Below are 124,401 nucleotides of genomic sequence, written 5' to 3'. Positions count from 1 at the left end.
GCACTCCAGCCTGGGTGACGGAGTGAGACTCTGCCTCAAAAAAAAAAAAAAAAAAAATTGCAGATTCTAATCCAGTAGGTCTGTTGTGTATGGGGCCAGAGATTCTGCATTTCTAGCATGATACGCATGCTGCTAGCTCAAGAGCCATGAGCAGCAAGGCCCTAACCCAGTGGTTCTCCAACTTCAGTGTGTACAATTTCCTGCAGGGCTTATTGAAACATGGATTTGGCCGGACTCGGTGGTTCATGCCTGTAATTCCAGCACTTTGGGAGGCCAAGGTGGGCAGATCACAAGGTCAGGAGATCGAGACCATCCTGGCTAACACGGTGAAACCCCGTCTCTACTTTAAAAAATACAAAAAATTAGCCAGGCTTGGTGGCACATGCTTGTAGTCCCAGCTACTTGGGAGGCTGAGGCAGGAGAATCGCTTGAACCCGGGAGGCGGAGATGGAGGTTGCAGTGAGCCGAGATCATGTTACTGCACTCCAACCTGGGCGACAGAGTGAGACTCCGTCTCAAAAAAAAGAAAAAAACAAACACGGATTGCTGGACCCCATTACTGAAGTTTCTAACTCAGTAAATCCAGGATAGAGCCTGAGAATGTGTGTTTCTAATAAATTCCCAGGTCATGCTGCCACTACTATTCCAGGGAACACACTTTGAGACCATAGCCCTAAACCACTGCTGGCCTTCTGCCTCCTATTTCACAGAGGCAATTGAGGCTAATGAGTGAGAAGCCCTATTTGAGCTCCTGTGACACCTGCTCTTCCCATATTTCAGCCATCATCACACTACTGAAGGATGTTAATCTGCATTTTTAGTAGGATTCCCCAGATGGTTTCTTTGCATTTTAAAGTTTGATAAGCACTGTGTTATGGATCTTGAAGAGAGTAGAGAAGGAATTGTATACAGCATTGGCCAGAGGAATTTATTTGTAATTAAGAAAAACATTGAGTAAAGAAGGGATGTATTTGTGAACATTCTGCATCCATTTCCCTTCTGATAACAGTATCCCAATTTTCTTCTAGGGATCTATTTCTCCCTCCAGAATCGAGGTTAGTTTCAGATGGCATTCACTATTCCCAGCTCCAGGAGTAAGCATATGAATCAGGCCTGGCCAATCAGATATGCATTCCCCCTGGCCAAGGATAGCTCAAGGATAGGACTATGCCCCAGTCAAAGCTAATAAGATACATTGAGGCTTTCTGGGACTGCCGAGAGAAGCTGAGACTCATCTCCACTTAACTTCAGTCAAGAAACACTTGAAGATTCGAGAACTATGGCAACTATCTTGCTCCACAAGTGGGGGAAGTTGACAGAGATACAGCCAATGTGCAAGAAGGACAGAAGGAGAGATGACTTGCCATAGTGACATAATTTAATATCTTGATCAAGCTCTACCCTTGGACTATTATGTGAGATAAAATTCCTTTTTGCTTAAGCTAGTTTGGGTTGGGTTTCTCTCACTTGTGAGTAGGCTGTTTGTATGTCTCATTGGCATCCAGTAAAGGACTTTAAGAGCTTTTTCTTAAATTTTCTTAAGGCTAGTTCTAGCCTTATTGAAGAGGATTAAGCAAGGTGATCCTAGAGCTGGAGAGGATGAAGGTGAATGCTTTAAGTGTGGAGACTGGTCCTAATAGGCAGCTAAAAACTATGAGCAGGGATGGGAATTCAAGGCTTTCATTTCTTCGGAGGCTCAGCTGCAGCTGAATGCAGAACCCTAAATGGGAGGCAGCTGCGGGATGCTCATAGAGAATGGCTGGCAACACAGCCTGCGAGCAGTGTGCAGCTTTCCAGGAGCAAGCTGGGGGTGGAGGGTCAAGTATAATAGGGCTCTGGAGTGGCATCCTGAAGCACCCATGCCTGGGCGGACATTCTGCAACAACACTGGGCTACAGCAGCCATGATGGAAAGCAGTGGGACTCAAACCCCAGCCCTCCCCTTGTTCCCTTCTACTGCATACTGGGGTTCATGTACCACCCTGGGTGGGGGACATGCAGGGACTGCAATCACTGCTCCAGTGATTAGGCCCTAAGTGCTCTGCCGTTACGAATGAGATTAATGTCCTTATAAAAGAGGCTTCAGAGAACTGTTTGGCCCTCCCCTCCTTCTGCCATGTGAGGATACTGCAAGAGGAGCCATCTTGAAGGTAGAGTGAGAGTTTGCCAGACACCAAATCTGGCCTGCACCTTGAAATCGAACTTCACAGCCTCCAGAACTGTGAGAAATATATTTCTATTTATAAATTACCAGTCTTTGTGTTATAGGGCAGGAATGAACTAAGACACCTAGTTAGGATCTTTCAATCTGTGATCCAAGACACCGAGTTATATCCAGATGGTTCTTATATAGTGTTATCACTATATGTATAGATATACACACACACTATTATCATCTTATCCATGTAGTGTTATCATTATATATCAAACTGTTACAGCAGCCATCTCTACCCCCTTTTAACATTTTCTTTTGGAGGTCACATCCTCCAAGAAGAGTATTTTAACATGAAGTGTGACCTGCCAAAGTGAACAGACTATAGGAAATTCTATGTTAAAAAAAAAAAATCCCACAGAGCCTTCCTGAATCTGCTCCACTTTAATTTTGAAATATTGTGACCTAACATTTAGGTCCAAGTGTGGATTTCTTAATTTGTCATGCTTTAGACCTTGTTGCTAACTTGCTTGGTTTACAATGTTGATTTGGATGACAAATTCAGATAATACAGAGCACCTGGAATTCCTGATTTTCAGGTCAGCATTGAGAACATCAGGGCTCTCCTGCTGCATGTTACAGATGCAGGATATTGACCTGTTTCCAGGAGACAGGATAGTAATGTACAGTGCCACCAGCGGGTTCCAGTGTGGCCTGGGAGGAGTGGCTATCACTCTAGAGGGCTTGGAGCATCCTCTCTGTCCCTGGGATGGAACAACAGTAGCCAAAAGCAAGTGGGCAGACTCAACACTATGTATTCCTGGTAGCTCTGAAAATGACAGAGCAAATCATGGGAACTGCACAAAATGAATGACATTCTAAACTATTTGACTTCTTACTTGAGAATGAACAAGTGAACTAGGAGTCTCTCTGAGCCTACTCTGGCTCAGGTAGCTGCCTGATAAAAAGAAAAATAAAGAAAAAATAAACAAGAACCAGTAATTATGGGGTACATTCAATAAAAAAGTAAAGTAATCACAGGCGCAGGAGCTCACACCTGTACTCCCAGCTACTCGGGAGGCTGAGGTGGGAGGACTGGTTAAGCCTGCGAGATCAAGGCTGAAGTGAGCTGTGATTGTGCCTCTGCACTCCAACCTGGGTGACAGAGCAAGACCCTATCTAAAAAAGGAAAAAAAAAAGTGAAGTAATAACCACTTAAAAGTACTTCAAATAATTACACTGTCACATCTAGTCATCTATTGGGGTAAGATTTTATTTCTAAGTTCTTTAAGCTGGAAATAACATGTATTTCAAAAGATAGTCCTAAAAGAAGTGAGGAATTTGCTTCCTCTATAACAAGAATAAAACTTAAGTTTTTCAAGTTTTTTTGCCATTGAATTATCTGGCTAAAGAGAATGTGTCCCAAAGTTGCTTCAATACACCGTGGCCTAAAGGTTTTAAATAAAACTTAACACTTAACTAAATTAAAACTAGTGTCATATCCAAATGCAAGGAATAAAAAGGGAAATGAATTGTATCAGTTGGTCAGCATTTACTAAACACCTCCCAAAGGTAAAACACAGGGAATGGGTTGGAAAGAGAAGGATGTTGGAGATACTGTGAACACAGAATTGAAGAGTGTGATTGGGGTGCAGGGGAAGAGGGCAAAAGGAGGAGGAAGCAAAGGATGGGAGATTTCCAGTTTGGGTGAACCTGGGGATACAGACAGAACACTCTGGCTTATGTATCCCTATGCGGGGTGCTCTCTAATGCCAAATTACAGGAATAAAATTATTCCTGTCAAAGAAACGTTTGACAACTGTATTCAAGAGTATGTCATAACATAGAAATCAATGAAATGATATAGCTATCTCACAGGGTAACAATAGCCTCTAGAGAAGTCTGCAAAGGTGAAAAATGGATTAGTAATTAAAGAGCTGACCAGGATTGTCTGTGATCATCCCAGCCTCTGAAATAACATTAACAGAGTCTGAAGTGGTGGCTTCCCTGGCAGCTTATTTCTCCACCAGTCTCCCAGGGCCTACTCTGCACTATCACCTCTGGAAACCCTGGGAAGTGCAGGCCAGGGTTCTCTGCTTCATACCAAGTCTGGGCCCTAGGGGACACGAGCCCCTCTGTGTTTAGATTACAGTGATTCTTTGAGGCTGGTTTTGTGTCTCTGGTGTGCCTGGACTGCTTCCATGGCACTAATCAGGAAGGGAGTCAGACTGGTCAGGTCGGTGCACTTAGAAGTTTGAGTTTTAAAAGTCAGGCAGAATTTCATTCTGGAAAAAAAAAATTACAAATATTTACCCAGAAATCCAGAGCAAGTTAGAAAGTCTTGGAACTAAGAAACAACTTACAAAGTTTCGCTGATCAAAAAAGAAACTTGACAAAACAGGCACTTGGCAACATGTGCTGCAGAATATCAATTCACAGCCCCCAGAGGGACCATGAGCATAAAGAGGCTTCCACTAATATTCTTGCATGTAAGAAACAAACATGATGAAGAGATTGATGTATTTTATATTCTTAAAGCAAACTGAATAAACTTAAGAATTATCACTTGTACATCTTGCTATAAAATGGGCTTGGAAAAACACTAATGCACGTGTTCATAACATTTAGGGGAGGATTTGACAAAGAGCAGGATAACATTAGTTTTATGTTCCAACTAAGATGTTTGCCCTATTTTTTAAATAGAATTTGTACATTTATTTGACATTTTCTGTAAGCTCTATAGTGTTGATGCACTAAATTTTTTCTATGACTGAGAGATTCTTTGTGGTTGAATTTTCTATTTTAAAACCAATTTTGGGGGATGCCATTGCCAATACACATTGGTAGTTCAACCACCTGATCATTACACAAAAAGAATTCATTTTGGACCCAAAGTTTTGTGTATCTTACTATCAACTTTGGCAGAACTTACATTAATTTCTATTTCGCAATTGTTATATTAGGAGGTAAATATACTAGTCTGAGAAACGTGGATTCTAGTTGTATTCCACAGCAGTACGTATGTTATAGTATGAATTCCAGTAAGTATGTTAGACTACCTTGCTGATTTCAGGTTAATGCAAAGATATTTGTAAATGCCTCTGTAGCTCTCACAAGACAGGCTGGAATAGGTAAAAACAAGAGGACTAAAATCCTTAGGTTATTGAAGTAGGGTTACTTTTTATTATAGAACCTTCTACGTTAACATACACTGTTTAACCATTGGTCTTCCAAGTTTATTATTTGTAGCTTTTTTTCTTTTTCTTTTTTTTTTTTTTGAGATGGAGTCTCGCTCTGTCACCCAGGCTGGAGTGCAGAGGCGTGGTCTCGGATCACTGCCAGCTCTGCCTCCTGGGTAGAGGATTCTCTGCTTTAGCCTCCTGAGTAGCTGGGACTACAGGTGCCCGCCACCATGCCCGGCTAATTTTTTGTATTTTTGGTAGAGACGGGGTTTCACCATATTAGCCAGGATGGTCTTGATCTCCTGACCTCGTGATTCGCCCGCCTCGGCCTCCTAAAGTGCTGGGATTACAGGTGTGAGCCACCGCGCCCGGCCTTTTTTTTCTTTTTGAGATGGAGTCTCACTCTGTCTGTCACCCAGGCTGGAGTGCAGTGGTGTGATCTCGGCTCACTGCAACCTCTGCCTCCCGGGTTCAAGCAATTCTCCTGCTTCAGCCTCCCAAACAGCTGGAATTTAGGCACGTGCCACCATACCCAGGTGATTTTTGTATTTTTAGTAGAGAAGGGGTTTTGCCATATTGGCCAGGCTGGTCTCGAACTCCTGACATCAGGTGATCCACCCGCCTCGGCCTCCCAAAGTGTTGGGATTATAGGCATGAGCCACTGCACCCGGCCCATTTTTGTTTTTTAATAGGTGGAATAAGCTAAAATTTGGCTTTATAGTAATTCCTTTAAATGTAAATACTAAGTAAACTTTAGTGGCTAACACTTAGGATGACAGTGGGATGGGTCATTTATAAGGTGTTAAAGCCACAGCACTGACCTTTACCCCTTCAGACTGATAGACTAGTGGACAATAGTCCTATTGCAGGAAATTTCTTGTTGCTGGCTGGCACTAATCCCATGGGACAAGGGCATGGCTTGCCTCTGTTGTTTTGTCAGGACCACCTCCGATTCCATGTTGAATTGCTACTGAGAAACAACAGATGGAAAGGTATTGCATCAGGCTGTAAGAAATTGCATGAACTTCGTTTTTTTCTTTTCTACACTATCTTGCTACTTCCCCCAGCTACCCAACAACCTTAAAACTCCTCACACTTGATGCCTCACTGCCTAAAGTACACACCATTTTGCTTAAATCGCACTGATCGTAACTCATTCAATGGCCTCTCCTAGCTTCAAGGGAGAATGGGAAATTTAATTCTTATTTCAGCTAAATTAGGGGTTCTATTGCTAATAAAGAAGGAGAACACAGATATCAAAGGAGGGATATCCTCACAATCTCTCCCACCACCCAATACAATTCCACCTATCCTACAAGGTCTGGTACAAGTATCACTTATTCTGTAGTCCTCCTATTTGTTCCCCAATTCCTAGACAGAAACTTAACCACTCATTTCTCTGAAGCCCCTTGTAAGTATATGATCTGTGTACCTGTTCTGGTCTCATTCTGAATTGTAAGCCCTGAAAATAACAGATGCTGACAAGGCTGCAGAGAAGAGGAAACACTGACACAGTTAGTGGGATTGTAAATTAGTTCAGCCCCTGTGAAAAGCAGTTTGGAGATATTTCAAAGAAGTAAAAACAGAATTACCATTCGACCCAACAATCCCAATACTGGGTATACACCCAAAGGAAAATAAATTGTTCTACCAAAACAACACCTGCACTCGCATGTTCATCACAGCACTATACACAACAGCAAAAGTATAGAATCAATCTAGATGCCCGTCAAAAGTGGACTGGATTTAAAAAACGTGGTACACATATACCACAGAACACTACACAGCCATAACAAAGAACAAAAATACGTTCTTTGCAGCAACATGGATGCAGCTGGAGGCCGTCATTCTAAGTAAATTAATGCAGAAACAGAAAACCAAGTATCAGGTGTTCTCACTCGTAAGTGAGAGCTAAATACTGGGTAAAGATGGACAGAAAGATGAGAACAATTGGCTGGGGGCGGTCACTTACACCTGTAATCCCAGCACTTTGGGAGACTGAGGTGGGAGGATCACTTGAGCTCAGCAGTTCAATACTAGCCTGGGCAACACAGGGAGACCCCATCTCTTAAAAAAAAAAAAAATTAAGATGCAAACAACAGACACTGGGGACTCCAAAAGCGGGGAGGGGGGAATAGGGGAAAAGTGTTGCAAAATGACCTATTGGGTACTGTGTTCACTATTTGGGTGATGAGTTCAATCAAAGCCCAAACCTCAGCATCACACAATATATCCATGTAACAAACCTGCACACGTACCCGATGAAGCTAAAATAAATAGCAATAATAAAACATAAATGGTAAGCTCTGAGTTATGGACCTCTATGTATATGTGGTTCCACATGTTACTCACTTTTGTATTTTTTTTTTTTTGAGACGCCTCCGCCTCCCAGGTAGCTGGGATTACAGGTGCGCGTCACCATGCCCGGCTAATTTTTGTATTTTTAGTAGAGACGGGGTTTCACCATGTTGGCCAGGCTGGTCTCGAACTCCCGTGATCCACCTGCCTTGGCCTCCCAAAGTGCTGGGATTATAGGCGTGAGCCACTGTGCCCAGCCAAGAACCTTAGTCTTGAGCAAATCAACAGTGCTGAAGAAACAGCTCTTTCCTGGTGGCATATTCTGGAAAAACGTTTCACGATGCTAGTGAGTGAGCAACCATAGGCTTTGAGGAACTGGCTGACTATTCTGGGGTGTGCCACTATTGTTGGCCACATGAGATAAAACTGGCGGTGGCTGGAAAGAGCAACATCTAAAATGTTTGAGAGGTATATGTAACTCACCCAGGCCTTACTATGCAAACAAAACATGAGTAACCAGGTAAGTACTTTCTGGCTGGTCAATAACTACTCCATAGCAGCTGCGTGAGTTCCCTGCAGTGGCATGGATGCTGGCTTACAGCGATGTTTGAAACCAAATCTACAGATGAAGACTTCAAAGGATTTTATTTCACTAATAAGAAGACTACCTTATTCCCAAAGTTTATCCACTAAAACTATAAAACCGACATCAAATAAATATTCCACATTGACAGTGAAGACCCTGATGTGCCTGTCTTAAGCAGAGAAACCACTGAAAAAAAAAAAAAAAAAAAAAAGAGATAAGGTCTCAGGCCGGGCGCGGTGGCTCACGCCTGTAATCCCAACTCTAGGAGGCCAAAGTGGGCAGATCGCTTGAGGTTAGTAGTTCAAGACCAGCCTGGCCAATACTGCAAAACCCCATCTCTATTAAAAATACAAAAATTAGCTGGGCGTGGTGGTGCATGCCTGTAGTCTCAGCTACTCAGGAGGCGGAGGCAGGAGAATCGCTTAAGCTCAGGAGGCAGAGGCTGCAGTGAGCTGAGATCGTGCCACAGCACTCCAGCCTGGATGACAGATTAACACTTGGTCTCGAGAAAAAAAAGAGACAAGGTCTCGCTCTGTCAACAAGACTGGAGTGCAAGGATGTGATGGGAGCTCACTGAAGCCTCAAATTCTTGGGGTCAAGCAATCTTCCCACCTTAGCCTCCCGAGTAGCTGGGACTACAGGTGCATGCCAGAATGCTAAGCTGATTTTTAAAACTTTCGTAGAGATGAGGTCTTGCAATATTGTCCAGGCTAGTCTTGAACTCCTGGCCTCAAGCGATCCTACTGCTTTGGCCTCCCAAAGTGTTGGGATTACCGGCGTGAGCCACTGCGCCTGGCCCAGAAATGGTTTTAAATACAGATAATCATGAGGATTATAGTGATGATGAAGAGGAAATTATAAACATGGGTGGAACAATAATCACTAGATGATATGGTGAAAATGTGTGATCAGTCAATGGTGGGCTTTGAGCCATGTACATTTATCAGTGAACATGAGTTTATGGCAGTTTTCATAATTAAAAAGGAACAGATGGAAACCCAAATTAATGAACCATTATGACATAGGGGGCAAGGAGTCCTTAAAAAGGGCACCTGCTAGAGTGCTGCATTTAATCCTACTCCTGCTGGCATCAGATGTCCCCTGCCAGCCTACTGCTGGGTCAGGCACTGATGTTACTCTCCTCTAGGATGTACAAACACCAGAGGTTACACATGTTCATCCTTTGTGTATGCACAGGCATAGTTAGCCGAATTTGAACCTGTATATATTGAAAGAGTTATAAAATGTTTTCCTTAGAAAAGTGACTACTAGAGTACTTACAATCTATATTTGTTCCACTCTTTCATTGACTGGTTTATTATCTATTGATTGATTGAGATGGAGTCTCGCTCTGTCGCCAGGCTGGAATGCAGTGGCGTGATCTCGCCTCACTGCAACCTCCCCCTCCCAGGTTCAAGTGATTCTCCTGCCTCAGCCTCCAGAGTAGCTGGGACTACAGGCATGCGCCACCACGCCCAGCTAATTTTTTTTTTTTTTTTTTGAGATGGAGTCTCGCTCTGTCGCCCAGGCTGAAGTGCAGTGGCATGATCTCGGCTCACTGCAAGCTCCGCCTCCCGGGTTCACGCCATTCTCCTGCCTCAGCCTCCCGAGTAGCTGGGACTACAGGTGCCCGCCACCACGCCCAGCTAATTTTTTGTATTTTTTTTCTTTTTTTTTTTAGTAGAGACAGGGTTTCACTGTATCAGCCAAAATGGTCTCAATCACTTGACCTCGTGATCTGCCAACCTTGGCCTCCCAAAGTGCTGGGATTACAGGCATGAGCCACCGCACCCAGCCTACTGGTTTATTATTTAAATAAACTACACAGTTTGTCCTAATTAGTTCTTCGTACATTTCACTGCAGAAATATTAATGCTTTATTATAGTGTGTTACCTTAGACCCTGCCAGGGCTTTTATGTGATGTGTGGTTATTGTATACACACATATTTCCTTTCAAAAAATCTGAAAAGCTCTGAATTCTAAAACTCATCAGGCCACAAAGATGGATGATAGTGGACCTTATTTTACTCTAAAGGCAAATAATGCACTTGTAGGAAATCATTCCACTGTTCCAGGTTAAGATCCTTTTTGAACAATTCCTAATGCCTGTCACTCTTGGTTATGTATATTTCTAACTAAAGGCAGCTACTCTATCTTTCCCTCGTAGGATAGAGACCACTGTTAAATTCTGGCACTGATATGAAAACAAAACTTAGCAGAAAAACTGAGGGAGTTTAATCATATCTGGTGGTAATACCTCCTAAATGATATCACACTCTAAGAGCCTTTGCAAGATTATATGAAGAATGAATTAATTTCTCTCTAATAATTTAGCACTGTCATTACGAACAGCAGTTACTCACTGTGAAAACCGAGTGTGGGCCCAGACCATCCGGCTTCTTGAGCTATTGTGTTTGAGTATCAGTATTCCACAGACCCCTCAGCTCAAACCAGGCTATCACTTCTGGCTGCTCTCAGGGAACCTGCCATAGCATCCTCACTAACGTGCCAAAGCTGGAAAAACCTCATTTTGTTGTCTAAATTAAGAATAAATGATCCAGGAGAGCTTGAACTTTAGTCATCTGTTTTGGCTGTTCAGAGGCCCATCTCCTTCCTTCCTGCTTCTCAGCTGGGTTAGTAATAACTGAGGTACCAGTTAAATAACCCCTGGAGGGCCAAGGAACCATTGTATATTATTCTTACTTTGTCTCTAAAAGGGTTAAAGGGAGAAACAGTGATTATCTGCTGGATCTTTGTGGAGACACTAATCCACCTCTTTGGAAGTCCAAGGCCAAGTTGAGAACATGAAGAGAACACACACCAGAAGCGGAGCCAACGCACTCCGCATTTATTTTAATATTCTACTCCAAATCACTTACGTGGGAGGAAAAAGAAAGTAACATTTATAAAAGGATAATGTTACAAGCTTCGTATACTTCCTTTAATTATATACTGTGAGGTAGGTGTTATTCCCTTTTTATAGATGAAGACTGAGGTTAGGTAATTTATTAATTCCAAACCTCTCATGAATATTAAGTGATAAAAACTAGCTTATAATCCATCTGTTTATCTCAAACCCATGCTCCTCAAAATTTTCCCTTTATTAAAGAATCACAATATCAATACATGCTTGCTGTAAAAGTCAAATACAGACGTGTTAATATCTCCTCCCCCAGCCCAAATCTGCTCTCACGGTAACAAATTTTAATAGCTGAGGTGGCATCTTGCCACTTCTTTCTCCAGGCTCATATAATCATGTATACACACGTATGAAGATTTCCTTATTTTTCTCCAAAGTAAGATCTTACTTTAACATTTTCCATTAACATCACTCTGCAGTGTTTATCACTTACGAATGTATCACAGCTTTTCAAGTCCACATAGGTAATCTCAACTCATTTAAAAAAAAATTGCATGATATATTCTATATTATAGATGAACCATACTTTTTAAAACACTTCCTGATAAAATTTAAATTATCTCTAGGTTTTTGCTATTACAAATAAAGCTATATAGTAAACTTTCTTGAACATATATTCTTACAAATTGGAACCTTGATTTTCATAAACTAAATGAAAAGTGATATTACTGAATGTAATCTCTGAACTTTTTAAGACTGAGCTGTTCCTATTGTCAGGTTTTGACTCAGAGATATGCAAGGCCAAACAATGGAATCCATCTTCCCGACAGTCCTAGTAAAGTCATTCCCACTGGACAGAAGGCAAGATTCTTTTAGATTCTGTGCAATGTGAACTCTCAGTAGGGCTAGGGTCTACACGAGGAGGTATCAGAGAAAGAAATGGGTTATTATTTTATTAACTTTCAAGCTCAGAGGCCTCTATCAAGACCAGTTCAGGCCAGGCGCGGTGGCTCATGCCTGTAATCCCAGCATTTTGGGAGGCCAATGCAGGTGGTTCACCCGAGGTCAGGAGTTTGAAACCAGCCTGGCCAACATGGTGAAACCCTGTCTCTACTAAAAATACAAAAATTAGCTGGGCATGGTGGCACATGCCTGTAATCCCAGCTACTTGGGAGGCCGATGTACGAGAATTGTTTGAACCCGGGAGACAGAGGTTGCATTGAGCCAAGCTTGTGCCACTGTACTACAGCCTAGGCGACAGAGCGACTCCATCTCCAAAAAAAAAAAAACCAAAAAAACAAACAAAAAAAAGTTCCTAAATGGGCAGGAGTAGGGAACCCTGGCTGGTTACCTTTTCCACAACTCCCGCCCACCTTACCCCTATGCAAGGTATACAAGAGAAAAGGAAAAAAAAATGAAGGAGAGAACGTGAGTTTCCTACAAGAAGGGCCATGTCAGAAAGGGGCCTAGTTTTCAGGGGCCTCTGATGCAGACAAAGCAGAGGGCAACTTGGTCTCTCACAAGCTCAATGCACTCTCTCAGGCTGAGTGAAACCAGGTGACACACAGAGGCACTGGCTGGAAAAGCCAGCTTTTTGTAATTCTTTTATATATAAATATGTATGTGTGTGTGTGTGTATATATATATGTGTATATATATATATACATATATAATTTTTATTTATTTATTTTAGAGATGAGGTCTCACTATGTTGCCTAGGCTGGTCTCAAACTCCTGGGCGAAGTGACCCACCCACCTTGGCCTCCCAAAATGCTAGGAGCCACCACGCCTGGCCGGCTTTTTGAAAAAAATTTTTTTTTGTTTTTGAGATGGAGTCTCACTCTGTCACCAGGCTGGAGTGCAGTGGCGCTATCTCAGCTCACTGCAACCTCAGCCTCCTAGGTTCAAGCGATTCTCCAGCCTCAGCCTCCCAAGTAGCTAGGATTACAGGTGCCCACTACCACACCTGGCTAATTTTTTGTATTTTTAGTACAGACGGGGTTTCACTATGTTGACCAGGCTGGTCTTGAACTCCTGACCTTGTGATCCGCCCGCCTTGGCCTCCCAAAGTGCTTTTTTTTTTTTTTTTTTTTTTTTTTTTGAGATGGAATCTCTCTCTGTCGTCCAGGCTGGAGTGCAGTGGTGCAATCTCGGCTCACTGCAATCTCCGCCTCCCAGGTTCAAGCTATTCTCCTGCCTCCGCCTCCCAAGTAGCTGGGATTACAGGTGTGCACCACCACACCTGGCTAGTTTTGTATTTTTAGTAGAGATGGGGCTTCGCCATGTTGGTCAGGCTGGTCTCGAACTCCTGACCTCAGGTGATCCACCCACCTCGGGCTCCCAAACTGCTGGAATTACAGGTATGTGCCACTGTGCCTGGCCAGCTTTTTGAAATTCCTAAACTGGATGTGTACCTTTGGATACATATATAAACTTTCCAATTCTTATTTTCCTCTTTTGAAAAATGAGTGAGGGGTTCAGGATTTGTGATGTGTGAGGCCACTTCTAATTCTATAATTCTAGTTATAAAATGTGGATAATTTCCTATGACATTTGTATGAATTCATACAAATATAAAATTAGGAGTCAAGGCTTGGGTTCAAGTTCCAATCTTCAAGCTAAATAATCTTAGAGAAGCCCTCTGACTCCTCTGAGTCTTATTCCTCAGCTATAAATCTGGCAAAATAAACCTCATAGAGTTGTTGCAAGACTCAAGTAAGGGGATACCTGTGAAATTACTTGTGAACGATAAAGATGTTAAAATAAATGTAGCACAGGCCAGGAGCGGTGGCTCACATCTGTACTCCCAGCACTTTGGGAGGCTGAGATGGGAGGATTACTTCAGGCCAGGAGTTTGAGGACAGCCTGGGCAACATAGCAAGACCCCATCTCTACAGGAAATTTAAAAATTAGCCAGGGAAGAGGGTCCATTCCTGTAGTCCCAGCTACTTGGGAGGCTGAGGTGGGAGGATTGCTTGAGCCCAGGAGGTTGAGTCCATAGTGAGCTATGATCACACAACTGTACTCCAGCATGGGCAACAGAGTAAGACTGTCTCTAAAAATAAACAAATGTGGCATAGTATTCTTAGTAAATCTAAGCTACTAGTTCTCCTTTCTTTGCTCAACTTAAACTTCATTAATCAAATATTTAAGTCATTCATTCCACAAATATTTATGGAATGTCTTCTGTTTTAGGCACTATACCTCAGTGAATAAGACACTGAATTTTTATTTACTGTCCAACACTGGCCAGGCACAATACGAGGTACTGGGCACACAATGGTGTAATTGAGAGCTTTTAGTGGGAGATACAGGCAAACTCAAGTCATGGGACTTAGACTTGAAAATGTCCTTTCACAATGTGTATCAAATACAGAAATTTAAACATAAATATTTTAGCAAGGCACATACAAGGGAAATAAACTGTATTAAACATAGTAGAGAGGTGAATGTAGTACCTGCTATGACCCAATACATAGGGGCCAGCCACTATTTTAGGTACTGGAGATTCAGCAATGAACAAAGCAGACCAAGTCCCTGGCCTTCCGGAGCTTACATTCTATTAGAAAGGCTGAATCACAGGCATATGTTCTCAGGACCTCCTGAGGGATGTGTCACAGGACTAAAAAAAGAAAGGTTGAATCAGCCAGACTATTACTAATTACATATGGAAGATACAGGCAAAGAAAAGTATGAGGCTGATATGAAAATAATGAGACAAAGTTCTGGACCCAAAGCTTCTGGCCTCTTCTCTTGGTAGTACTCAGTTCCCCGTATCAGAACTGAAGGCATGATGAACTCTGACTTGCTCACCTCATTTCTCATTCCAATTATTCAGCTTGGACAAATAGCAGCTTTTACCAAGGAGTGAGATGTTTGGGTATATGGGATAATCACAGCTATGTTTCAGCTATGGTAAACTGTTATGGCTTTAGATTTTCAAACACCATTCATATATTCTGCAAATGTATGATTGAGCTCTACCCTTTTCTAGGGTCCTTTGAATCTATCTGTGTCTCACACAGGACAAGGACTCCTGCAGCCAATAATGGATCACTAGCCTCCATCTAACCTCTAACTATTGCTCACATACGCATTCAGCAGTGTATCCAACAACTGCAGATTCTTTCGTATGATGCACTGTGAAGGTCCTTGCTACCTGGCATTTATATTCACATTGAAAACTTAAGAGAAATGCAAACTCTAGTATTAGACAGTATGAGTTGATGCCATTTGATTAAATGACATATAGGAGCTACAAGGAGAAAGACATCACTTCTGGCTAGAGTAACTGCAGGAGAGAAAGATGCAGCTCTTGTGAGACTGTTTTGTGCTGGCCACACTGCGAGACATTTTACATACAGAGACATTTTACATACATTCTCTCACTTGCCAGGAAGGCTTCATGAAGGACTTGGTAGTCTAAGACCCTGAGGAAGAATTTGGTAAGGCAGACATGTAGTTTCAACTGAATCTTCATTTACTGTCCAACACTGGCCAGGCACAATGCTAGGTACTGGATACATGATGGTGACGGTGCAATTAAGAACTTCTAGTGGGAGACACAGACAAATAAACAGGCAATTACAACTACCCTATAGTGTAATGTATACAAATAGATAAAGCACAGGGGCAATGGCAGAACAAGGTCAAGTGTATTTGTCATGATCCTCTCAGTTGCACATGATAAAACTGACTCAAAATAATCTTAAGCTAAAATGTGATGGACTGGCTTTCATTACTAGGAACCACCAAGGTGGATCCACGACTTAAACCAGGATACTCCCTCTGCTCTGTGTCAGCATGTCCTTTAGTGCTGCAGATGGGAGGTCCCCCAGGTGAACATTCTTTGACACAGTGACCCTAGAGGCAAGAGGCAGGCTTCTTGGCTAGCTCACGTGGAGGGAAGGACTTTGGCCCTGCTTGGAACATTTGTCCTATAATGAAACAATCCCTGTTGCCAAGGGAAAGGGCACCACAATCAACAAACTGGGTTTACACACCTAGCCCTGCTGGTGAGTGGTGGGTTAGGTTCTTATACCAGCAGAAAGGGAGAGGGGACAAATACATATGGGGTCACCACAAACAACAGCTACCACATGGAAGCCCTGAAGTGACAGTGCAGTTATGGGAACAGCAGGGACACAGGGAAAGGGATGTGTGGGATGAGTTCCTGGGATGGTGAATAGATTAGTTCAGCTGGAGCAGTGGTCACACCTAAGAGCACAGAGAAGAACCAAAGAGGGCAGGGCAGACTGTGGAGGGCCTTGAATACCTGCTAAGGACTCTATAGCAGCCTGATGGGAGCACGGTGACAGCTTTGCTCAGAATCTGTAGGGCGATCCTTTGGAGTTCATAAACGTGATGACTAGGTGTTCACACGCACGTGTGAGATGTGCCACCCTTGAACCTTGTTATGATGCTGGTACATTACCTATCTGACATGAAAAAAATATAAATAATTTTTTAAAAAATCTACAGGGCAACAAGAATGAAAGTGTGAAACACCTACAAACTGTATCTTTGGTGAAATGAGGAAGTGACAAAGTTGACAAATTTCACATTATGTGTGGCGTCACCCCCAAACCAGCACAGTAATCTACAACGTGTGGGCAGGTGCCATAGGAAACACCAGAAACTGCACAGCAGTCCAGCTGCTGGTGGATCCCAGCCATCCCCAGGGAAATTCAACCCCAAGAGGAGAAGACTCACCCTGGATGAGAACCACTGTGAGCAGGACCAAGAAGGAAGAGGGCAAGAACTCTAGGAGAGGAAGAAGGAAATCACCAGAGTGCCTAGAGGATACCCAGGTAGCTTTGGGAAGTGCAGCTTCCAATAGACAGAGGAGTACCTTGGCAGGAAGGGGCAGGATGCCTCCGAATCAGTGGCTGGGGAAGGACCAGGGAAGCTCTCGGCTTCGTGAAACCCACCCAAGTGAGGTTAGGATCCTAAAGTCAGAGGAGGTCTGGCTACACAGAGATGCCACTCAGTAAACAGTAGGCCTCTCACTACAACAGAGGAGGGAGCCCTCGAGCTGAGAATCAAGGAAAGCTGCCTCCCCTCTCACATCACAGGACTCACTTGCTAACTGTTGCCTCAGAAAAATCCGACCCGTCAAAAAATAGATGATTTTTAAAATCCACAAAAGGTTCTCCCAGAAAAAAAAAAAAAACCTGAAAAGGAGTGGCAAAACTTGCTCCCTGCAGAAAGAAAATTCATCCAAAAAATCCTGCCACAAAGAAGAAGAAAAAAATTTTTTTTTCTTGAGACATAGTCTCCCTTAGTTAGGCTAGAGTGCAATGCCGCGATCTCAGCTCACTGCAACCTCTGCCTCCTAGATTCAAGCGATTCTCCTGCCTCAACCTCCCAAGTAGCTGGGATTACAGGTATGCACCACCAGGCCCAGATAATTTTTATGTTTTTAGTAGAGACAGGGTTTCACCATGTTGGCCAGGCTGGTCTCGAACTCCTAACCTCAGGTAATCCGCCCACCTTGGCCTCCCAAAGTGCTGGGATTACAGGCGTGAGCCACCGCGCCTGGCCAGAAGAAGAAAATTTTAACCCAATATTCTATTATGATTTTTTTTAAAAATGTAATAAGGCAATGACAGTTATGCAGGAAGATGACAAAGCAGAAATAAAGAACTCAAGGAAGGGGTGGCCAGGCAGCAGAAGGTGACAAACCATGGGAGGGCATGAAAAAGGAGCCTGCACATTAAAAACTGCTTTAGGAAAGAAACGGGAAAGAAATACAGAAACACTGCAAAAAAAAAAAAAAAAAAAAAAATGACAAGGAACACAAGGGAGAAGAGACACTACTGTGAAAGCACCGTGGAAGACATAAAGAACAGAATCAAGAAAAGTAAAAAATAGAAACTTAAAATCATTAGAGAAGTGACAGGCAAATGAAACTGCATAAAGTTAGAGTCTCTGAAGAAAAACAATGGAACAGAACAAATTATTTTAAAACATGGTTCAGGCCAGGCACAGTGGCTCACGCCTATAATCCCAGCACTTTGGGAGGCCAAGGCGGGCAGATCACGAAGTCAGGAGATCGAGACCATCCTGGCTAACACGGTGAAACCCTGTCTCTACTAAAAAAAAAAAAAAAAAAAAAAAAAGCAAAAAAACATAGCCAGGTGTGGTGGTGGGCACCTGTAGTCCCAGCTACTCGGGAGGCTGAGGCAGGAGAATGGCGTGAACCCGCGAGGCGGAGGTTGCAGTGAGCCAAGATCGCGCCACTGCACTCCAGCCTGGACAACAAAGTGAGACTCCATCTCAAAAAAAAAAAAAAAAAAAACACAAAAACCAAAAAAAACATGGTTCAATTTTAAGTAGGGTTTGGAACTGGGATTGGAAGGACAGCTTGGCCCAGTTCACAGGCCTAGATTTAGGAACCAAAAGGGGAAAGAAGGCCTGGAAGTTATCTCAAGACTAGGGAGCCAGGGGCAGGTCAGAGGTGCTCTTTGTCCACAGGACCCCTCTGCCCTGGGTCTCTAAGAAGAGGGAGGCACAGGAGTGGGAAAGGACAGTGCTGCCTGCCCCACACATCCTGGTTCAGCCCAGCATCAATTACCTACAGAAGCAGGGGTTGACAGGGTGGGGAGGAGTGAGTAAATAGTTCAGAAACAGCGCCTTAAAAACTAACAAGTTACCAACTAGAGAATCAAAAAGTAGAGATTAATCTCTGTGCATCCATCACTCAGTTTATTAACTATTAACATTTTACCCTACTTGTTTCAGATGCTTTTAAGGAAATACAAATGTTACAGATATAGCTGAAGCCTATTATAAACTCCCCCCGAACCCAGGATGCCACTGTCCTGAAATTGATGACTACTTTGGTGAAGCATGCTTTTATGCTATTACTGTGTAAGTATGTATCTACAACTACTGTAATTTGTATCACATGCTTTCAAATTTTATATAAATGGTATCATATTGAATGTGACCTATAATTTCCTTTTGTTTTTGAAAAACATTGTTTCTGAGATTTATCCCGGTTGATACACATAGCTGTACTTCATTTTAACTATGACAGTTTTGTTGTTGTTGTTTTCTTTGTTTTTTTCGAGACAGGGTCTCTCTCTGTTGCCCAGGCTAGAGTGCAGTGGTACAATCTCAGCTCACTGCAGCCTCGACCTCCTGGGCTCAAGTGATCCTCCCACCTGAGCCTCCTGAGTAGCTAGGGCCACAGGGGCACAACACCACACGCAGCTAACTTCTTTATTTTTTGTGGAGCCAGGGTTGCCCAGGGTGGTCTTGAACTCCTAGGCTCAAGTGATCCTCCTGTCTCCACCTCCCAAAGTGCTGGGATTATAAGTGTGAGCCACTGCACCCAGCCCCTATTAGTTCTCAAAATAAAATATATACATACCCTGTGACCTCACAATTCCACTCTTAGGTGTATGTTCAAAAGAAATGAATACAGGCTGGGCACAGTGGCTCACGCCTGTAATCGCACTTTGAGGCCGAGGCAGGTGGATCACCTGATGTCAGGAGTTTGAGGCCAGCCTGGCCAACATGGTGAAACGTCATTTAGTAGTCTCTACTAAAAATATAAAAATTAGCTGGGCGAGGTAGTGGGCGCCTGTAATCCCAACTACTTAGGAGGCTGAGGCAGGAGAATTGCTTGAACCCAGGAGCCGGGGGTTGCAGTGAGCTGACACAGTGCCCCTGCACTCCAGCCCGGGTGACAGAGTGAGACTCCATCTCAAAAAAAAAAAAAAAAAAAGTATGTCCACAAAAAGACTTCCTTGTGGACATACAAGAATGTTCAGGGTGCCTTTATTCACAATAGCTAATAATTAAAAAATAACAAAGTGTAGCATATCCATACAATGGAATACTAAGCAACAAAAAGGAGCAAAGTACTGATACATTCAACAACATGGATGAAATTAAAAAATACTGTGATGGTAATGTTGCACAACTTGACAAGAGTTTGGGTTACACAAGTCTACTTATTAAGATTATATACCTGAGATTTATATCTTTTTTTTTTTTTTTTGAGACAGGGCCTCACTCTGTCACCCAGGCTGGAGTGCAATGGCATGATCTGGGCTCACTGCAATGTCCACCTCCTGGGTTCAAGCAATTCTTGTGCCTTAGCTTCCGGAGTGACTGGAATTACAGGCATGGGTCACCACACCAAGCTAATTTTTTTGTTTTTTTGTTTTTTAGATAGAATTTCATCATGTTGGCCAGGCTGGTTTTGAACTCCTGGTCTCAAGTGATCCACCTGCCTTGGCCTCTCAAAGTGCTGGTATTACAGGTGGGAGCCACCACGCCCGGGCTATACCTTTCATATTGAACTGTTAATGCTATGCATGCTAAAGTACTTAGGGAGACATGTACTGATATCTCCTTTTTTTTTTCTTTTTGAAATGCACCAGAAAATAAGATGGAATGATGGATGGATAGATGGAGAGATCTGTGATGAAGTAAGCATAGCAAAATGTTGATAGTGGAATACAGGTGGTAGGGCATATGGGTGTTCATTATAAAATCCTTTCAACTTTGCTGAATGTTTAAAATTTTTCATAAAACGCTGGGCACAGTGGCTTATGCCTGCAATCCCAGCACTTTGGGAGGCTGAGGCCAGTGGATCACTTGAGGCCAGGAGTTGGAGACCAGCCTGGCCAACATGGCGAAACCCTGACTCTACAAAAAATACAAAAAAACTTAGCCAGGAATGGTGACGCATGCCTGTAATACCAGCTACTTGGGAGGCTGAGGCATGAGAATCACTTGAACCTGGGAGGTGGAGGTTGCAGTGAGCTGAGATCGCGCCACTGCACTCCAGCCTGGGTGACAGGGCAAGATTCTGTCTCAAAATAATAATAATAAAATGTAGAGGAAATTTAAAAACATTTAACCTGTCCAAAACCAACTCCTGATTCTGTCCTACGCCATAGCTGTTCCTCTGAGTGACAGCCATTCATCCATCTAGTTGCTTGCCTTTTACTTGTCTCTCAGTTGCCTCAGTCTATTCATCAGCACAGCTCTACTTTCAGCGTATATCCTGAGTGTGTTTCTCCCAATCTCCACCACCCAGCCTGCTCCCACAAACCAACCCCTTCCCTGCATTGCACCCATCTCCTATCCAGTCTCCCTGCTTGTACTCTTTTCCCCTGCTGGAGTCTACGCTTCACATAGCAGCCAGCCGGATGCTTTTAAAACATTCTCACTGCATCTCCTTCCCATCACTCCCTTGCTCACTACGTTCCAGCCATACGAACCTCCTTGTGCACTAAATATGCCAAGGTCCTCTGGGCTTTGTTCCTCTGCTTAGGATGTTCTTCCTTCCTATTTGTATGGCTTATTCTCTCTTCATAGTTCTCTGCTCAAATGTCTCATCAGGAGGCCTTCCCTGAACAGCTAACATAGCACCTCCTGTTCTCTTACCCTGCTCTTATTTTTCATCTTAGTTATTACTATCTGACACATTTATTAGTTTCTATGACACTCCCCCTCCCTTACACTAGATTTAAGATCTAAGGGGCAGGAATTGTTTGCTTTACTGTGCCCTACTGTTGTTGAATTAATGAATGAACTAAATAAAATGTCACCTCCTCTGTGAGTCCTCCCCAGATCACTCCCCGTCCCTGCAGTCCCCTCTGCCATATAATCTTATCTTTTGCATCATGCTTAACAATAGTTATCCGTGCCACATTTATCCTCTGTTCCCCAGTCCAACAGAACTCAAGCTCTGGGGACAGAGAACAGTGTTTCTTGGTGACTTCCATATCCTCTTCAGTGGAGAGCAGGGCCCCGCCCAGAGCACTCTGTGCCCTCCCGCCTATTCCAACCTCCCAGAGCTTCTGGATTTCCATCACTGCCGGACTTTTCTGTTCTCTCTCCTCACTGTGGAGTTTCAGGAATCATGAAGGAGCTGAACTGACCATCTCTGAGGTGTGCTGTCTATGTCTCACAATCTACAATGCCTTCCTTCTTAAGGGCCCTCCCTCTGAGGTGGCAGCCAAGCGCAGCACTGGCAGAGCCAGAGGCTCATCTACCTAGACTCCCTGGTGCCTCTGGTGTCCTCAGAGCTCAGAAGCAGAGGGCAGTGCTCTGCTGCCACCCTGCTGAGCCCTCCAAGGTGCCAGCTGCGAAACTCTTTCAAGGGACTGTTCCCTGGAGTTAGGTTCCAAGGGCCCCCCACCGAGATCACACCTCTGCCCCCTCCCCTCCATTTATCCCACAAAGAGGGTTGGGGTCCACCAGGCCCCAGGCCAGCCCTGAAAGAGACAGCCCCTGTCCCCAGGGGCTCCCTACAGCCTGGCAGAGACAAGCAGGGGTAGAGGCAAGCATAAGTTGGAGAAGAGGTGCTATAAAGGAAAGTCCTACTTCAGAACAGGGCAAGACAGCTTTCTAGAAAAGGCAGTGTTTGAGTATTAATAAATAAATGGGATCTAGCTGGGGAAAGGCAATGGAGGTGGGGAGAATGAGGTGCAGGTGCCAAGGTCCCAAGGTGAGAAGGACAGGGGATGTGGACAGCTCCATGTGGGGGAATCTCCTGGGCGCAAGAGGTCTTGTGTGTTTAAGTTTTGGGGTTTGACTGTTAATCCAAGCGGAGGTACAGAAAGGTTTTAAGGAGTGGCATCTGTGCTTTGGAAGGGCAGTTTGGCAACAGGTTGGAAGGCAGACTGCAAGGGGCAATGCATGTCAGGAAAACCAGTTAGAAGAGTATTGCACTGAAGAGAGAATGGTGTCCTGAACTAAGGCAGAGGGAAATAAAGCATGAATGTGGAAATGACTTGGGAACAGAAGAGAAAGGAATTTGGTGATAAATGGAGGCAGCACAGCACAGGTGAGCTGGAGTCAGACTCTACTGTGGATCTTAGGCAAACTACACTTGTGCCTCAGCTTCCTCATTTATAAACCAGGAATGACAGTCATTAGCACCTGTCTCATAGTGTTGGTGGAAGATTGAAGGAGTTAATAGTATGTGAAGGCTTGGGGTACAGCCTAGCACATTATCTTACCCAGGAAATATTAACTATGATTATGAAGCTCAGAAAAAAAGAAAAAAGGAATGACTAAGTTCACTCCCAGGATTCTGGTTTGGGCAACTATGTATGCAGTTCTCAAAGTGTGTTCTGTGGACATCTAGAGGTCTCAATGACGCTTCAAAGTAGAATGTGAAGTCAAAACTATCTTACAGTAAAATGTATTTGTTTAACAATAAAATTGTTTTTAAAACTGCACCTCACCTGATTCTAATTTTAAAAATTGGCCAGGTGCAGTGGCTCATGCCTGTAATCCCAGCACTTTGGGAGGCCAAGGCGGGCGGATGATTTGAGGTCAGGAGTTCAAGACCAGCCTGACCAACATGGTGAAACCTTGTCTCTACTAAAATACAAAGATTTTTTTTTCCTTTAGATATGTTTTAGATAAGCATGAAGGATAAGCAAGTTTCATTAAATGGGAAGAAAACGTTTTATTCCTTTCTTGTTACATGAGAAATACTGACTATTATTAAGCACCATTCATTTTTGCTTAGCTTCAAATGAGTCTCATGACAATAAAAACGTATGAAAAATACCTTGGCGAAAGTTTTGAACAATCTGACCAACAAGATAAAGTATTATTGAATTATAATTCAAATTATAAAACGAATATCCATGAGTGCATACTGATAGGAATAAATGACTAAGTTAATGAATGGGGAAAAAGAGACAAATCTCTAATGCAGAATAAATTAAAATTATACAGATACTTCACCCTAAAAAAGATCACTCCTCACTCCTTAGGTGTGGGCTGCACACAGTGACTTCCTTCCAAAGAGCACAGTATGGAAAGGGAGGAAAAAGAGTAATTTTACAATGGAGAAACCTGACAAACATTACCTCAGCCAAGCAGTCAAGATCAACATCAATAGTAATAAATCATGATGTCGGTATGAACTCTAGTATGATGGGATGAAAATGGTACTTTATCTCTATGATCTTCCTCCCCAAACCCATAACCCCAGTCAACTCGCCTACCGGAATTCATCTGATGTTTTTGTCGCATGGTTAGCCTACAAAATACTTGACCAGCACTCCTCAAAACTGTTAAGGTCATCAAAACAAAAGTCTGAGAAACTGCCATGGCCAAGAGGAACCTAAGACATGACATCTAAATGTGATGGGTATCCTGGACGAGATCCTAGAGCAATAAAAAGATATTAGGTAAAAACTAAAGACATAGGAATAAAGTATGGACTTTAGTTAATAATAACACATCGACATTGATTCATTAATAGCAAACACATCATAGGGTAATAAATATGCCATACTATAAGATGTCAATAACAGGGGAAACTGTGCATGTGTGGTGGGTGGGAGAGGAGAGTGAGTATATGGAAGTCCTGTTCCACCTGCTCAATTTTTCTTTAAAACTGTTCTAAAAAATAAAGTCTATTAATGTTTTTAAAAGCTTGGTATTTATTGGGAATAATTCCACCATCCATCTATCATCCATCATGGTAACCTAGAGACCTAAAATTCTATAATGGGATATCCTACACACAATTCAAATCAGCAAGTCCTACTATATATGCCTTTGAACTGCTGAATACTGGCTATAAAAAGATGAACAAAACAATTTCCGAGGTCTAGTTGGAAATAAAAGACATTTAAATAAGTAATTTTTGTCCTGTAAGATGAGCATAACTGTAGCACAGGGAAAAGGATCTGTGAAGCTTCGACAGAGGAGATATACAAAAAAAAAAAAAAAAAAAAAAAGGCACAGAATAAAGAAATGGGTGGGCTAAGCCTGAATTGTTTTTTTAAGCCTGTGCCTCCAAGAATCTTCTGGGTTTTTTTCCTCCTGAAAATGAATGTCGGAGCAATCAAAATAGTTACCCCAAAGAAGCATGGTAGAGGCCAACAGTTTATTTGCCATGGTGTTTTAACTTTACATGTACAATAGGGGAAATATACTTTAGGTGAATTTTAAAACGGGTAAGTAGGAAAAGAGCAAGCTAAAAACAAACATACCCGCCCCCTACCTTTTATTTTCTCTTTTTTTAACAGACCCACTTGTCTACTGACCAGGTATCTGTAATATGGGAGAATTCACTCTATTCCTTTCCACACAAAGACGTCTTGGAATTTTCTAATTTCTCCTTTACTATGATCGCACTCTGTTCACATAATAGTCAAGGGTATGGAAAGGACATTTATAAGAGCAGTGTCTTTTAAAATCAATTTACTAGTTAACTCAGTACTGAGCATACATTCATCATTCAAAGATGATTCCCACAAACGTTACTCGACATACTGGTTTTCAGTATATTTTATCAAATTCAACCACGAGGGCCACCAGTTCTGCTTACGATCAGGTGACCCTTGTTGGGAGACCCCTGACCCCTTTTCTTGACATCATGCTGTTAGACCTTTAAGCTAGCTATACCGCTAACTGCGTTTTGAGTGACTGCAAAAGGGAGGCAACTTCTGCCCCGCCGAGAGCCATCCTAAGCGTTAGAAATGGCAGAAAGTTTCTTGGGACTGACAAGGCATGGGCTTCTCCTGATGCTGTCACCTTGGGCAAAGCTCCTACAGGTAAATTAGGGAGAGAATTATTTTGCCGGCGTCACGAGACGAAGAATCGAAAAAGTGTGAAAAAGGACTTCGCCCGCCCCAAAGCGCCCGTCCGGCGGCGGCTATTTCCCGGGCCTCAAGCGCGCTCGAGCGGCGCAGCACAAAAGGCCGGGCGGGAGCCGGGGTCGCCGGGCGCCGCCTCCCGGTGCATCTCGGGAAGGGCTCCCGCCCGCTCGCCGTCCGGCTCGCTCAGGGCCGGGGCAGACGCGGCCCGCCCGAGCTACCGCGGGTTCCGAGACGCCTTCGCACTGCTCCTCCACCCGGGGTATCTTTGTTTCCGGAGCTGTTCCCCGCCTCGCTGCTCCCGCCGCAAAACCTGTTTGCGGATTACCCGCCGCAAGTCTGACTTGACGATGTGCAGTTTTGGGGTGCGCCAGTTGTGGGGGCATGCATAGAGGCAGCGAAGGGACCCCTAAGTTTAAACAGCCGGGGAAGGGTAAAGGAAGAGCGTCGGGCCCCCCTCCTCCCAATAGCGCTCGGGCGCGAATGGCGCCCTCCCGCGCTGCCGGCTCGCGCGGGCTCCGCAGGGCGCGCTGGCGGCGGCGGCGGCGGGGCGGGGCGCGGCAGGCGGGCCCGGGGCCTGCACGTGGTGGCGACCGTTCTTCCCACCCGGCCAGGTCCCCGGGGACCACCGCGCTCAGGGGGAGGAGAAATGCTGTTCCCGGGCCCCGCTCCGGAGAGGGGTTTTACCCTCTGGGATCCCGGAATTGGAGGTGGGGAAGAGATGAAGCAAGGGAGGGCGCGGCGTGGCGCGAGCGTTTCCTGCGCGGGGACTGCGGGGTGGCAGCTGGAGGCCACTGCAGGGGCAGGGCGGCGGGCTGGGGGAGCGACCGACCCATGGGGAGGGAAACCCGGTAGGGGGAGCAGGGAGCCGGAAAACAGGGTTGATACATACCCGGGTGGGCGGGCTGGAAATGCCTTCCCTGGGCGCGCAGCGCAGGGCCGGCGGAGCGGGCTCCGGGTGGTCGCGGACCGGGACTAGGGAGAGCAGAGCCGCACTTGGCCAGGCGCGTGGCTGAGTGGTGTTTACATTCTGCAGCCACTCCACGTTGTGCTGCCGCCCGCGCCTCCCATTGGCCAGCTCTTCAGCCAAAGCTTTGCTCCTCCCCGAGGGGCGGGCCCTCGGGTCCCCGCGTCGCTCAGGAAAGACCTGGGTTCCCTGAGGCCTTGGCGGGACAGCTAGGGCGCACCCCTGGACGGTCACTTTCCAGCCACCCTATGGTCGCCCGAGTCGTGTCCTCCTGTTAATGCGCCCGGGCTGAACCGCCGGCTGACACCCCCGAAATCCAGGAGTTGCAGTGGGAGGGAGCAAAAGCAAACTGGCGGGAGATGCGCGAGCCAGGCGGCGGGGAGACCAGCCGCGGAGAAGGAGCCCCTGAGAGTTTCCCTACCGCCGCCGGCCGCGCCGTGGAGCGCGGTGGACGCGGGCCGAAGGCCCGGTAGAGTGGACCCCACGGCCGCTCCGGGTGGCGGGCGCGCACTGAGAGCAGGGCGCGGCGCGCGGCGCACGGGCGCGCGGGCGGACGGGCGGGAGAGGGGAGCGCGCTGTCCGGAGGTGTCAGTCTGAGGCGCATGCGTGCGGGGCGGGACCGGCCCGGCCTATATATTGGGTTGGCGCCGGCGCCAGCTGAGCCGAGCGGTAGCTGGTCTGGCGGTGAGGAGGTGCTGCGCGTAGGGGGGATGCGGGAGGAAAGAAAGCCCAGCTGGGCCGATCACTTACCACAGGCGGGAGCCTCAGGGAGGAAAATCGGGAGGGCTGAGAACTAGACGACTGGGGGTCATGGGTTCCCGCGTTCCGTCCCTGTCAGGAACCTTGGCAGGGGACCGGGAAGCGGCTGGGCATGGAGAGCCGCCCCTCATTTTAGGGGCTTCTCTATCCCACCCTCATTTGGGGAGCTATCCCGTGGGAGAGAAGATGGGAGGCCAGGTCCCCTCCATGGGGAGAAAAGTTCCCAGCCAGCCCAGTCTCCCCTTTCTTTAGCTCCTTTTCCTGCCCTCCCCCACGCCCTCCGCTTTCCATCTGGAGTTGGGGTCCCGGCGCCCCTCCGAGCGGCGGTAGGGCGGCGGGGCCAGGAAGGAGGGAAAGGAGACTGGAGGCCGTGACACCAGTCTTGGTTCCTCCGCCCCCTGCTTCCCCGCCACCGCCGCTCTCCAAATTGGCGCGGAACCGGCTTCTCCACAGCATTTCGCCTCCACAACCCCCTCTCCCCGCTGGTCCAGGAGGGAGGCGGGACGTGGGGGCGCTGCCCAAGCCCCACTCCCGATGTACGGGGGAGAGGGTGGAGGACCCAGAAAAACCCGTTTGAGGAAGATGTGCCTCCCTGCGCGTTCAAGGTGTCAGGAGTGCTTGGTAAATTTTTGGACACTCGCGTTCCAGCTGTACATTCAGTTGAGGAAATGCAGGCTTGTATCCAAAATGAATTACCGTGAGCTAGCTAACATAGCACAGAAGATGGCAGGGTCACAGGGCCCAGGCCCCCCTTCGGAGGGACTGAGCTTTCACCTCCGAATCAGCGTCTTACTGACTCTTGGAGAATGTGAATGACAATGTACTTGACTGCGGCTTTTCTTCTCCCCCCTTCAGAGGTTTTATACACCTGAAAGAAGAGAATGTCAAGACGAAGGTAACATTATCTGTCTTTGAGACATGTTTCAAATTAGTTGCTGCCTTTAACTTACTAATTACACTTCCTTTTTAAAAATTCACTATAGTAGCCGTTTACAAGCTAAGCAGCAGCCCCAGCCCAGCCAGACGGAATCCCCCCAAGAAGCCCAGATAGTCCAGGCCAAGAAGAGGAAAACTACCCAGGTGATTTAAGGAGAAAGAGGGAGGAACGAAATTCCATGCTGGGACTTTAGTTTACCAATGGTCTTTTCTGTTTTCCAGGATGTCAAAAAAAGAAGAGAGGAGGTCACCAAGAAACATCAGTATGAAATTAGGGTAATGCAGAACTGGGCTGGGTGGGTTTGGGGGAAAAATGGAGGATAGATGAATAAGAATAGAATTATGTGTTTATTGCTTTGCAATAGATTCCTCTGACACTTTTACTTTTAATGCCCCTAGAGGTCAGCAGGAAGGCGCCTATCTTTGGGTGGTTTCTATGTGCCCGAATCCTACTACAGCTGCAGAATAAGTGCCTTCAAGCAGCTGGTTCCTTTTTGTAAATCCCTCCCTCTTGGAACTGCCTGGTGCACCAGGGCCCGCCTAATCTGTCCAATATACTGCTCTTTGTTCCCTCGCAGACTCTAGTAGACGGTCCTAATAGCTGCTTCTTGGGCATAAATAGGATGTGAGATCACTGACAGCCTGGCACGCAGCCCTTTGGTACCTCTTCTTCCTATGTGTTTTACAGAAAGCAGCACTTTGGAGATAGTGATTGCGTTTGAAACCAGCATTATTGGGAAAAGGATCGTTTAAGTAATTGATTCCATTTTTAAGGTTTTGCTTTCAAATATTCAAAAGTATCAGAGCACACTTTTTTTAAAAAGAGCTTATTTGAAAAAAAAAAAAAGTCCCTGCTACTATTGCTAGATACAGAGAACTACGATTCTGTGATCTTGAAAGTGATTAGTATTTTAGACTGCAGATGCATTTTGTTATTACTGTCCTTCTTCGACACCTGGTGTCTTCTATTACCAGAATTGCATTTTGTTGTCTAAAACATCCTATTACTCTTTATAAAAATCAATATGAGCTATATGGCTTGTTTATAAAATGTGAATGTCAAATTAGCTATATTGCCATCTATGTTAGCTAAAATTATGATTCTTTAGACATATTAGCTTTCATTTATGAAAGATCCATTACAAAAACTAAGGTTTTCCTTGCACAAATTGATATTTTTCTTTTTATTAATGACAGAATTGTTGGCCACCTGTATTATCTGGGGGGATCAGTCCTTGCATTATCATTGAAACACCTCACAAAGAAATAGGAACAAGTGATTTCTCCAGATTTACAAATTACAGATTTAAAAATCTTTTTATTAATCCTTCACCTTTGCCTGATTTAAGGTAAGAAAAATTTCAGTAATTTTATTTCAAAGATATAAAGTTGTGCTGATTTAATACATGGCACTATTTTGTCTTTTGCTTTCATAAAGTAGAAAAACTTGTAAAAATTGTTTACTAATATTTAATCATATGTCATTTTATCTGAGAGTAGTGCTGGTTGCAAATGATATGGGTATTTAAAACACTGATTCTATAAAATTATTTTCATTTGCTTGCTGAGTACTATAAAGACTTAACAGGACTGAATTAGTTTTTTGTTTAGAAACATTTTTACATGTACAGCTTTTTCCTTTAAAATTTTTATTCGTGTTTCTTGCAGCTTCAACTCAAAGGAAGCTTTTCCAATTGATGTATCAACCGTATTTATTTCTTACCAAACTTAATAAGGTCTATACTTAATTCTTTTTTCTAGTCCATGAGTGTAACTAAGAGGTACAGCTTATACAAAACATGTACTGTATTAATTTATGATTGGCCTTAATAAGCAATTTAATGGAATCAGACACTTAAACTCACCAATCCCCCTTTCCCTGCACTCTGTCCCACCTTACCCACCCCATAGGTGATCCTGCTATAGATGATCTATTTAGAGGTGATTGAGACTTCTCTTGACTGTGATCACATGCCTTACGTGTTTAACTTTTTTGTATTGCTCTTGAGAAAACATTTTTTTTCACTTTTAATTGCATTTATTTTAGTGCTGAATTTACTCCTGTGCCATAAGTTTTTGTTTCTTCAGTTTCTTCTGGGATATTTTTTTCTTCTGGGCCACCGCCTCTTCTGGTTTAGGAACAATTTGTTCCTTTTCACTAACGATCATTTCGATGTGGCAGGGAGAGATCATGTATGAGTTAATCCGACCATGAGCTCTGTAGGTCCGTTGGCACATCGTAGGTGCTTTGTTCACTTGGAGATGCTCAATGACCAGAGAATCTACATCTAAACTCTTAAGTTCAGCATTACTCTCTGCATTTTTAAGCATGTGCGGCAAAAATTCAGCACTCTTTTTGGGCCGCCAACCTTGTGTCCAGTCCCACTGCTTGGCCTGGGTGCACCTACCAACTCCACCATTGTAATGTCAGAATGGTACATGCTGTTTCTGTAAAGTGACATTTTAAAAATACTTCATGGTGTTTCTTTTTTTTTTTTTTTTTTTTTTTGGAGACGGAGCTTTGCTGTTGTTGCCCAGGCTGGAGTGCAGTGGCACGATCTCGGCTCACTGCAACCTCCAACTCCTGGGTGCAAGTGATTCTCCTGCCTCAGCCTCCTGAGTAGCTGGGATTACAGGCATGCCACCACGCCCAGCTAATTTTTTGTATTTTTAGTGGAGACGGGGTTTCACCATGTTGGCCAGGCTGGTCTTGAACTCCTGACCTTAAGTGATCCACCCACCTCGGCCTCCCAAAGTGCAGGGATTACAGGTGTGAGCCACTGTGCCGGCCACTTTGTGGTTTTTCATATATGCATACCCTTGATAGCCTGGGCAGTTTCACGAGTGTTCTTACAGTGAACACAAAGATTTGAACCTCTTGATTTGCATGATTTTGTGGGGTTTTCCAGGTCAAGTGAATAGCCAACTATTTTCACAGATTACCTCAGACCACTTATGGGAAAAGCAACATGGTTATCTTTTAACAGCAACCTTTGTAAAGTATAAATAAGTGGAACTAGAAAGCACTCCCTTGAAATCTGCAGGTTTGGATGATCATAGTCCAGGTTCCCACTGTGTTACTTCAGGCTTCTATTTATTCATGCAGAGGAAATTGTTTCCAAAAATTAAGGCAGAAGTTTTTTTTCTTATTTACTTTAAGAGCTTCTTCCAAGTTCTAATTAAAAGTTGCATTTCAATGTCTGAAAGTTGAATTTTATCTATGTGAAACAGAGTTTGTATATTACATGAATTGCACAATTTAAATTATGGTTTTTAGCCGGGCATGGTGGGTTACGCCTGTAATCCCAGCACTTTGAGAGGCTGAGGCAGGTGGATCACTTGAGGTCAGGAGTTCGAGACTAGCCCAGCCAACATGGTGAAACCCCATCTCTACTAAAAATACAAAAACTAGCTAGGCTTGGTGGCAGGCACCTGTAACTCCCAGCTACTTGGGAGGCTGAGGCACAAGAATCGCTTGAACCCAGGAGGTGGAGATTACAGTGAGCCAAGATTGTGCCGCTGCACTCTAGCCTGGGCCACAGAGCGAGACTCTGTCTCAAAAAAAAAAAAAAAAAAAAAAATTACGGTTTTTTCCCTCTCTTTCCATAGCTGGGGATGTTCAAAAGAAGTCTGGCTAAACATGTTAAAAAAGGAGAGCAGATATGTTCATGACAAACATTTTGAAGTTCTGCATTCTGACTTGGAACCACAGATGAGGTCCATACTTCTAGACTGGCTTTTAGAGGTATGTTACAGCAATACAAATTTCCTTTGTCTCTGTATGATGGAAAAATATTTAGCTGTAAATGTGCTTTCCATGTACTCTCAAGAGTTTATTGTTCATCCCCAGGAAGCTGTCTTTTTTGAGGTACTTACTGTAGTTGATTGCACCCAAAGTGGAAAGTGACTCTATAAGAGTAAAACCATGACAAAGCTACTACATATAACTAAACCCAATTCAGAATTCCTGTTATCTGTGGATACTGCTGTGTACCAGCCACTTTCTGGGTGCCACAGATACTCAAGGTGAATGGAACGTATAGTTGATTAGGTTTTGAATTATGCTATACAAAGTGAAGAACTAGAACTAGGCTTCAGGGCCCTCTGAAGTCTTTTTTCTGTATTAACAAAATCATCATGATGAGGAATCCTGATTTCTATATCCTAAACCATAATAAGACTATGGATATCTGGAAGCTGTATGCCCTCTATTGTCCAGATAACTTCTCTTTATTATATTCTTCTATTCTTTTCCGAAATATACCATTAATTTAAAGGAATAGTGATCCTGAAGCCCCTATAGATTTGTGCCAGATTTTTCTCTCTTGTTTAGGTCCATTCCCTTTCCTCTGGATAATAGCTCTAAAAAAGTTTCTAAAATTATTATTAAGGAAACGATTACTTATGTTGATGACAAACTGATTTTTCCTCCAACTCTTGGATATTTGCTCTGTAGTCTGTCTTTAAGACAAGAGATGAAGCATTCTAAGGGAAAAAGACCATAGACTTTTTGGAGGAGGAACACATGGCAGAATAGATCTCAGAAGCTATCAGAACAGTTTTTAAGACTAAAATGTTATCCTTTTACATCAGGTCATCTTTTTCCTTATTCTGACTAGAAGGAAAGATTGTATTTTAATTGTGGGCACAAGAAGGCATTGGGTTTTGACTTTTTCTGACTGTCTAGTGATCATGGAATCAACTTAAGCACAATTATGTTAATTTTTAATTTTTTTCCTTTTTGTTATACTGATATTCATCCAGTGGTTATCCAATTCAATTTGTTCCTGTTTTTACCTAAATATGATTATGTATGCAACAGCATACAGAATATATCAAATCTGGCAGTGTTAAACTCTATCTTAGTATATTCTTCAGTCTAGGAATGCAAACTTGATTCAACATTTGAAAATCTATTAATTTATTACCTTAACAGTAAATAAGAAAAATGCTAAGATCTCAATAGATGCAAAAGACATTTTTTGAAATTTGACATTCTTTTTTTTTTTTTTTTTTTTTTTGAGACGGAGGCTCGCTGTTGTCACCCAGGCCAGAATGGAATGGCACGATCTCAGCTCACTGCAACCTCTGCATCTCGCGTTCAAGCGACTCTCTTGTCTCAGCCACCCACAAAGCTGGGATTACAGGCGCAGGCCACCACACCTGGCTAAATTTTGTATTTTTAATAGAGACGCGGTTTCATCCTATTGGCCAAGCTGGTCTTGAACTCCTGACCTCAAGTGATCCGCCCGCCTTGGCCTCCCAAAGTGCTGGGATTACAGGTGTGAGCCACCGCACTCGGCCAGCAAAAGAGATTTTCTTAACTCATTATTAGAAACTCATGTGGCCAGGTGTGGTGGCTCATACCTGTAATGCCAGCACTTTGGGAGACTGAGGCAGGCAGATCAGTTGAAGCCAGGAGTTTGAGACCAGCCTGGCCAACGTGGCAAAATCCCATCTCTACTAAAAATACAAAAAATTAGCTGGGCATGGTGGCACACACCTGTAATCTCAGCTACTCAGGAGGCTGAGGTAGGAGAATCGCCTGAACCTGGGAGGCAGAGGTTGCAGTGAGCCACTGCACTCCAGCCTGGGTGACAAAGTGAGACCCTGTCAAAAAAAAAAAAAAATCTGGTATATATCTCTATTTCCTCACCTCCGAAATGGGGATAATGGTACCTACTTACGGAGTTACTGTGAGAATTAAAATCTTTCCCTAAAAGTGTAGAAATGACAGATACTATTTATTATTATTAATAACAATAGTGAAACATCAGGGCAATTCCTATTAAAGTCAGAAACAAGGGATAAGATTTTGTTTATCACCAATGTTAACCATTCAGTATCCTTTGATAATTTTTAACAGTGCAGTAAAATATGAAAAATAAATGAGGTAAGAAAAACTATAAAACTAGTAAATGTGGATAGTAATAGATTTGTTTATCCTAATAGTACATCTTAGTTTCTTTTTTTCCTTTCCTATCTTAGCTTTGCTATCAGTTTGGCTTAAACATATTTTAAAGTCTGATATGCTAAGAGATGACTTTCTAATTTGGAGAAATTCAGAGGATAATATTTAAATGTTTGGATTCTTCTCTAGGTATGTGAAGTATACACACTTCATAGGGAAACATTTTATCTTGCACAAGACTTTTTTGATAGATTTATGTTGACACAAAAGGATATAAATAAAAATATGCTTCAACTCATTGGAATTACCTCATTATTCATTGCTTCCAAACTTGAGGTAAGTTCTTAAAGTTTATCCTTAGATATATTTATCCCGAACTTTTTTTTAAATCAACATATTAATCCCAAAGAATACTATGTTTTATATTAACTCCTTAGAAAAGTGAATGTTTTTGTTTCTCAGTACATTTTCTGAACATTACCACAGGGATGAATGATAAATTATCATAGTTCCCTCTGTAATGTCTGAGCCTTATTATAAATCTCTAGTTTAGATTCTGGGATTAGTATCTAAGTGAAAAGTCCCATGGCTCATTCTGCCAAACGAAACATATTGATGCTCTATTTATATACATAATTATAGCATTTGTGTTCAACAGAAAGACCTTTGAAAACTAAACAGCTAATAAAATGAAATGAAATGAATACTGTGTTGGGTTAGAATAATGGTTTATCCAGCCTTGTTTTTTTCTTTTTTCGAGACAAAGTCTCACTCTTTTGCCCAGGCTGGAGTGCAGTGGCGCGACCTCGGCTCTCTGCAACCTCCGCCTCCCAGGTTCAAGCGATTCTTCTGCCTAAGCCTCCCGAGTAGCTGGGATTACAGGCGCTTGCCACCATGCCCAGCTGATTTTTGTATTTTTAGTAGAGACGGGGTTTCACCATGTTGGCCAGGCTGGTCTTGAACTCCTGACTCAGGCGATCCACCCGCCCCGGCCTCCCAGCATGCTGGGACTACAGGCATGAGCCGCCGCACCCGGCCAGCCTAATATTTTTGTATCTGATGGTGCTGCCCTGATAGAAGGCACCTCCTTTCTTAAGATTTTCCTTCACATAAGCTCAATTTACTTTTCTTAATACATGATGGATATCATCAATACTTTCATCTAAGACTTTTATACCTGGTATCATTTTGAGAGAAGAGGGATTGTGATCATATATTAATTTTTTAAGTGTTTTCCTTTTTCTTTTAAATGTCTTTTGAGCTTTAAGAGCCATCCCCAAATTCTGCTGAATTTGGCAAATAAACTTGTGTTCAGTCTATCCTTACTTGAAATTATACTGTTTTAGACAACTTTCTAGACTGAAATCCTGATCTTTTAGCCTGTTCTCCTATGTGGGAGACACCTAATCCTTTGATGATTCTAATTCTTCTCAGGAGTGCTAAAACAGACCTGTTAGCCAAACTGCACGAAGTATTTTTTGATTAACCGTATTTTTGTACTAGGGTAAAGGAAATGTTTTTAGTTTCTAGACCTTATTTGTTGGGTGCTTTGCTTTTGTTTTTTGAGACAGGGTCTTGCTGTCACACAGGCTGGATGCAGTGGCACTATTGCAGCTCAGTACAGCCTCGACCTCCGAGGCTACAGCAATCCTCCCACCTCAGCCTCTGGAATAGCTGAGACTACAGGGATCCACCACCATGCCTGGCTATTTTTTCTTGTAGGGACAGCGTTTCTCTTTGTTGCTCACGCTGGTCTTAAACTCCTGGGCTCAGGTGATCCTCCTACCTCGACCTCCCAAAGTGCCGGGCTTATAGGTGTGAGCTGCTGCACTGCACCCGGCAGGGTGTCTCCTTTTGATCTGACTAACCATATCAGGCAATCTTAAAGCAAGTTTGGCTGTTCTTTAACTGAAATGACATAAGATATTCTAGTTGTATTAATGAAAATTCAAAGTCAATTCTATGAAAAGAAGTCTTGATAGTCAATATAGTTACTAGATACCTAGATATGAAAATATCTTACTTTGTTTTGACTATAGAATTATTTTACTGAGATTTATAGTTAGTGAAGCTGTCCTTAAATCTGCAGCCTGTGTGTGATTTGTATATAGATGGTCCCCTACTTACCATGGTTTGACCTACGATGTTTTGACTTTATCATGGTTGAAAACAACCTGCATTCATTATGCCCCTTGACATACAACAGGGCTATGTCTGCTTAGGTTGAAAATACTGTTAAGTTGAAAGTGCACTTTCTGGCCAGGTGCAGTGGTTAATCCCAGCACTTTGGGAGGCCAAGGCAGGCAAATCATTTGCAGTCAGGAGTTTGAGACCAACCTGGCCTACATGGTGAAACCCTCTCTCTCCTGAAAATGTAAAAAATAGCCGGGCATAGTGGCACACACCTGTAACCCCAGCTACTGGGGAGGCTGAGACCCAAGAATCACTTGAGCCTGGAAGGTGGAAGTTGCAGTGAGCCGAGATTGCACCACTGCACTCCAGCCTGAGACTCTGCCTCAAAAAAAAAAAAAAAGAAAGAAAATGTACTTTTTGTCTTTGCTTATTTCTCCAAGAAAATGAAAATGCACTTTCTACTTAAACGATATTTTGGTTTATTGGGATGTAACCCCATTGTAGACTGAGGAACATTTGTAATTAATTTCTATCTCAATTGTACTCAATAAAAATATTACAATTTAAAGGAAATCTATGCTCCTAAACTCCAAGAGTTTGCTTACGTCACTGATGGTGCTTGCAGTGAAGAGGATATCTTAAGGATGGAACTCATTATATTAAAGGTAATAATAATTATGTTTTCCTAGTTGCAAAAAAGAAACCATGTTACTAAGTAACATAAGTAGTTATAATTGAATCTCAAATACTACAATGTAAAAAGTCAAAACTGAGGTATTAGGATCCAGTTCTAAGAGGTTAATGCATCAAAATATTGACAATGGTTATGGTTGGATGGGGAATTTACTTAACCTCTAAGCTCTGCTGTATAATGTGGTGTATGTGTCTACATTCATTAACAGGCATTTTTAAATTTTGTTTAACAGGCTTTAAAATGGGAACTTTGTCCTGTAACAATCATCTCCTGGCTAAATCTCTTTCTCCAAGTTGATGCTCTTAAAGATGCTCCTAAAGTTCTTCTACCTCAGTATTCTCAGGAAACATTCATTCAAATAGCTCAGGTACTGACATTTTTATTGATTCAATGGTAATGTTATTAATTACAGGTTTTAGTGTATATATAGTCTTAAATAGGCTATACCACAAAATGACATATTGACTTCACTCCTTAATTCTAGAACAAAACTTTTGACGCATAAAGTTCTGTCCCCAGTGTTTATGTTGCTTAATATTTCTAGAAAAACAAAGTCCTTACACTTTTCTGAGTACTTTCATTCTTTAGGAGTCCAAACTAAAGTATCTCTTTTTGATATAAAATGGGGAAGAGCATTTTTTTCGCCAGTTGTGTTTAAGCTTTATAATGGCATAGAATTATTCTGTATGATGTCTTTACATTTGGATACACAGAGTGCCTATCAAGTTAAATATCAGAATTAAAATTACTTTGTTAAAAAATTTTTTTAGAACATAAATTCGAAGTAAACTTTTCCAGGCTAGCATATTTAACAAAGTAAGTAAGTAGAGGAGGAAGAGGATCTGGCCGGGCGCTGTGGCTCAGGTCTCTAATCTCAAGACTTTGGGCGGCTGAGGCAGGCAGACAGATCACTTGAGGTCAGGAGTTTGGGCGGCTGAGGCAGCCTAGCCAACATGTTACTTGGGAGGCTGAGGCAGGAGAATCGCTTGAACCTGGGAGGTGGAGGTTGCAGTGAGCCGAGATCGCACTACTGCACTCCAGCCTGAGCAACAGAGCAAGACTCCATCTCAAAAAATTAAAAAAAAAAAAAAAAAAAAAAAAGAGGAGATCCCATTCTTTCTTGCTTACTTCTCGTAAGTAATCTTAAGGCTGCTGTATCTGCCATATAACAAAAGTGAAGAAAATCTACCTTCTTATTCTATGTGGGATGTGAAAATCTAACATGGAAGACATTTGGGGATAATTATTAAGTCACCTAGGTTAAAATTTGTGGGCAGTGGTGCTTACATCTAGCACATTATGAATACTCAAATTGGATAACCACTAAGTATACTGAAATTGGTTTATTTTATAAAACTTTTTATTAAAAGCTTAATTTTTTCATCCAGAATTCCTAGCATCCCAAATTGTCCTAGGCAGCTATACCCTTCTGATAGTGATGGTAAATCTTTGATAAGCCGATAAACAATGTGGACTTTCTAGAGGTATATAACAGTAATATTTCACTTCCAATTCCCAGCTCTTCTCCCATTTCTCCTACCTTCTGGACCAATGAGGACAAACAGAATTGAAGTTTAATTCCACTGCACAAGTATCTTCTCAAATCTGTGAAATCTACCCCTTTTACACTATACCATTCCACTGCTACTTGTTCAGCTTATTGCCTAGATTATACAGCCTTTTAACTAATCTCACTGCTTAATAAACATGTTTTCTTCTAGTCTGTCTGCTTCACTGCATTCTAAGGTATCTTTCTTAAAATGGAACTTTGATTTAAAAATCTTCCAGTAGCTTCAAGAATCAGCCTATAAAATTCTGACTTCTTAAAGACCCTTTGTGATCCAGTCTAAACCATGCCTCTTTCTAGCCACCACCCCTCATCTTTCTTGATAAGAAATGAAGGAAAGGTACTCCTTATTTTTCACCTTAGGAGTTCTGAACTGTGAACTGAGTTCCAAGTAATGTTCCTATACCTAGAACATTCTCTGCCTCCTACTCTTCCTGGCTCCCTTATCTTTTAAGACCCATTTATGGCAATTTGAGGCCATCACTATCTTTTCCAATCTGGATTAGATGCCCTTCCTGCTAGTACATGTCACACTGTATTGCAACAGTCCTTCCTTGTCTACTTCCTTCAGGTTGGTGGCTTTTTTTTTTTTGAGACGGAGTCTCGCTCTTTCGCCCAGGCTGGAGTGCAGTGGCGCGATCTCTGCTCACTGCAAGCTCCGCCTCCCAGGTTCACGCCATTCTCCTGCCTCAGCCTCCCGAGTAGCTGGGACTACAGGCGCGTGCCACCAAGCCCAGCTAATTTTTTGTATTTTTTAGTAGAGGCGGGGTTTCACCGTGTTAGCCAGGATGGTCTCGATCTCGTGACCTTGTGAGCCACCCGCCTCGGCCTCCCAAAGTGCTGGGATTACAGGCATGAGCCACCGCGCCTGGCCGGGTGATGGCTTATTTATCTCTAGATCCCTAAGGTTTTAGCAAGAGACATTTAGTACTCATCTTTCTCCTAAATTGCTTGTACTTTTGTTTTTCCTGTTAGCTTTTAGATCTGTGTATTCTAGCCATTGATTCATTAGAGTTCCAGTACAGAATACTGACTGCTGCTGCCTTGTGCCATTTTACCTCCATTGAAGTGGTTAAGAAAGCCTCAGGTAAGACTCTCTATTTGTTGTCTTCTTACCTTTTCACAACTTCTAATGGGACTACAGTCTCTGAACTTTAACATTCTGCTAAACATGCATTTAAAACTTTGGCAAAAAAAAAAAAAATTAGCTGTTCAGTGATTATCTTTCTGTTAGAAGTACTTTCCAATCCTGTGTATCAACAAAAAGACCAAATGGAATTTAAATACAGTTGAAACGAATCAACATTATAGTTCTGCTTTAAGAGTTCTTTGGGATTTGACCATTTCAATTTCATATGTAGAAGGTACTGGTTAAGTTCTGAAGTCCTTTTTCCCTTCAACATAGTCATGTAAATAGTTTGAGAGTGATAATCTGTTTTGACATGCTAAACTTGTTGGTTATGATTTGGTTTCTTTTAAAATACCTCAAAAACAGCAGCAAGTACATCAGACATATGTAAGATAGTTTCTGATGTACAACCTTCATGCTTTTCTAACTTTTTTCTATCTAGGTTTGGAGTGGGACAGTATTTCAGAATGTGTAGATTGGATGGTACCTTTTGTCAATGCAGTAAAAAGTACTAGTCCAGTGAAGCTGAAGACTTTTAAGAAGATTCCTATGGAAGACAGACATAATATCCAGACACATACAAACTATTTGGCTATGCTGGTATGTTTTTTTGTGAGTTTTTTGGCTTTGCTATCTGAATCTAGTAAGTCACCGAAACTGATGGTAGGAATAGAGTACTCCTTCAGGCAGTTTCAGGGGAAAGAAAGTTCTAATGGGCACACTGATTTCAAAATGTAGAAAAGTTAATAAAATTACTTTGAAATCAAAGCAAGATTTGTGAAGTGTCTCAAGATCAATGCCAACAGTCTAGATAAAGAGTTTAAAAAATATATAACGTTACAGAAACTTTCAGAATATGACCCTTCACACTTGCGAAGACATAAAAAGACTATTAAAATTAGGCCTAAATAATCTCAAATAAGTACCCAGAAGTCTGGTTTGACTTTGATTTATGAAATCAGTGCATGATTTCTTCCCATGTATAGGAAGAAGTAAATTACATAAACACCTTCAGAAAAGGGGGACAGTTGTCACCAGTGTGCAATGGAGGCATTATGACACCACCGAAGAGCACCGAAAAACCACCAGGAAAACACTAAAGAAGATAACTAAGCAAACAAGTTGGAATTCACCAAGATTGGGTAGAACTGGTATCACTGAACTACTAAAGTTTTACAGGAAAATAGTGCTGTGATTGATTGCCCTAGCCAATTCACAAGTTACACTGCCATTCTGATTTTAAAACTTACAATTGGCACTGAAGAATACATTTAATTATTTCCTATGTTAGCTGTTAAAGAAACAGCAGGACTTGTTTACAAAGATGTCTTCATTCCCAAGGTTACTTGATAGAAGCCAACCACAGTCTATACCATAGCAATGTTTTTCCTTTAATCCAGTGTTACTGTGTTTATCTTGATAAACTAGGAATTTTGTCACTGGAGTTTTGGACTGGATAAGTGCTACCTTAAAGGGTATACTAAGTGATACAGTACTTTGAATCTAGTTGTTAGATTCTCAAAATTCCTACACTCTTGACTAGTGCAATTTGGTTCTTGAAAATTAAATTTAAACTTGTTTACAAAGGTTTAGTTTTGTAATAAGGTGACTAATTTATCTATAGCTGCTATAGCAAGCTATTATAAAACTTGAATTTCTACAAATGGTGAAATTTAATGTTTTTTAAACTAGTTTATTTGCCTTGCCATAACACATTTTTTAACTAATAAGGCTTAGATGAACATGGTGTTCAACCTGTGCTCTAAACAGTGGGAGTACCAAAGAAATTATAAACAAGATAAATGCTGTGGCTCCTTCCTAACTGGGGCTTTCTTGACATGTAGGTTGCTTGGTAATAACCTTTTTGTATATCACAATTTGGGTGAAAAACTTAAGTACCCTTTCAAACTATTTATATGAGGAAGTCACTTTACTACTCTAAGATATCCCTAAGGAATTTTTTTTTTTTAATTTAGTGTGACTAAGGCTTTATTTATGTTTGTGAAACTGTTAAGGTCCTTTCTAAATTCCTCCATTGTGAGATAAGGACAGTGTCAAAGTGATAAAGCTTAACACTTGACCTAAACTTCTATTTTCTTAAGGAAGAAGAGTATTAAATATATACTGACTCCTAGAAATCTATTTATTAAAAAAAGACACGAAAACTTGCTGTACATAGGCTAGCTATTTCTAAATATTTTAAATTAGCTTTAAAAAAAAAAAAAATCCAGCCTCATAAAGTAGATTAGAAAACTAGATTGCTAGTTTATTTTGTTTGTTATCAGATATGTGAATCTCTTCTCCCTTTGAAGAAACTATAAATTTATTGTTACGGTATGAAGTCTTCTGTATAGTTTGTTTTTAAACTAATATTTGTTTCAGTATTTTGTCTGAAAAGAAAACACCACTAATTGTGTACATATGTATTATATAAACTTAACCTTTTAATACTGTTTATTTTTAGCCCATTGTTTGTTTAAAAAATAAAAGTTAAAAAAATTTAACTGCTTAAAAGTAAAGTTTTGCCATTGCTTGGAGAAACTTTTTTTTCCTTCTCTGCGCTGCCAGCTGTAACACTTCTTCTGGATTGCTTGCATTCAACTCTGTCTGGCCGATGGCTTTGATCTTCCAAAACAGAAAAGTGATGTTATTAGAGGTGTGTCAAAAATTAAGTTTTGTTGACAAGTAATATAAAGCTACCTACGTACTAACAACGATAAAGTTTAATGATTAACTGAACCTCTAACTGTAAAACCCAGGAGTCTTGGAAAAAAAATTAACATAAAGATTAACCAGGGCCACTCTCAAGGAAAGATGGACTGCTGAGCCATAGTTTATGGAATTACTTAAGTGGCATTTTAATATATTAAGTAAATTCATGTAAATTTATTTGAAAGTATAAGTAAGCTCTACATGGCGATTTTTAGAGTTAAACTAGGGCTCCACTTGTTAATGTGCAAAAATAACTGGTGGCTCAGCACTATAGTAGCATATAGTTGCTCAGCTTTTCATGATTAGAAAGAAGTGTTTCAACCAACTAAATATACACACTAGTTTTTTGCTATGGAGTGTTTAGGGCCTTAAAATCTATAGATTAAAAAAAAAAAGTGGTTTTTTTTTTGTTTTTTGTTGAGACGGAGCTTCATTCTTGTCGCCCAGGTTGGAGTGCAATGGCGTGATCTCAGCTCACTGCAGCCTCTGCCTCCCAGGTTCAAGTGATTCTCCTGCCTCAGCCTCCCAAGTAGCTGGGATTACAGACTCCCGCCATCTCGTCCGTCTAATTTTTGTATTTTTTAGTAGAGACGGGGTTTCACCACGTTGGCCAGGCTGCTCTCAAACTCCTGACCTCAGGTGATCCGCCACCTCAGCCTCCCAAAGTGGTGGGATTACAGGCGTGAGCCACTGCACCCGGCCTAGAATTTCTTTAAACAATAAGACTTCTGATATGTAGCTTGAAGAGAGAAATGACTATTCAGATATGATCGTCAGGTATGGGAAGTTAGGGAATAGGAGAAATTGTTGGATGATGCCATTTCAACATGAAGGAATGCATGTGGCAAAAGTTGGTAGTAGAGTATAACCAGAGTTGTTTCAAACAGGTATCCCAAAGATAACTGGCTATAAAAACCCAAAGTGTGAGACAGAAGTTGGAATAGGAGCCAGATATTTGAGAGCAGTAATACACCCCATGTGGACAGTAATCAAAACCAAGAGTGGATTAAATTACCTAGGGAGAATGTAGGGTTACAGAAAAGTAACCCAAGGACTAACTTCTTGAGAAAACCAAGTTTAAGGAGTAGGCAGAAGGAGACACCCAAAACAAAAAGGAAGAAATAGAGAAAGTAATCCAATAAAAATGATGTCAGGGAAGCCAAAGGAATAAAGACTTTCAAGAAGGAAGGAGATGTAATCAGGAAAAGGACTGATAAGTATCCACTGGATCTGGCATTTGGTGGCTCTTGAGAGAAAAGTAAGAGCAGTGATGGCAGAAGTCAAATTGCTGGTTTGAAGAGCTTCAAAAGCTAGGCAGAGAGGGCTGAGGGGGCTGGAGGTGGAGGCATAGACAACAAAAACTTGTATTAGGATGAAATATTTTATAGACTATGGGAGAGGTTGACTATATAGGAAATCAATTCATTAGAAGGTTATTGAGGGGGAGAGAATTCAAGGCATAAAAATTTGCCTTCATCAAAGAGTAGTATAACCTCTTATGGGCTGCATAGTGGGCTTAACAATGAGTACAGCTGTAGATTATTTTAAAGGCAGGAAGCAGCGAATGAAATAGGAATTTTAAGCTAGCACTCACAAGGTCACCATTCCCAAGACTCTTAACATCCATGAGGACAGAGCCTGGCCAGTCTTCACTGGTATATCTCAAGCATAGAAGAGGTAAAGAAGTTACTGAGTATGGAAAAGGTAGAGAGAGGACAGGGGCTTAAACAGTAAAGTCTAAAAATTAGAGTCCACGAAGAGAATGTGGACCACTGAACTAGCGGCAGGTAAAACAAAAAAGCTGACGGGCCAACTAAGGTTGGAGACTTGTTTGGCAGTGGCACCAGTCGTAGGACTTTTTCCAATAGTCTCAGTGGCCCAAGAAAATAAAACACGTAAGTTTCTGGACTTATGCAGGGCTAGGGCTTTCCCAGGTGAGGTAAAGGATAAAGTGAAGACGCTAAAAATATTGATCAAGAGTAGTTCTATCATAGCAGGGGTTCCCAAACCTGGTTCATCACCAGACTGCCCGGGAAACTTAAAAATTGGATTCCAGGGTCCCACTTCAGACCAACTGAATCGGTACCTCTCAGTGCGCAGAATAGTATTTGTTGTACTTGAGATGAGCAGAGAAGGGAAGATGGAAGGGAATGACTGGGAAAAAAATGTCACAAAACTCAATATCCAACTGATCGTGAGGGGCTCAGGAGCAAGGAAGTAAGAGAAGGATAGGTTATGGGCAGAGAGTGGGTTGCAGTATAAGATCTAACGTAGAACAATTGTGCCTGACAGTAAGACATGGCTTTGGGTGTGAGTGGCTGGTACAGAGTAAAAATAACACCTCATAGATGTGAGGCTGGCAAGGACTTGTAAAGTTCAGGGTGACAGGTAAATTCCTCACGTCTTTTGACACATGTAGAGGAACAACCAGATGCTTACGTGAGCTAGTAAGGAAGTAAGGTATGAAGCATAAGGGTCTCAAAAAATGATACAAGTAGAAGTGGTTTGGAAATAGCAAAAAGGAGCTAGGAAAATTTTTCAATATTGCCTTCCAGCCCCAAGTAAATTAGAAAAGGGAGAATGAATTGCCTCCAATCAAGTGGAACTGGCCTTCACGTTCTTTTTCCTTTTTGTTTTTAAGTGCTGTTATTATTGTTTCTTCTAAACAATGGGCATACATTTTAGTCCGAGGTCAAAGTTTAAAAGACCCTTAATAAATAGCATTTTTTTAAATTAATATAAGTGAAAGAGCAAAGAAAAGATCTGTGGTGATACTGCCGCAGTAAATGTTAGACAAGTAAATATGGCCATACAATTTAAAATGTTTTGGCCCATACATCAAATTTAGATAAAGAGTTCATCTAATCAGCGATTCTGGGGCACCTAATATGTGCCAGGCACCATTCTAGGGACCAACTATGACAAAACAAGTCCTTACCCTCCTGGGGAAATAGATATTAGGAAAATATACAGTATGTTAGATGTTGATAAGTGTTCCGGAGAAAAATGTAAAAAGAAATGAGAGTAAGAGTACTGGAGGGAAAAGGGAAGCAGAAATTGTTACTTTATAAGATGATCAGGAAAGGATGATTGACGAGAGATCTGAGGGAAGTTGGATGTTCTTGGAAGAGAAAATTTCAAAGGCCCTTCTTAGGTGGTGAATGTTCTTGGCTTGTTGAAAGAACAGGAGGGGTACTGATGTAGCAGAAATTAGCAAGGAGGAAAAGTCAGACAGACAGGCTAGAGGTCAAGTTGTATATAGCCTTATAAAGCCATTGTAAGACTTTTAACTTTGTATGAGATGAGAAGCCATTGGAAAGTTTGGGACTGAGAAATGACATGATCTAACATTTTAAAATAATATATAATGACATGGAACAGTTAAAATTATCAAAAAAGGATTTTTTATAAAGTAAACACTGATAATAAAATTCTGGCAGTAACTAGGTACACAAAATCTATTTTTTGTTGGTTCACATCTTAACAATTGTTTAATATTCTGGAAACTATACCAGTGAAGAAAGGCATAAGGTAACTTACTGCAATTTGTCTTTTATCTGTTTCTCCTCTTTTATGATGAAGATCTAATGAATCAGTTAAGGAAAATAAATCTGATAGTATTAAATATAGAGAGAATCTCAACTCATTTTCAGTTTTGATTTGGAAAATATACAATATTAAATATTCCTTTAATTTATAAAAATGGATCATTCTAACATCACACACATGGATGAAAGGATACAAGTCAAGTATTCCAAAATGGTAACATCCCATATGTAGTCGTAGTAGGAGTCCATAGCATCATGACTGAAAGACAGAATTCAGTTACTTCTTAAGCAGAAAAATGTTGACCTCATTATTTTTAAAAAATTATTCATACCTGTTTTGTTCTTGCAGAGATTTGAACGCTGTTTTGTAGTCAATTTCTCTGAGGAACTGACATAAAATGGCCACCTACATTAACAAAGATTTGAAAATGGTTTCATGTAATGAAAGCTTGGTTTTACAGGGTAATCTTGAATTACTCTTATATTAAGCCTTATAGATCACATTGAATCAGCTCATATTTATGGATTCCATCCAATTTTAATTTCAAAAACCTTTATACACATGTCTGTCTGACCAATATTCTCTTCATCAGTGACCTCAACCACAAATTTTAGAGGTTTGTTTGAATGAGAAGCTGGCAAAAAGCCAGTTCAGAAAACTGAAGGGGGTGGAAAACTGCCAAGCAAAAGTGTCATGACATTCAAGGACATACAGAGTGTGCAATTAAACCTTTCATAGCTGGCAAGTATAGACGCTCATTTTGGAAAAATTTAGGCTGCCAATCTGCTTAACACAGAAAACATTTCACTCAGGTCATAATGTCCATCTCTTTAAAAAATAGTTTTTATTGATTTAATTCAGAAACCATAAAAGTTACCCTCTTAAAGTACCCAATCTGGTGATTTTTAGTATATTCACCAAGTTGTACAACCATCACCACTATGTAATTTAAAAACATTTTCATTACTTCCCCCAAAAAAGTCCATTAGCAGTCACTCTCCATTCCCTCTCACCTCAAGCCTCTGATAACCACTAATTTACTTTGTCTCCATACATTTGCCTACTCTGAACATTTCATATGAATGGAATCATAGACTATGTAGCCTTTTGTGTCTAGCTTCTTTCACTTAGCATAATCTTTCAAGGTTCAGCCATGCTGTACCACGTAACTCATTCCTTTCTATGGCTGAATAATATTTCATTGCATAGATATGCTGCATTATGTTCGGTCATTCATCATTTGATGGGCATTAGGGTTGCCTCTACTTTTTGGCTATTATGAATGATGCTGCTATGAACACTTGTGCACAATTTTTTCTGTGGACATATGTTTTCAATTGTCTTGGATATACACCTAGGAGTGAAACTGCTGGGTCGTATAGTAATTCTTTTTTTTTTTTTGAGACGGAGTCTGGCTCTGTCGCCCAGGCTGGAGTGCAGTGGCGCAATCTCAGCTCACTGCAAGCTCCGCCTCCCGGATTCACGCCATTCTCCTGCCTCAGCCTCCCGAGTAGCTGGGACTACAGGCGCCCGCCACCACGCCCGGCTAATTTTTTGTATTTTTAGTAGAGACGGGGTTTCACCATGTTAGCCAGGATAGTCTCGATCTCCTGACCTCGTGATCCACCCGCCTCGGCCTCCCAAATAGTAATTCTTATGTTTACCTTTTTGAGGAACTGGGAAACTGTTTTCCTGAGTCTACACCATTTTGATGCTACACCATTTTATATTCCCACCAGCAACATATGAGGGTGCCAATTTCCCCACATCCTCACCAACATTTGTTTTTAAATGTCTTTAGATTACAGCCATCCCAGTGGGTAGGAAGTGGTATCTCATGGTTTTGATTTGCATTTCCCTAATGACTAATGTACATTTCTAATCTAAAGTATCTTTAAAAACTTGAAAAATGCTTTTTTCCCACTTAGGAGGTTTAAAGGTCAATGTTTTTAATTCATACTTTCATTTTAGTTGACATTCTATAAACTATTAAAAAAAATTTAAAGAATATGCCAAACTCTTACCCTAAGTGATTTTGATATGGAAAATAAAAGCTAATTTCCAGTTCAATGCTTTATATTTATTATAAACTCTAACATATGTAAAAATAAAACAACTTCATAATATTATAAACTAACCTGTGTGTGGCAATTCAGCAAAGAACAACATTTTATCATTCGTTTTATTACCTACAAAAGCAAAATTCTCATTATTTTCAAAAACCAGCTAACATGGATTCTAACAAATGTGCCACTCTGGTATGGGATGTCAAAAGAGGAAGCTGTGTGTGGAGGAACGGGGGATATATGGGAACTCTGTACCTTTTATTCAATTTTGCTGTGAACTTAAAAGTGCTGTAAAAAATAAACCAAAAATCTAATAAATGTTCAATCTTATTTTGAAAGCCATTATAAGTATTTTTTAAATATCATTTAAGTTATGGTACTGGTAGCCTACATCAGAGGAAATGGCAACGCATATCAAAAAAACACGGACAAAATTTGACACCAGGTGCAGGAATGGGGAGGAAATGGGAAGAAGTAGGTCAAATGGCACAAATTTGCAATTAGATAGAAAAAGTCTAGCAAGCTGATATACAGTATGAGGACTAGAATTCATTATACCGTAATGTATACTCAAAAATTGCTGAGAGTAGATTTTAGGTGCTCTTATCACAAAAAATGGGTAACTAACGACGGCAATGGATATGTTTTTTTGACTGTAGTAGTCATCTCACTATGTATATTAAAACATTATTCTGTATATCTTAAATATATACCAAAGAAATTAGGAAAAAAAAATAGGGATTTAGGAGATAGAATCCATAAGATGTGAGAGCTAACTGGATGGTGGCAGGAGGGTCAGTAAAGAAAAAAGCCAAAAATGATAGTCAGGGTTTGGGCTTGAACAACTCAAATGGTTAAACAAAAATGTTTGGTATTTTGCAGGTTTTTTGTTTTTGTTTTTGAAAGGACAGGTGAATTTATTAGGAGTGTATTAGGAGTTTATTACTTTATGGTAAAGACAGACACAAATCAGTTTGGACAAGTTGAATTTGAGGTGTTTTGGGGGAATCAAGACAGCAATAGGTGCTAGAAATAAGGACAATGAAAATACACAGAGCAATGTGTTCTAGAGCCATGAACCTGGGACTTACGATCACATTACCCCTTTTGGTAAGTTCGGCCAAAAGGGGGCCCAGGAAGAACATATACAGGTAGGCAAGAAGCCAGCCAGCCCATGAAAACAATTCACCTGGTCTGTATAAACATCAGGGGGCACAGCCTTGTTAAAGAAGTCAGAACACACAGCTCCTGCCTGGAGGTAATAGTGAAGAGCTGCTGAATACTGATTCGTTGCTGAAACAGAAAAACAGACATAAAGCATTAGAGGTAACAGTTGAAAAACAGGGATTCCTTTGTAAAGAGTCAGGTGTAACTTCTTAAGTTAACAAAAGCAGATTCAAACCACAGAACTAGAAATAAAATGTTAGTTCGTATTTCTTGCCAAATGTCCTAGTACAGAATTTAGTATCTGGAGATTTTATTTCCCAAATGTCCAAACGAGAAACAAATTATAATTTTGTGAAGTAGTTCAGAATCGGTATATCAAGAAATCGACAGCTATCAAGCTGATATCTTGAACTTGATAGATATTGAGAGCCTGATAGCTTCTTTTGGGGGCTGGGGTGGAAATGAGCATTAAAATCAGTATTTGCATCAAAATAATCCAGAGGAGAGAGGAATGATGTGGGAAAGGGAACACGTGAAACAAGACTGGCCATGAGCTAATTACTGTTAATTAGTAGCTGGGTGGTAGACCCATGGGTGTTCAGCACACTATCCCTTTTATCTTCGTATCTTGAACTTTCCCTTTAAAAAATTCAACTCATTAGGAAACAAGCATGATAGGAAAAAACCTTAAAAATTAAAAACCAACTCCTAAAACACAGATTCTGAAATGATTCTAGTCAGAAATTTTATTTGATCTGTAGAGTAATAGAAGCATTGAAAGTTTCGTATCAAGTGGGAAAACCTTATCACATATAACCCAGCAGAGGAGTAATGGGGAGAGTTAGGATCTATCTCCAAGAATAAAAATAATGATCAACTGTACCTGCAGAGATTTTAGAATCTCTAAACAGCATTATAAAAAGAAAACCTCATTCTCCTTAAAGATGTTTTACCAATTAATTAGATTTAAAAAATTCATGCTGGGCGCAGGGGCTCACGCCTGTAATCCTAACAATTTGGGAGGCCGAGGCGGGCAGATCACCTGAGGTCAGGAGTTCAAGATCAGCCTGGCCAACATGGCGAAAACCCATATCTACTAAAAATACAAAAATTAGCCAGGTGTGGTGGTGGGTGCCTATAATCCCAGCTACTTGGGAGGCTGAGGCAGGAGAATCGCTTGAACCTGGGAGGTGGAGTTTGCAGTGAGCCAAGATCGTGCCACTTCACTCCAGCCTGGGCAACAGAACAAGACTCCATCACACACACACAAAAAAATTCACTGTTTTTTTGAAAAAGAGAATAAAGGTAGTCAACGTAAAGTTAAAAGCATCTGAACCAAAGGTTCTACACTAAAAAAAAGTACAAATACTTTTACTGCTTTAATTTTACTAAAGACAAGTAAATCTCAACAAAACTTAACAAGTATTGAAATAAAATAGGTTATATATTTACTTTCACTTCAAAAAGTGCTATAAAAACAAAACACAAAGCAACTAAACATCTCACTTACCAAAGTAAATATCTGCCTGGATAATTAACCAAGAATGGTTATTTGGATTTATACTGAGTGTATATCGAACTAGCTCTTTCACTGTGATTGCCACAGCTTCAAAGTCCACAGACTGGAGGCTAAAAGGAAAGACACACAACATTAATCTCTATTTTAAAAGTCAACTTTAAATTCCATGCATGTATTTATTAAAAACAAAAACTCAGCCAAGGTTTAGGTGAACATAAATATAATGCTAAATACTAGGAGTAAATGTATTATAAGAACCATCAACACAACTAAGTCTAAGAAAGTGTGATGGGCTAACTTTTTATGAGGGGTTGAAAACAATCTGATTTTTGTTCTCTTTTCTTCAAAATGTCAAAGGTAGACAAGGCTGCACCAAGAAAGTGTATTTGCCTCTTTTACAAATGTTTAAAGCATACAGAAGTAGTAAGATAAAACCCTTACCTCTGCTTTTAGCACAATTTATGGGCAACAAAAGAGACTCATAAAATTTCCCCAAATTATTATTATCTTTTTTTTTTTTTTGAGACAGAGTCTCACTCTGTCGCCCAGGTTGGAGTGCGGTGGCGTGATCTCAGCTCACTGCAACCTCCGCCTCCCGGATTCAAGTGATTCCTCTGCCTCGGCCTCCTGAGTAGCTGGGATTACAGGCGCTCACCACCACACCCAGCTAATTTTTGTGTGTGTGTGTGTTTTTAGTAGAGACGGGGTTTCACCATGTTGGCCAGGCTGGTCTCAAACTCCTGGCCTCAGCCAATCTGCCCATCTCAGCCTCCTGGTGCTGGGGATTACAGTCCTGAGCCACCACACCTGGCCCCCAAATGATTTTTAAGTTCTGTTATCTATGAGAAGTTACATAAAAATCAAGGACTCAGACACTGACAATGTTGCGTTGTGGCCTTACATCCACCTTAAGCCTTCTTGCAAGAGTTACTGACTCCCCTCGAGATGCTTCAGGGGCCTAATGGGGTCAGGGGCTGGATGTCCAAGTATATCACATCAGTGCATCTGGCAGCCCCCAAGAATCAAGAAAAGAGTACTGTGAGCCTGGCTAAATGGGGACACCTTCAGGTACAGAGTCAGAAGATGGAACTGTGAAGAGAAAAGCGAGGCCGGCACCCAAAAAACTGCTAACTGCTCTCACCTCCTAAGAACAGTAAAGCACGAGGGTAGAGAATACAGGCTGTGGATTCAGACACATGGCTCTATCATTTACAAGGTGAATTTAGACAAGGTACTTCTGTTGCCCTGAGGGGTTACAGTTTACCCTAACTCACCAGAGCCCAGGACAGTGGAAAACGAATTGTGGGATTATTAGCAAACAGTCCATTATTTATTTAAATTTAAATAGTTATATAAGTTAGATTGGCTTACAATTTTACAGATATTTACAAAATGTTACAAGTGTTAAGAATTCTATATATCAAGCAGTTGGTTTTAAAAACGTAATCTTCAATCCAGTGCCATTCCCACTATTCTTGGAATCAATAGAGTCCCACTCAGGAGAAATACTTTTCTCTAGTCAAACATTTAGTCATATTTTGTTTTCTCTGGGTCAATTTAAAGTATTTTCATCATGAAGATAATAGTTAAGCCTACTATGTACCAGTCTTTATTCTAAATATCTAGCTTAGAAAATGTATTATTTCAGGCCAGGTGCGGTGGCTCACGCCTGTAATACCAGTACTTTGGGAGGCTGAGGCAGGAGAATGGCATGAACCCGGGAGGCAGAGCTTGCAGTGAGCCGAGATTGCGCTACTGCACTCCAGCCTGGGTGACATAGCAAGACTCCATCTCAAAAAAAAAAAGAAATAAATAAAAATATATTATTTCATCCTCACAATTCTTAGGCAGGTACTATTTTAGAGATGGGGAACATGGCACAGAAACCAACTTATTGAAGGTCATATACCTCTAAGTGAAAAGGCTGGGGCTCAAACCCCGTGAGTCTGACCCAGAGCCCCTAGGGTAAACAATTTTTTTTGCCTCATTTATAAACACGCTGGAAACCAATCATTACAGTCTAAACTTAGGCCACAGAGGTAATACTACAGAGGCTAAAAAACACAACCATTAGGTGGGGCGCAGTGGCTCATGCCTGTAATCCCAGCACTTTGGGAGGCCGAGGCAGGCAGATCACAAGGTCAGGAGTTTGAGACCAGCCTGACCAACATGGTGAAACCTCATCTCTACTAAAAATACAAAAATTAGCTGTGTGTGGTGGCATGTGCCTGTAATACCAGCTACTCAGGAGGCTGAAGCAGGAGAATTGCTTGAACCCGGGAGGCGGAGGTTGCAGTGAGCTGAGATCATGCCACTGCACTCCAGCCTGGGCAACAGAGCGAGACTCCGTCTCAAAAAATAAAAATAAGTAAATAAATAAATAAAAATAAAAATTAGCCAGGTGTGGTGGCACATGCCTGTAGTAATTGCTCAAACCTGGAAGGTGGAGGTTGCAGTAAGCCGAGATCGTACCATTGCACTCCAGCTTGGGTGACATAGAGTGAGACTTTGTCTCAAAAAAACCCCCAAAAAACAAAAACACAACCACTGAAACCACCAATTAAAAAATGCAAAACTGGGCTGGCCGTGGTGGCTCATGCCTGTAATCCTAGCACTTTGGGAGGCTGAGGTGTGCAGATCACCTGAGGTCAGGAGTTTGGGACCAGCCTGACCAACATGAAGAAACCCATCTCTACTAAAAATACAAAATTCACCGAGTGTGGTGGCACTCGGTGCCACCCAGGTACTCGGGAGCCTGAGGCAGGAGAAACGCTTGAACCGGGGAGGCAGAGGTTGTGGAGAGCTGAGATTGCGCCACTGCACTCCAGCCTGGGCAACAAAAGCAAAACTCTGCCTCAAAAAAAAAAAAAAAAAAAATCCAAAACTGGGTGGGCATGGTGGCTCACGCCTATAATTCCAGAGCTCCAGGAAGCCAAGGTGGGCGGATCTCTAGAGGCTAGGGGTTCAAGACCAGCCTGGGAAACAGGGTGAAACCTCGTCTCTACTAAAAATACAAATAAATAGCTGGGGGTGGTGGCATGCACCTGTAATCCCAGATACTTGGGAGGCTGAGGCATGAGAATCGCTTGAACCTTGCAGGCATAGGTTGCAGTGAGCTGAGACTTCACCACTGCACTCCAGCCTGGGCAACAAAGCAACGCGATGTCTAAAAAAAAAGAAAAGAAAAGAGAAAAGAAAAGAAAAGAAAAACTGTCTCTACCTGATTCTTGAATTGGTATCTAACAACAGATTTTATATAAAAATCAGGAACACAGGATGACGGACTCTGCAGTTGAAATGCTGTGGAGCATGCACATGTGCTTCATGCGGCATGGTGCTCTCTTGGGAAACAAGCCTCAGTAAGTGGAGGGCAGGGGCACTCACCTGCTCTGACCCTCCAAATCCCTGGATGAGACAGAGAGCTTTTCCAATCTCTAAGATTGAGATGGAAACAAATTCTTTACTATTATTCTATTATCAGCTTGTCTATGTACCGAAATCTTTTCTTCTTCAAAGATGCCACTAAGAGTAATAACATAAGGCTTGGACAAGCACAAACTAAGAAGACTGAGAGGGAGGGCAGGGAGGAAAAACATCTGTGAGGAAATAAGTTGATTCCCCTACATGAGAAGTGCTATGTGTGGGAAAAGAAAAATGTACATGATTTCTTCAAGTAAATGAACCCTTTTTCCTCCCCTAAAACAAGTCCCCATCATCTTACTGTGATTCTCAGGTAGTGCATGCAAAAGGGAATATTTCTCAAAGTAATTAAAGAAGTTTAGTTTAGTTCCTACAGCAACTAAAAGAGATTGGGAGCCTTTTGATAACTGCAGCATTAGATGAGACATACAAAAAATTATGAAAAAAGAAATCACTTTCGAATGGATTCTTGTAAAAGAAATAAGATGCTGGAAACCTGATAGAAAGTCATTCTTTCATTGGCCCCAATTTTCCAATTCTACTGACAATCAGGACCACTTATATCTTCTGTTCCAAGGCTGATAAATCTTAACTCCTACTTAAGAGTTATGCTGGGCCAGGTGTGGTAGCTCCTGCCTGTAATCCCAGCACTTTGGGAGGCTGAGGTGGGCAGATCACTTGAGGTCAGGAGTTCGAGACCAGCCTGGCCAACATGGCAAAACCATGTGTCTACTAAAAATACAAAAATTAGCCAGGCGTGGTGGCGGGTGCCTGTAATCCCAGCTATTTGCGAGGCTGAGGCATGGGAATCGCTTGAACCCAAGAGGCAGAGATTGCAGTGAGCAGAGATTGTACCACTGCATTCCAGCCTGGGCAACAGAGTGAGACTCTGCCTCAAAAAAAAAAAAAAAAAAAAGGGTTATGCCTTATCCACAATTTATAGGAAGATAATTATCATTATCATAATAGAGAAACACAAAGACTGTAGAATCTTAGACTTCTGGCCCTTTAATAAAATTATCTAAGGGTATCTATACTAGTCAGAATGGTTTCCAAATACATAACTCAATTAATAAAATAAAAGCTATACCACTACTTACTTGGGAATGGAAGATGGCCAAATAGAAATGTGTTCAGCTGTAATATCATTCACAATGTCCTCCTTTAAAAAGAAAAAGAAAAAAGGTGTGATTTACAAAGAAATTTCTTTTAAATTTTTCTAAATGAAATGATGAAATACTTACCCGAACATTGTGAAGTTTCACAAAGAGTGATAAAATAATAGTCAAAACAAGTGGTTCCTATGAGAAAGAAAACACAGAATCCTTATATGTGTGTATGTATATATGTGTGTATGTATATTTATTTATTTAATATTTCTCCTGTCAACCTCACAGACATCAAGCATTTTAAAAGACGCTTGCCTTTTTAAAATTTAGCATCTGTTTTAGCATGTGCTTTAGCACACTAAAAATCAACTTTTTAATCGCATGTGGGGGCGGGGCGTGGACCATAGCACATAATTTACATAAAATTAGCATAAATGTTTGGCTTATGGTGCTATCTCCACGCTCAACTCCTCACATGACTCTCAAGTAACTTTTTATCCCTTAAAATAATGTTCAAAGAGTGAAACCTAGGTTATGTCCAATAAATAAATACGAAATTGATCCTACTAAGCAAAAACTAAAGCCAGGCTTCACACATCTAGCCCCTATTATGAAGACTTCTTTACAATTTAAAGAAATACCTGCTCCGTTCACTAAAACATGGTAAAGTAAATGCAAAACAAACTTTTCCAATCAGAATATCCCACCCACCAATAATGATCACTGAAGAAAAGCACATTAACAGGTCACTTTAATAATTTAACCAGAGGCCAGGCAAGGTGGCTAACACCTGTAATCCCAGCACTGTGAGGGGCCAAGAAGGGATGATAATTTGAGACCAGGAGTTAGAAACTAGCCTGGGCAACAAGGGGAGACCTCATCTCTATAAAAAATTAGCTGGGCATGGTTACATGTGCCTGTAGTCCCAGTTCCTCAGAAAGCTGAGGCAGGAGGACTGCTTAACCTCAAGAATTAGAAGATGCAGTGAGTTACAATCACACCTCAGCACTCCAGCTTGGGTGACAGATCAAGACCCTGTCCCTTAAAAAAAATTAAAAAACAAATAATAATTTAGTCAGTATTTGAAGTACCCAATAATTTTTAGTCATATTCTACAAAAACCAGCAATAGTAATTAGAGCAATTTTTAATAAAACTTACTCGTAATTTTTTGATAAAAGAAAGCAGTTCACTCCTACAAAACAAAAATTTTTGAATACACATTTAATATTATAAATAAAAAATAAAATCAAGAAAGTAAATTATAGGTGAAGGTTTATTCTTAATGCTCCAATTCTGCAAGTGTGAAAAGGAATGTAATATTCTATTGTTATACTAACCTAATAACATTTCTTCCCTGTTTTAATCACATGTGAAGTCTTCAATACTATCCAACCTTAAATACTACTGATTTTGAATTCCAGTTGATTAAATGATTAATAGTTTCTTAAAATGACATATAAACAAAAGATCTTTCCAAAGGTGGCCAAGGCAGACAGGTTCATCACAGGTGAGTACTACAGAACTCGTAAGATTGTCCAACTTTATGATATACAGAATAAAAGCTGATGTTCTTGAAATCAACCTTTAATAGGTTAATAGTATAAATAGGATAAATATTAAGAACTCAAACACAACTGATAGAAACATACCAATACATACCGATACATGATACCTAACGTAGATTCCCTCTGTTTTATTAAACTAACTCTGCCATCATTTCCTCGTTTGTGCTGACTGGACACACTACAGATTTGAACAACAACTTCCCAGAGGTCTTTGGCAGTCCGTCTACTTTCTTTAGGGCCTGGAAGTTCTTTGCATGTAGCTGCTAAAAGCTGTCCAAGCTATAACATGAAAAACAAAATACACAAAAGATAATCTGTAATGTTGTGCACATTAGTTCTATTATCAAGGCACACTGGAGGAAAGATGGAATGACTGTCCAAACATACTGAGCACAGTTATTTTATGCTGTGCATTCTGTACAACCTTTGAGGAATTTAGGGCTCATTGCGTACTGACAGATCTGAATCTGAGAAAGATCCTCTGGTTCGAGCATACGAACTTTGTCTCTGAACAATTATAGTCTAATGAAAACGAAAATGAGACAACGCAAAGAGATAGGTGATTTATTAAGTGGAAAAAAAAACGAGTTGCTAAATACACATAGTATGATCCCACGTTACATAGGGAAAAAGAAAGTGTAATGGAAGGCATACACCAACATGTTAACTGTAATAAAAGCCCAGGGGGTGAGATTAAAATAGTGCTCAGATTTCTCTCTCTCCCTCGTGCACATACACACACATACAACTTTTAATCACTAAAAAAAAAAATTGTTTCAACGAAAAAAATAAGGAAAGGAATAAGGAAACTGAAGTTGGCAGAATTAAGGGATACAGATTTAAAGCAATTTTTCTCTAAGAAAATTGGTAGCAACTGGGAATGGAGCTACTGCTCATCTGAGGAGGTAGAATTAAGGCAGGACAGGTTACACAAAGTGACTGGTATGAATAAAAGCAGCCTCAATGACCTAAGATGTAGGGAGGACCCAGAAATAAAGAGTGGAAAAGCTAAAAGCAAAAGACAGGGAAAGATTGACTTACAATAAATTCAGAATTTCTTTTCTTTTCTTTTTGGAGGCAGGGTCTTGCTCTGCACCCAGGCTGGAATGCAGTGGTATAATCTTGGCTCACTGCAACCTCCGCCTCCCAGGCTCAAACGATTCTTGTGCCTCAGCCTCCTGAGTAGCTGGAATTACAGGCATGTGTCACCATGCCCGGCTAATTTCTGTATTTTTAGTAGAGACAGGGTTTCACCATGTTGGCCAGGCTGGTCTCGAACTCCTGGCCTCAAGTGATCTATCCGCCTCGGCCTCCCAAAGTGCTGAGATTACAGGCGTGAGCCACAGCATCTGGCCAAATTCAGAACTGGGCCCCTTTATCCTTGTTCATATTAACTTTTATACTCCATGGCTCTTGTAGAGGGTGCAGTAGCAAGGATAATTTCAAATCCATCAGGAACCCCTGGTTTCTACTTAAAATGGACCTAGACAATTTTCTAGGGGTCCCTACTGCTTAAGGCGGCTTTTTTAAGGAGGTGGCAAGATTGTGACAAGGACAAAAATTGGTGGTTTTTCTCTACATTTTTTTGTTATGAAAAATTTCAAACAGAAAAATAAAAAAAAAGTTCAATAAATACCTGACACATTGTGACTATTCTGCCATGTTTGCTTTATATATCTACATAAATTGTTTTGTTAAACCATATTAAACTAAGTTAGACACAATATTTCATCCCTAAATACTTCCACATACATCTTCTAAGGACGACGACATTCTTCTTCATAACCACAACTCTGTGATCATGCCTAAGAAAATTAACAAGAGTACTGTGGCTTTCCGAAGCTCGTGAGAATAACATAAAAACCCTACCTATACTAGGTGAATAGACATGGACCAAATGGCCTAGCAGGATATTTCATCCTGCAAGCTTACCTAAAATACTCTTCTCTGACAAATGGAATCACAATACATGCAGCTATTCACTGCAGTGTAATGCCAGGGCTACTGTAGCTCTTAGCTCAAATTCATCTTCTGTTGTCAGGGATCATATGCTTTAAGGTCACTGAATTTATTACATAAATTTAATTTAAAAAATTTTCAAAGTCTAAGGCCTCAAATCAATTGAATTCCACAAACACCTACTATGTGGTGGGCATCATGGAAAGCACAACATAAAAATTAACTGCCCTGAAGCAGTTCATTGTCTTATAGAGAAGACAAGTGGATAAATAACTTACTATTCAGCATAAACACAACAAAAGAAATAAGTCAACAGTACAACAGTAGCAGGATCAGTACAACAGTACAAAGGAAGCAGGAAGAGGAAGTGATTTACTCATTTACAGAGAAAAGAATATGGGAAAGCATCAGAGAAATCACACAAACACGCAAAGCTGGAAAGGACATCCTGGCTAATGTGACAAACAGCGTGTGCACAGGTGCAGAATGGAAACATGGCGTGGGCATGCTGGTGCTGCCAGCACAGGGCTGGAACGCCAAGGGGCAGGGGAACTGCACCTGGAGGAGGAGAAGCATGCACACCTTAAGAAGCCTGGTAGGCCACATGAACAACCTAAGGTTTTAGCCTATACTAGCACCACTGTGGCTGCCAACCCCCCCACTACTACCTAGGTTCTTATCATCCAAGTGCCTATAACCTGTGCCCTTTCCATTATGTGACACTGCCACCCACTCTGATCCAAGGGGCAGACTAGACAGTTTTATATTATTTCAAAAGGGTATATTTTAGTGACACGCTTAAGAATTTTCTGTTCCTATTTGTGATTACGTAATATATGAGTAGGAAAATATGTTCCTATGTAACAGAATAGAAAACATTAAAATCACCAAATTTCCCATTATCTAGAGATAATGGCTGTTAATATCCTTTCAGACTTTTTCCTACACGTGTGTGCGTGTGTGTGTGTGGTGCATTCGACACCAGATTGGAAGTGTGGAAACTGATTCAGATTGTATTTTTTTCAAAACACAATCCCTCATTCTAAACTTCTTTCTCTAATTCCTTTTTCCTTGACATTAACAAGGCAGTGAGAGGCCAATTATGTATGGAAGGTGGCACACAAAACCCTAACCACCAGATGACATATGAAGAGACATCTAAGTGACAATTCTTTCACAAAGTCACCACACATCCTTCCTCCTTTTGGACCAGATCAGGGGAACTGCAGGAAGCAGTGAGACAGCCTCTCCCAGAGTTAGGCAACCAACAAAACAATTTCCTGTGTCCTTACACATTGCAGACCCTCAAGCATTCATTACACAAACACATGCCTATCTCTCCTGGTGCACAGCTCCACAGAATTCACTGCCAGAGGTAAAGAGAAGAGTTACTATGCTGTCTTTGCACTCAGTGACAAGCTATGATTCTAAGTGTAAATGACAGTAACCTTGGAACACAACGGTTCCCTCATCTGATTTTCTTAAAGGCTAAGAAAATACTGGTGTCCATAATGAGACAAGTGCCCAATATATTAAGAACTCACATGCCAGAAAGTTCACTAAAGAGATAGAAATGATTCAGGTCGGGCGCGGTGGCTTATGCCTGTAATCCCAGCACTTTGGGAGGCCCAGGCGGGGGAATCACCTGAGGTCAGGAGTTCTAGACCTGCCATGGCAAAACCCCGTCTCTATTAAAAATACAAAACAAAAAAAAACTACCCGGGTGTGGTGGTGCATGCCTGTAATCCCAGCTACTTGGGAGGCTGAGGCACAAGAATGGGTTGAAACTGGGAGGTAGAGGTTGCAATGAGCCGAGATTGTGCCAGTGCACTCCAGCCTGGGCCACAGAGGGGGACTCAGTCTCCAAAAAAAAAGAAGAGACAGATATGATTCAATGTCTGAAATTTCAAAGAAAAGGGTAATTCAAGTATGGCAGTTTTCACGAGCAAGTGTAAAGATAACAAAAAGAGCCAGGCCGGGCGCGGTGGCTCACGCCTGTAATCCCAGGACTTTGGGTGGCCGAGGTGGGCTGATCACCTGAGGTCGGGAGTTGAGACCCGCCTGACTAACATGGAGAAACCTCATCTCTACTAAAAATACAAAATTAGCCAGGCGTGGTGGTGCGTGCCTGTAATCCCAGCTACTCGTGGGGCTGAGGCAGGAGAACTGCTTGAATCCAGGAGGCGGAGGTTGCAGTGAGCCGAGATCGTGCCATTGCACGCCAGCCTGGGCAACAAGAGCGAAACTCCGTCTCAAAAAAAAGGGCCGGGCTCGATGGCTCACGCCTGTAATCCCAGCACTTTGGGAGGCCAAGGCGGGCAGATCACGAGGTCAGGAGATGGAGACCATCCTGGCTAACACGGTGAAACCCCGTCACCACTAAAAATACAAAAAATTAGCCGGGCATGGCGGTGGGCGCCTGTAGTCCCAGCTACTCGGGAGGCTGAGGCAGGAGAATGGCGTGAACCCGGGAGGCGGAGCTGGCGGTGAGCCGAGATCGCGCCACTGCACTCCAGCCTGGGCGACAGAGCGAGACTCCGTCTCAAAAAAAAAAAAAAATTACAAAAAGGGGGGAAAAACTGAAGAAATCAATAAACTCTCAATAAATCCTGAAAGGGTTAAAATGAAATGAGCTCAGTTTTTAAAAGGACATACATGAAACATGAAGGAAGAAACAAGTAACCAAACACAAATGTTACAAAGTGGCACAGTTTTACAAGAGTTCCCAGATAAACACAGATTTAAAGGATTTTTTTTTTTTTGAGACAGAGTCTCGCTCTGTCGCCCAGGCTGGAGTGCAGTGGCGCCATCTCGGCTCACTGCAAGCTCCGCCTCCCGGGTTCACGCCATTCTCCTGCCTCAGCCTCCCGAGTAGCTGGGACTACAGGCGCCCGCCATTACGCCCAGCTAATTTTTTTTTGTATTTTTAGTAAGGACGGGGTTTCACCTTGTTAGCCAGGATGGTCTCGATCTCCTGACCTCGTGATCTGCCCGTCTCGGCCTCCCAAAGTGCTGGGATTGCAGGCGTGAGCCACTGCACCCAGCCGATTTAAAGGATTTTGTATTACCAAAGACAAGTTGGGACAAAGAATAACAAAAGGTAATAGGAACAATTAAAAATAATGGGAAAATCTGAAGCACCAAATATACCCAAAAAGGAAACAGGGACTTATAATGTTAAATCACTACATGTTTTACTTTGTTTTTTGGGTTTTTTTTTTTTTGAGGTAGAGTTTCGCTCTTGTTGCCCAGGCTGGAGTGCAATGGCACCATCTCAGCTCACGCAAACTCTGCCTCCTGGGTTCAAGCGATTCTCCTGCCTCAGCCTCCTGAGTAGCTAGGACTACAGGCACCTGCCACCACACCTGGCTAATTTTTGTATTTTTCGTAGAGACAGGGTTTCACCATATTGGCCAGGCTGGTCTCGAACTCCTGACCTTGTGATCCGCACGTCTTGGCCTCCCAAAGTGCTGGGATTACAGGCGTGAGCCACCGCGCCCAGCCTACTTTGTTTTTTTTTAACTGTAAAACCAGAAAGTGAGAAAAACCCACTACTTACTCAGAGTGTGTATAATATTAACACATGAAAGATATAATCTTAGAAAAAACCTCCAGTTTCTTATTAGTTTTGATATTTTCTGTACTCAGAAGCATTTTAGGTTGCAAAGGATATAATTAAGACAACAAAATAACTTACTGCCAATTTACTGAATAAATTCTTTCACTAGGGGAATAATTACTAATAGCAAACCTATTGGAGATTCAGACATAGCAAACTTAGAAGGATAAAATTCTAAAGAAGAATAAAGTGTTAAAATGGAAACAAGGAGAAGTGCATCCCTGACGGACTCCATCAGTTCTAGAGTGTGATTAGAGCAACCAAAGCAAAGAAAGCGAATCTCTCATTACTTAGGATTACACCAATGTGTTATCTGTTAACTAAATAATCTGTGACTACATGCTCATGAATTACAGGGCATTAGAAAGAAATATTAGAACAAGGTCAAGTGCATGAATTATCAAAAACTATCCTTTAACTACAAATCAACAAGCATTTGTCCAATCATTTGTATCACAGAAATTAGACAAGTTCCCAAAGTAGTATAAAGTTAAAGAAACAAGTATAATAATACCATCCTAACAATCCTTTTATTTAAACATTAACTACCTTTACATATGGATTACTCTGAAGCAAAAATGCAGGAACTTGGAGTGTAAGGTATTCATTTTCTCTCCAGTTTAACATAAAGGCAACACATTCCTCAGCTATAACTTGACGAAGAGGAATATCTAAAAAGCAAAGAAGAAAACAGGTGGAATTACCATCACAACATTAAAATAGGAACAAAGCAAATACTTGCTCAGATTTCAATTGAATAAAAAACAGGACGGGTATGGTGGCTCACACCTGTAATCCCAACACTTTGGGAGGCCAAGGCAGGAGGATCACTTGAGGCCAGGAGTTCGAGACCAGCCTGGGCAACAGAGTGAGACCTTGTCTCAAAAATAAAATTTTGTAGAGACAGGGTCTCACTCTGTCACCCAGGATAGAGTGCAGTGGTGTGATTATGGTTCACTGCAGCCTTGAGCTCCCAGGCTCAAGCGATCCTTCCACCTCAACCTCCCCAAGTAGCCGGGACCACAGGTCCCACCACACCTGGCTAATGCTACCACACCTGGCTAATTTTTGCATTTTTGTAGAGATGGGGTCTCACTATGTTGTCCAGGCTGGTCTCGAACTCCTGGACTCCAGCGATCTGCCCGCCTCGGCCTCCCAAAGTGCTGGGATTAAAGGCGTGAGCCACCATGCCCAGCCTCCTTCTTATTTTAAACACTGTTTATAAGCACAAGCTATAGGACAAGTTGCTGAACATTTAATAAGTTAGGAGTTTACAAAAATTATATGCAGAGCTATCAGTCCTTTACCCTCCCTATCCCCAAAAAAGTGATGTGAACTACAAACTGTTCAGCCAAAAAGGTAGCACAAAGAGACTAATGATTTAAAGGAACTTTCACCCATTTCAAAGAGAGCACAGGCTTTGAAGCTGGGCTGGAGTAAGTCATAGTTCTGTCTCTTCCTGTGTGACTGTGGGCAAATTCCTCAACCTCTCTGCACCTCGGTTTCTTAGTTACAAAATGGGGATAAGGAAACAGTAGCTACTTCACAGAGCTGCTATGAGGACTAAATGAGTTATGCACCTGAAGCTTAGAACAATGCCTGACACGTAGTTAGCACTCAACAAACATTAGGGTTTAAACATTCTTTCTCATTTTAGAAAACCATGTATGGAAAACCTACCTCCCACTTTTAAAAAGTAAACATGTATACAGCAGCATGCATTCTTTAGTGCCAGCATATTATTAGATCAATCCTCATGAAGACATTACAATATTTAAGAGCACTGATGTGTTAAAGCTCAAAGGCATTCTCTCTATAGGGTACTAAAAAGTTATGATCTACAACTGCATGCCCCTGCTGGAAATTAGACTTTAATTAGAAATTAAATTAACCCATAGGACTCAAGACGGTAGCACTTGCTTCTGTTCTGACACATTACTATCACCTTCCTTTTATAATGCAATTCCACTGTTTATACTATTAAATGTGTACAGTATGATTTAATTGCTCTAAATACTTCTAAAGCAGAAAAATAAGAAACTGCTTTAACTAAGAAAGATTTATATGTGTCGTAGATGATCATTTATATGGTAAGCCCCTTTTCATAGCAAGACATTTACAATTAGAATTAAACACTCAAGATCTGTTCCTAAAGTAGCCACAAGCGAATTTCTAGCCCACTGGCAATCAGTGTGAAGGCATTTTATGGCTGTAACAAGGAAATAAAACTACAATCTGTACACTCAAGGACATTTTGATTCTTTCAAACACCTGAAAATTGCAATATAGTTTCTCTAGTGTGTAGAAGTATCCCCCAAAATTCATGTGTATCTGGAACCTGAGAACGTGACCTTATTTGGAAATAGTCTTTGCAGATGTAATTAGCTATGATGAAGTCAGCTGGATTAGGGCAGAACTTAGATCCAATGACTGGTGTCCCTGTAAGAAGAGAACACAGACATACACAGGGGGAAGGCCATGTGAGGACAGCAGCAGAGACTGGAGCAATGCAGCCCAAGCCAAAGATTGCTGGGTCACCAGAAGCTAGGAAGACGCAAGGAAAGAGTCTTTCTTGGAGCCTTTGGGGGCAGCACAGCCCTGCAGACATCCTGACTTCAGACATCCGGCCTCCAGAACTGGGAGATAATATATTTCTGTTGTTTTAAGTCACCCAGTTTGTGGTACCTTGTTACAGAAATCCCAGAAACAAACAGTTTCCTTCATTTTTCCCAATGTTCTCAAGTGAACACCAAACCCAAATTCTGTTTTAGGAGTGAAATAACTTTTTTCAAAGATGATAAAAACTCAGCTGGGCATGGTGGCTCATGCCTCTAATCCCAGCACTTTGGGAGGGCGAGGAGGGTGGATCACCTGAGGTGTCAGGAGTTCAAAACCAGCCTGGCCAACATAGTGAAACCCCATCTCTACAAAAATACAAAAATTAGCCAGGCATGACGGTGGGTTCCTGTCATCCCAGCAACTGAGGAGGCTGAGGCAGGAGAGTCACTTTAACCCGGGAGGCAGAGACTGCAGTGGGCCGAGATCACGCCATTACACTCCAGCCTGGGTGACAGAGCTACACTCCATCTCAAAAAAAAAAAAAAAAGATTACAAACTCAAATAAATCTGCTTTTAAATTTTCCCCCACAATTATCTGAGTACTGAGTTTCTGAAATTTGTCTTTGTGAACCAGTCTTACCAGGAAGCCTCATTTCCAGATAGCCTCGTACTCTACTTATAAGGTCGGATGGCGGTCTCTCTCCTGCCTGCCCTGTCCCAGCTTCGTGTGTATGAATATCCAAAAGCAACATCTCATTCAGCATGACCTGACGAAGCTTCGGTGAGAACTCTGTTACCAACTCCAAACAAGCAGCAAAGAGCTGTTTAGCATGGGAAAAGTCCTATGAAAAGAAAAAGAATAGCCTGGGTCACCTTTCCTTTGGTGCCAAAAAATGTGTGCCTTTATGTTGACAGAGCAAAGAGGAGAAGGATTAGTTCAAATGGTTAACGTTGCTTTTCTCAGGGAGTAAGGCTAGATAGTATTTTCATCTCTGTATTGTTGATTTATTCCAAAAAATATTTAATACCTTTGTAATTTTAAAAAATCCAATAAACAATATAAAATACTTATATTATTAAGCAACTTTTATAAAAGTTATAAGATAACCAAAGACTTCTGTATTACACAGGTGTAAATTCTATTACAAGCACCCTCCTCCATCCAACATATTCAGAATTAGACCTTACACCATTCAAGGGTTACACATTCCAAAATCTTTGCACACCACCGTACTAGACGATAAAATTGGCTAACAAATAAAATGAAATAAATCAGCTATGATCCAAGTCCTTTCCTATGCATCTCTTATGTTTCTAAAGACTATATTCTATTGCTCCACATATTTCATTCACTCCCATAATCTGGCTTCTACCCCCATCATTACAAAGAAATAGCTCTCACAAGCGAAAGATCTTTTAATTGTCCAATCTACTGAACACTGTTATCTTACAGGAATTAGGGGCTTCAACTCAGTGCTATGTATTGCCCTTTTCTTGACATTTTCTTTTCCCCTAGCTATTCTACATTTGTCTGGTCCTCACACCCATCACACCACTACTTCTTGGACCCAGTAGTGCATTCCCTAGGGTCTCACGCTCTTTATATTCTCTCTGGGTGATCTTTGGTAATTCCCAAATCTGTAACTCCAGTCCAGACCATTCTCCAAGCTTTAGGCTGTTTCCAACTGTAGCTTCAAATTAAAATTGTAAAAATAAACTCACAATCTGCCCTGCAAAAATGTGTTTCTGCACATTCACTTGCTGGTATTGCCACTTGTTCTCTGACTCTCGAACCGGAAGTCTGAGCATCATGCTCAATTCTTTCTCCCTCTCTTGCCTTCCACATTACGTCAGTTGCCAATTGCTTCCAGATTTTACCTCCTAAATATTTCTCTAATATGTTCTCTTCTCTCTATCCCTTGTAACACTTGTGACACTTACTAGCTGTGTGCCCTTGGACAATTTAACACCTTTAAAACTGAGATAATACCTTCCACAAACTTTTTGTGAATAAATGAAACAATAAATGTATATGAAATTTCAGAACAGTCTCTGTGCCCAGTAAATGTTATGTTAGGTGTAGAAGGAGATAAAGCTGCTAACTACATTCCTCCTATTAAAACTTTTCAATGGCTTACAATTGTCTCATGATGCATTGTCTAATATGGCAGCCACTAGATAAGATGTGGCTACTGAGCATGTGAAATGTGACTAGTCCAAGTTGAGAGATTCTATCAGTATAAAATACTTAGTGGATTTTGAAGACTTAGCACATACATTTTCAAAAGAATGCAAAACATCCCAACTTTTTATATCGATTACACACTGAAATTAGACATACTGAGTTAAATAAATCATTTCAATCAACTACACTTTTTTATGAAATTACAGATTACATATGTGGCCTACATTACGTTCCCACTGGACAATGATGGTCTAGAGCAGCAGTTCTCCAACTTTAGCATGCAACAGAATTACTTTGAGGGCTTATTTAAAAAGATGTTGGGCCCCATCCCAGAATTTTTGATCCATTAGGTCTAGGACAGGGCCCCAAAATTTTTATTTCCAGCAAGTTCCAGCCACGTGCAGTGGCTCATGCCTGTAATGCCAGCACTTTGGGAGGCTGATGTGGAGGGATTGTTTGAGCCCAGGAGTTTAAGATCAGCCTGGGCAATATAAGGAGATGCTGTCTCCGCAAAAAAAAAAAAAACAAATTCTTTCAAATAAGCTGGGCATGGTGGCACATGCCTGTGGTTCCAGCTACTTAGGGGGCTGAGGTGGGAGAATTGCTTGAGCCCAGGAAGTCGAGGCTGCAGTGAGCCATGATCATGCCACTGCACCCCGGTCTGGGCAACACAGCAACGCCCTATCTCAAACAAAAAGTTCCCAAATGTCACAGATGCTGCTGGTGTGGGGATGTAGTTAACTTATTTAAGCCTCAATTTTAGTTCATTTCTGCCTTCCAAATGCTGTCTTTAACCTTCTTAAAGAACTCAGTGTATGATCAGTCACGCAACTGCACTATCTTGTGTGATTTAACATTCCACTTATGTCTCAACATCCCAGACTGCAAACTCGTATTTTTAAAGTGAGTATATTTTTAAAAAGTTTGTTTTTTAATCTTGGTACACAATCTTTACTAGCTGAATCCTAAAGAATACAAATAATATCTTGCATGTTCTCTCAACTTTTAAAAAGGCACAAAGCAGTATTCATTTGATCAAGACCATTTTAGTATAATTATAACGGTAAAGCAAAAAGAACAAACCAAAATGCCTTTTTAAATATCCTTTTAGGCCTATGACTGTGACTTTAAAGATTAGGAAAAGATTAAGTTCTGGTTCCTGACTTCCTGCTAAAATTAGTAAACCATATTCTTTTCTTTTTTTTTTTTTTTTTTTTTTTCGAGATGGACTATCACTCTGTCTCCCAGGCTGGAGTGCAATGACGCAATTTCAGCTCACTCCAACCTCCACCTCCCATGAGATTCTCCTGCCTCAGACTCTGAGTAGCTGAGATTATAGCCACCCGGCTAATTTTTGTATTTTTAGTAGAGAGAAGGTTTCACCATGTTGGCCAGGCTGGTCTTGACCTCAGTTGATCTGCCCACCTCAGACTCCCAAAGTGCTGGGATTACAGGTATGAGCCACGGCACCTGACCATAAAGCATATTCTTAACAAGTGTTTGATACACACTTTTACTCACCTTAACAGTACTGCAGTGCAAACCTTTGGCCATAAGAATATAAATCAAATCTCTTGTTAAATTGTCTTTAATTCCCAGGATAACACCACTATAGACAGAAGGTACTTCCCACTAAAAGAAACAAAAAATACATATATATATGCACACACAGAGGAAGCCAAATCTAGATAAGAATCTTTCAACAATCTTCAATCGCATTTAAAAAAAATAACCCACGGGTCGTCTCTTAAAGAGAAAGGAAAATGACAGCCATAATATAACACTAACGAAAACGAACACATTCGCTACAATCAACAAGTAATAAATAATGGACTGGGATTACTATTAGGAAAAAAAGGCACACAAAGACTAGGAGTTTTATATATATTAATTCAGGTAATCCTCACAACAATATCAAGGTAAGTACTATTATGCTACTACTGTCATTTTGCAAATGAGAAAACTGCAACACAAAGAAGTTAAATAACTTGTTCAAGATTATACGGCTATTTAAGTACGAAGCTGTCATTCAAGCTTAAGCGCGCGGTTAGTCCCAGAATCCCCTATCATAACTATTATGCTATACTTGTTCATCTTAAAAATTTTTGGTTTGTTCTTGATTTTTGAGATAGAGTCTCGCTCCGTCACCCAGGCTGGAGTGCAGTGGCGTGATCTCTGCTCACTGCAATCTCTGCCTCCCAGGTTCAAGTGATTCTCCTGCCTCAGCCTCTCAAGTAGCTGGAAATACAGGTGCGCGCCACCATGCCCAGCTAATTTTTATATTTTTAGTAGAGACAGGGTTTCGCTATGTTGCCTAGGTTGGTCTTGAACTCCTGGCCTCAAGTGATCCACCCACCTCAGCTCCCCAAAGTGCTGGGATTACAGGCATGAGCCACTGCACCTGGCCTTCATCTTAAAAATTCACACTAATAAACAGCATCAACGCTAAAAAAAAAAAAAAGCCCAACTAATTTTTAGAGCAATTTTTTCTTTTCTCTCTACTAGTATGTTTAAACCCAATTTTTAAAAATACAGGTCGGGCGCAGTGGCTCATGCCTATAATCCCAGCACTTTGGGAGGCTGAGGCAGGCAGATCACCTGAGGTCAGGAGGTCAGGAGTTCGAGACCAGCCTGACCAACATGGAGAACAACGTGGAGAAACCCGTCTCTACTAAAAATACAAAATTCATCAGGCATGGTGGGGCATGCCTGTAATCCCAGCTACTCGGGAGGCTGAGGAAGGAGAATCGCTTGAACCCGGGAGGCGGAGGTTGCAGTGAGCCAAGATCGCACCATTGCACTCCAGCCTGGGCAACAATAGTGAAACTCCGTCTCAAAAAAAAAAAAAAAAAAACCATACATTTCTGGCTGCCTTTTTACCACATCTTCAGCAGGGGAGGAGTAAGTATGTAGTTAGTTACGAGCATTACCATATTGCTTTAATTTCTCCTGTATCTGTCGATTACTTCCCTTGTATCTCTAAGCTACATTCCACTGAAATGGTGTTTTAAAAGTTATTTTCATTTGCACTTTCTATGCAGGAAAACTTTCTAATAGATAAACTCAGAAACAGGTAAATGTATTAGCTGGGAGTTTTTAAAGGAACATTTAAAGCCAAAAATGTTCCATAATGAAGTATTATGCTACAGAATGCATAAATAATATACTATTTACATATATTTACAACTATATTTAAAATGCAGCCAGACGTGGTGGCTCACACCTGTAATCCCAACACTTGGGGAGGCAGAGGCGGGTAGATCACTTGTGGTCAGGAGTTCGAGATCATCCTGGCCAACATGGTGAAACCCCATCTCTACTAAAAATACATAAATTAGCCGGGCATGGTGACAGGTACCTGTAATTCCAGCTACCAGGGAGGCTGAGGCAGGAGAATCACTTGAATCTGGGAGACAGAGGTTGCAGTGAACCAAGATTGCACCACTGCGCTCCAGCCTGAGCAACAGAGTGAGATTCTGTCTCAAAAAACAAATGAATGAAATAAAATGCGTATATTTTGTCAACAAATGGAAAAACTCATTTTTAGATGTTACTCATTTAATGGTATCTTTTTGTTTCTGACATTTCCCATTTTCTCTGTCAATGGATGTTAAAAACGCAATTATGTTCATATGAAGGTCTTAAAACTGTTAAGTAAGAGGTCCTTATTATCAAAAAGGTCAGGGAACAGCTTTTCTATTAAATTACCTCAGAAAACAAGGGCAATTTTCTTATCTGTTCTTGACATAGGGTTTACCTTATTAGACACTGTCCAGAACTGGCGCTCTGAAGTCATACCATGTAATTCAATTAAAATTTGTCTAATCCTCCAAGGATCCACTGACAATATAAGTTGATGCTCTAACTGACCAATGTTGACACTTGCTGAAGCTAAAAAAAGATTTATATTTCAATGATTTAATTCAAAGATATACACGAGAATGACAATTTACTTAAAATTATGTATTTTGTATATCTATAAATTAAAAGCTGCTATCATCTTGAGAACTGATTCATTCAACATTGTATAAATTACACATTAACTTTATCCTCACACAGAAAACCTAACAAAATTTTACTGTATCTACATTTAATAAATGAATGCATTTTAAAAATAAAGATAATGAAAATATAAACAAGATAAAAATCAATATTTATTTCATGCAAAGAACTATGTGGAATATATGAAAATAATTAAGACATACACTACTTAACTTATACACTACTTTTGAATATAATGTGTTAACAGAAGCATATATAAAACGTTAATTTTGAGTAATAAACATTAAGCATGTGTTTTATGAGAGAAGGGGGCATGCTCTTCCCAGAGAACCAAAAATGATTACCAAAATCCCTAATTACAGCTCAGATATCAGATACGGTCTTCAATAATGCATTTCCAGCATTTCTGTGTTAACCTTACCCTTTTCCTTTACAACTGGACATTCAACCAGTTTAAATCTAGTGAAGGTCAAAGAAGCTAAAAGTTTGCTTTTGTTAAACCAATTGAATTCTCTCTCATCTATATTAAATGTTGAAGTTTATGCTTCTTATTTAAAAACAGCATTGTATTTTCTACTTATATTTGTAAGGGCAAAAATGGAAAAAAAAATCAAACAAGGCAAAAACGGCAATACTGCCAAAGCTGTTCAGTCAGCAGATACTAGCACAGTGATATAGACTGACATGCACGAAAATCTGTCCTCTTGGTCCCAGCATTTCTCACCACTCCTCTCCCCCTTTCTGTTTTTACCTCCATGAACATATTGGCAGCAGTGTTACCTTGGTCTATTTCTCCAGCGAAAATCTTTTTTTTTTTTTTTTTTGAGTCGGAGTCTCGCTCTGTCACCCAGGCTGGAGTGCAGTGGCGCGATCTTGGCTCACTGCAAGCTCCGCCTCCTGGGTTCACGCCATTCTCCTACCTCAGCCTCCAGAGTAGCTGGGACTACAGGCGCCCACCACCATGCCTGGCTAATTTTTTGTATTTTTAGTAGAGGCGGGGTTTCACCGTGTTAGCCAGGATGGTCTCTATCTGCTGACCTCGTGATCCACCCGTCTCGGCCTCCCAAAGTGCTGGGATTACAGGCGTGAGCCACTGTGCCCGGCCTTCCCCAGCTAAAATCTTTTATGTATCTAGGCCTGAATCTGCACTAATCATTGGCTTGGCAGAGCTCCAGAGCATAACTGCTTATACAGAAATCTGATACGGAAGACAGGTGAATTTCTATTAATTACCAACACAAGTGTTAATTAAAACAAGAGAGAATCCTCAAATATATTTCAAGGTTAATTTGAATAGAGGGGCAAAACATGCCAACATTTTGGCTGGCCGACTAGAGAGCTAACCTGGGATATCATAAAATGAAGTTACAGGTTTAATGCACAGATTTACTCTAGGGGATCTCTTCCTCATCTGATCAACAAGTAGCTTTCGTTCTTCATCTTTCAACAATGTAATGAAAAGCTCATGTGAAGAAATCATGAAAACATACTGCAGATCTTCCAACCCCAGACACACATTCCTAGATCAGTAAGAAATATTGTGAAACAAAAAAGTGTATAATTTAGTTTGAGAAAAACAATCATATCAACCAATTTTAATAAGCCATTTAAAAAGCCACCATTACATAAACTGTATAATGATATTTTAAAATAGATTTTAAAATTTCCCTTTGGTCCTTATTTAAAATTGTGATGTCAATGCCACAATATTGAAAAAAGGTAACTATATAATCCTAATGTCTCACGTGGCTATACAAATTTGAACTTAATGGGTTCTCAAACACCAGTTACTGCCTGGTTAAAAGATACCCAAGACAAAAACAAAAGATAATACAGATATTTTGTTCACAGGACTAAGTTCAAAGCTAAAAAAAAAAAAAAAAAGAAAGAAAAAAGAAAAGAAAGGTACTTACTTTAGAAAAGCAGCCATGTTTCCTTTCAAAGACTCTGAAGCTTTTTCTAAATTTACTGATCTTGAACATACCTAGGAATTTGAGTAATTTTCATTTGAATATGGGTACTTATAAAAATGTAAATTATAATTTGAAAAGGCTGGATTTAAAAACAACTGAATTTTCCTTTTTCAACCATGTACCAATCACAGATTTAGTTAAGTAACTTAACAGAAAAGACCAGACCAAGGAATAACAATCCATCACAAAGAGGGAATGGAATGTGACCATTTTAATAAGTGCAGGTGTATACATGTAGCAAAGAATAACCTAGTTACCATGCTATACAGTTCTCACAGAATTTATCAACTATGTTGCCAAATTATATTAAGTGATAAACCATAGAAATCAGTAGCTCCTGTCAGAAAAGAGTTAAAAAAATAAAAAATTTTTAAAACCAAAAAGAAAATAATTGAAAAGAGTGATTTATCACAAATATAGAACTAATGGTTCTATATTCATGAGCTATTCATGAATATTTAAAAAGGTAACCAAGGTTTAAAAAGTAAACAATGCAAACAAAGAATAGAAACTAGTTATGGTCATATTAGTTATCTACAAATAATATTTTCATATTATGTTTAATTTATTCATTAGATTAGGATTCCTCCTCATATATTACTTATAAGAAGCCAAAATAAAATATAACTAGTGTAAAAGTCCGTAATCTCAAGAAATTGCTAAATATTTTTTACATTGACACACACACAAAATAGAATTTTCATAGTAGTATTAATCATAGTAGCCAAAAAGTATAAGTAACCTGCAGTCTACCAACTGATGAATAAACACACAAAATACAGTATATATCCATTCAATTAAGTATTATTCAGCCATAAAAAGTACTGATACATGCTACAATATTGAAAACGTGCTAAGAAGCCAGTTACAAAAGATCATCTATTTCATAGTTCCATTTACATAAAATATCCAGAACAGATAAATCTATAGAGAAATTAGATTAGTAGTTGCCTCAGGTGGTGCAAGATTGAGGGAAAATGAAGAGTGACAGGTAATGAATAAGAGATTATCTTTTTGGAGTGAAAAAAGGAAGTGAAGTGATAGCTGCACAACTCTAGGAATACACTAAAACGCACTGACTTATACACTTTAAATGCGTGAACTGTATGGTATGTGAATTATATCTTGATGAAACTGTTATTAAAAAAACAGGCTGGGTGCGGTGGCTCCTGCCTCTAATCCCAGCACTTTGGGAGGCTGAGACAGGTGGATCACCTGAGGTCAAGAGTACCAGATCAGCCTGGCCAACATGCTGAAACCTCGTCTCTACTAAAAATACAAAAAAAATTACGTGGGCATGGTGGCGCGGGCCTGTAGTCCCAGCTACTTGGGGAGGCTGAGGCAGGAGAATCACTTCAACCCAGGAGGCAGAGGTTGCAGTGAGTGGAGATCAGGCCACTGCACTCTAGCCTGGGCAACAGAGAGAGACTCCATCTCAAAAAAAAAAAGCAGTGTTTTAAAAGTACTATGTTCAAATACCATTTTCTGATTAACAAATTAACCTATCAGCAAATAACATCTGAGCATCTTGGAGTATGTATTATACACTTACATTCTAATAACTTTGTTTCTTTGCTGCCATATGTAAATATCTTATGGTGAGTAATAAATATCTGAGTCTCCTTTTACAACAGATTATTTATTCACATAGTGAGAAGCTTTGTACATGTGTCATGGAACAATGTAGGGAACATGTAACTTCTGATAAGCAAACCTAACAGATCATGTTATGTGAATTTCATGCACTTCAATTTAAAAAAAGAAAAACTCAAACTAGTGGGCATCTCTGTAGATGCTTTAATATTAAAATAATAAATTTTAATACTAATAAACTTAAGATGAAATGGACAAATCCTTAGAAAATAACTTAAAACTAACTCTAGAAAAATGAGAATATCGTTCTATGATCACTGATCAAAAACCTTCCCATAAAAAAATTACCCAGGCCCAGACTTTACTGGTAAATTCTACCCAACACAGAAAGAAGCAATGACTTCATTTTTACACAAACTTTTCCAGACAATAAAAAAGACAGATGCCTCAACTTATTTATAAGGCAAGCATGACCTTGACACCAAAATCAAAGGAAGGACAAGAAAGAAAAAAATGTGTGCATCGGCTGGGTGTCATGGCTCACACCTGTAATCCAGGCACTTTGGGAGGCAGAGGTGGGAGGATCACTTGAGGTCAGGAGTTTGAAACCAGCCCAGCCAACATGGTAAAACCCCGTCTCTAATAAAAATACAAAAAAATTAGCTGGGCATGGTGGCGGGTGCCTGTAATCTCAGCTACTGTGGAGGCTGAGGCAGGAGAATCACTTGAAGCCGGAGAGGGAAGTTGTAGTGAGTCAAGATTGCGCCACTGCACTCCAGTTTGGCCGACACAGTAAGACTTCGTCTCAAAAAATAAAAAAATAAAAATATGTGCATCAATCTCATACATGAATGTAGAAAAAAAATCTTCATATATTGGCAAACCAAGTTCAGCAATTTCTATTAAAAAAAGATCATGACCTAGTTGGGTCTATTCCAGACATGCAATGGTGGTTTAATACTTGAAAATCAATTATACTTTATCACATGAACAGGTAAGGGGAGAAATTATGTGATCATTTCAACAGACACAGAAAAAGCATTTAATACAATCTAAAAATAATTCGTTATTTTAAAAACAGGACCTTCACTGAACTAAGGAGAGAAGGGAACTTCCTTAATCAGATAAGGAATAGCAACAAGAAAAACCTACAATAAACATCATTCTAAATGGTGAAATAGTGCAAGCTTGCTTTCTGAGACTGGGAGTGAGACGAGGCAGTTCTCTATTCCCACTTCTACTGAACACTGTACTGGAGGTAATAGCCAGCACATTAAGAATAAGTAAAAAGAGGCCGGGTGCAGTGGCTCACACCTGTAATCCCAGTAATCTGGGAGGCTGAGGCGGGTGGATCACCTGGGGTCAGGAGTTTGAGACCTGCCTGACCAACATGGAGAAACCCCATCTCTACTAAAAATACAAAATTAGCCGGGTGTGGTGGCACATGCCTGTAGTCCCAGCTACTCAGGAGGCTGAGGCAGGAGAATTACTTGAACCTGGGATGCAGAGGTTGCGCCGAGCAGAGATCACGCCATTGCACTCCAGCCTGGGCAACAAGAAAGAAACTCCATCTCAAAAAAAACGTAAAAATAAATCAAAAATAAAAGGTTAGAAAAGGAATAAACAAAATGCATTCTTCACAGATGACTGCATACATAGAAAAATGGAAAAAAATATGAATAGAATTTTTAAAAGCTAAGCAAAGTTGTTGGATACAAAATTATTAGAAAGTTAAATTATACCTCTGTATCAATGCATAAACTATTTTCAAGTCTACATTTTAAGAACTATATAAAAATTTAAGACTTCTATGGAAAAATTAGGAAGTTCTAAAGGACACTAAAGACTGCCTAAAGAAATCAAGAGCCATCATACCCGTTCATGGATTAGGACACCCAATAATGTGAACATGTAAATTCTTAGGGGCCTCCCTAAGCATACTTTGGCTTAGGAGGCCGCCCATAAAATTTTTTCTAATAAAGAAAAGAGACATAATTTCTTTCTAAACTGGCTTCTAAATTTAATGTAATTCCAAACAAAAATCCAACAGATTTGTGGAACTTGACAATCTGAGTCTAATGCTGACACATAAAAATGCAAAGGACTGCCGGGCGTGGTAGCTCACACCTGTAATCCCAGCACTTTGGGAGGCCGAGGCGGGCAGATCTTGAGGTCAGGAGTTTGAGACCAGCCTGGCCAATATGGTGAAACCCCGTCTCTACTAAAAATACAAAAATAAGCCAGGCATGGTGGCGCGTGCCTGTAGCCCCAGCTACTCAGGAGGCTGACACAGAAGAGTCACTTGAACGCGGGAGGCGGAGGTTGCAGTGAGCCAAGATTGCACCACTGCACTACAGCCTGGGCAACAGAATGAGGGACAAGAATAACCAATACAACCTTGAAAACAAGGTAGAACTTGCTCTCGATGGTATCAGGACATGGACATAATGAGGTATGGATAGACAAATAGAAAAGTGGTATAAAATGGCTCAGAAACAGGCCCATACATGTATAAACACCCGGCATACAATAGAGGTGGCCCTAGAGATTGGTGGGAAAAAAATTAACCTCTCAGTAAATGGTGCTGGCACACTTCCTACTTCACACAAAAATCAACTGTAGGTTGATCAAAGACCTAAACGTGAAAGGAAGGCTATGCTATAAAGCTTTTAGAAGATATAATAGAAGAATATCTTCATGACACAATAGTAAAAAGCTTTCTTAAACAACACACAGAAATCACTACAACGGAAAAAAATCGGTAAATTTGATATTAACTTTAGGAGCTTTGGAACAATATAAAGAAAATTAAGCTGGGCGTGGTGGCTCATGCCTGTAATCACAGCACTTTGGGAAGCCAAGGTGAGTGGATCACCTGAGCTCAACAGTTCGAGCCCAGCCTGGACAACGTGACAAAACCCCATCTTTACCAAAAATTAAAAAAATTAGCCAGGCGTGGTGGCACATGCCTGCAGTCCCAGCTACTCAGGAGGCTGAGGTGGGAGGATGGCTTGAACCCAGGAGGTGGAGGTTACAGTGAGCTGAGATCACAGCACTGCACTCCAACTGGGTGACAGAGTGAGACCCGTCTCAAACAAAAAAAAAAAAAAGAAAAACTAAAAGTCAAACTCAGTGAAGATATCTGCAATATTTAAAATTGGTAAAAAAGAGAATATATACAGATCTCCTACAAAAAAGAAAGCTCCTTCCAAAGAACAGACAATATAATAGAAAAATGAGACATAACATGGCCGGACACAGCTCATGCCTGTAATCCCAGGACTTTGGGAGGCTAACGTGGGTGGATCACTTGAGGTCAGGAGTTCAAGACCAGCCTGGCCAAAATGGCAAAACCCTGTCTCTACTAAAAATACAAAAATTAGCAGGGCGTGGTGGTGGGCACCTGTAATCCCAGCTACTCCGGAGGCTGAGGCCAGAGAATCACTTGAAACTGAGAGGTGGAGGTTGCAGTGAGCTGAAATTGTACCACTGCACTCCAGCCTGGGCGACAAGAGCAGAACTCTGGCCAGGCACGGTGGCTCACACCTGTAATCCTATCACTTCAGAAGGCCAAGGCAGGCAGATAACCTGAGGTCAGGAGTTTGAGTCCAGCCAGGCCAACATGGCAAAACCCTGTCTCTACTAAAAATACAAAAATTAGCCAGGCATGGTAGCGCACACCTGTAGTCCCAGCTACTCAGGAGGCTGAGGCAGGAGAATCGCTTGAACCTGGGAGGCGGAGGTTGCAGTGAGCCGAGATCACGCCACTGCACTAAAGCCTGGCCAGGCAACAGAGGGGGCCCCATCTCAAAAAATAAAAAAATAAAAATAAAAAAGCAGAACTCTATCTCAAAAAAAAAAAAGAGGCATAACACTTGGAAAAGGTACCTCAAAAAACAAAATCCATGAGTAAAAATTAAATGAAGAGTTGTAGAAATGAAAACCTCAATGAGGTACTGTTATACAACCACCTCACAGGCGATCTGACAATATCAAATGTTAACAAGAATATTGACTGATGAGAACACTCAGGCATGCTGGTGGTTATAAAGCCACTTGGTTTTTAAAAATTAATGTTGCAGATATATCATTCCCTAGGTATATAACATAAACTGGTACGTATGCACACCTAGATATATGTACAAGTATGTTCCAAGCGGCAAAAACTATAAACAACACAAATGTCCCTCATCATATGTGTATACAGCCAAAAACTATAAAAAACACAAATGTCCCCCATCATAAGACTGAAGAAATTGTGGCATGGTCCATATAATATTCTAACTTTTTTTTTTTTTTGAGATGGAGTCTCTCACTGTTGCCCAGGCTGGAGTGCAGTGGCGTAATCTCCACTCATTGAAACCTCTGCCTCCTAGTTTCAAGCGATTCTCCTGCCTCAGCCTCCCAAGTAGCTGGGATTACAGGCGCTTGCCAGCACGCTCGGCTAAATTTTTTGTATTTTTAGTAGAGACGGGGTTTCACTATGTTTACCAGGCTGGTCTTGAACTCCTGACCTTGTGATCCACTCACCTTGGCCTCCCAAAGTGCTGAGATTACAGGTGTGAGCCACTGCACCCAGCCTCTAACACCTTAAAGCAATGAAAAAAATTGTTATTTATATACAACTTGAATAAATCTCACAAATCTCTTTAGTGAAAGAAGATGATGAATACACATTGTATGATTCCATTTATATGAAGTTCAAAATAGGCAAATTAAAGAATGTTCTTTAAGGATACATACAGAGGTGATACAAATATAAAAGAAAGCAAGAAAATTATGATCACAAAAGCCGGGGCAGTAGCTACCTCAAGGGAAGGTAGAGGAGGTTGTAAAGACCACAACAAAGGCTTCTAGAGTGCTGACAACGTTGTATTTTTGGAAGTAAATGGTATTATCTGTGCTTTATGTACTTCTCTCAATGTCTCTAACATTAAGACTGTTAAGAAAGAAGTAGAGTGATCCAGTAGAAACACAGATTCCACAGCACACATGACAAGACAAGAGGCTTGATTTGGGAGTTCTTAGTAAACAGGTGATGAAACAGATGAGTGAAGCTTTGGAAGTAAATAAAAAATGATGAGTGAGCCAAGGACAAAAGTTCTATAAACAGAAATACTAAAGGAAGAGCAATAGAGAAGTCAATGAAGGACTAAGGAGAATCCAATAAAGATGCTGAAGAAACATGGGGGAGAACTAGAAAAAGAGCTACAGCAGAAGACCAGGCGGAAGGGCATAGTCTGTCAAAAGTGCCAATTGTCAGGCACAGAAAGACAAGGCAGACAGGAAAAAAGGAACTGGATTTGGCAATTAAGAAGTCACTGGCAAGCTTAAAGCAAATTATAAATCAAAAAGGGAAAGAAAAACATGTCATACCTCAAGAAGAAAGTCTATTTTCTCTTTATTTGGTCTAAGAAATAGCTGGTTAAATTGAACACTAATTGTTCTGCCTTCCAGTATATCACGGACTGTATTACAGGCACAAACTTTAAAACAGATTTCATCTAGAGCTTCATTTCTGTAGAATACAAAAGTAGATCAACTAATGTTATTTTTACTACAAAAGAAAGGTGTATATTATACAACTATATTCACAAGAATGAGCCATTTATTCTTAAGAGGTAAGATTTTAGAATATTCAAGCATACCAATAAATATATACCAAATCATGGGGAGGAAGAAAGCAGAATAGGTTTTCAATTTATCAAGGGACAATGTAGTTACACATCAGACAACAGAATGGAATTTTGCTATGTATAATTTTTCCCCCAAGCAGTTGTTTTTTTTTTTCCTTTTGAGACGGAGTCTTGCTTTGTCACCCAGGCCGGAGTACAGTGGCGCAATCTCGGCTCACTGCAACCTCCACCTCCTGGGTTCAAGCGATTCTCGTGCCTCAGCCTCCTGAGTGGCTGGGACTACAGGTGTGCACCACCACGCCCAGCTAATTTTTCTATTTTTTGGTAGAGATGGGGTTTCACCATGTTGGCCAGACTAGTCTCAAACTCCTAACCTCAAGTGATCCACCCACCTCGGCCTCTCAAAAGTGCTGGGATTATAGGCATGAGACACCTCGCCCGGCCCTGCAAGCACTTTTAAAACAGACTAGAGGGAGGAACACCAGAGTGTTCCTCCACCCTATGTTAATTTCCCTTATATTAACAACATGAAAATAATGTCACAGAGCCATAGGTAATTTGAAAATGTGGTTTTGATAAACCAGAATGCACTTGCTGTTTTATTCAAAAATCAAAGAGTAATTTTTCAACTTACTTACCCCTGTTGAGCTTTCTGAAAGAGTTCTCTTAGGACTGACTGTCGGAACTGGACAGGTAAACTCAAGGTTAAGTTGTCTTCAATGAAAATCTGTATTACCTCCTAGAACACACACATAAAGTTGCACCCGTTTCAAAAATCATGGTAAAGTTTTTTTACTTTAAACAAGTCTTTCTATCATGGAAAATACAAGTTGAAAAACAATCACAAAAATATCTTACTATGAAAACCTTTTCTTCCTAAAATTCTAAAATTTGATTAAGGGCAAAAACAGCCCTGCTACCCCTTTTTTAAAATTGAAGATCACAGACCAAAAATGAGAGGTAAGAAAGGAATCAGTCAATGAGAGGCAATCCAGCTATGTTATTAGAAAAAAATTTTAGGCCAGGTGTGGTGGCTCATGCTTGTAATCTCAGCACTTTGGGAGGCCAAGGCAGGTGGATCATGAAGTAAGAAATTTAAGACCAGCCTGGCCAACATGGTGAAATCCCGTCTCTACTAAAAATACAAAAATTAGCCGGGTATCATGGCACTTGCATGTAATCCCAGCTACTGGAGAGGCTGAGGAAGGAGAACTGCTTGAACTCAGGAGGCGGAGGTTGCCTTGAGCTGAGATGGTGCCACTGCACTCCAGCCTGGGAGACAGAGCAATACCCCATCTCAAAAAAAAAAAAAAAAAAAAAAAAATTATTATTCTCTCTAAACACAAGTTCATAAAACAAACTAAAAAAATACTAATTAAATGGCCAGACATGGTGGCTCATGCCTGTAATCCCAGCACTTTGGAAGGCCAAGGCAGGTGGATCACGAGGTCAGGAATTCAAGACCAGTCTGGCCAAGACAGTGAAACCCCATCTCTACTAAAAACTACAAAAATTAGCCAGGCACGTTGGCAGGCGCCTGTAATCCCAGCTACTCGGGAGGCTGAGGCAGAAGAATCGCTTGGACCCGGGCAGCAGAGGTTGCAGTGAACCAAGATCGCGCCACTGCACTCCAGCCTGGGCAACAGAGTGAGACTCCGTCTCAAAAAAAAAAAAAAAAAAAAAAAAAAAAAAAATCTAATTAAAAAATTCAGCTGAAAAAACATGCTAACAAGTGATTATAATAAATTTAAATGATTTAAAATATATTATCTGTGAACTACAAAAAATACCCAGATTATTACATACAGACTTTTTCTTAGCTACTTCTCAAGAATGGAAGAGCAGGAAAGAAAGAAAGGGTGTTAGTGAGAGGAGGGGGAAAGGAGATTTCTGAAAATTAAACTAATCAGCCACTACCAGAAAAATACTGACATAAGTGGTTTCAAAAATATGGAGCAACCACTAGCTTCACCTCCATAACAAAACATGAGCAAGGCAGGGCTCCACAGGAGCAACACAGCAGCTTCTCAAGTGTGAGAAGACACACCTGTTACAGCTGCTCAACTCCTACTTCATCAGCACTAAACAAAACCCACACAGTTCATAAAAACACAATTCCATTAGAAGAAATACAATTTCTAAGATAGTCCTGCATGTATAAGTAATGAATCTCAAAGATGCAACAAAATTCCTATTTTCCCCGTCTTAGCTACCCATTACACTATTTTCTGATTTTCGTATTTTGGAACTTTATTACAGTCACAGTAACATGTACTTGTCTCTGGGTGATATTCCTAAGGTCTTGTTGGCACAGGTCTTACCACTCCAGAGAGGTTTTTTTGTTTTTTTGGGTTTTTTTGTTTTTGAGGCAGGGTCTTGCTCTGTCACCCAAGCTGGAGTGCAGCAGTGCTATCATAGCTCACTGCAACCTTGAACTCCTGGGCTCAAGCAATCCTCCCACCTTGGCCTCCCAAGTGCTGGGATTACAGGTGTGAGCCACGGTGCCCAGCCAACTTGTTAAAGAATCTGTATTTTATGATAATTGATCTCACCCTTCATAAGCCTTTACTAGGGAGCTATAACTGAGAGAGCTCTAGTCTTTATTAAATTCACCTGTGTCGGTAATTAAACTTCAAGAAAGTTTAATTTTCTTTCCTAGGACAAAGCAATACTTTTAAAAAGGGCCAAAGATAGGGGAAAGAAGTGCCATCTTGTTTCCTCTCTTCATCTATTTTCTGTGAAAAACAAAAAAACCCCTAGGTAAGAGAACTATAAAGCTGGAATAATACCCAATTGGAGACACAAAACTAAGTTATGGCTTTATCATTTCATGATTCCTATTTTGAGTTAAACATGAATGAATGCACTGTTTATTCTCTAGAATGGACGCTTTCCAATAAAGACTTTAAAAGCACAATTCTAATTTCCAGTTATTTTCATAACAAAACTGAACATAAACACCCAGAGGTGTGTGCGTGTTGGTGGGGAGGGTGGGGCGCGCACAATAAAAGTCTCAAGAGACTCATTAAGGCGTTTTCATGAACCAAATCAAGATGGTGAGTAGGCTCAAGAGCAGGTGGGCTCTGTTTCTAACAGACCATCCAAACCCACCAGAACAACTGCTGTGTTCACTGTGATCCCTTTCTCCTTCAGTCTTACTATTTGGAAGGGCTAATAAAGCTGGGCTACAAGCCACACATCCAAAAGACACAAGACTTAATGTTTTGTAAAACTAAAAGCTATTAATATCTTAGCAGCCAACAATCCCAGCTGCTAAACAAATGCACACACACACAACTAAAAGCTGTCTACCTGCAATTTTTAAATGTTAAAAGTTCTGCTTACAAGCATTTCTTACAAAATTTATTTAAGATAGGCCAACTCTATACCTTTAAGATAATAGCAATGATGAAGTAACATCTGTACAATGCTTTGCCTTAGAATTTGTGCACTATAACTTCTCACTAGATTCTCATAAGAATCTTAGGAAATGGGATAATTATTACCATGATGTTACAGGCCAGTATGACAGTGTAAATGACTTGCCCCAAAACGTGTAACTGGTAAACAGATGGTGTGAGGATTTGAACTTAGTTTTGTCTGGCTTCCAAAACTTCACTGCATCCCCCTCATACACCTTACCTGATAGTTGCCAGATCTCAAACAAATATGGACTTGACTATATGGAGTCAACTGTTGAGATGTACTATCAGAAGAAGGTACAAGAACATCACATGCTTGACAATAGCCAGCTAACCGCTTCTCATCTATGGTACAATGAAGAGATAATGAACCTATCTGTAAAGTAAGAGGTATACACCATTATCCATTCATGTAATATAAACAATAGTCTAGCACCCCCTTAGCATGTTTTAACAGTACAAGGAAATGCTAACGAAAAATTCAAGCCGGGCTGGGCACAGTGGTTCACGTCTGTAATCCCAGCACTTTGGGAGGCCGAGACTGGCGGATCACAAGGTTGGGAGTTCGAGACCAGCCTGGCCAAGATGATGAAACCCTGTCTCTACTAAAAATACAAAAATTAGCCAGGCGTGGTGGCAGGCACCTGTAGTCCCAGCTACTCGGGAGGCTGAGGCAGGAGAATGGCTTGAGCCCGGGAGGAGAGGTGGAGGTTGCAGTGAGCCGAGAAGGCACCACTGCACTCCAGCCTGGGTGACAAAGCGAGACTCTGTCTCAGGAAAAAAAAAAAAAAAAAGAAAAGAAAAGAAAAGAAAAATTTAAAACTGGAAGAATCAAAAAACAAAAAGGTTAAAGGTTTAGAACAGGGGTCAAAAAACTATTGCTCATAGGCCAGATCCAGCCTATGGTCTGTTTTTGTTCGTCCCTTGAGCTAAGAACAATTTTTGTGGGCTGTAAGCTATGCAAAGGGGACCAAAAAAATGGTAAGAATATGCAATAGAGACTGAATATAGCCCAGAAAGCCTAGGATATTTGCTAACTGGCCCTTTACAAAGAAAGTTTGCTGAAGCTTAGAGTTTTCAGGCCAACATACAAAAGGTGGACATCATTATCATACCAAGTATGTATGACAAGACATTAACAAAGAGTGTTAAACAGTGTTAAAATTAAAAACAAGCTTAAAGGTTTTAAAAGACACATATCAGCAGAGATTTAAAGGAGAGAGCAAAGAGCATAATCATCACTCAATTGGAAAGAATAGAAATGCTTCTACCCAAACAGGATTAAAAAAAAAAAGTTTGAAAAAATATTTGTTTTAAATTACTATACCTGAAATACCATAAAATTAGAAAGCAGATTAATTTCCTAGCAAAGTAAAATGAGTATTTCTAATGGGTCTATCTAGAATAGTCAGAGCATTTAAACCTCTAGGGCATTTAATCAATATCTCTACTAAGGACAGCAGATTGAAGTGGGAATTTTTCCAGGCACCAGCCATACAAAAACCTAGTTATAGATATACTTTACAATTCAGTCATCTGAATCATAAAAAGAAAAATGCAAATGATAAACACAGTAAAAATGTTTACCCATATTAGGAATTAATGAAAGCCAAGTTTATAAAAGATACTATATTTCACCCATCAAGTTAGCAAAAAAAAAAAAAAATTTGTTAAACACTCACTGCTAACTGAAGTGCTCTGTGAGAAATGTACCTGGAAAGTAATGTGGTTTGATAAATTATAGCCTTAGAAAAATACATAACCATTGACATGGCAATAATTGTAGGAACTTAAACATATCTGAAATCTGAAGAAAAATTTAGGCTTGCAGATACAAATATTGCAGCTGTATAATAAACCTAAATGCCCAAACATAAGGGAAATGAAGTAAATCAGAGTACTTCCACATAATATGATACATTTATAATGCCTAGTCAAAGATTGAAGCAAGATACAGAGTATTTACAATATGAGCTTAACTGTACAAAAACACAGAGAAAAAAAACTGGAAGAAAATTTACGAGATTTATAAAAGGGGTTATATTTCCAGGTTATATTACTACAGATTTTTAAAAACCAGTTTTAGTACTTTCTTGAACATCACACATTTATAATAATGAACACGTTTTTATCATCAGAAAAATCAAAACCAAAAAAATGTATAGATGTTTTAAAGAACTGAACATTAAGTTCCTATTATGACTGGATTTACCTCTGCAATTAGTTCTTTGGTTCTAAAAAATTTTTCCCTGGCATTTTCATAGACAGCTGAATTTGTGGAGCCTTGCTGGAAGTATGCTGCGCCCAAATCATAGCACACCTGAAATAATAATGAACACCAATTTACTTAACAATTTCTCAGGTACTTAAGAGGTGACAGAACCAAAACTGTCTTTATCTCACGAAAACACAGAAAAAAAGACATAAAAAAACACATATTCCAAGGAGAGGTGCTACCACCAGTGTTCTTAGTCACAAGCAACATAAACCAAATCTGGTCAATTTAAGCAGAATATTGATTTACTGAGTAGATTTTAGGTCGCCTACAGAATTATTAAAAAGGCTAAAGAATCTGACTAGAAAAAAGGGCAAAGGAGGCATGCAGTCAGGATGAGAGCCAACACTAGTCTAGTGAAGAATCTCAACAGTAGATTCCACAGCTCCTGTCACCCGTAGCCACCCGGACCAGACCCTGAAAGCAGCAGCTACACTCCTGCAAGTGCTGTCCCCAGAAACTAGATTTTACTGTCGCTGTTGCCGCTACCCACCACCACAATGGATTCTCCATCACCTTCAATGCTATGACTTACTAGGACTAGCTCATGATTCAGTCTAAAAGAAGCATACCCATCTGTAAAACTTACGTGATATGCCTGCCCTAAAGCCAGATAAGGCTAGAGAAAGCTAGTATTGGGAGTTTTTAGTTGATTCTATAAGAAGGCAGCTGGCTGGGCGCGGTGGCTCACGCCTGTAATCCCAGCACTTTCAGAGGCCAAGGCAGGTGGATCACGAGGTCAAGAGTTTGAGACCAGCCTGACCAACATAGCGAAACCCTATCTCTACTAAAAATACAAAAATTAGCTAGGCGTAGTGGCGCACACCTGTAATCCCAGCTATTTGGGAGGCTGGGGCAGTAGAACTGCTTGAACCCGGGAGGCAGAGGTTGCAGTGAGCCGAGATCGCACCACTGCATTCCAGCCTGGGCGACAGGGCGAGACTCTGTCTCAAAAAAAAAAAAAAAAGAAGAAGAAGCAGGCTCTGCCTCCTCCAAGTCTGAAAAGATTGGGAATTCTTCTAACACAGGAGAGGGAAAAAATGCTGGGGAGCCCCTCAAAAGTGAAGATGGTGCACGTCTACCGTAACATACTGGTTAAAGTGAGAAATGTATGCTAACTATAAAACTTTTCCAGTCGTATGTTTCTATGACAGAATTTGTATGTAAGATGTGGACACTAGGCAAAAAAGAAAATAATTTGTTTTTCAAAAAGCTTATATTGACACCTGGAATTACTAAATGCAAAACTCAAAAAAGACTCAGATTATTTAGTTCAACTTGGCCATTTTATGGATAAGAATACAAACGCCCAGAAAGTGACATGAAAAGCATATAACCAAGTAATGGCAGAGCCAAAGTTTGAATTCAGATTCCTAAGCTCGTAATATTCTGACTCAAATTTATTCTACACATGGCTGACAGATCAAGTCTTCTTGATCTGACTGACTTAAGAAGACTTCAATTACTCCCCAAAACAGAAGAAAGTTCAAACTCCTTGGCCTGATCTGTAAGGATCTCAGAATGTGGCCTAATGTCTCTTTCCAAACCTCTCCACTGTGCTCTATTTTAATCACACCAGTCTTCTCAAGTCCCCATTCACATGAGATCCTAGAAATATGCTTCATTCCACACCCCTTACTCCTTTTATATCACCAAACCAACCTTTGGCAACAGATACTTACTCCTCTTTCAAACTCCTAAGCTATAATCATGCCTGGTATTCATCATGAAACCACTCTTCACTGATATGCTTTATATATATGGTTCTGTCCAATTCAAAGAATCCAGGTTAATTCTCCTTAGCCTCTACAACATTGTTTTGCACTATTTAGTCCACACTACATGTTTGGCTGACTTTTTTTTTTTTTGAGATGGAGTTTCACTCCAGTTGCCCAGGCTGGAATGCAATGGTGTGATCTCGGCTCACTGCAATCTCCTCTTTCGGGTTCAAGCGATTCTCCTGCCTCAGCCTCCCGAGTAGCTGGGATCACAGGCACCTGCCACAACGCCTAGATAATTTTTGTGTTTTTCGTAGAAACAGGATTTTGCCACGTTAGCCAGGCTGGTCTAGAACTTCTGACCTCAGGTGATCCGCTCATCTTGGCCTCCCTTGGCTGATTTTCATTCTAGAGAGTTCCTCCTATCTGGAGTAAAGGGATACTAAAACAGCAAAAAATACACACACACACACACACACACACACACACACACCCATGCACATATATGCATACTTACTACAGTTATATATAATTTCCCTTTCTAGGCAAAGATAGACTGCAAAATGCCAAAAAGATATTTTCAAGTATTACTCTAGCAACTGACTAGCCATTACAATGAGTTTAGAGGTTAAGAGGTGCTCAATAGATTTACTGTAAAAACAAAAAAGCCTGATAATGAAGCTGCCCTGAAGGGCATTAAGGCCTGGTTTTATTGGGGGAAAAAAATAACAATTTTTCTTTTTAAGTCTAAGGTAAATTTTAGTAATGTAAAGAACCTACTTTAGATATGATCTGGTGGCTCACACCTGTAATCCCAGCACTTTGGGAGGCCGAGGCGGGCAGATCACTGGAAGTCGGGAGTTTGAGACCAGCCTGATCAACATGGAGAAATCCCATCTCTACTAAAAATACAAAAATTAGCCAGGCGAGGTGGTGCATGCCTGTAATCCCAGCTACCTGGGAGGCTGAGGCAGGAGAATCGCTCGAACCTGGGAGGCAGAGGTTGTGGTGAGCTGAGATCACGACATTGCACTCTAGTCTGGGCAACAAGAGCGAATCTCCGTCTCAAAAAAGAAAAACATTGTCATGCCAGGAAATGAGTGTTACCACTAATTTGCCTTTCAAAAAACAGGAACTGTCACTCAGCTATGTAAGTAAAAGAACATTTGATAGTTTGCCTAGCACATACAGATGTTTTACAGGAGTTTTGTTTTCAGGTTGTATCACCCACCACGTTGCGAAAATCAGAAGTGTCATCAACAACTTTTAAACAGGTTCTGAAAGATTATGAGATACTACATACCAGTAACACTCCTATATGCAAGTTTCATCAGTGATTTTAAAATGTTACCAAGTATCCTGTAATCCCAGCACTTTGGGAGGCCAAGGTGGGAGGATCCCTTGAGCCCAGGAGTTCCGAGACCAGCCTGGGCAACATAGGGAGACCCTGTCTCTATAAAAAAAAAAATTAAAATTTTTTTTTTTTTAAAAAAAGGGTTACCAAGTATCAATACTTCATTAACTCCTACTCCTGCTGCAAACTCCAGCTCATCAGGCCTTGAATAAATGATTACCTTCAGCTCTGGAAACAGCTAATCTTAAAAGGCACCTTCCCAAAACTGTCATAACTATTTTTACCCCTTTCCAGAAAAGGAATTAGTGATAAAAGAAGCCATGCCAACTCATACAAATAAGGAAAGACAATCCAGTTTAGAAGGTACAATCTTAGTAGCCCTCTCTAGACAATCGCTGAATACTTTAAAATTTCTATTTTACTCAAGGTCCTATTCTGGAAAGTAAGACGCAGAACATATTAAAGAAAAAAAAAAGAGAGCGAGAGAGACGTCAAAGAGTTTATAATCCAGTAGGGAAAAAGAAGACATAAACACACAAAGTAATATCTGACAATGGCCGGGCGCGTGGCTCACGCCTGTAATCCCAGCACTTTGGGAGGCCGAGGCAGGCGGATCACGAGGTCAGGAGATCTAGACCACCCTGGCCAACACGGTGAAACCCCGTCTCTACTAAAAACACAAAAAATTAGCCGGGTGTGGTGGCAGGCGCCTGTGGTCCCAGCTACTCGGGAGGCTCAGGCAGGAGAACGGCATGAACCCGGGAGGCGGAGCTTGCAGTGAGCCGAGATCGTGCCACTGCACTCCAGCCTGGGTGACAGAGCGAGACTCCGTCTCAAAAACAAAACAAAACAAAACAAATAATACCTGACAATAAGCATCAACTGAAAGCTGTCAAAGGAACGAGGGGCCCAGAGTTACAGAAAGAGGGCAAACTTAAGATCCCTGAAAAGCTAGACACTCTCTCTTGAGGTCTAGATTTTTCAAAGTCTAGCACAATATTAGTTTTTATTTTCTTTTGGTCTGATCAGATTTCTGATAATATGAAAGAACTGTAAATCAATTACATATAACTGTATTCTCAGTACTTAAACTCTGTCTCCTAAATACAATCCGGAAACTATTTCAGAGACAACAGATGACATAAAATTTCTCTTCCATTTCTTTTAGAAAAATGTCAAATCTTATAAATGTATAAATTAAATACAATGCAGTTTTAATAGCATCTTAAGAGACAAAGGCAGAAATAAATTCTAATTAAAAATAGGAGGATGATCTCACATTAAGAGTTTCCAAAAAATTGCCCTACATAAATTAAGTATCAAATGAATACCTGGCACTGCATTTCTTCGGTTTTGACTTTCAATCCAGCAGTAGAACTCTCAGTTTCTCCATTTACCATGCCTGGTTCCATGGCCAATAAATCTAGAGTTCTCATCGTATGGACATAAAGATCCTTGTTTAATTTTAGGGCTGCTTCTAGTACCAAAATAGAATCAGCAGCTTGTTCTTTGAGCTACAGAAATCAATAAACAAAAAAAATACAAAAATAGCAACGGATTATAACCAAAAATATTTACAGTCTATTTAGTAACTCAGTACACTAAGCTATTAAAAAATTTTTTAACACAGCAAGAGTACAATTAAATTTGTTGAAATAAAGTTACCTTAAATGAAAGAAAATAAGTTCCTATTGTGAGGTTAGAAAATATGAAAAACAGGAGGGCCAGGCATGGTGGCTCACGCCTATAATCCCAGCACTTTGGGAGGCTGAGGTGGGCAGATCATGAGATCAGGAGTTCGAGACCAGCCTGACCAACAGGGTGAAACCTCATCTCTACTAAAAATACAAAAATTAGCTGGGGATGGGGGCAGACGCCTGTAATCCCAGCTACTCAGGAAGCTGAGGCAGGAGAACTGCTTGAACTCGGGAGGTGGAGGTTGCAGTGAGCCAAGATCGCGCCACTGCACTCCTGCCTGGGTGACAGAGCTAAACTCCATTTCAAAAAGAAAAAGAAAAAGACAATACAAAAAACAGGAAAGACTGGTATCTTTTTTCTGTAGAAAAGTTGATACTTTAGGCCAGGGGCAGTGGCTCACACCCGTAATCCCAACACTTTGGGAGGCCAAGCGAGGCAGGAGGATCATCTGTGGCCAGGGGTTCAAGACCTGCCTGGCCAGCATGGAGAAATCCTGTTTCTACTAAAACTACAAAAATTAGCTGGCCATGGTAGCATACACTTGTAATCCCAGCTACTCGGGAGGCTGAGGCACAAGAATTGCTTGAACCTAGGAGATAGAGGTTGCAGTGAGCTGAGATCATGCCACTGCACTCCAGCCTGGGTGACAGAGTAATATTCTATCTGAAAAAGAAAAGTTAATGCTTTAAAGATTTAGCTGGTGGCCGGGCACGGTGGCTCACACCTGTAATCCCAGCACTTTAGGAGGCCGAGATGGGCAGATCACGAGGTCAGGAGTTCAAGACCAGCCTGACCAACATGGTGAAACCCCATCTCTACTAAAAACACAAAAATTAGCCAGGCATGGTGGAGCACGCCTATAATCCCAGATACCTGGGAGACTGAGGCAGAAGAATCGCTTGAACCCGGGAGGCGGAGGTTGCAGTGAGCTGAGATTGCACCATTGCACTCCAGCCTGGGCAACAGAGCAAGACTCCATCTCAAAAAACAAAAAAGATTTAGCTGGACACAGTGACTCATGTATGTAATACCAGCACTTTGGGGGTCCGAAGTGGGTGGATCGCTTTAGTCCAGAAGTTCGAGACCAGACTGAACAACATGGCAAAATCCCATCTCTACAAAAAATACAAAAATTAGCCTAGTGTGGTGGCACATGTCTGTAGTCCCAGCTACTGGCAACACTGAGGTGGGAGGATCGCTTGAGGCTGGGAGGTGGAGGCTGCAATGAGCCAAGATCAGGCCACTGCACTGTAGGGCAACAGAGTCAGACCCTGTCTAAAAAATAAAAAATTTGCACTGTTCCACTTGATTTATTCAAGAAATATCTGTATACTTCAATGTGCCAGTCATTTTATTAGGAACTATGTAACAACAATGAAATGATGCAGGCTTTGGCTTCCACATTCAAAATATTACAGCATATTTGCTATAGTGAGATACAGATCGTTTCTTACCTTTTTCTCTCCTCACCCAGCCCCTACACCTCACATGGTAATATGGAACATTGTAGGTGTTAATTACAGAAATCTTTTCTAAATTATAGAAACTGTCAGGTTTCTAATTTTCCATTATGTAGATCAATTGAAAAATAACTGCTAGGCTAGGCACAGTGGCTCACACCTGTAATCCCAGCACTTTGGAAGGCCAAGGTGGGTGGATCACTTGAGGTCAGGAGTTCGAGACCAGCCTGGCCAACACGACGAAACCTGTCTCTACTAAAAATACAAAAAATTAGCTGGGCATGGTGGCAAGTGCCTGTAATCCCAGCTATTCAGGAGGCTGAGGCAGGAAAGTTGCTTGAAGCCGGGAGGCAAGGTTGCAGTGAGCTGACTCCGCCACTGCACTCCGGCCTGGCAACAGAGCAAGACTCTGTCTCAAAAAAATAAAAAATAAACTGCTCTAATTTATTATAAAAGTAATTTTAAAATATAAACTATATATGTTTGTCATAGAGTTTTTGGAAAATACAAAATATAAAGACATCACCTGTAAAATCAGTTTCTCATATCTACTAATGTATCACGAAATAGTCAAAAATAGAATCAATCAGTAGTACTCTACTATTAAAACTGAAAGACTATGTGTGATTTAGAATATTACCTATATCCTAATAGTAAAAACCTTAATGTCACGGCACTTAGACCTTCACAACTCTCGTGTCCCCAAGATTAGAAGACACATCTATACATGCTATAAAGGCAGGGGTCCCCAACCCCCAGGCCATGGACTGGTACCAGGAACCAGGCTGCACAGCAGGAAGTGAGCAGCGGGTGAGCAAAAGAAGCTTCATCTGTATTTACAGCTGCTCCCCATCGCTCGCATCATGGCCTGAGCTCCACCTCCTGTCAGATCAATGGGGGCATTAGATTCACACAGGAGCGCAAACCCTATCGTGAACTACACACGCGAGGGATCCATGTTGTGTTCTCCTTGTGAGAATTAATGCCTGATGATCTGTCACTGTCTCTCATCACCCCCAAATGGGACCATCTAGTTGCAGGAAAACAAGCTCAGGGTTCCTGTTGATTCTAAATTATGGCGAGTTGGATAATTATTTCCATATATATTACAATGTAATAATAATGGAAATAAAGTACACAATAAATGTAACGTGCTTGAATCAGCCTGAAATCATCCTCGCCCCCCGCTCCCCACACCACATCCAGTTTCCTGGAAATTGCCTTCCACAAAACCAGTCCCTGGTGCCAAAAAGGTTGGGAACTGCTGCTCTAAAGTTGTTCCTGAAGTGTTACTGTGTAACTGATGCCAATACTTACCACTTTCAAAATGTTTTCTGTTAGCTCTTTTTCCTGTTGCATTTGATTCATACTAAAAGAGAAACAATTGAAAACAAAAGTATCAAAAGTTACTCTCAAGACTAAAAAATTCAAAACTTAAGAGCATCATTCTTGAAAGTCAGGTTCAATTTAAGAGTGTTTTTAATGTTATTCATTTTCATGTTTGAAAAAACAAAACCCTCAACTATTATGATGCTTATTAACGTACCAGTATTTTCTCATTTACTTTGTTTGGGTTTTTTGTTTGTTTTTGAGACACCCTGTCACCCAGATTGGAGTGCAGTGGCAGCCTCAACCTCCTGGGTTCAAGTAATCCTCCCACCTCAACCTCCCAAAGTGTTAGGATTACAGGTGTGGGCCACAGTACCCAGCCTCATTTACTCAACTGAAGAGCAAAACTTACAACAAAAGCTCATTTCTATCAAGTTAGAAACTACGCTTTCTAGCTCCAAATTTGGCTAGGCTGCCATGTGGAAATTAAGAATCAGGTTTAAAACTCCATCCTCCACTCCTGCTGCTTCACTTGACAAGCCTTAAAAATAAAAAATTTAAAAAAAAGAAAACCTCCAGATACGATCAACTTTTGTACTGTACTCTAATATTGACATATATTAATTTCCCCACATACAAATCTTTTTCAAGACAATTTAATTAAATGAAAAAAATATCAGGCTGGGTGCCGTGGCTCACACCTGTAATCCCAGCACTTTGGAAGACCAAGGCGGGTGGATCACCTGAGGTCAGGAGTTCGACACCAGCCTGGCCTACATGGTGAAACCCCGTCTCTACTAAAAAATGCAAAAATTAGCCAGGCATGGTGGCCCACACCTGCAATCCCAGCTACTTGGGAGGCTGAGGTGGGAGAATTACTTGGACCCAGGAGGTGGAGGCTGCAGTGAGCCGAGATCACACCACTGCATTCCAGCCTGGGCGACAGAGTGAGTCTCCATCTCAAAAAAAACAAACAAACGAACAAACAAAAAACTTAACTGCTTTCAGATAAATGGCACAATTCCCAAAGCACTTCCCTTCTTAGAACTCTGTATCTAGCACATTACCTGACTCTCCAGCCCCTCTAACTCCTTCAAACAAACCTTCACACAGGCCTTCTGCCCTCCTATTCCTGCTCTACTTCTTCTATAACAGAAGTTATTAAAAACTTGCAAACATTTTTAAAACTCTAATGAAAAAAGTGCCAAGTAAAGGTTATAGCCACCAACTTACACACTTAACTGAGGGGGTCCGGGTTTTGCCTGTTTGACTGGAAAACTACTTTGAACAATTGTCCTAATTGCCCTGAAGAAAAGACAGGAAAAAGAAAATTTCATACATTATAAATGTCATCTCAATTATTTTTTCAAGTACTCCTTAGGTTTGTATAAATTATATGAAGCATTAATTGACACACGGTAAATCCTGCATAAGTCATCCACATTTTTATCAGATTGCTTTTCATCTATGCAGTCACAAATTTTCTCCACCATTAGACTCACAGTTCCCAAGATTTGAAAAATCCCTGCAGCAGAATGGGTCCATTAAAAGCATATCCTTGAAAGCCACAGTGCAATAAAACAGAGGTTGCCCAACGCCTTCTGAGTTTATGAAAACATTTACCATCTATTATAGAGAAGTACAGCCATGGCAGTGGTCGGAGGTAAAGTGGCCAGATCCATGTCTACATGCTTTGTCCCAGGAGGAACTTTACTGATGCAGAGTAGTTCATTTAGTAGCATATTCAACACTGGAACAGACAAACTTGAAGAAGCAAAACGTACATGTTTGCACATTAATTGTGAAAGAAACACAAAATACATACAAAATTCTGTATCCTCGCTGAAAATACCTACATTGTTAAGGAACCACATCTCTGGGTTTAGCTTTCAAATGTGAAAAGTTTTTTTTTTTTTTTTTTTTTGAGACGGAGTCTCGCTCTGTCGCCCAGGCTGGAGTGCAGTGGCACAATCTTGGCTCACTGCAAGCTCCGCCTCCCGGGTTCATGCCATTCTCCTGCCTCAGCCTCCTGAGTAGCTGGGACTACAGGCACCCGCCACCACGCCTGGCTAATTTTTTGTGTTTTTAGTAGAGACGGGGTTTCACCATGTTAGCCAGGATGGTCTCCATCTCCTGACCTTGTGATCTGCCTGCCTCAGCCTCCCACAGTGCTGGGATTACAGGCGTGAGCCACCGTGCCCGGCCTAAATGCGAAAAGATTTTTAAAACTTTTTATTATGAAAAAACGTAAAACATAAAAGTAGACAGGATATAATGAACCCCTATGTACCATCATCTAGCAATTATCGCCTGATGGCCAATCTTACTTCATCTCTATTCTTCCCCACTTCCCAAATCATTTCGTCCATAAATATTTCAGAATATATCTCAAGAAATTAACTCTTAACATAATCACAATATTAATTTCACATCTAAAAAACTTAGACTTGCTTACTGTCAAACAGCCTATCAGTGTTCAATTTTCCAGCTGCCTCATATATGTCATACTTCTTTGTACCTATTGCTATCTGTTGATGTCTCTTCAGTCTATAACGTATAGCTTCCCCTGCTCAGATTAAAAATACACTTTATGGTGGCAGGCGCCTGTAGTCCCAGCTACTCGGGAGGCTGAGGCAGGAGAACGGCGTCAACCCAGGAGGTGGAGCTTGCAGTGAGCGGATATCGCGCCACTGCACTCCAGCCTGGGTGACAGAGCGAGACTCCGTCTCAAAAAAAAAAATACACTTTAAAAATTCTAATATTTAATGCTGAAGAATGTGGTTAAAAAGAGGGTTTTTGAATACTACTGGTGAGAGTATAAACTCTTTTGGAATGCAATCCGGCAATATTCATGTGTCTTAACAATGTTTATACTGCATGATCCAGCAATTTAAGGAACTATCCTAAGAATACAACTCAAAATACAGATAAATTTATTTTACGGGCAAAGATATTTAAGGCCCTGTGATTTATATCAGTGAAAAACTAGAAATAAACTAACAGACTGTCAATTAAGGAACAGTTAATAAATTATCCATACAACGGAATTCTCTCCAAAAAATAAAAAAGGGGAAATGCTCATGATACTGCTAGGCGAAAAAACCAGAAATCAAAACAGTATATAGGGTATGATCATAACTTTAAGCCTATGGAGAACAAAGAACAAAAATTACATGAAAATGTCAAAAAAAACCTCTCTCCTCCCCAATTATTTCCTATTTTTTTTAATTTTTCCCAACTTCCTATAAGGGATATTTTAAATTGTGATGAGAAGGGGATGATAATAAATCATTTTCTAATAACAGGCTTGAAAGTATTTATATTTAAGCAAATAAGCACTGACTCTAATCAGCTGTTTTAATAGGAGATAGTGATTTATGACCAGTAAAATCAACTCAATTATTCAACAGCAAATCATCCATAACATTACACAACATCTATCATTAATTTTTATTCATTTTCTTCAGATATGTAAAAGTCACTTGAGAAATTTACAACAGTTTAGGTGTGGATTTTCTCTAGTTACCACATCAAAAGTAATGTTATACTTGCATATTTTATCAAGAATATATAATATTTATTTTATTTGTTTAATTTTTTTTCCGAGTCTTACTCTATCGCCCAGGCTGGAGTGCAGTAGCGCCATCTCGGCTCACTGCAACCTCAGCCTCCCGGGTTCAAGCGATTCTCGTGCCTCAGCCTCCCAAGTAGCTGAAATTACAGGCGCCCGCCACCATGCCCGGCTAGAGATGAGGTTTCACCATGATGGCCAAGCTGGTCTCAAACTCCTGACCTCAAGTAACCTGCCAGCCTTGGCCTCCCAAAGTGCCGGGATTATTATAGGCGTGAGCCACGGCGCCCAGCACGTAATTTTTAAGAGCCGATATCATAAAAGCATATATAGAAATAAACCAAGATATCCAAATAGCACTTCAAATGAAATTTCACTGAAATCTTGGATACCTTTTCTCTAATATGTCTAAGTCCCACTTCAAATGTGCAGCAACTTTAAGAGCAAGTAGTTTTAAAATACGATTTCTCTTGTTATCAGGCGGAGGTTGAACTTGGTTTTGTTCATTAACTGAAGGTTTGGAAGCCTGTTCCAAAAACTGAACTATAAGTTGAACTGGTGCAGGATCTAGGGTTTAAAAGAAAATAAATTCTTAAATTTAAGTTTTAATTATGAAGATACAAAAGGATTCACTATTGGTTTGGTTTGTTTTTTTTGGGGGGGGGGGGTTGGGGTTTTTTGCCACAAAAGGAATCCAAACAGCTGTGCTGTTAAAATGACTAAGGAATACGTATGTAAGAAGTGTGCCTGGGGGTTAAAGGAGATGCGGAAGAGTGGTAAGGAGGAAGGGTAACAGATTAGAGTGGAAGAAAGCAAAAAAAAAGCACCTTACGGGGAAGAACATAACAGTCATAGATTTCTGGTTCTGCAAATAACCACTGCCAATTAGAAGAATGAGATACAAATATTAGAACTATTATTCTGACACTTAATTAGGGGAACCTCCATCAAGTGACATCTCTGTACCTGTTTCTTCCAATGCAAAATAGAAGATAATATCACCTACCTCACAGGATCATTATGAAGATTAAATTAAAGGAGGTAACGGATGTGAACAATTAAGCACAGTGCATGGCACCCGGAAAGCACTCAACAAATTATCTTTCAAAAGGAATGAATTAAGGGCATTATACAGGTGCCAAAACTGCCTAAGTACACTAACTTCTTACACAGTGGTCTCTATCAGTTAAGGCCAGTCTGAGACTGAACAAGCCATATATAGATTTGAATTTAGAGAAATGCTATCCGAGGAACTTACCTTTTTGTGCCAATACCTTTTTTGAGAATGCCTGGAGTTTTCCTCCTCCCCCATCAATCACACCCATTTAACTGGGCTATTAATCATTATCATCACTATACAAAGCCATCTTGCAAATGTGCAGCAGTTCCTGCTTTCAAAGATTTTCTTTTGACTTACAGCCCAACTTTGGAATAAGAGTCAATAAAATTCGCTCACTGAAGAACAAAATGTTTAAATAAAACCTAAGATAATAACTAGCGTCAGGATCAACACCCAACAGCTGGTTTCTCCCCAGCTCCCTGAATTTATTCAGCTTGGGGTTGAAGGAGGGGTCTGGTCAGCCTCCCCGACCCAAGCAACCACAAGACCCGCCTCGCAGCCTCTAAAAACCCAACAGTAAAAAGGTAAATCGTAAAAAGGACCAAAGGGTTTAGGATGACAGCACCAAGCCCTCCCCTCCGGGGGTAGGAGAGCCTTTGTTTCGAGCTTTTCTTTGACCCTCCACCCGGGTGTGTTTAAGGCAAGCGAGGAGCCCGGCCGGAGCTGGGCTCCTGTGCGCGCCTCCCAGGCCGCAGCTTCGGTGACCGAGAAGGCGGGGAGCGGAGGGAAGCTGGGCGGACAGCGCCGGTGGCCGGGTCCCGCTCCCCAGGCGCAGGCGCCGCGCTCACCCGGGCAGGGCTTGCGCAGATGTTTCTCCAACAGTGACTCCTCCAGCAGAAACTCAAACCAGCAGGTCTGCGGCGGGGTGCAGGGCCGGCTGGAGGTGGCCGCCTCCCGGTCCGCCGCCTCCGCGCTCATCCTGCCCCCGCCGCCGCTACCACCAGGGCCGCTTCCCGGCTCCAACCTGACACTTGGATGCGGGCCGGGGCCTGGGGTATGCGGAACCCGGTGGGAGAGAGGCCACCCTCCGAACGTCCCGGAAACTCACACAATCCAAAATGGCGGCGCGGGCCAGCCGGAGCTGCGGTCCTGGATCCGCCTCCCCGCGCCACCGCCGCGCCTTCGGACCAATCGTTGTTCGGGTTGGAAGGAAAGGGGCGTGGCTAACCTTCGAACCACGCCTCCTCCCGGTTGCCATAGGAGACGGCGCCGCACGAAGCCGGGTCGCGGGTGGGTTTTCCGTGTTCCCTGACAGTTCTCCAGCGAGAAAATGAGACAACCTCATCTAGGGTTGCAACGGGCCTCAATATTTTCGTAAAGGCGAAGCGAAGGGTTCTAGTTGTGACCCAAGCAAAGTTTATCTCCTGTGCTTTCAATTTCCCCGTTCCCATTTCTGAGATTTCCTCGCACCTGGGTCCTCTCCTCAGATGCTCCCGCCGTCCTGCCGAGAACACCAGCTTCCCACTCGCTTCCTGGACGGATGGCAGCATACGGTGAGCAGCCCTTGCTGCTAGCTCCCGATACTTAGAGCCTAGTTGATCCTTTCGATATCCCCGCTAGAGGCGCTGTTAACCCTATACATTTACCTCCGTTCTGTGATGTTCTTGTATTTTTCATTAACGATTAAAACGGAAAAAAGATGCATTCATAGATCGTGAATACAAGGCCAGCCTGACCAATATGATGAAACCCCGTCTCTACTAAAAATACAAAAATTAGCCGGGCTTGGTGGCGGACGCCTGTAATCCCAGCTGCTCAGGAGGCTGAGGCAGGAGAATCGCTTGAACCCGCGAGGCGGAGGTTGCAGTGAACAGAGATCGCTCCATTGCACTCCAGCCTGGGCAACAGAGCGAAACTCTGTCTCAAAAAAAATTTTTTTTTAAGTAGCCGGGTATGGTGACACACACCTGTGGTCCCAGCTACTCAGGAAGCTGAGGCGGGAGGATCACCTAAGCCTAAGAGATTGAGGTTGCAGTGAGCTGTGATTGTGCCGCTACACTCCAGCCTGGGCAACAGAGTGAGACCCTGTCTCACAACGAGAAAAAAAAAAAAAGAAAGAAAAAAAGGAAATCAGTACAGATTAACTTGACATTTTGACATTTGTATTACATATGTAAAAATAAGTTTTAATTAAGGAAGAGTTCATTATTCCACTACCATCTAATACAATAACAACATTATATATTTCAAGTCCCAAGGTGTTTTATTTAGACTCAAAAATGTCTTGCCATAAAAGTTTTACAGGTTAAAAAAAAAAAGTGTTACAGCACTGAACTCCCCTTTTCATAGTGGGTAATTGAATACTTGAAGGTTGACAGAGATCTTGAAGTTTATTAAACTTAGAGACCATCTCTTAGAGGGAATCATAACTTAAGACTTCATCAACATTGGAGGAGTCTAATGAACTCAAGCTTCCAGCCAGGGACTCTTGTCCCTCTAATGCAGGGCAGGTGACCCCAAATTGGAACTTCACCCCAGAGAGTTCTTTGCTTTGTCCAGGAAAGAATTCAAGTGTGAACCAGTGGTAGAAGAGAACAGCTTTACTGAAGTGGCAGTGTTACAGCACTGTGACTGCCCCTGCAGAGCAGGGCTACCCCACAGGCAGTGCGCTGAGAATACCAGCTCAGGCAGGTTCTGCAGGCATATTTACACCCACTTTTAATTGCATGCAGATTAAGGGGAAGTTTATGCAAAAATTTCTAGGAAAAAGGTAGTAACTTCTGGGTCATCGGGTCATTACCATGGAATGGGGTGGCAATGCCCAGGTGTTGCCATGGCAATGGTAAACCGACATGGCACACTGTTGAGCATGTCTTATGGAAAGCTGCTTCCGCCCCATCCCTGAATTTGGTCCGGTGTCCAAACCCTGACTCCAGAGTCGCATCTCACCTCCTACCTCACTTCTGAGCAGTATGTTTGGAGGGTGTCTGTCAGAAGACCCTCAGAACTACCAGTTGCTTCTGCTTTGATGCAAGACACATATCCCAGCTGTGGCCAAGTTTGCTTGCCTGGGTCTGGAGTGACACATCTTTCCCTGTCAGTGTGTGACAATCCTGGTGTGGGTTCAGTGTTCTTGAACGGTGTCCCAGAATGTCAAAAAGCCAAGGCTTCTTCAACTTGCTATGTCTTCGGCTCTCAGAAACAACAGAGGCAAAAGAAATATTTAAAATTTTGATTTAAAAAATAATACACTTGGAAAGATACCATCAGGGAAGTGGAATGACAACCCACAGACTAGAAGAAAATATTTGCAAATCATGTGTCTGATAAGGGACTTACATCTAGAATATGTAAAGAACTCTTACAACCCAGCAACAACACAGTGAGTAAAGGATTTGAATTGGCCAGGCACGGTGGCTCACGCCTGTAATCCCAGCACTTTGGGAGGCCGAGGTGGGTGGATCACCTGAGGTCAGGAGTTCAAGACCAGCCTGGCCAACATGGTGAAACCTCGTCTCTACTAAAAATACAAAAATTAGCCTGGCATGGTGGTGGGCACCTGTAATCCCAGCTACTTGAGAGGCTGAGGCAGGAGAATTGCTTGAACCCACGAGGCAGAGGTTGCAGTGAGCTGAGATTGTGCCACTGCACTCCAGCCTAGGCAACAGAGCGAGACTCCGACGGAGCGAGACTCCATCTCAAAAAAAAAAAAAAAAAAAAAAAAAAGGATTTGAATTGATCATTCTCCAAAGAAGATATTACAAATGGGCAATATGCACATGAAAATGCTCAATATCATTAGTCGTTAAAGAAACACAAATCATCGGCCAGGTGCGGTGGCTCACGCCTGTGATTTCATCACTTTAGAAGGCCAAGGCGGGTGGATCACAAGGTCAGGAGTTCAAGACCAGCCTGGCCAAGATGGTGAAACCCTGTCTTTACTAAAAACACAAAAATTAGCCGGGCATGGTGGTGATGCGTCTGTAATCCCAGCTACTCAGGAGGCTGAGACAGAGAATCACTTGAACCCAGGAGGTGGAGGCTGCAATGAGCTGAGATCATGCCACTGCACTCCAGCCTGGGTGACACAGTGAGACTGTCTCAAAAAAAAAAAAAAAGGAAAGAAAAGAAAAGAAACGCAAATCACTAGCCTGGGCAACAACGTGAGACCCCATCTCTACAAAAAACACAAAAATTAGCCAGGCATGGCAATACATGCCTGTGGTCCCAGCTACCCTGGGGGACTGAGGTGGGAGGATGGCTTGAGCCTGGGAAGCAGGCTGCAGTGAGCTATGATTATGCCACTGCACTCTGGGCTGGGTGACAGAGCGAGACTTTGTCTCAAATAAATACATAAATAAATAAAGCAAAACAAAACTGTGTGAAATACCACTTCACACCCACTAAACTGGCTATGATCAAAAAGACAAAAATAATAAGTATTGGTGATGATATGAAATTAGAACCTCCATACATGTCAAATGTAAAATGCTACAGCCACTTTTGAAACCAGTTTGGCAGTTTCTCAAAATGATAAAAATAGGCCGGGCGCGGTGGGTCATGCCTGTAATCCCAGCACTTTGGGAGGCTGAGGCGGGCGGATCACCTGAGGTCAGGAGTTCGAGACCAGCCTGACCAACATGGAGAAACCCCATCTCTACTAAAAATACAAAATTAGCCGGGCTTGGTGGCACATGCCTGTAATCCCAGCTACTCGGGAGGCCGAGGCAGGAGAATCGCTTGAACCCGGGAGGCGGAGGTTGCCGTGAGCCGAGATCGCGCCATTGCACTCCAGCTTAGGCGACAAGAATGAAACTCTGTCTCAAAAAAAAAAAAAAAATGTTAAAAATAGGCTTACCAGACGACTCAGCAATTCCCCTTCTAGGTATGTATCCAAGAGAAAGGATAAAATGTACCCACACAAAGACTTGAATGTTTAGAACAGCAGTATCTACAGTAGCCTAAAAGTAGAAACCAAGGTCTATCACCTGGTGAATAGACAAACAAAATGTGACATACTCATTGTATCTGTTTCAAGTGGCTGCTGTAACAAATTACCACAAACTTTGTGCTTTAAAACAACAGAAACTGGCCGAGTGCGGTGGCTCACGCCTGTAATCCCAGCACTTTGGGAGGCTGAGGTGGGAGAGTCCAGGAATTCAAGACGTATCTGGGCGGCATCGTGAGACTTCTGTCTCTACAAAAGAATCAAAATAAAAAATAAGCCAGGGATGGTGGTGTGCGTCTGTAGTCCTGGCTATGTGGGAAACTAAGGTGGGAGGATTGCTTGAGCCCAAGAGGATGAGGCTACAGTGAGCCAAGATTGCACCACTGCACTCAGGTGGGTGACAGAGTGAGACCCTGTCTCAAAAAAAAAAAAAGAAAGAATGAGAACAGACTGTGGTCATTCAGACTTGGGTATTTAGCAGACATTTTCTTGAACAAAGTGAGCCTGTCATGTCACTTTATGGAAAACAACTAACACCATTTGTGGCGAATAATAACATTCAATTTTTTTTTTTTTTGAGATGGAGTTTCGCTCTTGCTGCCCAGGCTGGAGTGCAATGGTGCTATCACCGCTCACTGCAACCTCCACCTCTCGGGTTCAAGCGATTCTCCTGCCTCAGCCTCCCGAATAGCTGGGATTACAGGCACTGCCACCACCACACCCGGCTAATTTTTCTATTTTTAGTAGAGACGGGGTTTCACCATGTTGGCCAGACTGGTCTCGAACTCCTGACCTGAAGTGATCCTCCCACCTTGGCCTCCCAAAGTGCTGGGATTACAGACATGAGCCACCGCTCCTGGCCAACATTCAACTTTTTAAGTAAAATTAGAATTTTAGAAAACTGTAAACTTGGCAGCTTCCCAATACTTGACAAGACTTTTCTGATGACACCAATGGCGATATTAACAAATGTTGTATATTTAAATGTGTCAACTTTCAGATGATCATCACAACTTAACATATCAATCAATATTTTCCTAATATATGGCTAAAAGATTTATTTAAATTCCAAGACAAGCCGAGCACAGTGGTTCATGCCTGTAATCCCAACACTTTGGGAGGCAGGGGCAGGATGATCACTTGAAGCCAGGAGTTGGAGACTGCAGCGAGCTATGATCATGCCACTGTACTCCAGTCTGGGTGACAGAGCGAGACCCTGCCTCTTAAAAGTAAATAAATAAAAAATTTCGGCTGGGCACGGTGGCTCATGCCTGTAATCCCAGCACTTTGGGAGGCCGAGGTGGGAGGATCGCGAGGTCAGGAGTTTGGACCAGCCTAGCCAACGTGATCAAACCCTGTCTCTACTAAAAATACAAAAATTAGCTGGCATGGTGGCAGGTGTCTGTAATCCTAGCTACTCAGGAGTCTGAAGCAGGAGAATAGCTTGAACCCGGGAGGCAAAGTTTGCAGTGAGCAGAAATCGCATCACTGTACTCCAGCCTGGGCGACAGAGCAAGACTCCATCTCAAAACAAAACAAAACAAAAAATTTCAAGACAGACTGATGAATTGTAATGGAACGGAATTTGAAAAGTTAATTGGTATGATTTCAGATTTCAAATTGCAACTAATCTTTAAGAAACAACCGCTTTCTCAGGTTTTGGTGAAGAAAGTCCATAATTATCTGAAAAGATATAAAATACTTCTTTTTTTAACTACTCATCTATGTGAGCAATGCCACTCTTCTAGTTTTTAAAATGAAAATAGTTATTTTATATAAAATTGTATTTGTCAGCATGTAATAGGATTATTTTTATATGATTATTTTATTTTAATTTAAATAAATTAAATATTTTTAAAACTTCTCAGTGTTAATTTTTAATATGGTAAATATAAACAAAGACTCTTTTAAGTGCTTAATAATTTTTTGGTCTAACAGGGCCCTGAGACTAAAAAGTCTGAGAAACTATTTTATTGAGGCATGCACATCAAAATCCTTCTGTGTTTGGCTCTGAAGAGAAGAGGGAAGGAGGATAGAACAGGGGTGGGTTAGAGAAGGGGAGAGGAGAGGTGAATGGGGGGAAGGAGTGGGGGAGGGGGTCACAGGTACTTCAACTTTATCTGTATTTTTTTTTTTTTTGAGACAGAGTCTTGCTCTGTTGCCCAGGCTGGAGTGCAATGGTGCGCTCTTGGCTCGCTGCAACCTCCACCTCCCAGGTTCAAGTGATTCTCCTACCTCAGCCTCCAGAGTAGCTGGGATTACAGGCACGCCACCATGCCTGGCTAATTTTTGTATTTTTAGTAGAGACAGGTTTCACTGTGTTGACCGGGCTGGTCTTGAACTCCTGACCTCAGGTGATCTACCTGCCTCAGCCTCCCAAAGTGCTGGGATTACAGACGTGAGCCACCGCACCCTGTTCTGGTGTTTGTTTGTTTGTTTGTTTGTTTGTTTTGTGATGGTCTCTCTCTGTTGCCCAGGCTGGAGTGCAGTGGCATTTAGCTCACTGCCTCCTTGACATCCTGGGTTCAAGTGATCCTTCTGCCTCAGCCTCCTGAGTAGCTGGGACCATAGATGAATACCACCATGCCCAGCTAATTATTTTTTTGCAGAGATAGGGTCTTGCTATGTTGCCCACCCAGGCTGATCTGGAGCTCCTGGGCTCCAGTGATCCTCCCACGTTGGCCTCCCAAAGTGCTGGAATTACAGGTGTAAGCCACTGTGCCCAGCCATATACTGATGCTTTTAAAGTCCCTGATATTTCCTCAAAACCCATGAAAAATTCTATGGGCTCATAGAAACAAACTATTATGGAGCATTTGTTACATACCATGACCCAAATTAGGGCCTTTATATCCTTGTTTTCTCATTTGATCTTTCAACATCCTAGAAAGTAGGCATTATGAGCTCACCTTACAGCTGAAGAAGCTGAGGATCAGAGAAGTTATTGTTCTTAATTTTTTTTCTGTGGATTTACAACTATTTAAAAAACAAAAAAAAATCAATAGCACACAAATTTGGTGGAACTTTTATTATAATTGCACCAAATCTATAGATAAATTTGATAATACAGCAATGAGACTCCTTATCTAGGAGCAGAATAAGTAGATCAGTAGCTTCCTCAAAGTCTCCCAGAGAATAAATGTTAGAACCAGGGATTGGTCCCTGATATGACCTTCTTTAAATTGAACCACTGCTATGGTCTGAATGTTTGTGTTCCCCCCAAATTCATGTGTTGAAAACTAGACCATGCGTGGTGGCTCACGCCTGTAATCCCAGCACTTTGGGAGGCCGAGGCGGGCGGATCACCTGAGGTAAGGAGTTTAAGACCAGCCTGGCCAACATGGTGAAACTCTGTCTACTAAAAATACAACTATCAGCCAGGCGTGGGCACGGGCGCCTGTTATCCCAGCTACTTGGGAGGCTGAGTAATGAGAATCGCTTGAACCCAGGAGGCGGACGTTGCAGTGAGCTGAAATCGCACCACTGCACTTTTGCCTGGGCGACAAGAGCAAGATTCTATCTCAAAAAAAAAAAAAAGAAAAGAAAAGAAATAAGAAAAGAAAAGAAAAAGGAAAGAAAACTAACCCCCAAGGTTAGAAGGGAGGGGCCTCCTTTGGGAAGTGATTAGATCATGAGGGCAAGATCGCATGTGGAAGACCTATATGGAGAAAATAATAAAAATGTTATTCAAAAACATGAAGGATCTAAATAAATGGAGAGAAAAATTCTGCTCCTAGAGAGGGAGGCTGATTACTCTATTCTCAAATTTATCTACAGATTCAGTGAAATGATAATAAAAGTTCCATCAAATTTGTATGCTATTTGTTTATTTACTTATTTATTATTTTTTTAAGACAGAGTCTTGCTCTGTCACCCAGGCTGGAGTGCAGTGGCACAATCTTGGCTCACTGCAACCTCTGCCTCCCAGGTTCAAGCAATTCTACTGCCTCAGCCTCCCAAGTAGCTGGGACTAACCACCAGGCCCGGCTAATTTTTGTATTTTGAGTAGAGATGGGGTTTCACCATGTTGGACAGGCTAGTCTCAAGCTCCTAACCTCAGGTCATCCGCCCTCCTCGGCCTCCCAAAGTGCTGGGATTACAGGCGAGAGCCACTGTGTCCAGCCGGTTTTTTTGTTTGTTTTTAAAAATAGTTGTAAATACATGAAAAAAATTTAAGAACAGTATAAAGAACTCTCCTATCCCCTTTCACCCAAATGTGTCAATTGTTAATATTTTACCATACTTCCTCTCACCCTCTCTCCACAACAGCTCCCTACTTCCTTGTATACTGGGTAGAGTGACCAACTGTCTTAGTCCATTTTGTGCTGCTATAATGGAATACCTGAGACTGGGTAATTTCTAAGGAACAGAAATTTATTTCTCACATTTCTAGAGGCTGGGAAGTCCAAGATCAAGGTTTGGCCTCTGGTTCTGAGATGTCACCTTGTTGCTGCATCCTACAGAGAGGACTGCTGTGTCCTCACACAGCAGAAAGGCAGAAGAACAAGGGAGAACGAACCACTCCTGCAAGCCCTTTTTTATAGCAGCATTCATACTTTATGAGGGCAGAGTCCTCACGACCTAAACACCTCCCAAAAGGCCTCACCTCCCAATACTGTTGCATAAGAATAATTATGTTTCCAACACATGAATTTTGGAGAAGGCAAAAACATTAAAACCATAGCACCAACTCATCCCCGCTTGGCCAGGACTATGTCAATTTTAAAACTGAAAGTCCTGCATTCCGGTAACCCCCTCAGTGTGGGCACACTCTAACCCCAGGCACACCACCCGTGCAACCACACCCCTCACCTTGTCCCGAGCTGCTTGGATACTGCGTGCTGAAATCTCCACATGGAGAAGATGAGAAAGGAAGCTTGTAGATAATTATCAATTAGTCAAACAGCCTGAAAAATGTCACAAGGCCTGAAAGGTTCTAGAGTGTTTAGCTTCAGATCAAGGAAAAATTCACAAATGAGGTGGTAGCAGATTTAGTAACATCATAAGAATAAGTGAAATTCTGGCAAACCCCTTTTATAATGATAATTATGTATTTGCAGGGCCCCTGGCAAGGTTCATATGCTGTATATGTTTACCAGTTACCATCAAGTAGAAGTTTCTGTTTTATGTTGATCATAAACCACAGTATCTAGTCCTGCTCTCCTCCTTCATGATAGTTTAAAATGTTTTCTTTTACATCCTCCCTGCTTCCTTGTTATTCTGGTAGCTCACAGACTCGTTGCCTCTGAAATCTGGGTCTCTACAAAGTACAGCAAACCAGATGAGCTACAGTGAAAAAATAAAAATAAAAAAGCAGAGATATTATACAGTCTAAGGATGAAAATTATTTTCACCAAGGACCTCTGAAAATCACATAAATAAAAAAATAAACTAGGACGGGCACGGTGGCTCACGCCTATAATCCCAGCACTTTGGGAGGCTGAGGCGGGTGGATCACCTGAGGTCGGGAGTTCGAGACCAGCCTGGCCAACATGGTGAAACCTCATTTCTACTAAAAAATAAAAAAATTAGCTGGGGGAGGTGGCGCACGCCTGTAATCCCAGCAAATCGGGAGGCTGAGGCAGGAGAATTGCCTGAACCCAGGAGGCAGAGGTTGCAGTGAGTCGAGATCGTGCCGCTGCACTCCAGCCTGGGCGACAGAGACAGACTCTCTCTCGAAACAAACAAAAAACTTGAAATCGGTTAATTTCTTTGGTATTTCTTTAAAAAAATATGCAATACAATTCAGACATAAACATACAATTTAAAACTTTATTCAATAAATATTTTTGAGGTGGGGGAAACTAGCTGATGGATTCTACTGCCATCCTGTGGCCATTAGGGATAGTGTCCATATCCACCGGTAATACCGGCTGGCTGGGATCACTTCTTCCTTATACTTTCCAGTATGGAAGAAGGAATATGACTTGAGGATTGTGATTGGAAGTAACTAATTCTTTGTACAAGCTATCCTGCAACACCTAACTGAATTACATCTTGTTAGGGACTTCCAAAAACATATCTGTCAAGAGGTAACAAGCGAGTCCTATAAAACATGACTTTTCTCTGCGGTCTTCACTACCTCCTTGGACAGGTAGGCACCCTGTTGTATGTGGCCATAGAGCTGTGCATCCCGGTCATGGCATTCATATCACCTCCTTGCAGTTACCTATTTAACAGTCTCACTTCCCCGGTAGACTCCAAGATCTTGGAGGTGGGGGTGGGGGAAGAGCAGGATGGTGGTTATACCGTTTACCTAGTACAGCCTCTAGTACACAGCAGGCACCCAGTAAATATTTGCTAAATAAATAAATCTTTCATTCAACACAAAGCACCTGCATTTCACATGCATGCAAATGCTTCCCTATAAACCAGATCTACAAACCTTTATTTAATCTTTGCTTTATCTAACCTAAAGCATTATTAACCTGTTCTTAAGATATTTATGACTCACTCTATCGTCTAGGTTTTATAACCAGCAATAAACTTAAAGCTTGTTGGGGCTCAGAAAATGATACCCCAAAATGAAGGCCCCAGAGACATAAGTTTCTCTCTGACCCTCTCCTGACCTCCTGTCTCTGGACCATCATTCTCCCCTAAGGCTTGCCATAGAAACCAGAACCCCTTTTCCCTGGAGCCAGCCATCAAACCTAATAATATTACTCTAACTTCACCCTCCCACCCATTTTTCTGTGTAAAAACTGACATTAAAAAATTATCTGAGCTACCTTGGTTTTGGGGGTTTTGTTTGTTTGTTGCTTTTTGAGACAGGGTCTCACTCTGTCATCCAGGCTGGAGTGCAGTGGTGCAATCTTGGCTTACTGCAACCTCTGCCTCCCAGGTTCAAATGATGCTCCTGCCTCGGCCTCCCTAGTAGCTGGGACTACAGGCACACACCACCACGCACATCTAATTTTTGTATTTTTAGTAGAGATGGGGTTTCACCATGTTAGCCAGGCTGGTCTCGAACTCCTGACCTCAGGTGATCCACCTGACTCGGCCGCCCAAAGTGCCCAGCTATGTTGTTTGGTTATAGGTCATGAGACCCCCATTCCAGAGAGGGTGCTGCCCTGTCCCCAGTAGGAAGGAATGCTGGACTGAGAAGCCGAGAAGAATCTAGACAGGTCTTGCAGGGTGTCCCCACTCAGTCTATTGTGGTTAAGTCATACTCTTTTTGTCCAATTACATCTGTACATGGCTGTTCATACTTTGTTGAAACTACGCATACAATGGACAGGTTCCCCGGTATCTTTGAGTCTTCATTCTGAAGGCTCTCATGTCACAAAAAGCTATGATCAAATAAACTTATATGCCTTTTCTTCTATTTACCTGCCTTCTGTTAGCTGATTTTCAGTGAACCTTCAGAGGATGAAGCAGAAGTTTTCCTTTACCTCTACAGCTCTTCCAAGCAGTGTCCATGTCTATACATCTGTCTTTGTGTTATCCATACAGCACCTAGCTGAATGGATAACCGAATGTAGGCCTTATTTACCTAATGGAAGGAACAGGTGTGTCCTTATTGCCATGACATAGCCAGAGCAGAGGTCATTCCACTTTCATCTGGCAACCGCCTGCTACCTTCCTTTATAACCTTCTGTACAGTGATTGCTACAGTTTGGATGTTGTCCCTTCTAAATCTCATGTTGAATTGTAATCCCCAATGTTGGAGAAGGGGCCTAGTGGGAGGTAACTGGATCATGGGGGTGGATTTCTCATGAATGGTTTAGCACCGTCATCTTGGTGTTGTCTTTGTAATACTGAGTGAGTTTGAGATCTGATTGTTTAAAAGTGTGTGGTACTTGGCCAGGCACAGTGGCTCATGCCTATAATCCCAGCACTTTAAGAGGCCAAGGTGGGCAAATCACTTGAGGTCAGGAGTTCTAGTCCAGCCTTAACAACGTGATGAAACCTCCATTAAAAATACAAAATTAGCCAGCCATGGTGGCACATGCCTGTAATCCCAGCTACTCGGGAGGCTGTGGTAGGAGAACCGCTTGAACCCAGGAGGTAGAGGTCACAGTGAGCTGAGATTGAGCCACTGCACTCCAGCCTGGGTGACAGAAGGAGACTCTGTCTCAAAAAGAAGAAAAAAAAATGTGTGGTACCTCCCCTGCACTCTCTTGCTCTTGCTCTCACCCTGTGAGATGCCTGCTCCCCTTTGCCTTTTGCCAGGATTGGAAGCTTCCTGAGGCCTCCCCAGAGGCAGATGGCAGTACCATGCTTCCTGTACAGCCTACAGAACAGTGAACCAATTAAATCTCTTTTCTTTATAAATTATCCAGTCTCAATTATTCCTTTATAGCAATGCAAGAATGGCCTAACAAAAAGATAGACAGGCTTGATTGGGGACTGGGCCAGACAGACTCCTCCGTCTCCATTTCTGCATTGCCAGGCTCACTGTGCGAAAGGGCTCAGTTCTTCAGACTGGCTAGTGGTCTGTCATGTACATTCGACCAGCTGGCATCTAGAGGAAAAGTCACAGGAGCTTTCATGTTAGTCTCTCTTTTTGTTTTTACTTCCAAGTACTATATGTTTACACTAAAGGCTTTAAAGCATAAAAATCTCTCTGCATACAGATAAACAGGACAAAATTTTAAGGTGTGCTTCTAGAGTCAGAACTTTCCTGACATTCTCAGTAGGTAGAAAAAGATTCTCATCTTAAAATATTATCAGGATACCACAGGCTGTATTTACTCCTGTATTTCCCCATGCTGTTGAAAGATCATAATTGTCTGTGGTAGGCACACAGCTCTTAGCAAGCAGTTGACTTCATTCATTATAATGGAATAAGCCAAGTTTCCAAAGTCTTATCCAGACAATTTCAGAATTAGAGCAGATGAGCATGTGTGGGCAAATAATGTGATTTCTTCAAATATCCTGTTCTTAGACCACATACAAAGCAGAGAACAGAGATATTCAAAGTATGGTTTGAAGACTGGTGTCAGCTCCTAAACTGTTACTGGTTGGTATCAAGATAAGCACTGGAATTGACAGTATGAATTTACAAATTTTTACTGCAATTTGACATTGTCTTGATAGCCAAGTTAATGATCAGTGGTCTTGTCTGGGGGAGCAGGGACAGAAGAGTTTGGGTGTTGGGGGACTTGGGTGGCAAATTCAACATGCAGAGCTGGGAACTAGTCCTAAACGGTAGGACCACATATCAGTGTGCAACAGATTGCAACATAGAACACAAAATAAAACTGCTTCTCCACCATAGATATTTAGAGAAGCACTATTCTTTTTTTTTTTTTTTTTTTTTTGAGAAAGAGTTTTGCGCTTGTTTCCCAGGCCGGAGTGCAATGCTGCAATCTCTATCTCGGCTCACCGCAACCTCCGCCTCCTGGGTTCAAGCGATTCTCCTGCCTCAGCCTCCCGAGTAGCTGGGATTACAGGTATGTGCCACCACGCTTGGCTAATTTTGTATTTTGAGTAGAGACGGGGTTTCTCCATGTTGGTCAGGCTGGTCTTGAACTCCCGACCTCAGGTGATCCTCCCGCCTTAGCCTCCCAAAGTGCTGGGATTACAAGCGTGAGCCACCATACCCAGCCGAGAAGCACTATTCTCTAGAATTCATATGGAAGAAATTCTCAGCCACACTTATTTACGCATTCATTCATATTTTTTGATAGAGATGGAAATCTTGCTCTGTTGCCCAGGCTGGTCTTGAACTCCCGCCCTCAAATGATCCTCCTGTCTTAGCTGGGATTACAGGCACATGAGCCATCTCCTTGGGCCTCTCAGCCACATTTAACAAAGTTGAAGTTCACTATACTGTACAGATGGGGTTTCACCATGTTGGCCAGGCTGGTCTCGAACTCCTGACCTCAAGTGATCCTCCCACCTCAGCCTCCCAAAGTGCTGGGATTACAGGCATGAGCTGCAGTGCCTGGCCTAAGAGTTGATTTTTTTTTCTTTTTTTGTTTTTTGAGACAGAGCCTCGCTCTGTCACCCAGGCTGGAGTGCAATGGTGCGATCTCAGCTCACTGCAAGCTCCGCCTCCCGGGTTCACGCCATTCTCCAGCCTCAGCCTCCCAAGTAGCTGGGACTACAGGCGCCCACCACCACGCCTAGCTAATTTTTGTATTTTTAGTAGAGACAGGGTTTTACCATGTTAGCCAGGATGGTCTCGATCTCCTGACCTCGTGATCCACCTGCCCCAGCCTCCCAAAGTGCTGGGATTACAGGCGTGAGCCACCATGCCTGGCCTCTAAGATGATTTTTAAAGAAGAATAATATTAGACCTAGATATAAGTATGCGATTACAGTGCTATTTATAAAAGCAAAACAAATAGTAAGAAATTAAAAAAATAACCACAATGTTCTATAGCAGGGGAATAATTAAAGCAGTGTATTTCACCACAAAATGAGACATTGTATAATAACACAATTTTTGCTTTTGGAGAATAATATATACATAATTATATAAATTTTATAAATATATATTTTATATAAATGTCATAAATATGATACATATATGTTCATGATAAAATATAAAGCATAAAAGCAGGACCAAAAAAGGGTACAGAAAATTTTCCTAATTTTGTTAAAATTAGAAACACACACACACACAAACACAATACAGTCTGTAAAGAAATATACCAAACAAATCAAAATAGGGGCCATCTCTGCACAGTGGAACTCAACAGTACAGCAGTTGTCTCAGGTGATTTTGTGGCTCTCCAGGACTCCAGGAAGCTGGAAACTAATGCTTTTCAGGGACATATGCAATGACTCTCCTTTTTCCCTAGAGGAGGCTGTGGCTCTGAGTCTGGTTCACAAACCAGGCAAGCCCAGGGTTTGTAAACATTCCCACTGGTGGCCACACATTCATCGTTGGATAGGTTATCCCACGGAGGGCAGAGAAAGCCCCACAGATGCCTGTGATACAGAAGGAAATTTAGCTTCTCTGGTTTGGCCACATAGTGCCAGTAAGATTTTGCATTCATGACTAATTAAATCAAGATCTCAATTAACCTGAAGGTAAGAGTCATGTATAAATAAATGTGGGTGCACTCAAATCGTTTCTCCCCCACAATCCTCAGTCCACTTGAATTTTACACTTTTTTCTTTATAGGTTTCTCTCTTTTCCTGATTTCCTACACTGATCATGGATTGCTTTTGATCCATACTATTTAAGGATAGAAAAAACTAGCAGACAGAGGCAGCTTGGCCGTTAGGTGAGGAGCAATCACCCAGGGCTCCCCAAAGTACAGGGTGTTACTAGGCCATAGACTTCAACTGTCAGCACTGTGGCCTTCGAGCCTAACAAGAAAATATGAAAGATCAACCATTGTTTGTAAACACATTCCTGCTCCTCTAAAAAAGAATGAGATCCTGTCATTTGCAATAACGTGGATGGAACTGGAGATCATCAAGTAAAATAAACCAGACACAGAAAGACAAAGTTCACATGTTCTCACTTATTTGTGGGAGCTAAAAATTAAAACAATTGAACTTATGGAGATAGAGAGTGGAAGGATGGTTAGCAGAAGCTGGGATGGGTAGTGAGGGGTGGGGGGAGGTGGGGATGGTTAATGGCTACAAAAAAATAGAAAAAATGAATAAGACCTAGTATTTGATAGCACAACAGGGTTACTATAGTAAACAATAATTTAGTTGTATTAAAAATCAGTAAAAGAGTATAACTGGATTGTTCGCAATACAAAGGATAAATGCTTGAGGGGCAGACACCCCACTTACCATGATGTGATTATTATGCATTACATGTCTGTATCAAAGTATCTCATGTGCCCCATAAATATATATACCTACTATATACCCATGTAAATTAAAAATAAAAAAATGGAAAAAAGAATTGATTTTTAAAAAATTGAGCCAACTAATAAAACACACCATGACTCCATGACTTCATCCTCTAGCAAAAAGAGCTTCTGTATTTATAAAAGGAATTTTCTCTGAAGCACCACTGAAATGTTTCAGAGAACACGGAAACGGGGCACCATGGAATCACAGCTGGTCACACACATGCTTGGGAGGAGCAGTGGAGAATCCCCACTCTTATTATCATGGAATGTTGAAAATAGAGAATGTGTTATGTGTTCTTTGAAGAAAGCAATGTATGAAGAAACCTTTAGTAAATCCCTGGGTGGTGGTGTTGGCTTCCAGACTGACCAATTCAAAGGGAGAGAGATACCTTCTAGCCTCACCCTGCCACCTGTCCCAGCATTACCCATCACTTTCACTCAAGTTATAAGATATAAACAGGAAAAAAAATTCCCAATGACATTTTCTAATTTTTCTTCCTACTTGGAAACATCCCTCTTCATGACACAGCTTTTCTTTTATTTTTTTTATTTTTTTGAGACAGAGTTTCACTCTTGTCGCAGAGGCTGGAGTGCAATGGCGAGATCTCAGCTCACTGCAACCTCTGCCTCCTGGGTTCAAGCCATTCTCCTGCCTCAGCCTCTAGAGTAGCTGGGATTATAGGTGCGCACCACAACGCCCACCTAATTTTTGTATTTTTAGTAGAGACGGGGGTTTCACCAAGTTAGCCAAGCTGTTCTCGAACTCCTGACCTCAGGTGATCCACCCGCCTCGGCCTCCCAAAGGGCTGGGATTAGAAGCGTGAGCCACCACACCCAGCCGAAAGAGCTTTCCCAGACAATGTACTCTGCCTTGGTAGATATTATACAACTAAATTAAAGGAGAATCACCTGCTGCAGGACAGTTCTCTGGGTGACCCCGTTCTTTCTTCTTTCTTGCTTGTACTTCTCAATAATAACTAGGCTGGGCTCAGTGGCTCACACACCTGTAATCCCAGCATTTTGGGAGGCCGAGGCAAGAGCATCGCTTGAGCTCCAGAGTTTGAGACCAGCCTGGGCAACACTGTCAGACCACTGTCTCTAGAAAAAAAAAAAAAAAAATTAGCCGGGCATACTGGTGTGCACCTGTAGTCCCAGCTACTTGGGAGGCTGAGGCAGATAAGTTGCTTGAGCCCAGGAGTTTGAGGCTGCAGTGAGCCACGAGGCATCGCTGCATTCTAGCCTGGACAACAGAGCAGGATCTTGTCCCTTTAAAAAAAAAAAATCTGCGGAGTGGTGGTCACCTATGGAGACTACTGGTATTGGCTCTCGGTACCAATGAGCCACTGGGTTTCTGTGTGTAACTGCACTTTATTGTAGGTTTGTACAGCTGAGAGTTTTCTTTTTTCTTTTTTTTTTTGAGACAGAGTCTCGCTCCATCGCCTAGGCTGGAGTGCAGTGGCGCCATCTTGGCTCACTGCAACCTCTGCCTCCCAGGTTCAAGCAATTCTCCTGTCTCAGTCTCCTGAGTACTTTATTGTATTTCTTGCACGTGTTTCCAATGGATGAACTTTATTGTATTTCTTGCAAGTGTTTCCAATGGATGAACTTTAATAAGGTTGGTAAGAGTGGCCAAGAGGGCATCTAAATCTACATCCAAATGAGAGAAGACGCTACAAATGTGTGTTAGTAAGACAAAAACAGGGCTCACCTAAGGCTTGACATAAAAGAAATTTAGAACAGTGCTATTCATACCAGTAGCAATTAAAAGCTCTAATGTTTATGCATATTCTTTGTTCGCTTTAACTGGGGGGGGGGGAGGTGCAGGAAAATTTAGGAATTGTTCTATAAGTTCACTTTTAAAATTAATAACATATTTATTTGCCCTTGTAAAATAGCAAATGTTTGAGAAATTTTTACAATGTTCACTTCTTCCCCCACCCAGCTTATAAAAATGCTTTTATTAAAACAAGCCAAAATGAAAACAAAACAAAAAAATAGTGTTCTTGACATGCAACAACTTAAGGAGGAATTGGATGGAACAGCCCAGACTCTGCTCCTCTTCTTCTAGAGCAGAATGTCCTACAATACTTTAGTCCAGTGATCACATGCCCCTGGGGCATAAAACCCAGGGCAGACTGCTTTCCAGGGTCCCCCAGCTGTCGTGAAAGTGAGGCATGTGCAGACAAGACTTCACCCACCCTGGGCAGCCTTCCTGAGCTTCTGTTGCCTATCAGTCAGTAATAGACCTGCTGATAGATAGCTGCCTATCAGTCAGTAATAGACCTGCTGCATGGGACCTGTGTGTGAGTGTTCTGTCTTCTCAGACTCTCGGGAGTCATAGAAACTGGTATAGCCCAAGGTGCAGTGGGTGAGATGTTTAGAGTCTTCCTCTGGGAATGACACTGGCCCACAGTGAACCTGCTTCACACCTATTACTTGGCAGGTTGATTTGGAAGATAGGAGCTAGTGGGTAGAAAGAATAGTTAACTGGCCTCACTGCAATCCACTGGTGCTCAAAGTATTGTTCCTGAACCAGCAGTATCAGCATTATCTGAGAACCTGCTAGAAATGCACATTTTCAGATACTACCCCAGACCTACTGAATCAGAAATTCTGGGGTTGAAGCCCAACCAGCTGAGGTGTATCAAGCCCTCCAGGTGGTTCATAACGCATGCTCATGTTTAATGCACATTACAATCACCTGGGGAGCTTTTACAACTCAGCTGGCTCAGCCACACCCAAAACCAATTAAGTCAGAATCTCAGCAAGTGGGACACAGCTATCAGTATTTTTGCTTTAATTTCCCAGGATTCCATTGTGCAGCCAAGGTAGAGAACCAGTGTTGGGTCTAATCTTTTATTTTTATTTTATTTATTTTTTTTGAGATGGAGTCTTACTCTGTCACCCAGACTGGAGTGCAGTGGCGCAATCTTGGCTCACTGCAACCTCCACCTCCTAGGTTCAAGCGATTCTCCTGCTTCAGCCTCCTGAGTAGCTGGGATTACAGGCGCCTGCCACCACAATAGCTAATTTTTGTATTTTTAGTAGAGACAGGGTTTCATCATGTTGTCCAGGCTGGTCTTGAACTCCTGACCTGAAGTGATCCGCCCACCTCGGCCTCCCAAAGTGCTAGGATTACAGGCATGAGTCATCGCGCCCGGCCCATTTTATTTTTTGACTGAGCTTTCTTTTCTGCTGTCTTTCCTCATTACTAACAGTGGCTATAAATGAAAACGGAAGTATACTTTTATTATTTGTATACTTTTATTATTTGCTTAAATCTGATGTTCAAATTTTTATGGTTATAAAATAAAGGCTTTTGCTACTTTAAAAATTGTATTTCCTTTAGTTGGGTGTGGTGGTGTGTGCCTGTAATCCTAGTTAGGAGGCTGAGGCCGGAGGATTGCTGGAGTCTAGGAGTTAGGGGTTGCAATGAGCTATCATCTTGCCACTGCATTCAAGCCTGGGCCTGGGTGACAGATCAAGACCCCATCTCAAAAAAAAATTATTTCTTGCACAGCCATGTGAATGTACTTTATATATATATACACATAATATATATACATACTTTATATATATACACACTATATATATACATTATATATACACACTATATATAAGGTATGTTCACACTGCTCTGTATATATTATATATAAAACAAATGCAAGTATTTCTTTTAAAAGATAATCTCTCTTTTCATAAGTGCCTAAGTCCTTTTCTCCTAAAAAGTTTAATTCACAGATCAACATAGAACGTACTTCAATACCCCAAGGAACCATTTATGACATTATAGCAACATATATAATAATTTTCCTAATTTTTACATATTTATTGAAGTGTAACTGATATACAATAAACTGCATGTACTTATGTAAGTGTATGTATTATATAGTATATACTATATAATGGCATAGTATATAGTATAGTATTATAGTATATAGTATTATATAGTATATAGTTATATGGTATATAGTATAGTATTATATAGTATATGTTATAGAGTATATATAGTTATATTGGGTAAGATTTCACATTCATATACACTTGTGAAACCTTCACCACAATCGAGATAGCGAATGTGTCCATCATCTCTAAAGGTTTCCTTGCATCTTTTGTAATTCCTCCATCCTGTCCCTCCCCAACCTCTACACCCCATCTGCAGGCAACCATTGACCTGCTGTATATCACAATAGGTGAGTTTACATTTTCTAGAACTTTATATAAGTAAAATTATACCGTATGTACATTTTGACTTCTTTCACTTAGCACAATTATTTTGAGATTCATTCATGTAGTTATGTTTATAATAGTTTATTCTTTTTTATTGTTGAGTGGTATTTCACTATATAGATGAAATACAATTTGTTTATTCTGAACTTATATATTTTTCTGTTTTTGGAGTTAAAATGTCTTTTTCTTAGAAAATGGTGTTTTTAATAAATGATGGTTACCTTTCTAGTGTCCTCATGTACCAAAAGAAAAAGTTAGGCTGGGAACAGTGGCTGAAGCCTGTAATCCCAGCTATCTGGGAGGCTGAGATGGGAGATCACTTGAGGCTAGGAGTTTGAGACCCACCTGGGCAACATAGTGAGACACCCCCTCCCCCCGCCATCTCTAAAAAAGTGGTGCCTGCCTGCAGTCTCAGCTACTCTGGAGGTTGAGACAGGAGGATTATTTAAGCCCAGGAGTTCGAGGCTGATTGCACCACTGCAGCTTGGGCAATAGAACAAGATCTTACCTCTTAAAAAAATAAACAAAAAGTTGGCAACTTAATGTCAATCCCCCAAGTACATATATTTTAGAAATATAAGGATCTGCAAAATCCAGAAGCCTGGAAAGAACTGCCCAGTGACTTCCCGTTGATAGACTCAGTCTCCTTTTCTCAGACAAGTGGTGTAGGGGAAGGCAAATAACCTGAGCCTACCAAAGCACTGTACTTTTGCGGAGGCCATCATGAAAGATGTTCCCTCCTTTTCTGGAATTTGAAGCTGCTAGCAGACACTGCTGTGGTGTGCAGAATGCCTGCTGACCATGAAGCCAGGTGAAGGTAACGAACTGAGAGGTGGAGGGAGGCAGAAGGAGTCATGGTAACACTGGGTGAACCTCTGGATTTATCCCTTCCTGTACTCATCAACGATTGAAAATTCCCTAGTACAAAAGCGAATAAATTCCTTTTCTGCTCAAGCTAATTTGAACTGACTTTTTGTCACTTGCAGCCAAAGGTCCTGACTAATAAATCTGTTCATATACATCATGTAGCTCTGGTCAGGTAGAAATATATGCAGGAGAAAACATGGCTCTTAGAGGCTGGGCGCAGTGGCTCACGCCTGTAGTCCCAGCACTTTGGGAGGCCGAAGCGGGTGAATCACGAGGTCAGGAGATCGTAGACCATCCTGGCTAACACGGTGAAACCCTGTCTCTACCAAAAATACAAAAAATTACCTGGGTGTGGTGGCGGGCGCCTGTAATCCCAGCTACTCGGGAGGCTGACGCAGGAGAATGGCGTGAACCCGGGAGGCGGAGCTTGCAGTGAGCTGAGATCATGCCACTGCACTCCAGCCTGGGCCACAGAGCGAGACTTCATCTCAAAAGAAAAGAAAAGAAAAGAAAGCATGGCTGTTAGAATAGGTTCTCTCATGTGGTGAGGAGAAAAAGCTCTGTACTTTTCTCCCATCACTTTTTGGAAGCTGTAGTGACTCCCATTCCTATGCTAATTTACCTGTTGACCTTCACAGAACTATTAAAATCCAGTCTCCAAGTCCTTATCTGAAAACTGTGATACAGGTTACCCCTGATAAGCACGTGACCCTGTAGTCTAATTCCAACATTAAGGGGACAGCTTAGTGCACTGATCCATCACTTCCAGTAACAGAGAAGAGGAAGAAACCAAACTTCTGCTTTTTTAAATTTATTTATTTATTTATTTATTTATTTATTTATTTATTTATTTATTGACGGAGTCTTGCTCTGTTGCCAGGCTGGAGTGCAGTGGCACGATCTCGGCTTACTGCAACCTCCGCCTCCCGGGTTCAAGCGATTCTTCTGCCTCAGCCTCCCGAGTAGCTGGGACTATAGGCGCCTGCCACCGCGTCTGGCTACTTTTTTTGTAATTTGAGTAGAGATGGGGTTTCACCATATTGTCCAGGCTGGTCTCGAACTCCTGACCTCATGATCTGCCCGCCTTGGCCTCCCAAAGTGCTGGGATTACAGGTGTGAGCCACCATGCCTGGCCTCTGCTTTTTATTTATATTTTAACTCTATCAAGGGCTTATTTTTTTTATTTTTTATTTTTCGAGATGGAGTTTCGCTCTTGTTGCCCAGGCTGGAGCACAATGGTGCGATCTCAGCTCACTGCAACCTCCACCTCCCAGGTTCAAGTGATTCTCCTGCCTCAGCCTCCCAAGTAGCTGGGACTACAGGTGCCTGCCACCATGCCCAGCTAATTTTCTATTTTTAGTAGAGACGGGGTTTCACCATGTTGGTCAGGCTGGTCTCGAACTCCTGACCTCAAGTGATCCACCCGCCTCGGCCTCCCAAAGTGCTGGGATTACAGGCGTGAGCCATTGCACCCAGCCTATCAAGGGCTTATTTTAACTCGCAGTGGCACGATGACAGCTCACTGCAGCCTCAACCTCCTGAGAAGAAACACCTTTCTTTTCAGTAAACCCATCCCAAACTAAAACATCCCAATTCTCAGCCCACAATTGTGTCAGGGCTCAACTCCTCCTGCAGAGCAGTCAGGGAGAGTGCAGAGGTACTACAGCCCCTCTTTCCCACACCAGATATGTCATGATCCTTTACAAACACCAGCATCAGCCAAAAGTCAACATGCTGTTTGGCTGCAGATGACTACTGCATTTTAAAGGCCAGAGCAGCAAAAAATGCACCAGAAATAGAGGAAGCTCCCTTCTCAGAAACTCCCACTCATCCTTCAGATCTCAGCACCAAAGCTCCTTTCTCAGGGACCTTTTCTTATCCCAAAATCCAAAGTCATGTCCCCCCACCACCTTTTTTTTTTTTTTTTTTTTTTGAGATGGAGTATCACTCTGTCACCTAAGCTGGAGTGCAGTGGCATGATCTCGGCTCACTGCAACCTGTGCCCCCCGGGTTTAAGTGATTCTTCTGCCTCAGCCTCCTGAGTAGCTGGAATTACAGGCGCCTACCACCACGCCTGGCTAACTTTTGTATTTTTAATAGAGACGGGGTTTCGCTACGTTAGCCAGGCTGGTCTTGAACCCCAGACCTCAGGTGATCTACCACCTTGGCCAACCAAAGTGCTGGGATTACAGGCGTGAGCCACCACACCCGGCCAGTCATGTCCCCTTGTTACACTTACATAGAATCCTGCATTTACTCCATTACATTAACCCATTTCTGCCTAGTGTTCCATTATTGAAATGCTAAGCTTGTGAGAGTTATTTATATCCTACTGCTCAAGGTCATTGCCAAGGTCTGATTGCAAAAATTCAAAAAATTGCAACCTCCAGCATAAATGGCTTAATGATGGTTTTTACTCACATTTTTATTTGTATCATTCATTTTCTATTCCTCTTCCCTGTCACCTTCCCTTAGATCGTGAGCTCTGAAAGCCCAGTCACTTGCAGCCTTTCACTCCCCAGTGTCCCAGCATCTAGGGACACAGCAGGTGCACAATCAATAAGGAACAGGAAAAACACCCTTTCCTTTCAAACTTTGCTGTTGTCCTGAAAAAGATCTTCCAGTCTTTGATGCATGTGCCTGACCATGGGTGCAGCCTTGGCATTCATACATTTCTCTATTCCAGTCTTCAGAGTCATTATTTTTCATGGGAGAGCAGAACTTTCTGTTTCACTCTAGCGGCAATAGTCCTTTTAAGAATCAGTTCTCAGCTCCCAAAACATCTTTCTTCATGTTCCATGCTTTCCAACTGTGAAACCCACAGGCAGGGGCAAGTGTTAGGAAGACAGGACATTTACCACTTCTTGGCACCTTTGCTCCAGAAGAATTTAAGTGCCCAAACCTACCCCAGACCCATTTCAGATGGCCAGCAGGCAGCCCCTGGATGCCCCGCAGCCCAGTGTTGCCATAGCCCACGCTCTGCACCCACTCTAAGCGCCAAAGAAGCTGCCAAAGGAGCTCCCAGGACCCATGCCTTGGGCTCCCTCCCTCCACCTTGGTGCCTTAGTCTCCTCCCCGCATCATCTTTGAGAAGAATTACCTTGAGGGGAGCCTTAGGTTTTGCCATTTTACCAGACAGAATGAGAGCCTCGGGTGAAATGTTTTTGTTCGAGAGCTGTGTTTTGTAAGAAGACACTTCTTCTTTTATTTATTTGTTTGTTTGTTTGTTTCTTGAGATGAAGTCTCACTCTGTTGCCCAGGCTGGAGTGCAGTGGCATGATCTCCTCTCACTGCAACCTCCGCCTTCCGGGTTCAAGCGATTCTTCTGCCTCAGCCTCCCACGTAGCTGAGATTATAGACATGCGCCACCATACCTGGATAACTTTTGTATTTTTAGTAGAGATGGGGTTTTGCCATGTTGCCCAGGCTGGTCTCGAACTCCTGACCTCAAGTGATCCGCCTGTCTTGGCTTCCCAAAGTGCTGGGATTATAGGCGCGAGCCACCGCACCCGGCCTCAAGACACTCTTTTTGTGACAGGTCTGAAGTCTGTGGCTACAGGGCTGTGGGGAGACCCCTGCACCACCTGAAGGCCAACTCAGCTCACAGGCTGGTCAGGAGAGAGATGGACAAGGCATCAATTAACAACAAATGCAGGGGAGAGGAAGTAATGCATTTTCCTTACTCATGGTAAAGGTCATGGCTGAGGTTCATAAAACTTTAAGAACACTAATTTAAGGGAATCATATACTTGCTTCCCCCAAACCCCATCACCCTTGCAGTTCTAGATACAATAGAGTTGGTCTTGGAGAAGACCACTTAACCATGAGAGGCTGGGAGAGGGTTGCAATGATGGGCCACCCAAGAGATGAGAGTTCTCAACCCCCCAGGCAGAGGCAGAGCCCAGCAGAACTTCCAGGTCGGGTGGGACAGGGATGCCTCGCTCCGTTTGTATTTATTTGTAGCTGTGCCCCAAACTTCCCGTTGCAAACTTCATTTGCATCCGCCCCCATAAAATCAGAAACAAGTGTGCGAATATCAGTGCCTTTGAGTGAGACCCAAAGAAAGGGAGACCCTGGCTCTTTAAACCAAAAAACAAAACAAAACAAAACAAAACAAAAAACAAGCAACGAATTGGGAAAGAATACTTAGGAAACACATATCTGATAAAGGACTTGCATCCAACATATACAAAGAACTTTAAAAATTCAACAATAAGAAAAAGACAGAATAGGCAAAAGATAAATAGCTACCTCACCAAGGAAGATATACAGATAGCAAATAAGCATACGAAAATATGCTC

The 124,401-nt window shown here is 41.6% G+C and overlaps 2 protein-coding genes, 1 long non-coding RNA gene, 1 other non-coding gene and 1 pseudogene across 12 annotated transcripts; 2 read left to right on the top strand and 3 right to left on the bottom strand.

The window, feature by feature from the left end:
• Positions 1 to 3,406: 3,406 nt before the first annotated feature.
• LOC129524275 (uncharacterized) lies at positions 3,407 to 27,187 on the bottom strand. 2 transcript variants are annotated; one of them, XR_008668041.1, is made up of 3 exons: positions 26,562 to 27,187; positions 6,155 to 6,300; positions 3,407 to 4,436 (listed from the first exon to the last, which is right to left on the bottom strand). It is a non-coding gene; the product is annotated as an uncharacterized lncRNA (long non-coding RNA). The 2 variants fall into 2 exon arrangements; XR_008668040.2 differs by having other exon boundaries at positions 6,155 to 6,303; positions 26,562 to 26,717.
• On the top strand, positions 16,420 to 16,522 carry LOC115935715 (small nucleolar RNA U13). Its single transcript, XR_004071333.1, has one exon. It is a non-coding gene; the product is annotated as a small nucleolar RNA U13 (small nucleolar RNA).
• Positions 25,713 to 42,284, top strand: CCNE2 (cyclin E2). Of its 6 annotated transcripts, none has more exons than XM_004047320.5 (12): positions 25,713 to 26,034; positions 28,251 to 28,290; positions 28,379 to 28,475; positions 28,554 to 28,607; positions 29,529 to 29,680; positions 31,941 to 32,076; positions 34,432 to 34,578; positions 36,945 to 37,040; positions 37,302 to 37,436; positions 39,612 to 39,723; positions 40,208 to 40,365; positions 40,752 to 42,284. In XM_004047320.5, exons 2-12 carry the CDS (start codon positions 28,277 to 28,279, stop codon positions 40,863 to 40,865), a joined length of 1,215 nt encoding a protein of 404 aa, XP_004047368.1. In that variant the 5' UTR covers positions 25,713 to 26,034; positions 28,251 to 28,276; the 3' UTR covers positions 40,866 to 42,284. The 6 variants fall into 6 exon arrangements, with proteins under 6 accessions (XP_004047368.1, XP_018887875.1, XP_018887874.1 ...); XM_019032330.3 differs by having other exon boundaries at positions 25,756 to 25,931; XM_019032329.3 differs by lacking the exon at positions 25,713 to 26,034 and adding an exon at positions 26,222 to 26,379.
• Positions 30,255 to 30,794, bottom strand: LOC109027912 (large ribosomal subunit protein uL22-like; annotated as a pseudogene).
• INTS8 (integrator complex subunit 8) lies at positions 42,190 to 99,471 on the bottom strand. Of its 3 annotated transcripts, XM_004047323.5 has the most exons (27): positions 99,136 to 99,471; positions 97,620 to 97,794; positions 95,280 to 95,420; positions 94,890 to 94,961; positions 93,645 to 93,696; positions 90,501 to 90,683; positions 86,035 to 86,142; positions 84,043 to 84,198; positions 81,039 to 81,139; positions 80,141 to 80,282; positions 73,112 to 73,182; positions 72,543 to 72,718; positions 70,954 to 71,087; positions 68,718 to 68,828; positions 65,652 to 65,853; positions 63,002 to 63,123; positions 56,969 to 57,153; positions 56,468 to 56,501; positions 55,443 to 55,499; positions 55,299 to 55,360; positions 50,770 to 50,888; positions 49,282 to 49,385; positions 48,165 to 48,215; positions 46,358 to 46,431; positions 46,220 to 46,284; positions 46,018 to 46,061; positions 42,190 to 42,390 (listed from the first exon to the last, which is right to left on the bottom strand). In XM_004047323.5, exons 1-27 carry the CDS (start codon positions 99,263 to 99,265, stop codon positions 42,274 to 42,276), a joined length of 2,988 nt encoding a protein of 995 aa, XP_004047371.3. In that variant the 5' UTR covers positions 99,266 to 99,471; the 3' UTR covers positions 42,190 to 42,273. The 3 variants fall into 3 exon arrangements, with proteins under 3 accessions (XP_004047371.3, XP_055205382.2, XP_063565449.1); XM_055349407.2 differs by lacking the exon at positions 48,165 to 48,215; XM_063709379.1 differs by lacking the exons at positions 42,190 to 42,390; positions 46,018 to 46,061; positions 46,220 to 46,284; ... (2 more) ...; positions 49,282 to 49,385; positions 50,770 to 50,888 and adding an exon at positions 53,680 to 53,944.
• Between the last annotated feature and the right edge of the window lie 24,930 nt (positions 99,472 to 124,401).

The sequence above is a fragment of the Gorilla gorilla genome, chromosome 7, assembly GCF_029281585.2.
Source record: "Gorilla gorilla gorilla isolate KB3781 chromosome 7, NHGRI_mGorGor1-v2.1_pri, whole genome shotgun sequence".
NCBI classification, from domain to species: Eukaryota; Metazoa; Chordata; class Mammalia; order Primates; family Hominidae; genus Gorilla; species Gorilla gorilla.
Note: the sequence above shows the minus strand (reverse complement) of the source record. Positions and strands in the feature narration are given on the sequence as shown.

What these genes read in the sequence shown, in the direction of transcription:
- INTS8 (XM_004047323.5), bottom strand. Translation starts at nt 99,265, where the DNA reads ATGAGCGCGGAGGCGGCGGACCGGGAGGCGGCCACCTCCAGCCGGCCC. An exon ending in TGCACTGCAGTACTGTTAAG is followed by an intron (nt 65,854 to 68,717) that starts GTGAGTAAAAGT and finishes TTCTTTTCATAG; the next exon opens with GACTTTTCCCATGCTAAACA. An exon ending in CTGATGTTTATACAGACCAG is followed by an intron (nt 48,216 to 49,281) that starts GTGAATTGTTTT and finishes TTGCTTTTGTAG; the next exon opens with GTAATAAAACGAATGATAAA.
- CCNE2 (XM_004047320.5), top strand. An exon ending in CATTCATTCAAATAGCTCAG is followed by an intron (nt 37,437 to 39,611) that starts GTACTGACATTT and finishes TTTTCCTGTTAG; the next exon opens with CTTTTAGATCTGTGTATTCT. An exon ending in CAAACTATTTGGCTATGCTG is followed by an intron (nt 40,366 to 40,751) that starts GTATGTTTTTTT and finishes TCCCATGTATAG; the next exon opens with GAAGAAGTAAATTACATAAA.